Source organism: Ictidomys tridecemlineatus, chromosome 6 (genome assembly GCF_052094955.1).
Source record: "Ictidomys tridecemlineatus isolate mIctTri1 chromosome 6, mIctTri1.hap1, whole genome shotgun sequence".
Taxonomy (NCBI): domain Eukaryota; kingdom Metazoa; phylum Chordata; class Mammalia; order Rodentia; family Sciuridae; genus Ictidomys; species Ictidomys tridecemlineatus.
Genome location: NC_135482.1, coordinates 77,898,671 through 78,042,849, shown reverse-complemented (window position 1 = coordinate 78,042,849; position 144,179 = coordinate 77,898,671). Strand labels below are relative to the sequence as shown.

General features: G+C 38.1%; 1 protein-coding gene across 1 annotated transcript; it reads left to right on the top strand.

The window, feature by feature from the left end:
• The first annotated feature begins 29,222 nt into the window (after window positions 1-29,222).
• LOC120888329 (protein O-mannosyl-transferase TMTC1-like) lies at window positions 29,223-142,467 on the top strand. Its single transcript, XM_078014968.1, has 10 exons — window positions 29,223-29,718; window positions 45,791-45,968; window positions 55,647-55,720; window positions 58,155-58,321; window positions 61,447-61,456; window positions 61,664-61,867; window positions 128,882-129,087; window positions 130,988-131,185; window positions 134,179-134,295; window positions 135,589-142,467. Exons 1-10 carry the CDS (start codon window positions 29,420-29,422, stop codon window positions 135,684-135,686), a joined length of 1,551 nt encoding a protein of 516 aa, XP_077871094.1. The 5' UTR covers window positions 29,223-29,419; the 3' UTR covers window positions 135,687-142,467.
• The last annotated feature ends 1,712 nt before the right edge of the window (window positions 142,468-144,179 follow it).

Sequence of the window (144,179 nt, the reverse complement as noted above, 5' to 3'; positions counted from 1 at the left end):
AGATGGTATCAGAGCCAAGTGCATGAGGAATTTTTCAGAGGAAATTAAAATGTAGTTCCTGTCAAACTTTCTCAGAGAGACCATTCTTTTCTCTCTGGAAATTGTACAATACACAGTCCAGAAGTATTACAGAGTAATAGAGTATTGACTACTTCTTTATATACATATGGATTGATTGCTTAATTATTTATTTTATCCATATGTTGGTGTAGCATTATTAAAAACAGCATTGGTGGTTTAATTGAAAGATTGGACTCCTCCAGTTAGTCCAATCCCTTTTTAATTTTGGAATATTACAAGCATATTTTATAAAACATAATGAATTGTTGGCTATTATCTCATTGAATTATATTGATCATTATATGATCAAGAAAGGGTTGACAGATTTAGCAAATAAAAATACCAGATGCCCAGTTAATTTTGATTTTCAGACAAAACCCAAATATTACCTGGAACATACTTAAGTGAAAAGAATCATCAGAAATTTGAATTTAACTAGCCATACCTCACTGTATCCAGCAATCTTACCACAAGACCCGTTTCCCACTGGGTGCCCTGGCATGCACCTGTAATCCAACCGCTCAGCAGGATGACATAAGAGGACAGCTTGAGCCTTGGAGTTTGGGGTCAGCCTGGGCAACATAGGGAGACCCCATCCCAAACACACAAAAGAACTATTTCACCCAAAATGTTTCCAATGTATGTGGCACATCAGTTCTTATAAAACAACCTGGCTTGCCCTTTGAAGAACAATGACCATTAGACAGTTGTAACCATCTGGATATCAGCAAAGTACACGTTAAGAAAAACTAAGGCAGAGCAAAGGTTGACTATGCTGTGATCGTTCTCCAGAGTGCCACAATTTGCCACTCATTGTTCTTTATTCTGTTTTTGCAATAGCATACCTTAATAGATATTTTTCCAAGTCTACCACAGCCAATTTCTTACTCATTCAGAAGTAGAAACATGAACACACCTGAAAAAAACCACATTTAAAAAAATCCCATTAGTATTAAAGCCTGGGAAGGGAAAGAGAGTTGGTTAATGGGTACAGGGGTACAGTTGGATTGGAGGTATGAATGTTAATCTTCTATAGCACAGAATCATAACTATGACTGGAAAAAAATAATTGCATATTAATTGTTGGTAGAGAGGATTTTGAATGATTCAAACAAAAAGAAATGAAAAATGTCTGAAGTGGTGTATAGGAACTTGATCTAAGCATTACACATTGTGTACATGCATTGGAAAAGTCACACTGTACCCCATAAATATGTACAATGACTGTGTCAATTAAAACATATAAAATAAAATTCTCAAAAGAAGGAAAATGAGAATTTCCATTGATTATATTAATCTAATTTTGTTGCTTTAAAAAATATGCTCTCTGAATTAGGCAAGTGACATTGCTGCACTTAAGGTGAGCATCTTGAATTTGATTTTTTAAATTTTTTACTCTTGTTAAGTTTTCTAAAGATTGCTTTCATTCTAAGAAATTAGTATTGCAAGCTTCCCATTAAGAAGGAAAGAAAAATGTATGTTTGACTTGTGAAAAATTTTATCACTTTTAAAAATTAATTTCCAGGGCTGGGATTGTGGCTCAGCGGTAGAGCGCTCGCCTAGCATGGGTGGGACCCGGGTTCGATCCTTAGCACCACATTAAAAATAAAGGCATTGTGTTGTGTCCATCTACACCTAAAAAATAAATATTAAAAAAAATTAATTTCCAAAATTTCCCTGAGAGAATTATGCTTCACAGAGTGAAATCTGAGGTAGATAGTGCTACAGCACTCTTAATTGGAGTTAATCAACTTGATATAGAAGACCCTATAGTTTACAATAAAAGTAGCCCTTAATGATGTTCTCTTTCCAGCCAGTTCCACTGTCTCAAAATAAAATAAAAAGGGCTGGGATATGGCCCAGTGGTAGAGCACTTGCTTAACACATACACACACACACACACACACACACACACACACACTCACTCACAAAAACAAAGAAACAAACAAAAAACAATGACAACAACAAAAAGATTACAGAAACAGTTCGAGTCTTCAAATTGAATAGATTAACTTGAATCAGTGTGAGTGGCTTCTTAAAGAAAAGGTCAATGCAGGCAAAATGAGATTCTAAGTGGAGAGGAGGCTGTGCGAGTGGCAGGACATCCTAAGGTTGCAACTGAATGGAGGATGGGGATAATACTGTAGTTTGAGAGCCCTCTTGCTGGCCATTCTTTGACTAGTGTAGAAGTTGGCTACAAAAGCAATCTTGCTCCAGATCACTGTCATGCTATCTAGATGACTTTTTCATCTCAGAATAAGTATTTGAACATAGACCAAAATCTGATCCCATTGTTCCTTTTGTCAAATGACAGTGACTGCATAACAGCACTGTACTTGACAAGAATAAGTACACACCAAGAATAAGATCAGGTATATGAGCTGCCTGTGTAGAATGCTTCCAAGACGAAATCCCAAATCAGTGAAACAGTTCTCAAAATACACCTCTCCAAGTCCATTTGGGCCTCACTTTGGAGCTGCTGATGCCACCTCCTTTGGTTTTGAGATGGAATTTTGTATGTGACCAGTGCAACCCAAATGGTTAGCAATGGCACCAGCACTGCCTTGGTTGGCTAATGGGAAGTCTAAAGCTATTGGATTGTTTAATGTTACTGGTTTTGCTGTGGAAATATCTTTTATAACTTTAGTCAAGTTATCTATGTCTGATGGCTTTTCCAAATATAGCATTCCCACTATAGAATGGTGTCCATAAAAACAAGGTGCATATTCAGAGCCTAATTCATTCTTCATTTTATACTTCCTAGACACATACTTCAGTGAGGTATTGTTCAAAGGAAATGTAGGAATCTGTAATATATGAAAATTTCCAATATTATCCCATAGTAATAAATCGTGTTTGTGTGTAATTGATATGTAAAGACCTAGTGTCCACATTGCAGATAGTAGATCTAAAGGGTATTGACACAGCTAAAAGATCCTTAACAGAAGCTTCCCAGTTGTCTGTCCCTTGAGGAGGGCAGAGTTCTTACTAAAGTTGAAAAACTCTTGGAGGAGAATTAGTATAGAAAGTATAGTTCCAATATTTCTTCCTACTTATGTGGTATTCCTAGGCCTCAGAGATAATACATTTTTATTTTTGCAAAAGTATTTCACTGTTTAGAATTTACATGAATGGAGGATAAACTTAATGATATGGGAGATAGAAGTTTCTAAGGGCAGTTCTATATGCCTACAATTTTAATCTTTGATTCACTTTTGTGTAAATGAATGAATATTGTAGTAAGGTTTATTATTAACAGTGTAGCACTAGTATCTATAAGAAAACTGTAAGTTTTCTCTTGATATTCATTGACAATTCTTACAAGTGAAAAAATATAATGGTTAAATGCTACCTTACTTAATTTATAAAACTATTACCTGTTTTTCTTCTGTTCTAAAAATATCTCAAAATATTTGCCAGACTGGGTAAGTGCACCAGGGAAGCTATTTCCATTTCTAGCCCTGTCTTATAAACCATATCTCCTATTTTTATCTTAAAGTTATATACAAATAAGAGGATAATACAGCAAAAATTACTGCCTATGGGGTTACCCAAGATGTTGTCAGAATGAATTGAAAAGATGGTTTTCAAAATCTCCTATGGTTTTCCCCTTTCTCTGCTTAATAACTGGATAGCAAGTCAGTCTTTAATGTAAATGCAACAAATATGACCCCAGTACACTAGCCTGTCCCACATCTTGTTTTTTGTGTATTCTGTTCAAAGAAACCAGAAATAGCTAGATTATTTTCTGATCCTTCTACTCAACATTTTAGAGTCAGATCTTAACATCTGAAGAATCTATTAACATGGTCAAGTTGATTTAGAATCTGTGATTCTAGATTCTTGGTGGTATTCCAAATTCCTGGCAAGTGTTTGTCTTTTCTCTCAGGGTTTGGGGGAATTTTTTGCTGGTTAAAATCTAACTCATTCTGTCTTGGTGGACTCTTTTGTAGAATAAACTTCCACTTTGAAAATGGAATCAAAGTAGGAGAATGTGTCGGAATGAGGGATTTGAGGGAAAGAAAAGAGGATTTTAGAGAAAATAAGAAACAGAAAAAATTGGCAGCTAACAGGGTGAGATGTATTTAAAAGAGAAGAGTTAAGATGGGTTAGAGGAAATAATAAGTTCTTAGTGGAATCAAAAGACCTGAAGTTTTTCCACATTTTTCACTAGCTTTGGAAAAAGAATACTTAAATGAAACTATTTTGATGTCAGAATTTTGGTTAGAAGTTTCTTCTTACTAAGAGCAAAGTATTTAATATTAGAAATTGTCTTGCCTCTTCACTCCAAGTTATCTCCAAGATAAACCATGTCAATCATATTGAAAGTTCAGCAAAGTTGTCACTTACATTCCATATTCAATGAAATTGTGCCATTTTGTAATGGTAAACATAAGGATTTAGGTTATAGTAAGAATACGTAGCAGAGGAAGCTGTCTGACCCGCGAGGCATTACTATGGCATAGAACCACAGTTACATGTGTTGTTTTTCACCTCTTGTCCCAAGACCTCAACCAGAATTCAATCATCATTAATAACAACAGATGCAACAATTGTCAGTCTTCAGTAGATGAAGTTTCTGGGAGATTTGCATCTGGTACCAACTCTCAGGAACACAAAGACTGCAGAGGGGGAAAAATAGAACTTGTAATGCTTCCAGATGGTCACCCAAGGTGAATTTTGTTTTCTGAGACACAGTGGCCTAAGATTTTAAACTTGTCTGTCATCAGGACTTGGATTAAAAAATAGTGACTGGCATTCAGATTTCTGATTTTAGGGCTAAACTAAACAAAATGGGCTTGTTAGAGTTCTTCCTTTTGTTTATCATTGATGTCATGATGCTGCTAGGGTTGGACTAGAATTGGTAAATCTAGAAAATTTGTTACTACCACTACAAGTTCCCTAGCCACAGTGTACCAAATAATTACTATCAATAGATAATAACATCTAAAAATTGAGTGTTCACTGTTTTGGACTCTCTTCTAAGCACTTCTCAGAAGCAAACTCATGTAATCCTCACATCAAAGTGTTTTACATATAACAAAAACTTTCCCAAGGTCACACAACTAGTAAATCTCAATTCTGGCATTTAGTTCCAGTATTCTGGCTGCAGAGCTGTGCTTTTTACCACTGTGCTTTCAGACCTCTGGTCAGAGTTAGCACAAGTTGAAACCGGAGCCCATACTCATCAGTGTGAGCTGTAAAACAGGTTGTTAACATAATGAAATACTTCTGTAAAGTACTGACAGAAAGTGCCTCTCTGGCGCCTCAGCCTGCACCACCCTCCCCAACTCCCTAGCAATAAAAGGTTAATGCCCAACACAGCTAGGAGGTTCCAGAAGCTAGCTGGAGAAACAAGGGCAAGTTTTTCCTGATTGGTCCAATTTGGTCACTGTCTATGCCATACAAGTTGCTGGATATAGAATTTTCAATATCACCCAAAGGATTCACCCATTTAGATATTGGCTATAGGTGTATACAGTATCAGTATTGTTTATAAAATAGTATTTTAAAATAACATTAATTCACATTTCATATTATAATAAATAAAATTATATCTAAATATAGAAAATGCTATTCTAAAATAAACATAGGACATTATTCTCTTCTAATGAACACTTGTTATGTTTTTCTAAACCCTTTTCTCATCACTAACTGAAGCTGATTTTACATTGATGATATCATGCTGATGTTGCTTTCCTACTCCCTTCTCAAGAGTGATGAAATTTGGCATTTTTGTTTAAATTTTTTTTAAGCCCAAACCATCTGATTCTGATTCCTCAGTGGGATGAAATCTCCCTCTTAGGACTCCTATTTCTGGTGCAGACTTTCCTGTTTAGAACAATTTCCCCATCTATCTCTGATTTATGTCTCACTGCTTATCAGAAGCTGCTGGGCACTGAAGTGTGCTGGGACCAGAGGCTCCGTGTGCAGAGCTGCCAACCTCACCCTGGGTTCAGGAAGAGAGCTTTGTCCTGGTGGTGATCTTGGAACCCCCTCTGCTTCCATCTGGATGTACACACATTCTATTCTCCTTCTGTTTTAAGACCCTTTTATTCCAAGACTCTGATTTTGTGGCTCTGGTATTTCTCCTTATTCCTCTCTCTGCTGCAGACCCTCCTTAGACAGTGGGAGATCCCATCACTGACCCAGTCAGAAGTGTACTCCGTTTTTGCCAAACCTTGTGGGGCTGAGCCAACATTTTCCATGCTAGTTTCTTCTGAGATGCAACTTAAATACCGTGAAACCTCCACCCAGTTCAGTTAAACCCCTCAAATGAAAGCTGAGTAGGTTGAATTTTAAAAGGGCCAAGATCATTTCAAATTAAAGTGATGCTAGTATATGGAAAAGATTACTGTTGAAATGCAGGGCGGGAAGGGGATGATTTGTTAGTTCTCCATTCACTTGATGAGTAAAGAGAATTGATTTTAAACTATGGTTATTGTGTTAGTTTTTTGCTGCTCGACTAAAAGACCCAACCACAATTATAGAGGAGGAACAATTTATTTGGGGGCTCACAGTTTCAGAGGTCTCAGTCTACAGGCAGCCGACTCCATTCCTCCATTCCTCTTACCTAGAGGTAAGGCTGAACATTATGGCAGAAAAGTGTGTTGGAGGGAAGCAGAGAGTGCTTTATGTGATGATGAAGCAGAGAGAGATCCCAATCATCAGGTACAAAATGTATACCCCAAAGGCAGGCCCCCAGGGACCCACATGCCCCCAGCCCCACCCTACCTGCCTAGAGTTACCACCCAGTTAATCCCATCAGAGTAATCCACTGATGGGTTTATGGCTCTGATAACCCAATCATTTCTCCTCTCAACTTTCTTGCATTGTCTCACACATGAGCTTTTTGGGGGACACCTCATATCTAAACCATAACAGTCATAGATTAGTGTTAAAAGAAAAACTTGGGGAAGAGAAACTTTAGAGTAAAGAAACCTCTCACTTTGGAGCTTTTAGAAGATTTTCTTAGCACTTTTAAACAAGGCTGTTTGGAATAAGAGTACTGACCCTTCAAGATTCCTGCCAAAAGGAAAGAAGGTGGAAATTGTTCGGTCAGAAGTCAGGGTCCATACCACTCAGTAGAAAAACTATGAATCCTGTGAGTGAATCCTATGCCTAGTGATAACTGGTGCATGCCTCCTGGGTATAAATTTATTCAATTTCACTCAAAAAGTTATAAGATTCTATAAATATATGTTTTAAGCTTGGAAGATAATTACAATAAACATTGTAATAGGAGGGAAAAGCAGATTTTCCATCCAGCCTCCAGGAGATCCTAAACATTGAGCTTCAGAAATCCTGTCTTCTGTCCACTTGTGAATACATTCACACATTTCTTCACTCTATGATTAACAGTTATATTATTTATTACAGTGTGCTGGAAATCTGATCAGCTGTGGGGCATACCCAATAGCCCTAGTAGTTCAAGCCTACAAAAAACGTTTGCAACAATTAGCATTTATAAACAGAAAAGTATTTATAAAGTCATAGTGTTACTACTCTATGTTAGTAGTATTATTTAAAACTTTATATTTTCATCACTTGAGGTGATTTTTATTTATTGTGTTTACTAAGTTTATACAGATTTATTTTATTAATGCCTTATGTATATCACCTGAAGAAAAAGTCACAAGAGTTTTGTCTTTCCATTCTCTGTCTACTTAAAAACTGCATCACTATTTTGTTAGGAGCCTGTAAGAAGGAACTGGCTAGGAAAATGGAGTGTTTGTTGGTATTAACTCTTTGACTTGGTTGGCTCTCATTCTTTGTCAAAAATGTGTGCATGTGTGAGAGATGACTTACCTATACAATGTGCATAAGATATAACTGTATACCTAACAACTAATTCTTAATTTGTTCTCTTCCCAAATAATTCAATGATCCCAGAACACTTTGTCAAAAAACAAAATTACAACAATTTAGTTCAAAGATCCTGACTTTATTTTATAATTCTAGAATGAAGCAACACTTCATTACATAAAATAGAATACATTTTCCAATGATCTGAGCAGAAGAGATTGATTTTATGGACAGGGAAAGGCTGAAAATAGAAGAAACAAAAGAATGAAAGCAGATTGGTTATTTGAAAGTTACTCTCCTTGGAAGGCAGGGATGGGAGACAGAACTATTGAAAACTAACTGCTTTGTTAACATCAGATTGCTTCAGGTTATCTCTTTAGTAAGGATTTAAAAGATGGGAACATCATTATCATACCAAGAAAACAGTTGTATTTGGGAAATTTGTTTTTTACCTCTCTTTCAATTAAATACAGTTTGGGTTTGGTGACTGGAGCATGAGTGACTACATTTTGAATTTTAGTCTTGTCTACTGGGGCCTTGTGTAAGAGCTTAGCTAAGAAATATGGCCTCCTATAATTTTTATTATTCAATAACTTTAACTCCATGTATGCTCTCTTATTTTTACTATTTTTATATGTTTATCTCTTTCTCAAAAAGCTATAAGAGTTAATTTTCATACTATGAAATTCATATTTTCAAAGTGTACATTTCAATGGACATTTGTGTACTCACAGAATTGGGCAACCATTTCCATAATTTAATGTTAAAACATTTTTGTCACAGTAGAAAGAAATCCTGTGCTTATTAGCAGTCACTTCCTTTCCCCACTTCCAGATCCTGGCAATCTTCTTTCTGTTTCTACTGGTCTGTAAGAAGGTAAATAACTACATTCCATCATAAATCATCATATCTACCACTTAACGTGCATTCTACTACTTCCTCTGTCTCTATGGTTTCTTCCGGAATCATTTTCATTCTGTTGTAAGTCCACTTAGTATTGGCTTTCCAGTGAGAAACTCTTTCTGCTTTTGTTAGTATATTTTATTTTATTTTATTTTATTTTTTGTTTACCAACATTGTCTATATTCCTGGAAACTGGGCTGGACCTAGTAAAAGTGGTGACCAGCTTCTAATTTCTCTTCATGTCCAGGGGGCTAATTTTTAGGGTGCTGCTCTATTATAGTTTGGATCTGGCATGTCTCCAAAGGCCCATGTGTTAAAGACTTGATCCATCCCTAGCTGGGTGCTATTGGGAGCTGAGGAAAATTTTAAGAGGTGGGGCCTGGTGAGAGGTCATTGGAGGTATGCCCTCAAAGGAGGTTGAGAGAGCCTGGTCTCTTCCTCTTTCTCTCCTTGGCTTCTCAGTCACAGTAAGTAATTTGGCTCTACCATGCATTCCCACCATGATGAGCCACCACAGATCTAAAGTAATAGGCCAACTAATCATGAACTGAAACCTCTAAAACTGTGAGCCAAAACAAGCCCTTTCTCTTTAGAAGTTGATCTTTATAATTGATTATCTCACTCAGGTATCTTTTTTAAAAAAAAAATATAGAAATGGATACCTAATACATACAGCTATGCACATGGTCAGTTACCAGGGCAGCATCTTTGGTAGACCTGGGCTCCTACTCTTCCGGTCCTTAGAAACTGTTAGTGCTCTACTCAGCCTCTCACTTGTTTGGGGGGCAAAAATCCCCAAATGTTGGGCTTAGGCTTTATTGTCTCCTGGCCACACATATTTATTTCTCTATTATTAGTAATCTGCTTTTATGAGGCAAATATTGTTGTCATTATTGTTTTTTAATCTGGCTTTTTAAAAAAATCTTTTTTTTTTTTTTTTTATTGTTGGTCGTTCAAAACCTTACACAGTTCTTAATACATCATATTTCACAGTTTGATTCAAGCGGGTTATGAACTCCCAACTTTACCCCGTATACAGATTGCTGTATCACATCAGTTACCCTTCCATTGATTGACATATTGCCTTTCTAGTGTCTGATGTATTCTGCTGTCAGTCCTATTTTCTACTATCCCCCCTCCCCTCCCCTCCCCTCCCCTTTTCTCTCTACCCCTTCTACTGTAAATCATTTCTTCCATTTGTATTATCTTGTCTTACCCCTCCATTACATATTTCTTGATATATCATATTTCACATTTTGATTCAAGTGGGTTATGCACTCCCATATTGCCCCTTACACAGATTGCAGATTCACATCAGTTTCACTTCCATTGCTTTACATATTGCCATCCTAGTGTCTGTTGTATTCTGCTGCCTTTCCTATCCTCTACTATCCCCCCTCCCCTCCCCTCTTCTCTCTCTACCCCCACTACTGCAATTCATTCCTCCCCCTTGTATTATTTTTCCCTTTCCCCTCACTTCCTCTTGTATGTAATTTGGTATAAACCTGAGGGTCTCGTTCCATTTCCATGCTATTTCCCTTCTCTCTCCCTTTCCCTCCCACCTCTCAACCCTGTTTAATGATGGTCTTCTTCTTGTGCTCTTCTTCCCTAGTCTGTTCTTAATTACTCTCCTTATATCAAAGAAGACATTTGGCATTTGTTTTTTAGGGCTTGGCTAGCTTCGCTTAGCATAATCTGCTCTAATGCCATCCATTTCCCTCCAAATTCTATGATTTTGTCATTTCTTAATGCAGAGTAATACTCCATTGTGTATAAATGCCACATTTTTTTTATCCATTCGTCTATTGAAGGGCATCTAGGTTGGTTCCACAGTCTTCCTATTGTGAATTGTGCTGCTATGAACATCGATGTAGCAGTGTCCCTGTAGCATGCTCTTTTTAGGTCTTTAGGGAATAGACCCAGAAGGGGGATAGCTGGGTCAAATGGTGGTTCCATTCCCAGCTTTCCAAGAAATCTCCATACTGCTTTCCAAATTGGCTGCACCAATTTGCAGTCCCACCAACAATGTACAAGTGTACCCTTTTACTGGAATTATCTAGCTCTTATGTTACAGGGAGCAAAAGTCTTCCTCATTTTTTCTTAAGCCCATGACATTTCTGTTTCTACAAGGGAACTAGTTCACTATCTCTAACCTTTTAGATACTACAGATAAACAAAGGAGATTCAGCCCAAGGCTTGCAAATTTAAAGAAAAAAAGAGTCCCAAGATTTACTTGAAAATCCCAACAAAAGAATATCTTTGGAAAATTGTCATTTTATATCTTAGATCTTACTATTTTTTTTTTGCTAGTTCATATTCACCAAACACTCCAGCTTCACAAGAAAATTTTTTATTTTATTTTATTTTATTTTTTATTTTTTAAATGCCTTCATCTTTTTTTTTAAAGAGAGAGAATTTTTTAATATTTATTTTTCAGTTTTCGGTGGACACAACATCTTTGTTTGTATGTGGTGCTGAGGGTGGAACCCAGCACCATGTGCATGCCAGGCAAGCGCGCTACCACTTGAGCCACATCCCCAGCCCCAGGAAACTTGTTTTTAAATTAAGCAGATTGAGGAAAAGGAATAAAAATAAGGAATAAAATAGCCAAATACCTTTGCTTGTTAAGAACAGTATAGTATATGATTCCTTTGTAACCACGGTGAACCATGAAAAACCTGTCTCTGAAGTAATCATTTGAGATGTAAGCTATGTCATGATAAAGGTTAACATTATGGAAAGAATGTTTTGTCAAGAAATGATTTGATGCCAGAAGTCAAACTGGAAAAAACAGAGAAGCTGGGTAGTTCATTGGTAAGGGAGGCATTCTTTGGCACCAGGAACAGAGAAGGTTTATAATCTCTGCTCCACAACTATGATGAGGCAATGTGAGGACAATGGATTATGGTTGTCCAGAGTAAATACAGATGAAATGTTCTCATTCAAAATAAATGAATATAGGGCTGGGGATGTAGCTCAGTGGTAGAGTGCTTGTCTAGCATGAGTAAGGCTCTGGATTTGATTCTCAGTATCAAAAATAAAATAATGGCATAAAATAAAATGATCAGGAATTAGAAAGCAGATACCTAATTCTTGCAGGGTTTCCATTCTACTATAATGGAGAGAAAGAGAAGTAGTGGGAAAATTACTGAGAGAAAAGACAGAAAAACATCAGCATCACCATCATAATCTTTCATCAAAGCTTGGCTTTTACTGAGCAAACCCTGTTAGGTGTTAAGAGCTTTGAAAGCTCTTGCCTTTGCTTATTTTAATCTTCACCATTGCCCTCTGAGTTTTTAACAGTTTGGAAAACTGGAACACAGTCTGGTGCTGATCTGGTAGTGAAAAGCTTGTTTCTCTGTGTACATCTTGCTTAGAAATCATTTGAAGCAAAAGAAAGCAATTACGAGTTCAGGAACAGGTGGGGGGAGGTGGAGAGTTGAAATTGGCTACTACTAATGAAACAGAATGAAATCCTTTTTTTATCTATAAAAAATAATTTTTAATTTGGGGGCACAGAAATCCAGGAATACATTTAGTGATGATAAAATGTAGCTAAAACTGTTAGCTATATAGGCATTTCTTTGTACCTAAAGTTCTTTTAAAATGGCTCTTCATAGTATTTCTTTATGGATTTTTCACATTTTTCTAGGAATTTTATTCATAGAAATACTCTAACATGATAATTTAATCATTGTATGGCAATTTTCACTTATCTGATAATATATTTGCAGAACAGTAAAAATTCTTAGAGAAACTTCCTTTAAAAATACTCCACAGTACAAAAGGCTGAATCTTTTTATTTCTGCTTAAAAAATTATCAGAAGTGCATTTATTCAAATGAAAGTGATACATCTAAAGCTTAAGAAAATGAGATAGTGCATAGTGGAAAGGCATATAGATTGATATGAAAATATTTTTTATTTTCTTTTTTGGTGTCAGAGATCAAACCAGGGCTTTGATCATAATGCAGACACTTTGTGAAGTATTCACTTTCACTTACATGGTGGGTGCATTATTATGTTTTAGTTCCATGCCCCCTTTCAGCCACATTCTACCAGATCTGGTAAAGGGATTTCAACTCACAGGCCAACCTCTGACCACAGAGGGCAGACAAGATGGCCGGGTAGAGAGGGATTCTAAGGTCACCTCTGGAGTTAAGGAGAAAGACTATCACAATTGGCTAGTCCACTCTTTTATGGGCACAGAAATCCAGAGGGTTTATGGCACATTCCAGGGGTTTGTCAACACCGTCACTTCTGGCACTACTTCTACACACCTCTAATAAATACACATCTGTGTACATCTGAATTTTGGGCAAATTGTAAGTGGAAAAAAAATTAACATTTGGATATTTCCATAAATACAAGTGGGTCAGCAATAGCAGCATTACAATGGATGTTTGTTAGAAGGTGAGTATAACACTCATTCTTTGAAAAAAGGTTGTCAAACTACATCACAGGGAAACACAATAATCACTGAGCAAATAGGAAATGAAAGAACAGAGAATGTGAAACTGACTTTGAAGCAAAACTGTTTCTACCAACTGGAAAGGGTACATTATTCTGCCCTTATCCAAGATGTGAAAAGACTTACAACTATTTAAAAACAACATCACTACCACAAAAACCTGGCTGCCTTATTCACAATAACTTGGCCCTAAAAATAAAAACTAAGACATTTTTCATCTTTTTGTAAGCTACAGTGGGGTCTAAAAAGATTCACTTGTATCCCTTTAGATTAAGTAGCATATGGAAAAAGAGTTCAAGAAATAAGTATTTGTAACAAAGTGAGAAAAGATGGGTGATGGTTATTTCTCAAGGAAAACTGTTTATTTCCAGTTATAATCTTTATTTCTTGGCAAAGAAAACCTAATATGATAGGTTCTCCAACTTTTGTAATAACACTGGAGGAAAGTCATATTATGGACTTGGTGGAAGGTATTTTATTAGTGCCTTTGTACCCTATGCCCATTAATTTTGGCTGTCCCAAGACAAGACATTTAAAACATCTAGTTCAAGATTCTTGATTGTCAAAACTAGCTAGAGTTATGTGAACAGAGTCGTCCCAGAAGCAGGACAGACTTCATGGGTGTGCAACCTGTGCAGTCACAGATGGGACTGTACTTAACATGGACCCAACATTTGGAAGGACCCTGCTGTTGAGTGAGCACACTCTTGGTTTGAAGATTTTCCATCACAGTCTTGAAATTCTTAATAACTTTGGACCAAGAGTTCCTTCATTTGATTTTAACATTGGGCCACACGAATGATACAGCTGAACTGAAAGGTGCACGGATGGGACAGAGTGGACCTCAGGATCATTTGTGAGATGGTGAATTCCTTAACAAGATTATTTTTATAATTCAACAGAATGTAAAATAGTGCCATATTAAATTAAACACATTAAAACACATTGTTTCTGTACAGCAGAGAACATAAAACACTTACTATTGATGAGTGTCATGAATATTTTATGTAGACAGATCAGACTTTTAGATTTTCCTCATAATTTGTTCACTCTTTTCTAAAGCATCCATAAGTATTAAGTTTCATCTACAAACTCACAGTCATACCTGAGTTCCCATGTTAACTCCCCAGCAGCTCTCATGCAGTGATTCTAGATATTTTTGGTTTTACTATTTATTTATTTGGCTTTGGTTTTGTTCATTTGTTTTGGTAACCTTTTCTGGAGACTCTAAATGGAGAAAAGAAAAGGGTTAACATTACAACTCTGGGAGTAGCTATTGCTGCTTCTATTCTTCTTGCGGGATCGGGGAAGAACAGCTATCCACTAAAAAACAAACAACAAACAAATTTTGTAGTCTAGAAAAATTTTAAAGTAGAAAAATAGCATTAAAGAGAGATTTCCTCAGAGTCCCCACAAAACTTCCTTCATTCTGACAACAGTTGCAAATTTGAGAGGTTCCTGAAACCACCCTCCGTTTTGATTATTTGTGAAAAGGGCTCACAGAATTCATTTGAAATCTTTGATCCTCACAGTTATGGATTTACAGGGAAGGTACAGAGATGAAAATCAGCCAAGGGAAGTGATGTATGGGGCAGAATCCAAAAGTACTAGGCAGATTTCCTATTGTCCTCTCCCATGGAATTGGGGTATGTTAGTCTCCAATACCATGTCACTCTTCATATGTGACAATATGCAGGGACCATGCCAACTGGGGTAACTCATCCAAGGCCTTGTACTCAGAGATGTTATGGGGGCCCATTATATAATGCCTACCTAGATGGCCTTTGGTCTTCAGAACACTCAAGGGATCAGGCTAATACCTATAGGGGGAAAAAACCTTTCCTCTGATCTCTTAGGTTCAGAGGCTGGGCACCCAGTGAATTAAAATGAAGAAAGACAGATTAACAGGAGAAAAAAAAGACTTAATTACATATAAATGCATGGTAGCTCTGGAAGAATTGAGACTCAAGGACAAAGTTAAATTTGGGACTTATATACCCTCTTAAACTAGAAAAAAAGAAAAGGAAAGAAAAGTTATGAGAATGAGGGAAGGAAATATATGATAATTAAGGGTTGTGTTATACTTTGGATATGTGGTGTCCCTCAAAAGTTCATCTGTGAGGCCCTGAAAGAATGTTCAGAGATGAAATGATTTGAGTACGGGAGCTGTGACATAATCACTGAATCAATCCATTTGGATATTTTAACCTAGTAGGCAGGTGAGATATGGCTGAAGGAAGCAGATCACTGGGGCTGTGTCTTTGGGATTTATATTTTGTCCTTGGTGAGTGAAGCACGCTTGTGCTCGCTCCCACTCTCTCGCTCTCTCTCTACCTCTCTCTCTCTCTCTCTCTCTCTCTCTCTCTCTCTCTCTCTCCAACACACTATCAGATGAAATAAGGTTGGCCAGTATTACTTTTATAATTTTGAATTTAAGTGATAAATATTGGAGTGGGGGGTCATTACATGTGTAGTGAAAAATTCTTAGATCGTTTGCTGGGCATTTGGACCAATGGACATTTTAACAATAAAATTTATGATGGAGATTTTAGGCCATTGTATTATTTCTACCTTCTGGAAAAACTGGAAACCAAAGATGTGAAGGGAACCAAGCTGCACCACCTGAAAATATGCCACTTTGGCATCAGGATTATTTTGATCTGAAAGTGATTAGCTCTTTATCTTCTAAAATTAAGGCATACATTTCCATTTATAAAGATATCTCCTCCTGAACCAGGAAGGGAACCACTCCAGATAGAATTCTTGTCATCTTACATGACTCTTACCTGCATAACATACCTTACTAACCAACCTGTTTTAGTTAGTTTTGCACCACTGTGGACCAAAAGACCTGAGGAGAACAACTTAGAGAAGGAAAAGTTGATTTTGTCTCATATTTTCAGAGGTTTCCATCCATGGTTGACTGAATCCATTACTTGGAGCCTAAGGTGAAGCAGGACATCATGGTGGAAAGGAATGGTGAAGGAAAACAATTCAGGACATGACTTCCAGGAAGGAGGGAGTGAGGGGGTGGGGAGAGGACACTCAGGAGAGCCAGCGAGTGCAAGTGCTCAACTTCACTCACCAGGAAAAAAAATATTAGCACCAAAGCCATGCCCCCAGTGATGTACTTCTTCTGGCCACTTAATTACCACCCAGTTAATCAATTTAAGTGGATTAGTTCACAAATTAATTTAAAGTTCTCAAAATCTAATCTTTGTACCTCTGAACACTTTTACACTGTTTCACACATGAGCTTTTGTGGGACACCACACATCCAAACCATAACATTCTACCTTTGGCCCCTGAAATCTTGTGCCCATGATTTATTTTCACAATGTAAAATAAATTGAATCCATTTCAAAGAGTTCTCATAATTTTAAATAGTTCGAGCAGTGCCCCAAAGTCCAAGTCTAAAATATCTTCTGAGACTCAAGGCAAATTCTTAGCTGTGGGCTCCTGTAAAAATCAAAAGCAAGTTACATATATTCAATATATAATGGCAAAGAGTGAACATTTCCATTCTAAAAGGAGAAACAGTAGCATAGAAAGAAGAGATAGGACCCAAACAGAAATGAAATCCATCTTGGCAAACAAGGTCTGTAGCTCCACATCCAGCATCAGGAGCACATGGCATCATGATGTTCTCTCCAAAGGGCTTACGTAGCTCCACCTCTGTGGCCTTACTAGTTGGTGCCCACATGACCTCTCTCTTGGCTTGTTTCTGCTCAATTTTTGCAGCTTCCTTTGGAAGACGTTCCATATTACTGACATCACTTAATAACAGAGGTCTGCTCTGCAGTTTCAGTTTCCCTTCTCACATCGCCCTCTCAGAGGATGCCTACCAGGATTCTAAACCTGCTGCACTTTGCCTGACCTCAAATGCCTTCCTCTGAAATCTCAGTGGAAGCCTCCATAATCCCCTAACTCCAATATCCTAAATTCCTGTAGAACCAGCACCAGCCTCCTGGGACCATGGCTTCAGGAGCCTCTGAGTCCTTGGGTCACTGAGCCTGGTGAAACAACTTCCTAGATCCCCTGTGCAAGCAGGGTGCTCCCATGGCCTCTTTTTAAAGGAATTTTGGATTTTATATCCTTGAGTCTGAGATGAGCATGGTCTTGTTAATTTCTGAGATGCCCTAAAGCCATATTTCCTATTGTTTCTGAGGAAAGTACTTAGAATCTCTTTAGTTGATGTGATCTCTTTAACAACTACACCTTCTTTCACCCAGCTTTACTTGCACTTTTCTGGCAAAAATTCAAGTTTTCAAATCTTTCTACTCTGCTTCTTGCTCCTGATTGTCACATAAAGTTGACTAAAAGTCTCTAGTGATATACATGCCACTGCCTAAATGCTGTGCTGCCTTAAAATTTTCTCTGCCAGATTAATTAGTCCATAACCTTTAAATTCAACCTCACAGAAAGTCTCTGGCCTCTAGTCCAGTTTCCAAAAAAGTCTTTCTTTCCCTCTGAAGCCTTATGAGCTCAATATTTATTGTCCACAGTACAATCAGCATTCTGATTTTCTGAGCTCCCACCAGAATGATCCTTAAATCTAGTTATAACATCTGAAGCACTCCGAACTTGTATCTCTAAATTTTTCAACATCCCTTCACAAACCATTTCCAAAGTCTTGTGAACCACCTGGTCAGGTTGGTTAGTTACAGCAATGAACACACTTCCTGGTACCAATTTCTGTTTTAATCAGCTTTGTGTTGCTGTGACCAAAAGACTTGACAAGAACAACTTACAATAGGAAGAAAACTGATTGTTCACAATTCTTGGAAATTTTGTAAGCCAGTTGTTAAATACAGCCATTATTTAAAAATTAAGTTGTATAAACTAATAATTTTATTACCAATTGATTAGATAAAATGATAACTTATTGCTCAAAACCCATACCTTTATAATTATTTTACTATTAGTATGTTCTTGATCTTATTTACATCCATTTTATCTGCCTGGTGAAAATTCTGTAGAATGACATGCTACTACACATCTGTCATGGTTTAGGTATGAGGTGTCCCACAAAACCTCATGTGTGAGACAATGCAAGAAAGTTCATAGGTGATTGTGTTATGAGAGTTTAACCCAATCAGTAAATTAATTCCCTAGTAGGAATTAACTGAGTGGTAAATGTAGGCAGGTAGGATATGGAGGTCAGTCATTGAGTGGCATGCCTTTGGGGTTCTTGGTGAATGGTGTTGTCTCTCTGCTTCCTGATTGTCATGTCCTGAGCCACTTTCCTCTACCACACTCTTCTGCCATGATCTTCTGCCTCATTTTGGCCCATAGCAATGAAGCCAGTTGTTTAGAAATGAGACCTCTGAAACTGCAAGCCCCAAATAAACTTTTCTTCTTCTAAAACTGCTGTCATGTCTTTTGGTCACAGAATTGAAAAAGCTGACTAAAACAGTATTTCTTCCCATTTTTATGTTCAGTGATATTATCTTGGTAACATTAAATTGGTTGTGGCAAGACTAGTCATACCATCATACCATGAAAATCAGCAAATGCTATGAATCAGGACATTTTTGATGGTCTTTGATTTTCAGAAGCATATTTCTGCTAATTCAGTTGTTATTAGAGCTGCTAATACTATTTTATAGGTTATGGCAACTTTGGTTAAATGTATGATAAATTATTTCAAAATAGAAAGTACATCTAGAACTCATGAATCAGATGAAAACATTTTTCCAAAAAATTTTAACTCTTCATACAAATCTGTTTTGTATCTGATTTTAATTTTAAATGTAAATTTATACAATGACACCCTAGTACTTCCTCTGATATTTTATGAAAATTGTGGAGATTGAACAAGAAACTAAGTAGTTATTGGATTTATTTGTAATTAAACATAAAATAAAAATAAAAATTAAAAATTTATCATAGGAAAGCAGTGTTCTTTTCTATTATGCATAATAATGCTAAAATTTAATCTCTAATTCGGTGTATATTTACTTTGTAATGTTATAGCAGTTTTCAAAACCTGAGATTCTGAACTCCTTGGAGAATTCCAATAAGTCCTTTTTATTCATAGGATTTAGGATACAACCTCAAAATATGGCAACTTGAGATCCTGAATATTTTAAACTAAAGGAATTCAAGAAATAGTAGGTGCTAAAAGGACTTCCTGATGTTTCCCTGAAGCAGGTCAGAAAGACCAATGTGGAGGGGACCCAACATGGCAGCAGGTGAGGAGGCAGCACTTTCAATGCCTCTGCAGTAACAGGATCAGAGAGACCCATTAATACACCTACATGCGACCTGTTGAGAAACTTCTAGCAAAATTCTGCTGAAAGGAGACCTGCCGGGAATTTGTAAGTTTATTGGAGGTGTCAGTTTCTCCCAGACGAGTGAATCGCGGCAACACGAAGCAGGGGCACAGTCCCACCGACCGCCGCCGAAAGGCTGCTGCCCACACGTTGCAGCAAACGAACGAACAGCCGTTGCCTGCCTGGGCCCCCGCTGGCCCAGCTCTGTGAACCGCCTCTGGTGGTTTGGCGCTGCAAAGAATGACACACCCCCCCACACACCTCCACCCCCCCTCCCCCCACCCCCCGTTCGTGTGAACAGCCCCCGCCCGCCCGGCTCTGTGAAAGGCCCCGCCCGCCTGGTTCTGTGAGCAGCCCTGCCGCATAGCTCTGTGAACAGCCCTGCCCACACTGGGGAATCAGGAGTGGTGTGGGAGCCGCGCTGCGGAACTCCCGGCTACCGCTCCCACCAGTGCTGATAACTGAGGTCTCTTGGACCAGCTTCCAGGGGCGTGGCTACCAGAGGGCAAGCAAATTCGCTGGGGGTTCTCAGCCCCAAGCTTTAAAAACTTAGGGTCCGAGGGAATGGCAAACAGGGAGAGTGTGCCCAGGCATTCATGAAAACAGGGCTCACAGGAGCAGCAGACCTGGCGTGTAGCCAGTATTGTGGTGAGCATCACCGGTGAGCAGGGACTGGCTGCAGGAAAAGTGGGGAAGTGACTAGACACAAGAGAAGGCCCTAGGCACTCAGGATTGGAGACCCGCCCAGTTCGGGAGGAAGAGCTGCTGCACAGTGACCGGCTCCCATCTACTGAAAGGAGAAGCTTGGCCCAGTGGGCACAGCTCCACCTACTGGAAGAATATTTAATCAAACTCTAAGACTGCATTTATTAAATTTTGTTGTTGTTGTTGTTGTTTTAAAAATTTTTTAATTCATTTTATTTTATTTAATTTTATTTTTTTAATTTTAATTTATTATTATTATTATTATTATTTTAAATTCTTTTTAATTTTCTATTTTTTCTTTCTTTTCTTCTTTTCTTCTGTCTTTTCATTTCGTTTCAATTTTCTTATTCCCCCTTCCTTGAATTCTACCTGCTTACTCTCATTCTCTTTAGTGACTTCTTCCCTTCCCTTCTAATACCTTTCCTCCCAAGCATCAAATAAATTTATAGGAGTAAATAGTAACTCAGCAGTCAAACAGAACAAAAAGCAACATGAGCAGCATGAAAAAGCAAGGAAGAAAAGGAGTACAAACAATGCAGGACAGCCAAAATATTCAGGAGGATATAGAGTCATCAGAAAAATGGTCATATAAAGAACTCAGGGAATACCTTAGACAGATGAAATGGAACCTTAAAGAGGATACGAGACAGCAAATTCAAGCAGCGAAAGAACACATTGAGAATGAATTACATAAACAGATAAAAGAAGAAGTCAAGCATCTTTATCAGGAGATAGAGATTATAAAAAAGAATCAAACAATAATCTTAGAAATGAAGGAAATTATAAACCAAATTAAAAACTCAAATGAGAGTATCACTAATAGAGTGGAGCAAGTAGAAGCCAGAACGTCAGATAATGAAGACAAAATATATCATCTTGAAAAGAGTCTAGCCAACGTAGATAGGCTGGTTAAAAATCACGAGAGAAACATCCAAGAGATATGTGATAACATAAAAAAGAAACAAATTTAAGAGTCATCAGGAATGCGGAAGGTATAGAGATTCAAACCAAGGGAATGAGTAACCTGCTAAATGAAATAATTACAGAAAACTTTCCAGAAATAAAAAAGGAAACAGATATACAAATTGTAGATGCATACAGGACACCAAACATACAAAATCACAGTAGACCAATGCCAAGACACATTGTTATGAAGATATCCAATATACAGAACAAAGAGAAAATATTAAAAGCTACAAGAGAAAGGAGGCAGATTACATTCAGGGGTAAACCAATAAAGTTAACAACGGATTTTTCATCACAGACGCTGAAAGGGAGAAGATACTGGAACAACGTATTTCAAACACTCAAAGACAATGGATGCCAACCAAGAATTCTGTATGTAGCAAAATTAAGCTTCAGGTATGACAATGAAATAAAAATCTTTCATGATAAACAAAAGCTAAAAGAATTTGCAGCCAGAAAACCAGCATTGCAAAGCATTTTGAGCAAAACACTACACGAGGAAGAAATGAAAAACAATAACCAAAGCCAACATTGGGAAGTACCTCAGTAAAGACAGACGGCGGGGGGAAAGCTAATCATGGAGAAACAAACTAAATTAAAAAAAAAAGATAAATAATCGAACATGGCTGGAAGTACAAACCATATAACAATAGTAACTCTAAACGTTAATGATTTAAACTCTCCAATAAACCGACATAGGCTGGTAACATGGATTACAAAAACAAATCCAACAATATGCTGCCTCCAGGAGACACATCTGACTGGAAAAGACATACACAGGCTGAAGGTGAAAGGTTGGGAAAAAATATACCACGCAAACGGTCCTTGTAAGCAAGCAGGGGTGGCCATCCATATATAGAATAAAATAGACTTCAAGACTAAGTTAATCAAAAGGGATAAAGAAGGACATTATATACTGTTAAAAGGAACCATTCACCAACAAGACATAACAATTATCAATATTTATGCACCAAATAATGGTGCTGCGATGTTCATAAAACAAATTCTCCTCAAGTTCAATAATCAAATAGACCACAACACAATAATTATGGGTGACTTCAACACACCTCTCTCACCATTGGACAGATCCTCCAAACAAAAGTTGAATAAAGAAACTATAGAACTCAATATCAAAATCAATAACCTAGACTTAACTGACATATATAGAATATGTCAACCATCATCAAGTTGATATACTTTTTTCTCAGCAGCACATGGATCCTTCTCAAAAATAGACCATATATTATGCCATAGGGCAACCCTCAGTAAATATAAAGGGGTGGAGCTAAAAACATGCATTTTATCTGATCATAATGGAATGAAACTGGAAATCAATGATAAAAGAAGGAAGGGAAAATCCTATATCACATGGAAAATGAACAATATATTACTGAATGATAAAGGGGTTACAGAAGACATAAAGGAGGAAATCAAAAAATTCTTAGAGATAAATGAAAATACAGACACAACATATTGGAATCTATGGGACACAATGAAAGCAGTTTTAAGAGGGAAATTCATCGCCTGAAGGTCATAACTCAAAACAAGGAAAAACTAACAAATAAATGATCTCACACTTCATCTCAAAGCCCTAGGAAAGGAAGAGCAAAACAACAGCAAATGCAGCAGAAGGCAAGAAATAATTAAAATCAGAGCGGAAATCAACGAAATTGAAACAAAAGAAACTATTGAAAAAATTAACAAAACTAAAAGTTGGTTCTTTGAAAAAATAAATAAGATTGACAGACCCTTAGCCATGCTAACAAAGAGAAGAAGAGAGAGAACTCAAATTACTAACATACAGGATGAAAAAGGCAATATCACAAGAGATGCTACAGAAATACAGAAGACAATTAGAAATTATTTTGAAAATCTATATTCCAATAATATAGAAGATAGTGAAGACATCGATAAATTTCTTAAGGCATATGATTTGCCCAGACTGAGTCAGGAGGATACATACAATTTGAACAGATGAATATCAATGGATGAAATAGAAGAAGCAATCAAAAGACTACCAATCAAGAAAAGCCCAGGACCGGATGAGTATACAGCAGAGTTTTACAAAACCTTTAAAGAAGAATTAATACAAATACTTTTCAAGTTATTTCAGGAAATAGAAAAAGAGGGAGCTCTTCCAAATTCATTCTATGAGGCCAACATCACCCTGATTCCTAAACCAAAGACACCTCAAAGAAAGAAAACTACAGACCAATATCTCTGATGAACCTAGATGCAAAAATCCTCAATAAAATTCTGGCGAATCGGATACAAAGGCACATCAAAAAAATTGTGCACCATGATCAAGTAGGATTCATCCCTGGGATGCAAGGCTGGTTCAATATATGGAAATCAATAAATGTTATTCACCACATCAATAGACTTAAAAATAAGAACCATATGATCATCTCGATAGATGCAGAAAAAGCATTCGACAAAGTACAGCATCCCTTTATGTTCAATACATTGGATAAACTAGGGATAACAGGAACTTACCTTGACATTGTAAAAGCTATCTATGCTAAGCCTCAGGCTAGCATCATTCTGAATGGAGAAAAATTGAAGGCATTTCCTCTAAAATCTGGAACAAGACAGGGATGCCCTCTATCACCACTTCTATTCAATATAGTTCTCGAAACACTGGCCAGAGCAATTACACAGACGAAAGAAATTAAAGGCATAAAAGTTGGAAAAGAAGAACTTAAATTATCACTATTTGTGGTTGACATGATTCTATACCTAGAAGACCCAAAAGGGTCTACAAAAAAACTACTAGAACTAATAAATGAATTCAGCAAAGTGGCAGGATATAAAATCAACACGCATAAATCAAAGACATTTCTGTATATAAGTGACAAAACTTCTGAAATGGAAATGAGGAAAAACACTCCATTCACAATATCCTCAGAAAAAATAAAATACTTGGGAATCAACCTAACAAAAGAGGTGAAAGATTTATACAACGAAAACTACAGAACCCTAAAGAGAGAAGTAGAAGAAGATCTTAGAAGATGGAAAAATATACCCTGTTCATGGATAGGCAGAACTAACATCATCAAAATGGCAATATTACCAAAAGTTCTCTATAGGTTTAATGCAATGCCAATCAAAATCCCAATGGCATTGCTTGTAGAAATAGATAAAGCAATCATGAAATTCATATGGAAAAATAAAAGACCCAGAATAGCAAAAGCAATTCTAAGCAGGAAGTGTGAATCAGGCTGTATAGCGATACCAGATTTCAAACTATATTACAGAGCAATAGTAACAAAGACAGCATGGTACTGGTACCAAAACAGGCGGGTGGACCAATGGTACAGAATAGAGGACACAGAGACGAATCCACAAAGTTACAACTATCTTCTTTTGATAAAGGGGCTAAAAGCATGCAATGGAGGAAGGATAGCATCTTCAACAAATGGTGCTGGGAAAACTGGAAATCCATATGCAACAAAATGAAAGTGAATCCCCTTCTCTCTCCATGCACAAAAGTTAACTCAAAATGGATCAAGGACCTTGATATCAAATCAGAGACTATGAGTATGATAGAAGAAAAGGTTGGCTCCGATCTACATATTGTGGGGTCAGGCTCCAAATTCCTTAATAGGACACCCATAGCACAAGAGTTAATAGCAAGAATCAACAAATGGGACTTACTTAAACTAAAAACTTTTTCACAGCAAGAGAAACAATAAGAGAGGTAAATAAGGAGCCTACATCCTGGGAACAAATTTTTACTCCTCACACTTCTGATAGAGCCCTAATATCCAGAGTATTCAAAGAACTAAAAAAATTAGACAATAAGATAACAAATAACCCAATCAACAAATGGGCCAAGGACCTAAACAGACACTTCTCAGTGGATGACATACAATCAATCAACAAGTACATTAAAAAATGCTCACCATCTCTAGCAGCCAGAGAAATGCAAATCAAAACCACCCTAAGATACCATCTCACTCCAGTAAGATTGGCAGCCATTATGAAGTCAAACAACAACAAGTGCTGGAGAGGATGTGGGGAAAAGGGTACTCTTGTACATTGCTGGTGGGACTGCAAATTGGTTCAGCCAATTTGGAAAGCAGTATGGAGATTCCTGGAAAAGCTTGGAATGGAACCACCATTTGACCCAGCTATTGCCCTTCTCGGACTATTCCCTGAAGACCTTAAAAGAGCATACTACAGGGATACTGCCACATCAATGTTCACAGCAGCACAATTCACAATAGCTAGATTGTGGAACCAACCCAGATGCCCTTCAATGGATGAATGGATTAAAAAAAATGTGGCATCTATACACCATGGAGTATTACGCAGCACTAAAAAATGACAAAATCATGGAATTCGCAGGGAAATGGATGGCACTAGAACAGATTATGCTCAGTGAAGCTAGCCAATCCCTAAAAAACAAATATCAAATGTCTTCTTTGATATAATGAGAGCAACTAAGAATAGAGCAGGAAGAAAAAATTAACATTAAACAAAGACATGAGGTGAGAGGGAAAGGGAGAGAAAAGGGGAATTGCATGGAAATGGAGGGAGACACTCATTGTTATACAAAATTACATATAAGAGGTTGTGAGGGGAATGGGAAAATAAACAAGGAGCTAAATGAATTACAGTAGATGGGGTAGAGAGAGAAGATGGGAGGGGAGGGAAGGGGGGATAGTAGAGGATAGGAAAGGTAGCAGAATACAACAGTTACTAGTATGGCATTATGTAAAAATGTGGATGTGTAACTGATGTGATTCTGCAATCTGTATTTGAGGTAAAAATGGGAGTTCATAACTCACTTGAAGCTAATGTATGAAATATGATATGTCAAGAGCTTTGTAAGGTTCTGAACAACCAATAAAAAAAAAAGAAAGACCAATGTGTTAGTAAGATTTCTATTACTATAACAAACCCCCAAGGTAATCAACTTTAATGAGAAAAAGTTGATTTTGGTTTCCAGTTTTGGTGGTTCTGGTCCATGATCAGTAGACTCTGTTGCTTGGGGCCTGTGACAAGGCAGCACATCATGGTGGGGTGCAGCTGAAGGAGCACAATTGCTCACCTCATAGCTGGGAAGCCTAAGACAGGAAGAGGAAGGACCCCAGTCCCATTATCCCCTTCCATGGCATACTCACTGTGACCTAAAACTTCCCACGAGGCCCCACCTTTTAAAGGCCACCTCCCAACAGCACCAACCTGGGGAACAAGCTTCTGCCACATAGACCTTTGGGAGACAATTAAGATTCAAGCTATTTGAAGAAGAATATGAAGGGTGACTTCCATATACCTGAAGGTATCCTAATCTCCAAAACTGGGGGGAACCAAAAGGAATCTGAATAGGCCTTGCTAACTTCCCCCTGTTCACTCTCTCAGTTCATAACCTTTTTGTGCTATACCTTTTCCCCTGACTCTTTATCCTTCATCAAACCTAGTATAAAAGCAATCAGGTTTAACTGTTTCCTTCCAACTTCATTTCCTCATGAAGTCTCCTGTATCTTGTAAAACTTACATTGAATATATTAAACACATTTATATATTTTTCTTGTTATTCTATCTTTTGTGACAGACCCAAGCCAAGAATCAAAAAAGGGTAACAGGAAAAAGACACCCCCGCACCCTCACAATATGATTTCTTGCAATATACACACATATGACTCTACCTTGTACTAAAGTGTAAACAGAGTTCATTGTCTAGTGACAGGAGACGCAAGATCACAAATATTTTTTATATTCTTTTTATTCTGTGAAGATGCCAAAGATGGAATCCAGGGATGGAAGGAGGATCCAGTTTTCTTTTAAGAAATGCCCTCTGTCTGTTCCTGGGTGGCAACTTCTGCTGCCACATTTCTGCCACAAGTCTGGGCCCAGGGATGGCCACAGCCATCTCCTCCAACCATCTAGCACCCCAAACTACCCCACACCTGCCTTGCCAGATGTTGCGCCAGATTCTTTGAACACATGTTGCCTATTGTACTATGGGCCCAGAGCGTGGTATGGTAATTTGAATGTTCTTATTCTTCTTCCTGTTTAATATTTCCTTAAGAACAGGCAATATCTAAATAATTAGATAACAAAAATTATTTTTAATATAAATTTTTCCCAATCATTTTGCTGAATTTCTGCCTTTGTTACATTGCACTCGATCACTTACAAACCTGAACAGGGTGTATGTATCATTAGGCTGAAAAAGTACAATCAATGTATTAAAGAAAGAGTTACTCACTGATACTCATTAAAGCACAGTAAGGCAGACTTAATTTTTTTTTTTTTGTAGTTGTAGATGGACAACATGTCTTTATCTGTTTGCTTTTATGTGGTGCTGAGGACCAAACCCAGTGCCTCACACATGCAAGGCAAGCACTCTAACACTGAGCCCCAATCCCAGCCCCAAGGCAGACTTAATTTAACAGGACTGTTCTGATCTTGAAGTGGAGGCGACAAAGTGGGCTCATGTCTGAATAGGTAAGGGGAAGCAGAAATTTGCAACCAAGGAACAAAGTTGGAGTCAATGGATGGAAAATTATTAAAATAAAACATTAGGGATAAAGAATCTGGTTTAACTGACCTAACAGGATACTTCATTAAGACAGGCCAGGGTTGTCAGACATCACCTGGGGAGTGGTGGAGTAGGAAGAATCCTACCCAACCCTGACCAGATAACAAGGGTGGAGAGTTCTTTGCCACAGTTGGATTTTACCAGGAAGGCTACCTTCTCCAAGGACTTAGGAGAATGTTAAGGAGCCCAACTAAAGTTTGGCCAAGAAAAAAATTTTGTCTTGAGTCATTTGAAATTTGTTTTATTAAAATACCTACTTGCCCTTGATTTATTTTTAGTTGTGTCCTAATCTCTTTCTGGAATATGGTCCATTTAATTGGCATGAGTGACTTAATCTGTATGAGCCTCAGAGAGGCACTTCTGTAATAATTTATGTTTTAAATTGCTCTGAGTGGACAAAGGTGTCTTATAAGGTAGTATTCCTCTAATTACCAATCCTTTAAAAATAATCAGAGACTAAGTAACAAGAATCAAATCTAATTTCCTTTTGGGCTCCTTTATTAGTCAAGATGAGTGCTTTACACCTTAAGAGAGAAGCAGATATCTTCATGGGCTGGCATACCAATGTAAATCTGTCTCTGACATCAGTACTTTCAATTTTTTTCTGTAACACAGAGGAGCATTAAATGAGGGAAGGTGGGGCTGCAAAAGAACTGTTTGATTTTTTAAAAAGTATTTATTTATTGGTTTGTCGTTGAGAAGACTTGAGATATCTCACTATGGATGCTCCCTGACTGACAACGAGCTATATCCCAATTAATGCACAGTAAATTGAAGATGTAAGTTCAAAAACAATTAGCACACTCAAACTACCAAACATCATACTTTAGCTGCGAATAGTTTAGCTGATATTAGAATTTCAGTTGCTCACCCATTTGAGTATGTGGCTGACTGGAATCAAAAATAAAAATCAAAATTCAAAGTATGAATTCTACTGAATATGTATCACTTTTGCACCAACTTCAAGTTGAAAGAGTTTAAGTAGAACCATCGTAAATCAGGGATCATATATATTTTGAGTTAATCCAAAATTTATCATCTGAACTGAACAGAGATGCCTTCAGGCAACTCTGTGCTCAGAAACCTGGAACATGACTTGAGGATCCCTCTGGTCCCCTTTCTTAGCTCTCACTGCTTCTTCACTACTCTTCATTGTCATGGACACCTCTGATACTTCTTTCAATTAAAAAAGAATACATGGGGCAGAGGGACTACGTGCAGAGCTGGGATCACCAGGAGGTCCCCGGGGGTGCCCTTCCAAGCGGCCCGGCGACGCGACCTCAGCTTACCTATTCGTGAACTCTCGCCCTCAGGGTCGTGCGCGCCTGCGGGCTGAGCCCAGCAGAGAGCCAGGGAGGGGGCAGTAGGTGCCAGGTGTTGGGGGAAATCGGCTGGAGTCCCAGGAGTGGGGGGGGGGGCGGAGGCAAGAGCGAGCGGGCATGCGCAGTGGGGCGGAGGAGGTGGCGATGGCCCGGGGAGGCGGGGGGACTGCTGTGTATTTGCAGCTGGGCCAACTCCGCGGCACTGGCGGCGGCGGAGCGCGGGGCGCCCGCGGCTGGTCCAGCTGCCGCCGCACCGTGCCGGAGCCCACCTCCAGGCTGCCGCCGGACGCCGCGCGGGCCCCCGCAGGGGAGGATGCCAGACGCCCAGGAGAGGCCAGGGCAGCAGCGGAGGCGGCGGCGCGATGGTGGTGACCACCTCTGCCCGAGGCGGCGGGGACCGCGCGCCCTCCCGGCGGCCGGGCTGCGGGCTTGCGCCGGCCGGGGCCGCGGCGCTGCTGGCGGGGGCCAGCTGCCTGTGCTACGGCCGCTCCCTGCAGGGCGAGTTCGTGCACGACGACGTGTGGGCGATCGTGAACAACCCCGATGTGCGGCCGGGCGCCCCGCTCCGCTGGGGCATCTTCACCAACGACTTCTGGGGCAAGGGCATGGCCGAGAACACCAGCCACAAGTCCTACCGGCCGCTGTGCGTCCTCACCTTCAAGTGAGTCCCTCACCTCGCTCTCGCTGCCGCCGCCTTCCCCGAGTCTCACTGCTTCTCCGGGCCAGGAGAAGTTCCAGGACTGGCTTTTTTACCGCCGTTTCCCTCCACGCCTCGGTTTTCTGCAGCCTGTCCACACTACTCTGCGCTCGGGTCCTGCTCTCGCTTCTCTGGGCTCCTGGGGCGGTTCGGGAGGCTAGATTTGGGGAGTTGGGATCGAGTTTCTCAAGTGTGTGCGCTTTCGGCGGGCTTCTCTGGGCCGGACTAGGGGCCAACTGATGAGGCCCCGTTGCACCCCAGTCCTTGCCCGGTGGCTGCCAAATGGGACCAGCGCGGGTCCACTGGGTTCCTGAGAGGTGGCGGCGGTGGCGATGCTTCCAAGTTGGGAATTTCTCAGAAGCTGTTGGGTAGCTTTGCCGAGGAGGAGTGTGTCAGCCCCTCTGGGAGCTCATTAAGATGGGAGGAGGAGGGAGCCTTGAGCTGCTAGGACTGCGTAGGTTTTGGGAAAAAGCAGGGGAGAGAGAAAATTGTCCTCAAGCCACCTCACCCCGACCTTCTCCCTCTTGTCTGCTCCCAGAGCTTCTCCAGTCTGCCAAGCAGCTCTGGAAATGGACTTGAGAAGGTGCAAAGCAAAGGAATGCAGACACTTGGAATCCTCTGGGGATCTTGGGGTCCCCGCTGAAATAGTTTTTCTTTTACAACCCCAGAGTCATGATTTCAGCATTTCTAGTGTGAATAAGTGTAAAGAGAACCGAGAGTACACCAGGATTTTATGGGGTAGAGTATTTTCTTGAATTTGAAAAGAGGGCTAGTACAGAAAGGAGAGAAGGGCTGATTTGAAAGAAGTGCTGTCTTCTACATCACTAGCTGATGACTCCACCCCTTATAATTTGGCAGCACTTAAGCTTGTTTCAATGGGCCAGACAGAAACTGTTGAAATAATATTGTTTCAGTATTATCAGCATTTTAAGTGTTTTCCAACGGGTGTAATAGGAACTGGGGTTTATGGTAATGATCATTTGAGACTGGGTTGGAGTTTGAAAGCCTGTTCTGGCCTGCTGGACTAGGTCTCCTTTGACAGGTGGCTCTGATGACTTAGAAAAGGGAAACATGACAATTGGCAACAATTCATGGGCTTCTGACTTAATCCTTCCACTGAAAGTTTAATGTTTTAAAGAGGGTGAGAAAATACACATTTGACTCTCGAGAGAATAATTTGTAAACACTGACCTCTTGAAAAGTTGTAGTGGTTTTCAATGGAAAGATAACTTTAGCCACTGAGAGAGTTCCTCCCTCTCTGGTTTTCCAAATATTTCTTAGAATTTCTTTAGATAGCCCAAATACAAATGTTTCACTTTTAGATGGACCTTAATTTTATTATGTGGGCATTGTTGATAGATTTTAAGTATGAGGTACGCTAGACTTATAAAAACCACTGCCCTGGTCCCTGGGTTGAGCATTTTCCATTAAAAAAAAAAAAAGGAAAGTTTAAATTCCTTTATCCACTTGCTGGAGGTGAGGGAGAATGTTTTCAGGTCTTCCTAAAAATTTTAAATTCACAGTGGAGATGGCAGGGACAGAGGAGAGAGGGATGGAGGAAGGGACTAAGTAAGGGGGCAAAGCCATTGATAAAGAGAAGTAATGGGGTTGGCAGAATAGGGGCAAAGAAGGGAAAGAGGTGAAGAAACTTTTCCTTTCTAGTAATATTTGATTGGAAAAAGCAGCTTGGTATATAAGATTCATTGCTCTTTGTTTACTGTTACTTGCTATAAAATATACATTTTTTTATTTTTACAAAGACTGAGTTGCATATAGAGCAACAGGGTGCTAGTTGGAAATGGATAGGTGCCTATTCAGAAAGAGAAAATTAACTAGTCTTTCTTTATTCATGTGCATTGATTTAAATAAGATAAGACAGCTTTCTTCACACAGTCCCGGGGGAAATGGCATCTCCTAGTGCAACAGCATAGAGCTGGAGAACATCAGTGACTTTAGTCTCACACAACTCCTAATGCTACAAGGATGGGCAGAAAGTCACATTTATTAGCTATTCAGTATGAACCAAGTATTAACCTTGACACTTTACATCGGATCAGGAGTTCAAAGCTAGCCTTAGCAACAGCTAGGAGCTGAGCAGCTCAGTGAGATTCTGCCTCTAAAAAATACAAAATAGGGCTGGGACTTTGGATCAGTGGTTGAGTGCCCCTGAGTTAAATCCCCAGTACCCTAAACAACAACAACAACAACAAAAACAATGTCTTTATGATATTTATTTTAGGTAGATGATGAAAACAAAATTAAGGTGGCTCTTTAAATATGTGCAAACCATTTTAACCATATCTTAAATTATGCTCGTTTGAGCAGATATTTTTGAGACTTCAAACTCATTAAGAAAACATTTTTATTTTGAGAAAATTGTATATTCCTGTGCAGTTGTAAGTAGTAATATAGATCCCATATACTTCTTATCCATTTTCTCGAAATGGTAACATATTACATAACTGAAGTGTAATAGCACAACCAGGAAATTGACATTGATACCATCTACTTTTATTCACCTTTCACCAGTTTCACGTGTACTCTTTAAATTTTGTTAAGTTCTATGCAGTTTTTTCAGATTTGTACATTTCTGAGAGTACCATCACAGCCAAGATATAAAACAGTTCCATCACAAGGATCCATACCATAGCCATGAACCCCTAATCTATAACAACCACCAAATCCATAACTCCCTCCACTTTAATCCATAATAACCAATAGTTTTCCACCTCTGTAATTTTACCATTTCAATATTGTTTATATCATATAGGATATAATTTTTAGAGATTGGCTTTCTTTGATTCAACCTGTCTCTGGAGCTTTATTCAGATTGTTGCATGTGTGTGTCATTTGTTCCTTTTTAACCATTCAGTAATATTCCATTGCATAGACATACCACAGTTTATTTAACCATTCATTTGTTGAGGACATCTAAGTTGTTTTGGATATTTAAAATGAAGTTGCTCTAAACATTTATAGGTTTTGGTGTAAACATAAATTTTTATTTCTCTGGAGGAAATACATAAGAGTACAACATCATTGTATGGAGGTTGCATGTTTGGTTCCTTATGAAACTACCAAACTGTTTTCCAGACATTTCTACCAGCAGTGAATGACTAAGTCAGTTGCTTGCTTCCTTGCCAGCACTTGGTATTGTTGCTGCTTTTCTTATTGTAGTAATAGTAGTATATCACTACATTTAGTTTTTATTTTCTTAGTGGCCAATACATATATTTTCTTGTGCTTGTTTGCCCTTTGTATTTCCTCTTTGGCAAAAAAGTGCCCTTGTGTCTTACATCCATTTTCTAAATGAATTTTTTTTTATTCTGGGTTTTAAAGTTTTTTATACATTCTAAGTACATGTCCTTTGTCAAGTATGCTGTTGGCAAATGTTTTTTCCCCACTATGTAGCTTATATTATTGTCTTCACAGTTGTTCCTAGTGGAGAATTTAAATGCATCTTTTTATTCAAAGTGAATTTGTTAATTTCAATTCATCAGATGTATGTCACACATACTGAGAGCTAGAAATTCACATAAGAATAAATATAATCCTTAGATGTGTAATGCTTTTACTATAAAAGTGTTTATGTACTAATTAATAATTAAGGTACTTATGTAGTAAAGGTACTAATCACAATTTTTCTCATAAGAAATGAGCTAAAGTTGAAACAAGGAAATGACTTATCAGAGCATCTACTGTTACCAGTTGTGGAGGTACAGGGCAGTGAAACATCAAGGCATTTTACCAAGACCTGGTGGTTTTATATTACATCAGTTTGGCAAAGTTAGTACTGTTTCCCAGAATTCCCTTCCCAGGATGATTCTGCATTAGGGCTGTCCACAGGAGACAATTCTGCAGGACTTAGAAGGTGGAAGTGAAGTAGTCATGATCACGCTGAGAGGGTTCATGTACATGAGGTTTTGGTGCTGTGGGGCCTCTTGCAGATTGTGGAAGAAGTGCTGGCTGCTCTGCTGGTGGTGTTCAATTGCAGCCATGCCCACAGCACCTCCTGCACTCTCCAGAGCTCCTCCTTCAGCTACTTGCAGTCAGATGTGTGTGTGTGTGTGTGTGTGTGTGTGTGTGTGTGTGTGTGTGTGTGCAGTGTTTCACTTTGAAGAAGAGAACCACCAGCCTTTCCGCAAGCCATTCACATCATTGAAGTTGAGTCTTAATGGTCACAGGTATGTACCCCACTTTATCCTGTGAGTTCCAGCTCAGCCTTGTTTTCCCTACTTCTGGTGTACCCATCCCCGCTTGCGGAGAGACCACCTTTCTGGCTTGCAGCCTCCGTTTTAGATACAGAAGCATCGGACTTCCTGGGGTTATTTAACCAGCTCCCACTGTTGTGAAAGGTCAGATCTCTATAGTAAATCCCTTCTTCAGGATCACTCCTAGTGGCTTTGTTTTTCTTGTAAAACTCTCACAGACACAAATAGTCATTTCTTTGTATTCCTTCAGGTGAATTTAGAATTCTGATGAATTTGTATTTCTAATCAAATCTTACATTCCATCTTTTCCTAAGAGCATGTCCAAGAACGTGCAGGAATATTTTTAGACTGTGGTAGAGCAGAATCAAAACATCTGTGAAACTTAATCTGCAGCAGTAACCATTTTTAAATTTTGTTTCTTTATCCCTTACTGGTCATGTTCTGTTTGGAGCTTTGAAATCAGGAGGAATGTATTAAGCTACTCTGTGGACACTGAAATGACACAGAACCAAATCCCACCATGTCCATAACTCTCCCCTGAAAAATGGCCTTGGTTATAGAGTTGGAGAATATCATGCTAAGCAAAGTAAGCCAATCCCCCCAAAAAATTAAAGGCCGAATGTTCTCTCTGACAAGTGTATGCTGATCCATAAGGAGGCGGGGAGGGGGAGAATGGGAAAAATGTTGGAACTTTGATTTGGCAAAGGGGAGGGAAAGGGAATGGGGGCAGGAAAGATGGTGGAATGCGTTGAACATCATTACCCCAGGTACATGTATGACTGCACATATGGTGTGATGCTACATCTTGTATAACCAGAGAAATGAAAAGTTGTGCTGCCTTTGTGATGATGAATCAAAATGCATTCTGCTATCATATATACCTAATTAATAAATAAATTAAAAAGTGGCTTTGGTTGATTTAAAAGGTGCTTAGCTCTTTAATTTTACCCCCTTTCCTTTTCCTTTTGAGAAGCTCCTGTGGAATTATTAACTGTATCATTCTATTTAATAAGAGAGTGGAGGTTGGCTTCAACCAGACAGAACTGATGATTTCCCATAGTTAAGATGGGGAACCCAAGGCAAATCAAAGGGCCTTAAACTCATGATTCTCTTTCCATGTTTAGGCTATTAGATCATAGTTTGCTATAAAGTTTTATTTTATTGAAGGCTTCTGATGGTAATATAAACCATAAGAGTGAAGTGGGTGGTTTAAAATGTCAGAGCTAAAAAATAGAATATCTTAATATGTGCAGCTGTAAGAATTTGCAGCATTTTAATGTTTGATCTTGAGTTTTTTTCTCAGTAGTTTGCATCTTTTAGTCACAAGCATTATGCCAACCATGAAAATAAGCACTAGTTTCCATGCCCAAAACCTTAAAGAAATGGTGAAATGTTTCTTTTGGTTCTGTTCCTTTTGATTGACCTCTGTGGAATTTCATTTGGAGACAGTCTGTCACTCCAAGGCTGATAAGGTGGTTTTTTAAGTCTATCATAGGAGACAAGCGAAGGTGGTCTAGAATGTTTGCCTAGGTAGTCTGGGATATTCATTGATAGAAACAGCAAAGGAAAAACAGGTTTGGAGGCAATATTTTATAGAGAAAAATGAAAAAGTGGCTTTGAAAATTGTGTACCAAACTGAGGTTATCCCAGAAACCCCAGAGGAGGAAGCCTGGTAGGACGCACTGTAGATGCCAGATAAGCTCAACCTACAGTCTGGTAGCTTAGGAGGCTGGAAAATGAGAGGAATTATTTTTGGATCCTGGGGGTTTTTATGAGTCCCTGAATGGAGGCTTGGAAGTCACCTTCTGAAGCAATCTCTTCTTATCAACTAATGTCTTTTCTGTCTTCTTTTGGAGTCACATTCATGTTTTTCCAGACTTTCGTGTGTAGTCATCCCACTTTATTTTATTTTAAAAAAAATTTTTGGTACTGGGTGTTAACCACTGAGCCACTTCCCCATCCCTTTTTAAAATTCTTTAATTTAGGGACAGGGTCTTGCTGAGTTGCTTACGGCTTTGCTGAGTTGCTGAGGCTGGCTTTAAACTCATGATCCTCCTGCCTCAGCCTCTGGAGCTTTGGGGATCATCAGCACGTGCCACCGTGCCCAGTGTCATCCCACTTTAAATGAGGGATGAGGAATGCTTGATTATGCCAACGTCATGGCCATGTTCCTTTTCCAGATGGTAAGGTCGGGGTTCTGTTCTAGAGAGTCCTGTTCAGCCTGACCCGGGCTCCCTCTCTGCCCTCTGGGCTGTCAGTCTCCAGCTGGGCATTCTGGAGCCCTTGTTCTTGTACAGGCCAGACCTGCTGCCGCCAGCAGCCTTTGCACTTGTGGTATCTTGTTCCTGAATGCTCTTCCCCATCCCTCTGTGGACGGCCTGCTCTCCCACTGCCTCATGGGGGTATCTGCTCATGCCACTTCCTCACAGGGCATTTTCTTGAACTAAACAGCAAACATTCCCTCATGTTTCACCCTTATCTTTCCACCCTGCTTTGCCTTCACGTCCCTCATTGCTGCCTGGCACTGTATTTTTGTTGTTGGTTTTAATATCCTGTCATGACAGTGTGCGCTCTGTCCTACCATCTAGGACTCTGCCTGGCTTGCATAGTAGTGGCCTAAGAATTACTGCTGAAAGAAAGAATGAGTATTTTATTGACAATTAAAAATAAATTCATTTAACTTGAAAAGGTGCTCAACATTTTTAGCCATTAGGGACTTGCAAATCAAACTTCACCGAGATTCCATCTTATCCCACTTAGGATGGCTAAATAAATAAATATCAATGAGAATGTGGGTGAAAAGAACCCTTATACAATGTTGATGAGAATGTGAATTCCCAGCCACCATACAAAAAGAGTATGGAGGTTTCTCAAAAAACTAAAGATAAAACTGTCATAGGATTCAGCTCTACCACTCCTGGCTATATACTCAAAGGAAATGAAGTTAGCACATAAAAGGGAGACCTTTGTGCCCATGTTTACTGTGGTATTATGCACAATAGCTAAGAAATGGAATTGGCCTAGGTGCCCATTGACAGATGAATGAATGAATAAAGAAAATGCTGTATATATGTATATACATACATACATACATACATACACACACACATTATGTGTTATTCAGCTGCAAAGAAGACTTAAATAATGTCATTGGCAGAAAAAATCGTTGTAGCTGGAAGTCATCATGTTAATCATAAGCCAAATATTCCATGTTTTCTCTCATATAGGGAAAAAAATGAAGAAAAGGGACTATTAAGGAAGGGAGAATAGTTGGTAGGATGGTTAGGATTAAAGAAGGATATGAGAATGTGCATGAATGGAAGTGTCACAGTCAACCCCATTAATTTGTAAATTAAAATGCAATAATTAGGGGCTGGGGATTGACTCAGTGGTGGAGCACTTGCCTAGCATATGTGAGACACTGGGTTCTATTCTCAATACCACATATTTAAATAAATAAATAAAGATATTGTGTCCATCTACAATTAAAAAAAATTTAAAAATGAATAAAATATAAAGATCCATCAACAAGTTAAAAAGAATTAGAAAAAAAACAGAGCTATGTTATTAAAAATGTAATAAGTATAACAGACAATTTAAATGAATGCATACACCATTTTTTATGAATGTCTGCTTTTGGGGAAATATTAAGGTAGGCCTCCTTTTAAAATGTAGAAAAGTCTTATTTATTTCTTAGTTAATTTTCCTTTTTACTTCCTCTAAGGGAAAAGTGAAGGCAGAGCTGGTCTTTCCTCTGACCAACCCAGAGGATTCCATTGGGTCCTGCTTACTGTGAGGTTAAAGGCAGCTTGGATTTGGAAAGGGGCAATCATGGCTCTCCATTGAAACCTGCTGGGAGATCATGAGTCTCTTAGAAGTTTGGGATCTTCTTCCTGTCGAATGGCATTGAAGCATAAATCGTTGGTGGATGCTTGCTATAAAGTTCTAAGCTAGAGATAGCAGTTGTACTTCCGAAACAAAACTCAGAATTTCACGGGTTCTCCTGCAACCTGCACTTAGGGCCCTAAAATTCATCAATTCCAGTGCCCTGCTTTCTATAAGAAATGACCTTTTGTTTTGTTTTGTTTTTAGTCAATGAGATGTAACATGAAATATTTTCTGTTGGATCAAATAGAGTACATTACTTTATCAAAGGAATTAATGTGGCTATCACTTTCTCTCTCCCATTGTTGTATACTAAAGAATTTGTGGGGTCTTTGTCTTAGGTTCCTGGGAGAGACCTTATAAACCCTTGAAATTTCCTAAGGGATAGAAATGGAACCACATACCTAAATTTTTGTGAAGGAGTGGTGGTGACTCACTCCTAGATGGTTTCAGGACGAGGACTGGCCATGCTGGAAAGACCAATCATATTACCATAGAGAGTTGGGGCTTTGAGCCATGTGTTATCAGCTTCTGTCTCCTAACCTACGAGGGAAAAGGGGCTGGAGATTGAGTTCAATCCATAGCTAATAATTTAATCAATCATGTGTACATAATGAAACCTCCTTAAAAATACTGGACCTCCAATCTTGCTTGAGCTCTCTGGTCGGTAAACTTATACTGATGTGTTGGGAGAGAGATGCATCCTGAAGATACAGAATGTTTGTGTTTAGGACTGTCCTAGACCTTACGCCATAATCTTTTCTTTGGTTCTGATTTGTGTCTTTTATAAGCAAATTACAATAAATATAGTTGTATTCTTGTGAGTCATTCTAGTGAAGTATGGAATTTGAGAGAGTTGTGGGAAGCCCCCACTTTGCAGCCAGTTGATTGGAAGTACAGATGGCTTGGTGACTTTTCACCTTGTTGCTAATAGTTCAAGTACAAGAGTCTTATAGAGTACTTTGCTTGCAATCTTGGATGTCCTCAATAGTGCTGGATTGTTGATGTCTGAATTGCATTACATCCTAGTACTCACCAAACACCATTAAGAGAGAGAAGGAAAAAAAAGAGGGAGAATTTGCTAAAAATTGACAGCTCAGTTGTAGTTATAACTAAGGTATTTGGGACACTGGGCTACTTTTTTCTGATTTCCTTTTAAGGATTTTCTTCTGGGATTGCTGTCTTCTGGGTATCACTACTGACCTTCGTATCCTCAGTTTCTCTGACTCCTTTGATACAGTCATTATTCTATTTTTTTTTTTTTGCAGAGTAGAGATTAGAAATTTATTAAAGAACAGAAGAAAAGACTTCTCCCGGAGGAAGAAGGGGACCCAGAAGGTGGAATCCCCAGTCATTATTCTAAATGAAGTCATAATGACACTTGCTGCCCCTTCATGGGTAGGTGAGGCTGTGATGCACTGAGCTCAAATCAACAGGAATTTTGCTTTTCCTCTGTGCTGTTATCTGCATTGGTGCCTGTGAACTGCGTTGTTTGGTACTTTAGATGCATTAAGTGATGATGATTTGCTTATTTAGTTCTGGTACTGGAGGGAATGCAGAAGGATAGCAACCAAAATGATTGAGGGCCAAAGGGATTTGCCTTAGAGAAAAACAGAGCAGAACCAGATGTTGTTATTTATTGGTTGAATGATCTAAGAAGACTATGGAAACCACTTACAAGCATTTGAGAATTATAATGATAGCAAGAGGTGGGGAAGAAGAAAGATGAACAGCAATAGAGGAAGACAGGAGAATGTGATGTGTACTAGTATTGGGCTGTGGAAATCCACTGGAAAGTTTTGGAGAAAATATCATTTCAGACCTGAGAAACATCATAAAGGAGATACAGTCAATTTTTCCTTTTCCCTTGTTTTTAGTTCTTCTGGGAAAAGAATGTGTGTTGTGTTATGCTGAGAAAACAACTTTTCTAGTAAGCTTGTCAATCCTACCCAACTTCCCAAAGCGATGAGATCTATGTCTTATTGTTCTGAGACTCTCCTGCCTTAAATTATTTGGATTACTTGGGGCTGATTTCCAGGTTCCATTTCAGATCTACTGGCTTAGAGTATCTTGAGAAGGAATCAGAAAATTAGCAGCATAATTAGTGCATAAGGTGATTAAGTGCATCATTCTTACTTGGCAATGGCCTTCAGCGATTAAGAAATTTGGAAACCACTGGGACTCCATGGGGGCCTATGTTTAGTGAAACTGAGATGCCACAGTTTCCCTGGCATAATATACAGAAATGAATCCAAAGGCTCACTGAGATAGCAATGTTGGGAAGCATTTATTATGTGCAGACCACATACACTCTTCTACCCCTCCATAATATTCCTGGAGAGAGCAGATGGCTTTGCCTTCATGGAGGCATTGAGAATGACATTATTTGGAGCACCTGCAGCTCTGGGATGTGCTCTGATGATTGCCTTGTGTAGGCTGAATGTGATATGTGTGGAGATGCTGCTCAGATGGGCTCTCTGGCATCAGTGGAGTGATGAGATCCTGGAATACCAGAGACCAATTGGGTGCAGTTTATATCATGAGGAACAGTGGGAATGCATTGGGCATCAGAAAGTTTTGACCTGAAGGCATCAAGGTGGTGAATCATGTTTTGTTCCTAGGAATGAAATAGATAGGCCTCTAAAATGTTGCTTGATCTATATGCTGCGGAAAATTGGTGCAAGACCAGGATCAGGCTCAAGTTGCCACAATGGAGATTTCTGACGTCTTAGCCAATTTCCAGACCTGTGCCAGCTTGTGAAGATGGAGCTGATTGATTGAAATGGAATTGGGATCTTTCTGAGGACTTCCTCCCCACCCCCCAGTATAAGTCTCTTTCTGGGATACAGCCTGTTGTGTGTGTGTGTGTGAGTGTGTGTGTGTGTGTGAGTGTGTGTGTGTGTGTGTGTGTGTGTGTCTGTCTGTCTGTCTAAACCAGAGACATTTTCAAAGCAGAGAATTAAAAAAGAGTGATGGAGTTTATGTCAAGCTCCTGGCTGTGAGATCCTATAGGCAGACAGCTCAGAGCCCTTCCCTTGCCTCCCCTTTGGTTCCAGATCCTGTGACCTTTCCTGGGAATGGATGTGGCCATGCTGGAAACCATCAACTCTGATTTCTGTGAGCTTATTGCCCCACCTTTCTGGGCAGTTTTACAAGAAGACAGAGAGAATTCAGATGGAGAAGGGTCGATTTGTGCTCATGTTTGCCAAACTATGGAAGGTTTGCAGACAGAGATGGTTATTAGGATTATTTCAGAAAAAAATATTTTATTTCCTACTGTTTGGCCTAGTTTTAAATTTAAAAAAAAAATGAAGGCTAGACCAAATAAAATGAGAGATTCTTAGGGTTGAAAGGAATGACGATCTTTTTAGCTTCTAACATTATATAAATTCATCTGTTCATTCAGTAAATTTTCATTTAGAATCTAGTGTGTGCTGAACTGGTTGGATATGTAAATGGAAAGAAATTAGCTTCTTACAATTAAAAAAATGCTCATAACTTTTGAGTAATACAGCTAGTGAATTTTAGGAAAGTGGTAAAATGCCATCACAGAGGCACCTTCAGGGTGAAGTGCAACCTGAGACACTGCTGTTGAGAATTTTTTCCAGGTGGACTGTCATCCTGCCTGTAACTTCTGTGTGGATGTTTCTGGTTATCAAAGTAGTCGATCTAGTTTAATTGTTATTACATTATTATTATTTTTTGGTGGTACTGGGGATTGAACCCAGGGGTGCTTTCCCACTGAAGACAGGGTCTAAGTTGCTGAGGCCAGATCCTCCTGCTGCCTCCTGAGCCAGTGGGATTACAGGTGTGTACTACCATGCCCCACTTGATATAGTTTAAATGCACAGATGTTTACTAGTTGAAGTGATAATTCTTTTTTTCAACTAAGTCATCTTAGTATTTTGTATACTAATGGTTGAAAACTCAAATCCTGAAAGGGTTGGCTGATGCGGTAATTGAGTGAATTGAGCCGGATGGGAGGTTATATTCTTTGACATATAGAATTTTGCATAGTAGGCATATGGGAATATCCTCCTCTTCCAGAAATATACTTTCTTCCACTTTTCTTCAGTCATTTTGACTGTCTTTTGATTTCCCATTTGTGATAGTAATATAGGCACAGGAAACATTGCACTCTCTTTTTACTAAAAGAAAAATTGTGTGTGTGTGTGTGTGCGTGTGTGTGTGTGTATGTGTGTGTGTGTGTGTGTGTGATGATAGATGAATGGCATCAGGTTAGGAATACAGTAGAAATTGGCAGAGACTATGGCAAATTGTGAACATTTGTCTTATTGAAATGGGCACCCAAATATTTCTGCATAGCCATATAACCCCAGAGTTGCCAGGTCCAATAACGTTTCAAGGTGAACAGGAAATTTATCCAAATAACCATCTGTTTTGTAAAATATTGGTAAATTTTAAAAAGAAAAAAGATATAAAGGTGAAACAAAACAATTTACTGGATAAATCTGGCTCTTAGACAGCCTGTTTACAATGTTATTGGATCTTACTTTCCCTTTGGGGAGATACTTAGAGTAAGTGCCTTGCTTCAGTATTTCATTTGCTCATCATGTTTATTCATACAAAAAATATATTGAGCTAAAACCACGAGTGTGTTAGACACTGGGGTCGAGCAATAAATATGACCAAGATCTCTTCCCCCCCCCAGAGAACTTGGTATCATTTCTCTGTCATCATCCTCAGGTTGAACACCCCCTTCCACAAACCTACCTTCCTGAGACCTCATTTCAGAGAGCTTCTCCCTCCTCTACTCCTAGAGCCCTCTTGTGAAGGTGCTCTAGGGCTAAGAAGCACTCTGGAGGTCTCCTGTTCCATGCTGGATTCCACCCACCTTGTCTCTCCTGTCCACAGGTAGAATATTACCTTCTCCAAAATCTTTGCACCTGGTAGTTTCTCCATTGCTAGAATTCTGTCACTATTACTTATCTGACTAACTGCCTCTCTTGCTCCTAGTATGTGGTCAACCATTTAAAAGCAAATGCCCTATCTTCTCTTTGTAACTCTGGGCCTTGAACTATTCCTGATGTCTAATAGGTGTTTGATAAGTCCTGTTGGAGTATATTGAAATGAAAAAGAGTTTGACTTGTACGTTTCCCGATTTTTTTTTTTTTTTTTTTTTTTTTTTTTTTTGCTGGGGATTGAACTCAGGGGCACTCAACCACTGAGCCACATCCCCAGCCCTATTTTGTATTTTATTTAGAGACAGGGTCTCACTGAGTTGTTTAGTGCCTTGCCATTGCTGAGGCTGGCTTTGAACTCTGGATCCTCCTGCCTTAGCCTCCAGAGCCGCTGGGATTACAGTGTTTGCTACCTTTCCCAGCAGTTTCCTGTCTTTTTGTTGATGTTTTGATCTGTTATGATACCCAAGATACACTGAGTCTCTAAGTTGAGGGGAACTAAAAACTCCTGGGCAGTACAGGTACACTATTTTAATCTGGATTGGCAGCATTTTGTTCTGTTTTACGTCCCCTCTTTACTCTTACCACTATTCAGTTTAATCCTATTAAAATTCATAATTTCACCCATTTAAACTCTGTGAATATCAATCAGTCTTCCAGCATATTAGCACTCCTTCCCCAATACAGGTATTTTTATAATCTTGATAAGGATACATATTAGTTTCACTTAAATCTTTGATAAAAATATTGGACAAAGCAGAGATAATATTGGAAAGCTGTGACATACAGAGGAGGTCTCAGTGCAAGGAGGCATTGATTTATTACTCACCACTCTTTGTGTTTGCTACAGATCCATCTTAGGCTATCTTCTGGGCAAGGAGATTGCAAGAGATTTTGATAAATGTCTTTTTAAAAATAAAGATGTGATGTATCTATCACTCTCCTGCTTCTATTAAATTATAAGGTTCATCAGTTAAGTCCTCTTTTTGTGAACCCCTGTTGGCTCCCAGAATCAGATCTTCTTTTTTTTCCATTCTTGCAAACGGGATATGTCCTAAAAATTTGCTAACATTTTGTCTCAAGGTAACTTGACTGAAGTTTGGAGAATTCATTCTTCATCACTTTAGACTTTTTAACAGATCTTGACATTTTTATAATTAGCATGGTGAGATGCATTTTTGCCCACACATGATCTTTGAATACTTTTTTGGTTATTTCCTCATGAAAATCCCTAGAAATGAGAATTTTTGTCAGAGTATACACTTTTTAAAGGCTTTCATGCAAACTGTCTGTCAGAGATCCAATTTGAATACCCAGAAAATGCTTGGGAGATGCTGTTTTCTCTCATCATCATTACTGATATGAATGAATTTTAAATGGATAGTTTAGTTGTTCTAGAATGTTCAGTGAGGAATCAGCCTCAGGAGGATGGACTTATAGCAACTGTGTCCAACTCTTTGAGAACCACACCTTGGTCTTACCTTCTTACATCTCCAGACTGAAGCTTTCTGATTTCTGGCAACTTTGTCACTACATGTGGGGTCCTCCTTCCTTGGAATGTGGTGCTGTTCTTGCTTTATTTGAACCTGCCTGTTTCCCTAGTTTACTGCCCATTCCTCTTCCCCTTGTTTGGATTATTTCCCATCATGCATCTGTAGAAAGGGTGCTGGTGTGTGCAGGCTCATGGATCTGCCTACACACAGCTGGGTCCAACCTTGCATCAATGCCCTTAGTTGAATCCCATATAACGGTCCATGTTTTCCAGGTTTGGTTTTGAATTATGGTTACTTTGTTAGGAGTGGGAGTGAAGGAAGAGTTGATTAGTAACTATGACATTTGGATTCATATGCCCAAATAAAGCTTGAGATGATTAAAATTCTGTAGGTGAAAGCTGTGCATGAATCAAGTCAAGTATTTAGAATATGCATATGTCATCTCTAGAGCTGACTTGTGCAGTCTGGGTGGTTTTGGCACAGAGGAGTTGTTTCTGTAAGAGAAGAACATCAAGGGCATGTGAAGAATGACCTAGGGTTACTTCTTTTGTAAGATGGACTGGAGACTAAGGGTGTGTATGTTCCTCTAAAACATCTAGACCCTGTCCAGTGCATTTTTTCCTATAATCCCATAGACTCAATCGTATGATCTGTTACTAAATTTAAAGCAACCTTCAGATGTCTCTGTTCTGCATTTCTGTCTCATGAAAGTATATATATATATATATATATATATATATATATATATATATATATATATATATATATTTTATGATGTGTAACAACTGACTTCCCTTCTCTATGTGGTTCTCTTCTTGTTTCTTTGTCATAGTCTTAATAATCAGATTCTGAGATCTGGGAATCTGCATTAAAAATATCTAGTATAGATTTCTGAAATATTATGGTTTTGCTCATGTTTTTTATTTCAGCTGCAGCTGGTAATAGTATGTAATGCCCCAAAGATCCCCTTGTGGGATAGTAATTAGATGATGCTGTCATATCTATAATATGGAAATGTGGCTCCTGGTGGCACCATAGGTGAGAGAACACATTCATGTCTGGTTTGTCTGAACCGTGGCCACAGTCACAGGCTCCTGGTTTCTATTCATCTGCAGTGACTGTGGCTCTGACCCACAGCACTGTGAACTTCATTTGAACACTTGGCCACTTTGGAGTAGCTGGCAGTGAGAACAAGACTATTATGAGAGGGGTTCATATCATCCACAGGGTGCAGGAAAAACAGGTTGAGTACCTGCTTTTGCTGCCTCAGCGTGGCCAAAGTTTCCTGAAGTGACATTGTATTATATATGCATTGATTTCTGCAGATAGGATAATTAATTTGGAGATAGTAAAAAAGTGGTTCATACTCAAATCTATCAAATAATGAAATGTTAGGAGTCATTTAAAAATAATTACTCAAATAGCATATCAGTATAAATGATAGAATCTGTCTGCTTTCTTTGTGCTTGTGTTGTGTTTGAAGTTAGCACAGGTTTTTATTTTTTAATTTATTTTTTTTTTACAGGCTAAACATATTTTTGACTGGCATGAACCCATTCTACTTTCACGCAGTAAATGTAATTTTACACTGCTTAGTGACCCTCGTGCTGATGTACACCTGTGATAAAACCGTCTTCAAGAATCGTGGACTTGCTTTTGTTACGGCATTACTTTTTGCTGTGCATCCTGTTCACACAGAGGCAGTGAGTATAATTGGAACTCAATGAAATAACAACCAAAACAAATGTATTTGTATGTATCAGCTTAACTGATCTTTTTTTTCTTCCTTTCAAAACCAGGTGAATTCAAAGCTCTACTGAAGTGTTTATCTTTATATAAAAATCATTCTGCTTGACCACTTTTCTTTTTAAATGTTCAAATTGACTTTTTTGTTCCTTGAGGATTTAACTGCTTTTAAAATAGCCACTATTATTAGTCCAAGTAATAGTACATGGTCAGTTCTTTTATTTGCAGAAAATTTAAATCCTAATGCATCTTTAAACAGCAAGGGACATGTTGAGATACTTGTCATGCTAAGTGATTATTCCTGCCCTTTATTTCTGTTTTACTTTTGCTCACTGTGCTTTGTATTTATAATATTTTTGAAGCAGAACTGTAAGAGCTGGAGGAGGACCAAAAACAGTTAGAGTGACATCCTTAATGTTAGAAAGAGACTTAGGAGGCTTACCAATTATTTTCCAAGTTATTTAATAAGAGATGTAGTTATTTTGTACTTGATGAAAACTCTTGTTTTGAAATTATTGATAGTTTAGATCTATGGCCCCTTTAAAATATTTACTTAATTATGCACTGAATGAGGTGGCATTGTTGAACTCCCTTGTTCTACATCTTAGTAACCATAGCTAGTTTATTTCATGTACATTGCTGGAAGCAGAGGATGTTTTTCCAAGAGTACATGGCCCCACAGTTTTTTAAAAAGAGTCTTTTGCAGAGCCTTAGCTGGCATGAAGACACTTTCCCAAAGTCGATCGTGTAAGAATACACCAACAGGGAAGATGGCACATTGGTTCTCTTTTCTTAACTTATTCTGTCACCTGCCCTTTTCTCATTTGGACAAAAATAAGAGCTGGGTGTAGGAGCATGTCTACAATGCCAGTGACTGGGGAGGCTGAGGCAGGAAGATTTCAAGTTCAAAGCCACCTTCCACAATTTAACGATTCCCTAAGCAACTTAGTGAGACCCTGTCTCAAAATAAAAAAATTTAAAAAGGGCTGGGGATGTGGCTCAATGGTTAAGCACCCTGAGTTTAATCCCTGGTACCAAAAAGGAAAACAAACAAACAAAAAAAACCTCTAAACCAGGAATACTGTCATACATCAGAATCTACCATGCCTGAGGCATACATACCCTTGAGTTTCCTTCTAAAGGAACAGGAGGCTTCCTTCAATTAATACATGATACATTGAGGAAAGAACTTGTGATCTCTTCCTGTCTTATGTGTTTAGTCAGCTTTTTCGCTGCTGCAACTAAAAGACCTGACATGAACAATTTTGGAAGAATAAAAATTTATTTATGGGTTCACAGTTTCAGAGGTCTCAATCCATAGACAGCAGGCTCCATTCCTAAGAGCTTGAGGTGAGGCAGAAGAATGTAGTGAAGGGAAGCAGGTCACATGATGATCAGAGAGCAGAGAGTGAGATCTCCACTTGCCAGAAACAAAAATATACCCCAAAGCCTCTCCCCCAACGCCCCACCTCCTCCAGCCACACCCCACCTGCTTTCAATTAATCCCATTAGGTGATTAATTCACTGGGTTAAGTCTCATCATTTCTCTAAACCTTGCATTGTCTCACACATGAGGGTTTTTTTAAAATTTTTTTTATTGGTTATTCAAAACATTACAAAGATTGCAGAATCACATTGGTTACACATCCACATTTTTACATAATGCCACAATAGTAACTGTTGTATTCTGCTACCTTTCCTATCCCCTACTATCCCCCCTCCCCTCCCCTCTCATCTTCTCTCTCTACCCCATCTACTGTAATTCATTTCTCTCCTTATTTTTTTGCCATTCCCCTCACAACCTCTTATATGTAATTTTGTATAACAATTAGGGTCTCCCTCCATTTCCATGCAATTTCCCTTTTCTCTCCCTTTCCCTCCCACCTCATGACTCTATTTAATGTTTTTTTGTTTTTTTTTAAGAGAGAGTGAGAGAGAAAGAGAGAGAGAGAGAGAATTTTTTTTTTTAATATTTATTATTTTTCAGTTCTCGGCGGACACAACATCCTTGTTGGTATGTGGTGCTGAGGATCGAACCTGGGCCGCACGCATGCCAGGCGAGCGCGCTACCGCTTGAGCCACATCCCCAGCCCTCTATTTAATGTTAATCTTTTCCTCCTGCTCTTCCTCCCTGCTCTGTTCTTGGTTTCTCTCATTATATCAAAGAAGACATTTGGCATTTGTTTTTTAGGGATTGGCTAGCTTCTAAATATATATATATATATATTTAGAAGCCTATAAGAGTCAAACCCAGTGGGCCTCACACATATTAGGCAAGTGCTCTACCACTGAGCTACAATCTCAGCCCACACATGAGCTTTTGGGGGACACCTCACATCCAAACCAAATGTGTATTTCTATGAAGTATAAAATATGGTATTAGAAGTATGGATTGGTGGCTCCTGTTGATATTCTAAGTTCAGAAGTTCAATAATTGTAGAGATGCACAGTTGTATGTTTATTTGAACTGACCTAAGAAATATGATTTGACTAATTGGTTTGATACTGAGAATTGATTTGGGCAATCAGGTTGTATGATGGCTATTTTCCACAAACAGAATTCTAAACCTTTAAGCCCAAGGTTTTGATAAACTTGTATGTGTGTATACGCGTATACACACATACACACACACACACACACACACACACACACACACACACACTGATAAAAATCATCATATAAAAAATGACATTGTTTAGGTAATTTTCCCTACTCTGAGTACAGTAGATTGGACAAGATGCTTGTAAGTAAAAGAATGTGAGGTATAAGTAATGGTCCTTTGGTAACTCTTGGTAGAGAATTTTTGCTTTACTTCTACAAAACTCTGAAAGTAAATGGCTGTAATGCCATTTAACTCTAATGATGGATGTGTTTAAATTCTTTGCTTTTGACCAAATTAGAGGAGGACCTGGCTGATTTGTCAGCTGGTAGATCATTAAAAAATTGTGTAAGATGATAGATCACTTTGTGATAAGTGCTGGTAACTTCAGAGTTCCAAGAATTAAGTCATTGCTATAACACGGATACTTCATTCTCATTTATGTAGATATCTATATAAAGGTGATAGGAGGAATAGAATTAGTGCTTCATGCTGTCTCATTGTTCTAAACAAAAGGTAATAAGATTCAGCCACAGATAGCTAAACACATAATTGAAACTTGCTGCACTTATCAAAATATAAGCTTTTACATTTAATAATTATCATGTTTACTATTTTAATTGTGATAAATTGAACAATTATGAATTAATAATATTGGGTACAGTAATACAGAGTTAAAATTTTAACCTATAGAGGCTTTTGGCCACATGAAATTTAAAAAAATCAATTCAATTATGGGTTGGGGGACACAGCTCAGTGGTGAAGTGCTGGCCTAGAATGCACAAGGTCCTGGGCCTGAGTTCAATCCCTAGCACTGCAAAAAAAATTTTTTTTTAAAATTAAATATGAATTTTTATTACAGAGAGATAAGATAATAAAATATTTTTAAGCATAAGTGTGTAATACATTAAAAATATTGAGGGGGACATAAAATAGAAGTATAAGTTCAAGGAGACAGGGTGTCAAATGTCTACTATTCAAAGAAGAGCCTATATGTGTTCCTGTAAAGGGCAGAGGAAGCCCTTTGAGCTGCTTTCGTGTCCATTTCCACTGGGTACATTTAGAGTAGTAATACGACCTTATTTTAGAACGCCAGCATGACAGACTTTAGATACAAACTTAATGAGATGAGAGAGATACCTGAATTTTAATGTTCTTTTTGGTCCTAACATGAAGAAAAATAATCAAAGATTGCCAAACCTAGCCATATAAAATATACAATGCTGGGTCAGTGTTGTGTTTTAATCTAAGACCACAGATCAATATTTTGTTTCTGACAAATAGTTTTTAAAGTACAGCTGAAAATCTATACTTAAAGTGTCTTGAAGTCAATTATCACAGGAAAGATCAAACAAGTAGGGTAACTGCAGATGTAATTCAATGGTTTCAGAGGGAAAGCAGAAAGCATGGGCCACTTGGGACAGTGTGAACATGAGCTGATAGTGTTTAGGCTGGATTTGAAGCAAACAGGCAAATCCTATTAGCAAAATGACCTTTAAGCAAGGGTTTCAACGGGCTTTTGTGCTAATAAAGAATAGAATCCATAGTAATACAATTAAAGGTGCAAAGGAGTCAAGAGGTGGACATGTTAGGGAAGACATTTACTTTTGCAAGAAGATGAGGGAGATATAGAGAAGAAGGGAAAAAATTTGACCTACAAAACAATTTGTACTGCAAAGTAAAATAGAGACTGCTATTTCATTATAGATTTTATGGAAATAGAAAGATGTACTTGATAGAAGATATAGTGATAAATTATTTAAAACTATTTAAAACAATAGAAGACTTTGTTGTGGTGGGGGAAGGGAATTACTGGGAAGTTTCTCCCTTTTGTTAAAAAAGAAAAAAGTGAGACCAGACCATAAGTTATCTTGAACAGGATGGGGAATTTAAAATTTTGGGATAGGATTTAGTTTAAACACATTGATATGCTCATATATAAACATGCTGACATAATTAAAGGCTTCCTTTATTCATTGTGAGATCATCAAATAACTAATGAGCATGTGCTTGGTGTAGGGCTGCCTTCTCTATGCTGGGGGAATAAGTGAATGGACAGCAGGGACTCCATCCACAGGTTGATGGTCACCAAGCTCATAGGAAAGCAAAGAAAAATAGGCACATAAATAGATACAAGACAAAGCAACATATTGTAATAACACAAGAACCCTAGAGGAAAGAAGTATTATTTCCAATAGAAATATATAGGGACAAATTCATTTCTTTACTCACTCTTTCAACAAACATTGGAGTGCCTATAATACACTGCCTATTGAATAGACACTCTGCTGGAGAATTGCAAAAAAAAAGGAAAAAAAAATAGAGGCAGAGGCAAACTAACTTCACTTTAGTCCGTGAGATTCTTGGAAATGTTTCCTGACATTGTATTTCTTGGGAAATAACAATGTTTTTCTGAATCCCGAATCATAAGAAAAATCAACAGAGAAATTGGGAAAATTACAATTATCTTCTGAGAAAACCCCATCATCACAGAGACTTTACTGGTTTGAAGGAATGCACTTACATTAATTGGAAGCAAGAGGAGAAAAAGCTGATACATGGAGTTCCAAGGTCAAGGCCATTTCCAGAATGGGCCAGGAGGACTTGGGAGAAAGTTAGTTATGTTCTGATTAGATCAGGCTGGCATGTAGCTGTTACCACATGCTAAGTATATGTTCCTGGCCCTGTCTGATGCTAATGGAACTCAGTCTTACAAATAAAATAAACATTAATAACTCTATAAAATAGCATACTTTATAAAAATCATGTGAGTGGTGTTCAAAAAATACCAAGTTTTGAGAGCAAGTTAAGTCTTAGTTAGCAATTCCCACACACGATTCTATTACTCTTGCTAGGAGATCTGTATTTTACATTATAGTTTGAGCATCCCTAATCCCAAATTCCCAGTTCCAAAATGTTCCAACTCTGACACTTTTTGAGTGCTAATATGATGCTGCAAGTGGAAAATTCCACACCAGACCTCATGAGGTAGGTCACAGTCAAAACACAGGTGCACTAAAAATATTGCATTAAATTACCTTTAGGTTGCATGCATAAAAAGTATATGGAAACATAGATGAATTTTGTGTTTAGGGTTCCATCCCTAAGATATCTCATTATGTTATGAAGATATTCCAAAATCTGAAAAAAATTCGAACTCTAAAACTCTTAGGGTTTCAAGCATTTCAGATGAGGGATACTAAGCCTGTTTTGAATTCTATGCACTGATGCTTTCCCAGTGGGTGAACATTTGTTAAAGGTTACATTTTCCAGGTTTCAGCTACCCTCTTGGTGGTATAGACCTTCAACTTGGGGCCAGAATACATGCTGTTTTTTTGCCTATGTTTTTCAGTTGCCAAAAATTGATCAGTTGCTGTCAATTGGTATGCACAATATGTCAGTAGGTACAGTATACTAATTGTCTAGTTAGTATATTTGTACATATTTTAACGATATATTAGACTGCCTAATAAAATTAGATTAAGATATCATATATGTGCAACTTAAAGTGAAAAGACAATTTCCACAATTCGTACAGGCAAACCTTTGTGAAGAGTTCCACTCCCTTTCTCTGAAGGGAAAAGAAGGAAGGGCACTGGTGTTCATCAGCTGGCAATTTCCATGTGTCATTAGTGACAACAATATGTGAGGTGGGGTTGTGATATTCATATAAAGATAACCCCAAATCTCAGAAATTGAACATAACAAAATCAAGTCTCAATCAGATGACAAAAGCCATCTGTGCTGCTGGTGGATGGGCCACTCCCTGCTGTGCCATCGCTTCTCCCTGTGACCACAAATTGTGCTCTAGTGATGAGGATCTTCAGGGGTCTGCATCCCAAGAAATTATTTTCTGCTCTTGTTGATGGATTCTTCAACACACCGTGGGCCTCAGGTGCTCTCCTGATTTGGGTGATGTTGTTTTTGGTGCCCGAAATGTCACCTTTTCTCATTTCCCTAATGAACTGCTCATCTAGCTCTTTGGGGACCTTTTCTTAGAAGCACTAAAAAATTTAAAAATCTGTATCCCATTTTTTTCTTCACAGTGTTATTTCTTGGACTTTAAAATATGAAGAGAAATACACACATCTTGTGAGGCAGAATAATACGAGTCATCTGCTTCTCACTCCACTTCCATTCCAGTCCCCCTTTGAAGTAACACATTTTTTTAATTGGTTGTTCAAAACATTACAAAGCTCATGACATATCATCTTTCATACACTTGATTCAAGTGGGTTATGAACTCCCATTTTTTACCCCAAATACAAGTTGCAGAATCACATCGGTTACACATCCACATTTTTACATAATACCATATTAATGACTGTTGTATTCTGCTACCTTTCCTATCCTCTACTATTCCCCCTCCCCTTCCCTCTGAAGTAACACATTTTTTGAAATAACTTTAAACTTAATACACAGAGTGACTATATTTTTATCCAGACTCACTAATTTTTAATGTTTTTCCACATTTGTTTTATCACTCTTCCTCTCTTTCTCCCTCTCTATAAAAATATTGTTTTTTGAAACATTTGGAAGGAGTTGCATAATTTATACCCCTTTGCATGTTAATAATTTAGTTGTATATTTTCTAAAACTCAGAGTATTGGTCATAATTTCTCTGTAGTCTCTTTTATTTTGGAGCAATTACTAATCTTCAGTCTTTCTGTAATATAATTGATAGATTGCAGTATGATTCAGAATTTAGGTTAAAGTGTCTGTATTATAAAATGTTTTAAATATATTAAATTGTAATATATAAATGTTATTATAAAATTATAATAAAAATATGCATATTATGTTTTATAATTTGTAACATGATTAAAATTAATAAATGTAAAAAAGCATTATAAATATATAACATATTATATGTAAATACATAATACATAATGTATAAATATTTAAAATGTATGAAATTTAATGTATTGCAAATATGTAATATATGCATGCATATATATAATACACTTATATGTGTATACTTATATACATATATATGTTTACTTATGTATGCATATTATATATGCAATATTATGACAATAGATTATAAAAAGTTGTAATTAGGAATCATGATGTAATATAAACCAGAATAAATTAAAAGGTAATAAAAGTTTAGTGTTATAAAATATTAATATAAAATTTTATATAGATTTTATATATTACTATATATGATATATTATTAATTATCATATTTAATAGCATATTTATATTTGTGTTTTTATAGAATGATGCTGTGAGTTTGCTTTTTTCATGATTATATTCAGGTTATATATTCTTGGCTAGAATATATAATGTGTAAATGAGGCATCCTTCTGAGGGTGGTGATTTTGATTGCCTAGTGAATGTGTAATGCAATGTAACACATTATCTCCATTATGTAATTAATTCTTTTTATTTTTGTAGAGAAGTAGTCAGTGGGGAAGACGTTGAAGTCATGATAATATCTCTCATTTTAGGAAACTTTACTGCTCTAGATTTAGCATCTATTTTCAAAAATCTTTAAAATTTGTTTTTAGGTAAATATGAAAGTAGAGTATATTTTGACATATAGAATACACATGGAATATAACTTCCCATTCTGTGGTTGTACATGATGTGGATTTTTTCACATACGAACACAGGAAATATGCCAATTCATTCTACTCTTTCCTATTCCCCTCCACTCCCTTCCTTTTATTCCCCTCTGTCTAATCCAGTAGCTCAGTGGTAGAGCATTTGACTGCATCTATTGTTTTTTTTGTTTTTGTATTTTGTGATAGTAGGGATCCAATCCAGGCTAGTGCACATGCTTTGCAAGCACTCTACCACTGAACTACACCCTGCCCTATTGATATTTTTGGTATTTATGCTCTATCTAGCCTTTTCTTTTTGGTAGCAAAAATGTTATTTTCACTTCCCTTATTTCCCCCACATTCATTAGCTTTGCAGTGAAACCAGAGCTCTCCTTGTTTCCCATCCATTTGCTTGCTCTGTGTAGGCGTGCACTTCTATATGTATCCATTCTTTCATCATTTGTATATCAAACAAATGGACTCACAGGTTTCTGTTTTCTGTGTTTATAATAAATCATGGTCCTTACTTATTTTGATATTCAAATTGTCTCAGGTTTGGTCAGTGGGAGCCCCTTGTTGCTGGCTTCTGTGACCTTTTGATTTTAATTTTTTGGGTCCTTTTTTACTGCTATGAAAATATGATAGAAATTTTCTTGATTCTTTCCACCCTCATCTCAGTAATCAGCCCTTTTTCCAGGGAGCCAATGTTCTCTTGAGTGGGGACTGACTTTTGGGTGTGCCAGGAAGTTACTTTGCTACATTTTAGCCAGTGCCGTGGCAGATCTTAGAAATATGCACACTTGTGAGCACACGTGTACACACACACACACACACACACACACACACAGAGATATACACACAGACTTGCATATGCATATACACACAATTGCATGAGCATATACTCTGATGGAATGATTGTTAATTCAAACTTATTCCCTTTCTTGTCCAAAATATTGATTCCTCAGCTTACTTTTTCCTTCTATTCTATAAATATATAAATATCCTCTGCTTCATTACCACTGTGGTGTCCAAAGATTAGCAATGTCACACACTCCATTACTGCTCAAAAGAATATTTATTTTGTTTTTATGGTACTAGGGATTGAACCCAGGCCTTGTATGTGCTAGGCAAGTGCTCTATCCCTGAACAACACCCCAGCCCTCTTTTTAAGATTTAAAAAAAAATAATAATACATAAATAAGCTTTGATGCTATAAATTGATCCTCTTTACAAGAGAAGTTAAAAATAAAGTTAAGCGTGAAAATCTTGCCACTTCTTTTTCTCCTTCTGTAAGCTTATTGTTAATTCTTACTGATCAGAGGTAGTTAGTCATGTCAGAATTTGAAGAATAATATGTATTCTATTTTATTATACTATACTATTTTGTTACATTGTATTATTGATCTACAAACAAAGACATTTCTGTGAGATTTTTCTGACAGAATTTTCTGAGTTTTTGAATTTTTCATTGTGTTAAACTTCATAGGTGGCTGGGATTGTTGGCAGAGCTGACGTGTTAGCGTGTCTCCTGTTCCTGTTGGCCTTCCTCTCCTACAATAGGTATGTATGGCTCAGCAAGCCCTCCTCTGTGATTACAGCCATGCTGTGTGTGTAGAGGGAGCATCTGCTTGGAGAGAAGGGAGGCTTCAGGGTGGTGCTGTGCTCATGAGCTCCAGGGATAAGAACTCTCTTTTTACCCAATACTGGGCTGTTGTTTCTTCTAGCCCCATGCTGAACCATATCCTATCATTTTTAAAAGAGTACTTTCCCCCCAGTTCTAGAAATCCGAGCTCTTGCTTCTTGATTCCTTTACTGGTAGTTTCTCCTGAGAATGGAATTTGGAATCTTAGCTCTGAGCCAAAATATACTGGGCACAGTGTTCTATTCTATTTGTCTATGATTTGCTTAATTTCTCCTTTTCATTTTGGTCCTGATTGTTTCTTCTCTTTATCATCCTCACCAAAGTAGCTCAAAGCTTAAAATAACAAGGCTAAGCAGAAAGTAGTGTTTTTCAACTAGTTGTACAATTTATAATCCTTTCTTTGAAATACAGACATTCTTTGCTTTTGGAAAACAAAAAGCAATAAAATAATTTTCTGTTGAATTGTGCCTTTACTCTCCAAACCATGAGATTCTTACTTGATTTGTGACATGTCTGCATAGGGCAGGAGTTGAAAAGAGAATGTGGAAAAGGGTCGAGTGCTCAGAGAAAGCGGGTGGGTTAGTCATGTTATCTTGCTCGGTGGAGAGAGGCCTGGTTAAGGATTTGTGAACTGTGAACTTTTGATCAGTTCATTGACCTGTGATCTTTCGGAGTCCAGTGACTGAGGAACACTGTTCTAACCCAGTGGTTCTTAATTAGGAGTGATTTCTTTTCATTCCCCAACCACCATTCCCCCACTCCCTCCAGGAACATTTGGCACTATCTGGAGACAGTTTTGCTTGTCACAACCCAAGAAGTGCTTCTGGCACCTAGGGGTAGATGCCAAGAATGCTGTTAAATAAACATCCTACAATGCACAGGACAGGCCCTGCAGCAAAGAATTATCTGGTTGAAAAATGCCAAAGGTGTTGAGACAGAAGAACCCTATTATAAACCAATTTAGACCTTGGATCAAGAATGAAATGAATGAAGAATGAAATGAATTAGCTTTTTTTTTTTTTTTAAGGGCGGAGCATTTTTTTAGTGCAATTTCCATCTCCAGGTTCTGGCTTTGCATTCGCAATCGTATGAACAGTATAATGAAATCTTAAAAAGCCCAAATTTAACAATGAATTGTTTCCTGTTTACTCGGGTGTTAGACAGGAATTACTCACTTTAATTTAAACTTGTTTCTAGGGATTTTTGTGTGTGTTTGATACATTTGGGAAAAATGATTGATTAGCCCTGCAGCCTGTCCATATTGGTGTGATAATGAGTCTTATAGGCTGGATGTGCATGCCCTGCTTACCTTTAGAAATTTGAGCTGTAGACAGAAAATGCATAGAAAAATGCACAATTACTGTAAATTCTGCATAAATCTTATGTAATTATTCAAAGATGCAATAAGAAGAAGAAGATACCACAAGAAATTTTAGCCTTTACTTTAAAAGAATAGGATCCCAGGGTTGACAACTGTCCAAGAGAACAATGCTATTTCTTGGGGTCAATTGTATTTTGTAAGGTGCAAAGAAAGACTTTATACCACTACAGAATTTTTGAAAATTTCTATTGGAGATTTAACTGAGAAAAAATAACTTCATCTAACACATGTGGCTCATGGAAAGTAAATTTAAAATATTAATTAGCATAAAGAAAATTAAAATGTGAAGAATATTTGTTTTTCCTTTTCAGAGAAAAAAGCTACTATATTTTGATATAATTAATTGTCTACTGATTGCTTTGTGTATAGAACACCTAAAAACACTTGACTCATAATAATGTGATGATAAACACTTGACATGTAATAAGTCATTTCTTCAATGCCCCCAGTAATACTAGACTCCTATTTCACACATAAGGGAACCAAAGCACAGGGGGCAAAGTAACTTGCTCTCTCACTTCTTTGTTAACTGCAGAGCTGTGATTTGAGCCACAGACCATGGCTCCAGAGCTCATTCAGGTTGTGCAGTAACCTGTATTATTCATCTACACTGTATTCACTTAATGTCTTCTTTTCTCTCTAACTATAGCTCTATGATGACATTTTAAATGACTTTTGAAAGTTCACTTACGACATACCATATTTTATCATCATTTAAATTCATATTTACATACTATTGCCTGCCATATTTTATCCTAATTTATATGTACCATAATTTAAGTACCAAATTGAGTACCATTAACTTTTTTTCATCTTAGTAATTTTAATTCCATGATGAATACTCTGGAAGAAATCTTGACTCACTTAATTGCTTAGGATGCAAAGAAATTGACTACCTTTTATCTTTTAAGGTAATATTTCTTAGTGACCCACATTTCTTAATTTAAAATAACATCCAACCTGTTTTCCAGGAGTCTGGATCAGTGTTGTGCTGGGGAATGTTTCCCTCTCACGGCTTCTCCCTTCTTCTTGCTGCTCAGTTTGTTTCTGGGGACCTGTGCAATGCTGGTGAAAGAGACGGGAATCACCGTGTTTGGAGTGTGCTTGGTTTATGACCTCTTCTCCCTCTCCCACAACCATACATGACGTAAGTCATTTTAAACTTCTGACATTAGACTGCTGCCTAGAGAGAAAATGACTAAAAAATGATGGTTTCCCAGTTCCGTTTAAAAATATATAAGTACTTTGTCTCACCTTAGACCATAATACAATAAACATGACTTACTTCATAAAGATAAATGCATTGTATCTGTTTAGCCTCTTCACAGTTTTATAAAGTTCAATAAAGACTATGCAATTTTGGGTGACCCCAAATTTGGAATTGAAAAGTATCTTTGTTAACTGCAAGTTCAGACTGCTGGGTTGTTTTTGCTGCATCCTATGGAGAAAAGCTTGATTCACACAGGGAGGTTGCAAATGCTAATAGTTTTGACAGCTTGCTTTGAATCTCTGAATTCAAATGAGTATTATCCATGGAAGAGTACTGCTCACTTGGAGCCTGTTTTCTCTCTCTAGTAGTGACAGTACTTAAGAGTTTTAGTAAGTGCCTCTTAAAATTCCATGAAGAGCGAGTTGAAACCATATAGGAATACTTAGTATCATTTTCCAGTCAAAGAACAAGCTTACCTAGTAACCCATTTTCATTTAAAAACTTTAAGGCAAATTCATTTTATTCAGTGGTTTGTAGATAATAAGAATCATTAAGGCATATTAAAACTTCAAGTACATACCATAATTTTCTTCCTCTATCAAATCTATAATTACCAACCTTACTAATTTTACACATAAACCCTAGTTTTCAGTAATCATAAGTCCCTTATTTTTGAACTTTTAAAAATGTGGCTAATTTATTCTTTTGCCTTGTCAAATGCAGAATTTTTTAAAAAGTCCTGTTTCTTTGTGCCATTCCCTATCTCTTTATACTTCTTAAGATGAAGATATGAGCAATGCTATTGAGTGGCATTGGGTTGGGGTGAGTCATTTAATTCTGATCACCTTTCTGCCTGGGAAACTTGGAGATAATTTAAATACAGTCTCACTCTCTGTTAGCTCTCTGCAATCTCAGACATATAAAAGGAAGGAACCCAGTGATCACTTTGTCCAAGCTCCCACCAAGAAAACTGGGAGCCGCAGGCCCTGCTTGACTTAGGCAAGGATGCCTTTCCTCTACCTTTATAGCTCATGGGAGTAATCTCTGTTGCCCTCCCCACATTTTGGAGAACAATCTACAGATCCCTCTTGCTTCCCACTTCTTGCATCACCTCATCTTTGTCTCCAAACTTCTTCCTGCTTTGCCTCACTGACAACATAGGGCTGTAACAACTAATCACAGATGCACCTTCTCTTGTAGGCCAGTCCAGAGCTGTTTGAATGCCCTCACTAAAGCCCTGTCTCCTCTGGTCTTGGGATTCTTCCACCCTCTGTTGACTGCCTTCCTTTCTCTCTCCCTCCTGTCATTGTTGAACCAAGCTTTTCTCAAAAAGGATAATTGTCTCTTTTCTTTCTTTAGTAATCTGCCCTCATCATACTAACTTGCTTGAGGTTCCATGGAAGGAGTAACACTGATGACACAGTTTCGATTTGTGTACACAGCACATTTTTTAGGAACTTTTAGTCCTCAAACCCAGCAGCACTATGTAATTGGAGGAATTTATTCTTTCCTTCATGCTTTTGTCCACCCATTCAACCCATACCTTATTCTGTGCCTGAACAGGATACGGGAGCATTTGACAAGGAGACTTGGCCCTGGGTAGTTCCCGTGCCTTGAGTGCTGACTGGGCACTAGGCTCTGTGCCACACCATTTGTTCTCAGCGACTGTGGTCTTCATTTCACAGAGGAAAAAGCAGGCTCAGAAAGCACCTCCCCACAGCTACTCAACCCAAGTGCAACCAGGATTGGACCCACATCTGATGCGTGGCCCTAGAGCCATGAAATGATCTCTGAGCACCACTGCCCCTGTGGAAAGAGCACAGGACAGGGATTTAGGAGACTGCAGGATGTCCCTGCCCACGCACCATGAGATTCTTGACACCAGCTCAGAGGTTCTGAGCATTTGGAGGGTCATGAATCTGAGAATTTCATGAGGTTGTAAGAAGGCACACATGCACTGAGTTACACAGAACTTTAGGAGTCTGCCCCCTAGTTACTCTTTATATGCTCATTTAGAATAAGCATCTTGGTGCTAGGTGGTCTTTCCTTGTGTAATCCAGCAGCAGAAGGATTCATAGAAGTAAATATTGGAAGCACTTTCCTTTCAGAAGAGTAATCTATTCCTAAACCTTGGTTTGGACTACACGAATGGAGTAGGATTTCTTTTATTTGACATCACCTTTAGGAGGAAACATGTAAAGGAAAAGTTCAACTCATGAAAGTTAGCTTTTCTTTTCTTTTTTTTTTTTAAAGTGAGGGTGTAATTTCTAACATGTAGAAAATGACATTCTCTGACCTTAGTTCCTACCCTCTTTCTGCAAAGATAAACATAATTCTGAATTTGGTACTTTTTATTTCTAGGACATTATTTCTTATGTATACACAGTGAATATCAAGTCATAGTATTTTGAAACTTTTCATGAATGTTATCACTTTTGTTTTTCATTTAGCATTAGGCTTTTTAGATACATCAGTGTTGATGTCTATAGCTATATTTTATTCATTTTTACTGCTCTATAATGTTTAACTATCATAATTTAGCCATCATTCTAATTTTGTAGTTCAGGCTATCCACATTTATACTCTTATAAACTGCTGCAATGAGATTCTTGTACATGTGTTCTTGTGCAAATACACGAGGCTTTCTCTCTGGCACAACTGTTGAAGTGGAGCTGCTAGGTCAGAAGCATGTTCACTGGGTCACATCCTGAGTCATTGCTTGTGAAATGACTATAGCGGTCATGGAGAATCACCTTTGTTTCATATTCTCGGCATCATTTGCAAGCATCATATTTTTAAATTTTTGTCCATCTGGTGATTACAAATTTTATCTCAGAGGATTCGTAATAGAATATGTAATAAGAGTACATCAGATGGCCCAGCTATGAACATTATTTGATAAGATCATCATAATGTCTAATCCTGAATACCACCAAAATCAAATATTATGAGAAGACCATAGTTGGAATGTGAGGGGTAAAGAAGTGTGTGTGTCTGTGGGTGCCTTGGTGACCACCTACGGGGGACTAAGTTCTGATCTTCTAGAAACCAACATGATAAGCTGTAAAACTGATTAAAAGAAATAATAATGTAATTATGTTTTAAACATATATATATAGTGGTAACTACCAGAAGCAAAGGGCTCAGAGACTTGGGAATGGTTGCTTATAGGGAGTAGGATCTGGGGGTTGGAGCAGGGTGCTGGTGTTTTGGTTGCCAGCCTGGTCATTCCGTTTGACTTTTTTTCCCCTCCCTTCTGTGCACAATTAGGAGCAACGGGGTCATCCATCAGCATGGCCTACAGCAGCCTGGGAGCCCCCAGCCCTCCTCACTGGCAGCCCACTCCCACCGGGAGAACGGGAAGCAGCGGTTCCCTCACAAGGGAGTGTGGGGTGGCTGCCATTCCTCACTTCCACCAGCACCCAAGAGCAGTGGATTCCCGGTGTCACCGCGAGCTGTGTGGTCCCTGATGAGGTACTGGCCTGGGTTTCTTGGCTGTGCATGTTTTCAGTGTCCAGTATCTTATAGTGCCACCTGTGATGCTGGAAAATTAAAGCATTGAGTCGACTCTTTGAGATCCCCTTCTCTCCACATTTCCCTCCTTTTCCTTTCCTTCTCTCCCTTCTTCCTCCCTTCCTTCTTAGCCTATATTAGATTGGATGAGAAAGGAATAGCTAGGGGATGCAGGGTGATAACCTGTGGTCTGTGATTCCTCAGCCATCAGAAGACAGGCACCTACCTTTTTTTCTGGGGGAGGAAGGTGCTCTCCCACTACCCCCTCTCTTCCCCGCTCTTTTTGTTTGCCATGAAGTTAGTGCAGCCCAAGTATGGGAGGAAGTCCAGGGGACTCTACTCCTCTAGCATTTTAGAAGATGCAGGAAAATTGAGTATGAAATGTTTATTCTTTTTCTTTCTTTTTTTGAATATTTTAACTTAGCCATGAAAATTAGCAGTATTTTTCAGCACAGGTGTGCTCACTAAATTACATTGCTTCACAAATAGCTCAAACCATGGGCAAGTCAGAATTTAGCACACATTTGTTAAAAGATATATAGGCATTTCATAGTTTTAAAGGGTTTCTTTGAGCAGTGATTTGTGAATTGCCAGTCCAAACCACAGCTGGTCTGAGGCGCTAATGCAGGGGAATGAAGAGGAGACCTTTACAGGGCGAATACAGAAGCACAGCAGAGAAATATTTGATGGGTTAAAGTGTGGCAGCATCCTTATTTAGATCATCCAGGGGAAAGTCCCTCATTAGAGATCAGTTGATGATTTCTGATTGGTTAAGCTAGAGTTTCATGTTGACATTTCCTCTAAGTTGAGCTTTGGTTTGCTTATGTAAAGTCTAGGGTGCTAGAGCAGCCTCAGCTGATTGGTCTCCCAATTCTTTTGACATATGGAACTTCTATTCATACTGTTAACACTGTGCTACTTTAGATTCCTATTCTTATTTTTCTGTGTGGTCCATTGAAACTTTATTCTCTCAGGGTCTTTGTTTTTAATAATTTCCATTTTTGGTGATCCCTCCAACCCCCTTTGTTACTAGGGACTGAACCCAGGGCTTTACCCATGCTAGGCAAGCTCTTTACTGTATATCTACAGCCCTAGTCTGCTTTGCTATATTTTATTTTTTAACACTCATCGCTTGAGAGTTTGCTTGCTTGCTGGATTCATTAGTGTCTACTGAGTGTCTGACATGAGTCAGGCAGGTTCTAGGCACCAGAAATGTCCTAGCAAATATGGAGAACTAGCTGCTTGCTTTTGTATGGCCTTCCTTCTGGAGAGAAAGACATACAACATTCAACAATGAATGAACAATGTGAATGCTAAGCAGAGCGTGAAGCTGGAGGTGATGAAGAATTACTGGTGGGTCTGGGGGAATTTGGTTGGCAGGTCAGGGAAGGCCTCCTGAATGCTGAATGAGGTGAGGAGCCAGCCCTGCAAAGATCTGGGTAGAGAAGTTTTAGCTTGAGAATGATGAGAAAGTGGGATATTGTTGGGGGTGGGCAGGGCCCAGGAAATAAAAGGCCATATTTGTCGTAAAAGCAAGTGTGGGTTGTATTCTGGATGCATTCAGAAGATGTGTTAGTTGTTAGTTGCTGTGACCAAAATACCGGACTAGAACAACTTAAAAGAGGAAAAGTTTATTCTGGTTCCTAGTTTCAAAGCCTTGGTTGGCTGATTCCATTGCCCTGTGCTTGAGGTGAGACAGAAAATCATGGCACAAGGGCATGGTGGAAGAAAGCCACTTCAGCTCATGGCAGCTAGGAAGCAAACAGAGGGAGAGGGACACAGAGGAACCAGGACAAGATATAGTCCATGCCACGCCCCCTGTGACCAACTTCTTCTATCTACCTCCACCTGCCTACAGTTACCACCTAGTACTCCATTCAGATTATTAATCCATCAAGTGAATTAATCCACTGATGAGGTTATACCCTGTATGATTTAACCATGGTCTAAAAGCTTAACCTCTAAATCATGCTCTACTGGGGACCATTGCTTTCAAAACATGAGCTTTTCCAGGGGCATTTCTAGATCCAAACCATAACAGAAAACATTGGAGGTTTTATTTTAAAAATGTGGAGGGACCTGATTACATTTCTTTTCAAAAGGTTTTCTCTAGATTCTTTGTGGTGCATGGTGTTTGGAAGGCAAGAGTGAAGAAAGGAAGAAAATCTGGACCTGTTGTGGAGAGCCATGGAGGAAAGGAATATAAAGCAAGTGGGAAAATTGTGAATTTCTTTTTCTTTCTTTCTTTTTTTAACAGAAGGCAAAGTAGGAGTGTTGAGAGCCACAGCCAAAGGGGCCCCAGCAAACTTCCAGCTGCCGGCTGATGATCCAGCTGCCAGCAAACTTCCAGTTGCGGGCTGATGATTGGCTCACAGTGGCCCCAGCAACATCTAGCTGATTGGCTCCTGTGCGGTGATGTTCATTGGGCTGTTTCCCTGCCCTTCAGACTGCCAGCTGATGATTGGCTCACAGCGGCCCCAGCAACATCTAGCTGATTGGCTCCTCCACGGAGCTGCTCATTGGGTGACTTCTTTGGCTCTGCCCACGCAACCCAGCCAATCGGCCTCAAGAGCAGGAGGATTGTGGGAGGTTGAGAAGCTGGTGTGGGGGAGAGAGGCTTGTGGAAGCCGGTGGTGGCAGTTGGGCTCTGAGGGTTTTTCCCTGGAGCTGTTTTGTTTGGCGTTTGTAGTTCTAAAAATAAAGTTAGTTTCTTTTTGACAAGTGGCTCCTGATTTGTGCCAAGCCAGACTTCGGCATAGGAGGAAAAGGGAGTTAGGAAAGGGTTGGAGATTATGAAGGTGGGGCAGAAGTTGGACTGCAGTGTGACTGTGAACTTCATGAAGGTAGAATCATGTTGTATTTGCTTACAGTGGTGTCCCCAGTTTCAGGTGCAGAGCCTGTCTAATAGCAGTTGCTTAGATATTTTTGAAATGAATAACTTAATGAGTGTGTTATGATTTAGATATAAGGTGTCCCCCAAAAGCTCGTGTGTAAGACAACACAAGGAGATTTAGAAGTGAAATGATTTGAGTTATGAGAGCCTTAATCTAATCCATGCATTAATCCCCTGATGTGGGTTAACTGGGTAATAACTACAGGCAGGTAGGATGTGGTTGGAAGAAGTAGGTCATTGAGGATGTGGGTTTATATTTTGTTCCTGTTGAGCAGAGCTCTCTCTGCCCTGATTGCTACATCTTGAGCTGCTTTCTTCCTCCACACTCTTCCGCCATAATGTTCTGCCTCACCTTGGGACCCAGAGCAGTGGAGTCAGCCATCTATGGACTGAGACCTCTGAAACCCTGAGTGCTGAATAAATTTTTCCTCCTCTAAAATTGTTCTTGTCATGTCTTTTGGTTATGGTGGCACAAAAGTTGACTTAAGAGTGGATCATGAGAGTGTATAGAATTCAGCAGAGAGGAAACATTTTTTAATAAATTTGAAAATGAAGGAATAAGGAAAGACATGAATGTTTAAATTTCATGTGTGTGTGTGTGTGTGTGCGCACGTGTGTGTAGAGAACCTGTAGAGAGGAAAGATGCAAGATGCTGGAACAGAAAACAGATACAATGACATATAAATACCAGTGGGGTGCTATTTACTGTTTAGTAACTGACCTTCCAAAGGAGAATTCTAATTTATAGTGTTTGCCAATTTACATATAAATATTTCTAACATGGCTAATTTCAAGCACAAGTGTGACATCACTGATGAGATTGGGTTTGCCTGCCATTATGCAGTGTTTCTACCAGACAGATTTAATAGACATAAAGTCTCAAGAGCATAGGTAACAGTAAAGTGAAGTGACAAGCTTTGAGTCCTTACTAACTTTGCTTTAAAGGCAGTTTATTTAAGTTTATATAATTTAATTTTCAATAATGGTTGTTTTTAATAATCAGCTTATAAAATTTCTGACAGCATAACAGCTGTTCCAGCACACCAATGAAGAGGGTCCTCCAGGGGGTGGGAGAAGATTTTTATCTGTTATCTATGTGTTATCCCACGCACCATCACTGTATCTGCCGAGCGTTGATATTGTAATTCCCACTACTGTGAGCAAACTGAGAATCTTAAAGGTTAACAAACTTTGGTCCAATTTACAAAGTTAGTGTGTGGTAGAGTCAGGATTAGAACCAAGGCTCCTTGACTCCTACACCTGCGCTTTGCCTTTTGCCACGCTCTGTTCACAGTTGAGGACTTAGCTCTGAAGTGGAAGCAGACTCTGCTATCATTCTGCCAGGCGCTGTTCCCCATTGAACTCTCATGGGTAGAACAATTTTTGCAGTCATCCATGTGTCCACAAATGAGACACCTTGATTTGCTTGGACATTGGTGCTGGTACCTTTGAATTGGGGAGAGTTTGGGTGCTAACACATGGAGTTCAGTGATGTGCTTTTGTAGGTTATTTTTTATTTTTTCAACTCTAAGCACCAGGCTGTTTTGGAAAGGGTAGTGGAGAGCTGTAGACTGCACAGCCAGAAATAGGCCAGATTCTTACCAAATTAATGTGTTTCTGGGCAAAGACCATTTCTCCTCCTTGAGAGTAAAATAGATTTCCTCTTTGGGAAAGAAAAGTGCCACATATTTAGATATAAGTGTGATTAGTATTAAATTTTTTTTTTGAACAGTATGCTTATGCCTTTGTCAGAAAGTGATCAGGCAAATCAAGAAAAGGTTCAAAGATGCAATCCTATTCCACCATCTCTGATTCTGTAGATAGAGCATTTAAATCATGGCTCTATCACTTGATCCTGAACCAGTTATTTTACCTCTGTGAGCCTACATGCAGCACACTACTCTCAGATTGGTTGTCAGGATCAAAAGTAGTGTGTATCACAAGCATGTAAATCTGTTCCTGGTCTACCATGGCCCTCCAATGAGCAGATAACATGTCTTTATTATTTGCTTGGTATTGTGAATACTGTATTATTACTTTCATGTGGGTTTCTGATCCCCAAGATTTATTGTGCAAGTAATGAGCCTTCAGGGAATGGATTTGTATGGGAGTTCCCTTTTTTGGTTGAACTTCTGCAACTTTGGTTGCATGCATTGGTATGGAGCTAACAAAAAATTCGGCTAACCACTATTAGGTAAAGTGTTTTTTCTTATTTTTATTTTTTCAGAAATTATCTAACAGGAAAAATTCAAACTCAGGGAAATCCTAATGGAAGCTATTTATTTAGTTCCCTGTTTTAATGTGTGATTTAGTAATTGTCCTATAAGTAGAAAGTATAATGAAAAAATCTTTAACTGAGCATATATATCCTGGAATCAGATGGCATTTCAGTTGATACTATCTTTTACTGAATTATTCTGTGTTAAAAGAGAAATGTTTTGTATGTAAACATTCCTACCCATCCTACCCTCTTCAAAACATCAAATTCATACACAGACACACTTTCCCTTTCACATTAGAAAGTTCAGTGAATTCTAAATGTTATCCTGAGCTGGAGATGTGGCTCAGTAATAGAGCTCTTGCATAGCTCATATGAGGACCCTGGGTTGCAGCCCCAGCACTGCAAAAGCAAATAAATAAATAAATAAATAAATAAATAAATAAATAAATAAATAAATAAATAAATAAATAAATCTTGTGTTCATATTCTTGATTGATTTAATATATAAATAAAGGTGACCACTATTGGCATTGAAGATGATGAATTCTTGGATGTTTCCTTTTTTCTCTGTGACCCTGCATGTCTATTATGAGCCATTCATTAAACAATATTTGCCTAGCACCTACTGTGTGTTCCTGGCATTATTTTTGGTGCCAAGAACTATATTTCAATGCCAAGAAATTAGCAGTGAAATAAACAAAACCTTGCCCCCATAGAACTCCGCTGAGTGATGATCATTATATTTTTGCTTCAAAATGGGCTTGTTTTCTTTTACTCTCAAGGAGTGTGTCAGACTATAGTTCTATTTTCACTTTAGTAGGTCTTAAATTTTTTTCTTATAAATAACCTTGTACATAAGGATGCAAATAAAAGAACCAATACAGATTTAAGACTAGAGGAGAGTTTGGCACTATAGTGAAATTGTAAGGTAATTAAATTCAGGGGACTTGGAGAGGCATATAAATATTGTGTGACCTTCACTGATGAAATGGGTAACTGATCTTTTAAGTGTTATTTTAATGCTTTATTTCTGTAGACATTGCATTGCACACTTTTCCCCCAAAAGTAAGAAATGCTGTACAAATTGAACTCCTGAGATAGGATTCTGAACTTTTATGTCACATACTCATGGTCCTGTGAGGAAGGCAAAAGTGTTTTAAATCATCATTAACAGCCTCACGTTGCCTATGAGAGTAGCTCAGGGAGCTAGTGAAGTGAGATTTGCAGGTGACAGGAAAGAAAAAAACCTGCGCTAAAAGCCTGTAATATTGATAAGTAATAACTGGATTCTCTTCCTCTTCCCCCCTGTACACTATTGCCATTGATTGATTTCAGATGAGCCATATTTCAATCTCGTTCAGCTCCTGCTTTCATAAATGGAATGACTGTATGAAAAGATGCGGCGTTAACTAATGTGCCTACACAGAAAATACATCCAACATTTAAAAATGGAGTGAATATTTATTTAATAGTTCTCCCATCCCTTACTTTAAAATCTCTTTATGAAAAGTGTAAACCTCAGTGACCAGTGCATGCTAAGAACATGAATCACCTCATAGACACCAAGCACCTCTTGGACACAGACATTAACCTATACTCACATTAAAGAGGTTATGCAAATTCTTTAATCACTATTTTGTTTAAAAATCTGGGCCACATTTTGCCACAGGATCAATGTTTTTCATTAGTATAAACCCTTCAGTCATTAGATGGTAACTGTGATGGAATTGGGGGAGCATGGTGTTGGCAGACCCAAGAAAGTAATGACTTTCAGACTGCATTACATAATGATGACCAAACCAACTGGCATAATTAAAGATATTTATTGCCAAACAACGTTAGAACAGTTTATGACCAAGGTGCACACATGAACATGAAATCCTGTTCTGATCTTTGCCCCATATGGACCCCAAGCCTTTTCATAATTTGTTGACAATAGCTTTTACAAAGACTTAATATGTACCTTTAATATGTACCTGGGTTGCAGGCATGCTCAGGGAATGTTAAGGCACTGGAGGAGGAAAGTGAGTGGTTATTGCAGACAATTGTCCTTTTATCGAGAAGGAAATGTTTTACTGGCAAGGATGAGCAAATGGTGATGTCTGCTATAGCACTAATAGAAATGCTGAGAAATTTATTTTGAAAAATACTAAAGCACTTAGTTTTAAAAATAAACTGAGTGTATCATTTAGTGTTGCAAGGCTTCTTAATTGGTAACTGTTTTTTGGGACAGTGTCATTAGGGTGTGTTTTATGTTCTTTAGTCAGTTGACATAGAAAGCTGGTTTCCCAAGTTCCTTTAGTCATTTTTATTCTCTCAAATGTGCAACTTAGCAGAAAAGCATTTTCTTTGGTGGAGAAAGAATTTGAAGATAAGATTTTTGTTTGTTTGTTTTATTCTATTAGTAGAGAGTGATACTGTTCCTTCTGAACCAGACCCAGAGTGTGTGCTAAGGCCAGAATTACCTTGCTGAGTTCATCCAAAAGTTTATTGAATTCTGATTTGATTCTTGAACTGAGCTTAGTAGAAGAGCAGATCATTTCAATAAAGTATTTCTTGGCTTCATTCAGAAGTTAGCACTAAAAGCTTCTTCCAAATAAATCACATGCTAAGAAGGCAAAATTCCTTTTAATTTATGAATAGCAGTCAGTGGAGTTTCTAACTGCTGACAGTTCCTGGTTCGTGTTTCATTCTGCTTAATCTCCATTGGGTACTGATTCTTGGCAATCTTGACTCCCCTGTGGATTTCAGTCAGTGGATGCTCCCGTGTTTTCCTTCCTCAGTGTAGAGCAATCAAGCTTAGGCATCTGCCTCCAACAGGATGCACAGGGACATATGTTGAAAGAGAAAGCTATTAGAATGTAGGCATTTCTGGTTGGCATGAAATTCCCTCAGTGTTACAGTAGGTTCTTGGAACAGGATCTCAGGTCTCCTGCTTTTCTGTCACCTCAACAGACACCATCTGGAGTCCTCAGCTTCTGGTCTGTGCTGCTTGGAGGGTGACAGTTGTGACTTCAAGGCCACCAGCCAGCTCTCCTTTCTTTTGCAGAACAGTCAGAGCCCTTAGGGTACTGTTGGGAGTTTGCTGCATTTCTTTGCTCTTTCAGTTAATGCCACTACCACCCACTTTAATTTTTTTTCTCTCATCCTCTTTTTCAAGGTAACCTGCTGAGAATTTGGAGTGATTGCAGTAAAAGTAGCATGAGTTCATCTTGTAAACATTCAGGGAATATATAAATAATTCCTTCAGGAGGATGTTACTCTATGCTGGGTAATAGATCACTGTGGTTTCAGATAATTTGGTGGGATTTCCAGTTTGTTGTCCTGAAAATTGGCACATGTTTTAATCTAGATTTGCGGATTGTAGATTCAATGTGGCAGATTTTAATAATATACACAGCTTGAGAGAAACATTTTAAAAAAATTCAAGAAGAGTTTGGAGGGACATTTTGCTCAGCAGAAGGTACACAGAATTGTAGAAGTGCAAACGATTTGAAAATTCTCTTACGGTTCCGAAGCTTGCATTCTGATCATGATTTCCATCAACACTGATCAACACTGCAAGTACCCCAGTAGCATGTACCAGTGGCCAGAACCATGTAACAAGTGTTACACACACCTTACAATATTAATTCTTACAAAAATCTTTGAGATAGGCGGCTTATATAGTAGTAAATAACATGGATTTCTATCAGAGTGCTCGGGTTCTGATTGTGTGCCACTGCTTACTAGGTGTATGAGCATTGCAAATTGTTTCACCCTCTATCCTGGCTTCTTCCTATGTTAAAAAAACAGTAAAACTAGTACCTACCCCATGGGGTTATAGTGACAAACAAATGAGTTAATGTAAATGAGTTAATATGTGAAAAGAGCTTATAATAGCTTTTAATTGTGAGTTTTCATAAATTTTGAGATTTAACCCCTTTCCCCCATGTTTATTTTAGGCAGAAGCCACTGTGGAAGGATTATTTAGAAATTGTTTCCCTTCATAACCCCTCCCCCTGTTTTTGCTGTATTTATGATGGAGAGTTGTATAGCCTCCATTAGACTTGTTTATAGGGTTTGATTAATTTCCTTTTGTGAGTTTACAATATTTTAGAGGAAAATAGATTATAAGTGGAAAGCATTCCTGTGGCAATGATGGAAAGTCCATCAAAGTGTGGCAAGGTAATAGAGTGCCTGTGATCAGTATCCTGAACTGATGAATGCCATCCTCATTATTAGTTGTCCCCCAATTCATAGTTATTCTTTGATTCTGAGACTGTTGACTTCTTTTTAATGAAATCTTTTGATGTATTTAGAATGACTATTATATAAAACATCACTTTAATAAATAAGTCATTAGTTTGAAACAATAAAGTAATGAAGACTTATTTCAGTAGCTTTTCAGACAGATAATCTTATAACCATATAGGAAGATATATTTCATGTTACAGATTAATGCATTTTTTAATGCTATTTATAGTATTCAAACCATAGTCTTTATTATTTCATAAGCTAGAAATACTATTGATTTTGAAATCACCCTAAGCTACTGTTCCCACGAGGGGTCCAGCATTCAAGATTTGCCCTTTAATGACTTAACCTATACAATATTGGTCAAATGTTTAAAGGGAACATAAGTAGGGATTTTTAGGGGATGAAGGCAATTAACATATCATAATTGGAAAAAATGAAATAAATAAAACCCACTAACCTCAGACAACTCAGAATGGCATGGAGGGAAGGAGTTGTCCGTGTTTTATGCGAAGAGTTGGACATGCTCTGGGTAGGTAATGAATAACTGTTGTATTTCAGTGTTTGAGTGCTGGAGTGTTTTGTTCCTGACAGTTAAGTTTTCATACTTTGCATTTGGCTCTGTTAAGTGATTTTTCTTTGTGACTATGAAAGGAATGTGACTTTGTAAAAGGAATAATAATCCCTACTGCAATTATGATGAAAAAAGCTCTGATTAAAAAAAGCAGTCTCTTTAATTATAAAACAGTAGTTTGGGTTGTCATGCAAAGTTTAGGAGAAGTACATTTTTTCCCTTCTTTACAGCTGCAAAGGACAGGTAAGCCTTTCAGATACGTGGAGATTGGCAGCCAATCTCCAGCCATTTAGAAGCAGATAATAGCAGTGTGATCATGGTTGAAGACCAAGAGAACAGAATGTCCTGAGCATTAAACTCTCATTATTGCTCCTCCCTTGTTGTTTATAAAGAACTTGAATAATGCGGCATTGCTGATTAGTTTTTGTTTTTCTTTCTTTTTCTTTTTTGTTTGCTTGTTTTTGCAAGAGAATAGCTTTTTCCTGGCTTGCCCTGGAGATAAAGAAAGGAGAAAACAGAATGGAGAGGATCCCAGCTGATGGAAAACTGGGTTTTACTTGGCTTCTAAGTTGTAGTTCTTGGGCCAGTTATTTACCTCCCTGGATCTTGGTTTTTCTTATCTGTGAAATGATACAGAGGAGACAGGGGAGGGTGGTCTCATGTCACTTGAAACTGTGTCTATGATCGTTTCTTCAAACGTGCATGAAACTGCACTGTCATGTTTCCTCTTGTTTAATTGCCACCATCCATTGGCATGCGTGCAGTTGGAAGTTGTGTGGGAGTTGGAGGTTGGAGGTTGACTCTCAAATGAGATATCGTAATGACAGGTTCTCATGAGACACTAAACAGACTGTGGAGGACACTTTGCTAGTGTGTCATTTTTCCCTTTTCCTTTTCCATCCTGGATTCTTGACTGCCTAAGTGCTTGGAACTTAGGTCAAATGTATTGATGGAAAATATCAATATTTATTAAGATTAAATGCATGTTGTTTTCAGCCAGATTATCCCAGAGGTTGTCAAAACTGTACATTTACAAACTGACTCTTGTGGATTCTTAAAAGGAAGTTCATTGATATATTTAATTAACATTTATTAAACAGTTATGATATACAAATGTTTTAAGGATCATTTATTCCTAAGCCAAAGGACTTTAAATAAAACTTGGTTAAGTAATTTGGGTTATTTATTGGTAGGACATACCGAAATCTCTATCACCCAAGGTTGTATAATGAGAGGCTTTAGGTCTGAGATTTTTCACTTAGTAGCAGTAAAAATTTGAATTGACTGATTCCCAGATCACTAAAATAACTAATAATTATTATAAATGACATGAATCAGGTAAAGTAACACAATTGGCACTTATTATTGTACACTTATCTGGAGATGTCTAGTCATTCTGCAATTGAGCCACCGGTTTAATACATCTGTGTTGCTAATTTTCCATGTCTTGAAAGTTTGGGCTTTGTTATCATTATCTCTCTCCCATTGAGAGATGAAAGGGAGCCAGTATGGAATGTCAGGAGGCAAGTATGACTCAGCTCTTTCACTGTCACCATGTCCTTGGGAAGTAGGTCTTCCACCACATTTACACACTTGAAAGATAGAGCTCAGAAAGGTTGCATAATTTGTATAGATTAGAACCCACATTCATCTGATGCACTGGACAGAACTCCCAGGATATGGAGGTCAAGCCTTTTACAGTATTTTTTAGGAAGGATTTATGAGCAACTTCTAGAAAGGCCTATTGTGGGGAAAGCAGAAATATCCTAGGAGTCTTCATCTGTTCCCTGTGTCACTGACTGACTCTTTTGGGGTCCAAGTGGCTTTTACTCACTGGGTGCTGTTATGGTTTGGAATTGAGGTGCCCCCCAAAAGCTCACTTATGAGACAATGCAGGAAGGTTCAGAGGAGAAGTGATTAGGTTGAAAGAGTCTTAACCCAATCAGTGAATTAATATCTGATGGGGTGTATATTTTGTATCTGGAGAGTGGAGTCTCTCTCTGTTTCCTGATCACCGTGATGTGAGCTGCTTCCCTCTGCCACCCTCTCCTGCCATGATGTTTAGCCTCACATTGAACCCTGAGGAATGGAGCCAGCCTTCTATGTACTGAGATCCCTGAAACAGTAAGCCCTCAAATAAACGTTTCCTTCCCTACAATTGTTCTGGTCAGGTCCTTTTAGTCACAGCAGCGAAAAAAGCTGACTGAAACAGGTGCTGGCGCTCTGCTTGGCTGTCAGACATGTCATCCTCCTGCTGCAGGTGAGTGGGCTTCTCTGTTCGGTGCACCTGGCTCAGCACTTTTCAGTAAGACATTCTTTACCTTAAGGTGAAAGGGATGTGTCACATTTCATCTGTAGGCTGTCGTTAAATACGGTTCTTAGAAAGCTCTGTAAAGCAGCAGTGCGGTAGCTATTCAATGATGTGGATACAGTCCTGGGCCTCTGAATGGTACCTACTGGGTTTCATGTTGGAAGGTTGTGCTGCTTTGTTGTGAAACGTTCTGTGTGTGACATTTCTGAGTGATTGTGTGTATGTGTGTGTGTGTGTGTGTGTGTGTGTGTGTTTCAAAGTTAATGCATATTTGTAAAAGCCAAAGCAGTTTTTTCTTTGGTATACTAGCATGCCATTATTTATTTATTTATTTATTTATTTGAAGAGAGGGGGGGATTTTATTATTTATTTTTTAGTTTTCGGAGGACGCAACATCTGTGTTTCTTTGTGGTGCTGAGGACCGAACCCCGGCCACTCGCATGACAGGCGAGCATGCTACCGCTTGAGCCACATCCCCAGCCCTTATTTTTGTTTTTTTAAGAGAAAGCAATCATAGTCAGGAAATTATTGCTTTTCTGTTTTTATTGATTTCCTTTGGCCTAAGAACTTAAAAATATTGAGGAAGAATATGAAAAATAAATCCATGTTCCCTTTTAGTCAGATGTTTTCCAGGCTTTTTTTGCTTTCCCTGAGGAATGAAGCAGAACTGGTACAGCTAGAGGCCTGTCTACCTAGACCTTGCTGCTGGTCTCTTTCCCTTGGTGTCTCCTGGGGTTCCCAGAGGGAGGCTGCTCTCTGACACTATATTTATCCCACATAAACTGTGCTTCCCCCTCTGGTTAATCTGGTCACATGGTTGATTTCCACATGGGAAATGAATTAGAATATCTACATGGCAGGAAGAAAAGATAACCAGGGTAATCTTGAGGTTTCTTCTTGTCTTGATCTCCTTAACCCACTACAGGCTGAAACAGAGCTGAGGGGTCTCTTTGAATCTGGGATAACACAGAGAAATCTAGTCTGGGAAAACTCTAAATTGTATGAGTATCAGAGATTTGTCTTTTTTTTTCTCTTGCTTTCTTGTCACCTGCTGCCCAGTGGGCGCTCAGCCAGGGAGAGGTGGATATGTCTCTGCTGACCTCCTGGTCCTGGATCCATCTGAACCAAAAGTGACTCTTAGCTATGCTCACCTCACCTTGGGAGGGTTTTTTTTGTTTTTGTTTTTGTTTTGCCCTAAGTTACAAGTGTAGTCAACTTTCTTCAGTGTCCACTGACTTTTATGCTGGTTTTATAAAATCTCATTACCTCAGTGAGTGTATTTTCATAAGTATTTATTAAACACCTACTAGAAGATGAGGTAATAGTTCTCTTATTGGATATAATAATGAATTCCATTAAGTGACCCCCAGAATATATTGAGCATAATTTGTAATAATAGCTAAAATTTGACTATTTACTATATTTGCATACTCTTTTAAACATTTTACATACATTAATTTACTTACTCTCATAACAGCTCCATGTGTTTGGCACCATTATTATCCAGATTTTACAGATTCAGTAATGGAGACACAGGGGGATAGTAACTTGCCCTGCAAAAATTCAGCTAATAATGGAGAATGGGAAATCACATCTCTTGTAGCCCAAATCCTGAGTCTTTGCTTTTAAAATCAATTCACTGTAGGAGAAGGCTGAGTTTGATGGGAAATCTCAGACCTTCAGTAAATGACTAAGTTGTCAGTTAAGGATAGCACCTCCCTGAAGAACACGGAGGGTTAGATGCCTTCAGAGGGTTCAGCTTTCGGAGCAGGTGTTACTCTTTCCTTCTGTCATAAGTTTTATCTCTGCCTGACCAATCCAGGTCAGTTTGGTTCTTGAGGTGAATGAGATCACAGCTGGTATGGGATTGGTTGTTTAAAACTATTAGATATTTTTAACCTGCAAGAGGCTAATGTTTATGACAGAAGCCAAATACTATCATGAAGCACAGTTCACAGAACAGATCCACTAGATTATGTTCTGACTATGTTTACACAGAGTTGGAACAGCCCCAGAGGTCCCAGGCAATCCTCTTAATCACAGTACAGTTTAAAGTGGCAAGAAATATCTTGAGGCAGAAGGATTCATGCCTCCAAGAAATATCTACCATGATGACTTCTGTTCTAAAACACAAAAAAAGAAAATAAGAAGTCCAAAATATTAGTCACTGAAACTAGGGTAAAAGGGAGTGATATTGTGAAAAAAAAAAAAAAAAAGTTTTGTGAACAATTGCTTGTGGCAGACCAGTATTAAGCATATGGGAAATGTGGTACATTCTGAAAGCATTTTGTTCAAATATATAATCTGGTTTGTAAAGCTGTCAAAATAACTTATGATCCTCCGGCTTATTTATACAGGTCACCCATGTGCTTACCATGGTAGCCCAAAGGAAGAGTATGTCAAATGTTAGGAAATGCAGAAGGAAGGATGGACTGGTGTCCTGGGAAGGGGACAGAGGTTCATCCACATGAGAAATTATTGCATTTCTTATATCCCTCTTGAAAAAATTGGAGCATGCCAGTCCTTCCTCAGGTTGGTAAAGGCGTGCAATGCCTTACTAAAGAGGCAAATTCAGAAAGGTTTCTCAGAAGAAATAAATCCTCCCTGTGGATGTCAGACTTGTATTTTCCTGATGTTTAAGAGACACATCAAAACTTGAGAGGAAAAAAGGCAACATTTCATTAGGGAAAGAAGGGGTCATAGTTTAAATATATACCTTTTGTCTGCTCAGTGAAAAAGCCAAGGCCCCAACATACATTTTAGGGCACATTCTGTACCTGGGCAAAGGAAAAGAGAACAGAAGACCATTGTATTATGAAAGGTGCAGACACACAAGCAGTATTAGCAGAAGCAAGTTATTTTTCCCAGTGAGGTGTTGGATGCTGGTCTTTAAAGAACAGTAAGTAAACAGTTTAAAGTGCATTTATGTGCTGTGGAAACTGCCATTAAAAAAAAAAATGGCCTTGAGTTGTCAAAATAAGGAATTGGGAAGCTTCCCAAGCAAAACAATAGAGTGAGCAGAGCAATACTGAAACAGGTGAAGAAAAGAGCATGATGTGTTGAGCACAGGAAAATTATTGATGGCATAGAAACAGAAAGACTGACGGGGAATGAATAAAGAAGTAGCTCATAAGAAATTCAAACTCACAGTGAGGCATAAAGCCAACCTGATTGCAAATTTTGTCAAGTTGCTTCCAGGAGAGGGAGAAGACAGAATGTGTTCAGGAGATGGAAACTTTCATTAAAATGTGTTAATTCTGGAAGGAAAAGAGATGTGATGTGGTGAGCATCTGGGACCTTAGCCTGACTCTTGTAGCTTCCCTCTACCACTGAAGTGGCTGCCAGTCCTTTGGCATTAGGGATTAAAAACTTGATAGTAAATAAACAACTTTATAGAAGGTGTTAGGGATTTCCTGCTGATTGTGGCTTGTTTGTCAACCAGTCATTCTCACAGGTAAGGCACTGAGGTCAGGGCCACCCTGGGCTGGCCCCCAAGCCCACACCCTCTTAGGGTTCTGAGACCATGGGGATGGCGAGGGTGATGAAGAGTCTTGGAGTCAGAATTCTGGTTCAGATTCAGCTCTGCCACTCTCCCCAGGGGTGACTGCAAGTTCTTTATCTTTCTAAACCTCAGGTTCCTCATGAGTAAAATGGAAGTGATTACAACATTCACCTCACAGAATTGCCTTCAGAGTTAATTAGATAACTCTCAGTGCCTAGCATTCTGTGTTGAATTGCTGATTGCTTTTCTTTTATCTTTAAATCTCCTTCTAACATATCCAGATTGGTTTTATTGTTTCCATGTTTTACATGTCAAAAGAATTGAGCTCAGAGAAAATAACTTGACAAGAGTACAACATGGAATCAATATGGGAATGTGTTGACCTAACTCCTGTTCACTGTACTGTGAAATTCAGCATATATAAGAGAAGGTACTAGAGCATTATTGGGAGTCTGCTGGTATGAACAGATGTGAAGGGCTTGGTTCTGGAGGGCCTTGGGTATCATGGAATGACATGGCTGGGGAAGAAGCCAGTTCACATCCATGTTGGAGGGCTGAGTATCCAGATGCAGACATCACTGAAATGTCTGCATGAAGGGACTATCTGGACACAGTGAAGGATGTTGTTTTCCAGATGAATAATTTGTCATGTTACTCTATATCAAGACCCCTCTAATGGTGACTCAAGATCTAGACCCCTCAGGGTTTTTATAGTGAAAACAAAGTAAAAATATTGTTTTATCATTTGGTATGTCCTAAGCACTGTGATAATATTTAAATACTTAAATGCTTAAAGAACCTTTTTGAGATAGCTAGTGTTACTGTAAACCCAGTTTAGTAGGCAGGTTCCAGGTAGGCAAATCTAGGACTAGGCTGAGAACAGGCGTTGTCTGGCCATAGAGCTTTTCTCTTGGTACTTATAGACCGATTGACTTTGAGCCTTTTCTTTGTCCACCTGTCCAGTGCCTTCCTATGACTGTGAGTTTACTTCATTCAAATGGCTCTGCACACTTCCCCTGGAATGTACCTTGTGTTTCTGGTTGCCATGGTTTTCCTTTCTCGTCATGCATCTCTATGCCTTCACCTGATCCACTCAGTCATTTCTTCCTGCCTAAAGCCAATCCTTTTAAATACTCTTTCCTGGGCACCCAGCTAGTCTGGATCCCTTCATCTGAGGGCCCATTGCATTTACTGTGGCTTTAGTGATTTGTGATTATCAGTTGCTACCACATGTTTGTAGCCTTTATTATGTGAACTTTAAAAATACCTTAAAGTCTTCATGGTATCTTTTTTTATTTATTTTTTTTATTTTTGATCCTGACAGTGCTTAATACAGCATATTACATATCATTTAAAGTTCATACATATTCTTCAAATGACTAATTCCAGGAAAATAATATTCTAATAAAAAGAAATAATCATCATACATATCCTAATTTATGGGAATTAGAATAAATTTCCTTAAATATTGTAGTAGAGAAAGAAATGAATGATCAGGAGAAAATTGTAGCCAAGAAAAACTGTATAATAATGGAAGGGGTATTCTGGAACCACATGGGAGCTGATATTCTGGCTTAGAAGAATTAGATCAATTTGTACTAAAAATCTTTAAGTGTATGCCCAGATGTGGTAAGTGTGGTGGCCAGAACAATCCTTGTGCATTTGTATAACCAGACACAGCATTTTGTTTTTGAGTGTTTAAACGGATCCAAACACATGAAAATCTTTGTATCGATCTCACCTGGTTATCTAACTTCTATCAAGTAAATGAGGGGAGAAAATAAGATTAATATTGAAGTCAGGGACTTTACATTTTCTTATACTTGCTTAAAAAGTAGTGAGCAGTACCTAGTTTGTTCATTAAAATTTTTGTTCCAAGAGTATGCTTGTATGGCATATTTACTTTCTACCACTTTGCTTTTGTGTTGTTAAAAAGTTCACTTTGCTAGAATTTCAGACTCTTATTCTGTCCGTTTTTATGCTGAGTTAAATTCTCTTTTAGTAAGAATGAGAGTTCACTGGGAGAAAACTGAAAAAAAAATAGACTGTCACTGATTTGACTTTAACTATCACCACTCCCCAAAATTCCAGTGTGTGGTATACTCCTCCTTCACTTACTGTTAATGGAATGGGTTTTGCAGGAAAACTTACTGAATCGCTTGTACCTTGCATAAAGTAGGAACTAAAACAACTCTGCTTAATGTTGACAAATACTAACAAAAACATCAATCTCAACCTTTCTCCACTTTTGAATACATACTAAGTGTACTTTCTCATTGTGTCTTCTCTCCCTTTTTCTACTCCAGATATATTAGTACTGAGTTATATATGAGATATATTAGTACTGAGGTTTTGGAATTTAAGGACTGTTGTTATGGGGTTTACTTACTTTCTAATTGGGAACAGCTGAAGAAGGAGCAGGTGAATACCTTTGTTGGCATCAGGAAATAATTAAATAGTCTTATTGCTAATATTGCCATCTCTACTACAGATGGCGACACTGTTGTCCTCTGGTGATTCTTCTTGGGGATGGTTCTAAATGTAGGAAGAATCTGTTTGCTTGCAGTTAATCTGACGTTTTGGGAAGGAAGAGTGGAGGAAAGGAATCAGTATCATTTTCTGGTCTCTAGACATGGGTAATACTTTGATGAAACTCTCAAGCAGATGTGGAAAGATGATTTTGCAAAGCCTCAAGCTCAGAATTTTAAGTGACACATATTACTAGTAATATATTTAGCTTAATCCATCTGCCTCCTAAGAAATGTAGCTGGTTTCTACAAAATACATAAAAATAAAAATTAAAATAAAAAAAAACTCTAGAATTTTTGTAGGTGGGCTATTGCTTTGTCTGGTGTGTGGATATGGGTCGGTGGGGGACTGATTAGGTACACAGTGGTTTGATTTCATGGAAATAGCACAAAACTCACCTTCCCATGTTTATTTTTAAAATCTCACTTTCTCAGTAAAATATTTTCAAGGTCTTTGATTTTATTGGATGAAAATGAGTAGATTTGGATTCAAGTCTACATTGTGCTTGTTTTAGCTGTTCCTATCCACAAGTCTAAGAGTCACTTGTGTGGCTTGTTACTTAAGCCTCCCGACTTTCTGTTGGCATATCTGCTGTATATATACTACCTGGCTCTTGGTATATTTGATGACAAGTTCTTTTGATCCAGCATTGGGAAGTAGTTTTAATGAAAAGAGGAAATTCTATTTAACCAGTTGGAAGCATGTTTTATCTGTGCCTGACATGGTGTTAGGTCCAGAATATGAATTCTATGGTTGCAGAGACTTTTGTCATTTCTATTTTACCTTTGTACCCTTAGCACCTAGCATAGTAGCAATGCATATTGCAGGAAATATGTAGTGGATGCATGGAAGGAAACCTAGTAAGTCACAAAAGGAGAGATGGCACATTCACATTAGGATAATTGGGGGAGGATTATTTACAAAGGAACTATGTACACAGGTTGCAGGGCACTGTCTTCAGTGACAGCAGAAAAAGAAGAGATCCAGCAGGAGAGGTTATCTTGAAAAGAACCTTTGGTCCAGGCACCAGCAAACCTGAATTGACCCATCGGGGAGGGAGTCTGGGGAGTATATTTTCTGTTTTCCAGCTCCTCCCATCTCTATTCTAGGGCCAGGGCTCCCCATTTTGAATGAAACCAGAAGCTAGAGGGTGGGACAGCTCATTGATGGAGACCACAGAGGCCAGCCTTCTGGTAAAGAAAAGGGAGCTGACAGCATCTGGATGGCAAATGGAAGAGACACACAGTACAGATGAAATTCCCTGCTGCTGAGGAGCAACCAGCCTAGCAGAGACAGGAGTGAGCAGAATTCTAACGTAGTTTTGAACAATAATTAAAAATTACCAAAGACCTTCACAAAAACCCTACAACATAAATGTTGTGATGATTGTACAGATGAAAACGAAGAAACAGAAAGCTTAGGGAATGTGCCTAGGGTCACACAGTTAGTAAGACAAGGAGCAGAGGTTTGAACCCAGAAGGTTTGTCTTTAGAGTCTGTGGTCTGCTTGATTGGAAGAGTGATAACTGCGGGGTGGAGCAGAGCTTTTTAGACCTTCATGTGCATGGCAATCTTCTGGATATCCTGTTGAAAAGTAGTACTTGGATCAGTCCTCCGGAGATGGGTCCCAAGATGGGTCTTGAGTCTGTGTTGCTGCCAGCTGATGCCACTCTGCTTTGTGTAGCAAGGAACAGAGAGTTTGGACTTCTCCAAGTGAGGTCCAAACCCTGAGGATAAGATTCCAGGTAGCTCAGTGCAACCAATCACCCCGTCTCTCTGTCCTCCCTTCCCTGATGTTTGATGTGAGCAGAGCGGATGATTTTCTTTTTTTTTTTTTTTTTTTTATATTTATTTTTTTTATTGTTGGTCGTTCAAAACCTTACACCGTTCTTAATACATCATATTTCACAGTTTGATTCAAGCGGGTTATGAACTCCCAACTTTACCCCGTATACAGATTGCTGTATCACATCAGTTACCCTTCCATTGATTGACATATTGCCTTTCTAGTGTCTGATGTATTCTGCTGTCAGTCCTATTCTCTACTATCCTTCCTCCCCTCCCCTCCCCTCCCCTTTTCTCTCTCTACCCCTTCTACTGTAAATCATTTCTTCCATTTGTATTATCTTGTCTTACCCCTCCATTACATAGTTCTTGATATATCATATTTCACATTTTGATTCAAGTGGGTTATGCACTCCCATATTGCCCCTTATACAGCTTGCAGAATCACATCAGTTTCACTTCCATTGCTTTACATATTGTCATCCTAGTGTCTGTTGTATTCTGCTGCCTTTCCTATCCTCTACTATCCCTCCTCCCCTCCCCTCCCCTCCCCTCTTCTCTCTTTACCCCCCCTACTGTAATTCATTCCTCCCCCTTGTATTATTTTTCCCTTTCCCCTCACTTCCTCTTGTATGTAATTTTGTATAAACCTGAGGGTCTCGTTCCATTTCCATGCTATTTCCATGCGGATGATTTTCAAGGCCCATCTACGCTTGCAAAAACCCTGCTCTCCCTTGACCCAAGACGAATGGGAGGCTCCCTTTGGAGATCCATGTTGGAGTTTTCCTGAGCAGCACATTCCAGGAGGCCCAAGAGAGGGAAGCTGGCATGCAGCCCCCTCCTGAACTCCAGAGTCCAACCCTGGAGCCTTGGGATTAACAAGGTCTGCCCTGCTGTGGCTGTTTCCTTCCAGGTCCCAGTCATCTCCCAGCATCTGGTGCTGCTCCTTGTTGCCTTATGAATTCTCATTCCCTGTCACAGCTAATTAGAGTGCTGGATCTAAAAATGGAGGCTGATCCTTAAGGTGCCACATTGTGTCATTTATTTTGTGTCTTGAAATTTCAGCCCCCAATTTTTAATATTGTTGTGAAGAAGCCTCTAGCATCTTAATAAATCTCCTTTCTCTTTTAAAGGGGTTTCTACTATTAGACCAACAGAATATACTTAATGCGATATGACCAGTCTGTGCTCTGCTTAAATTCAAATTTAAATTATTTTTCAAATTATTTTCCCATTTGCAATAACTGAAGAAGGCTATTGCTGCCATGAGCAATTATGAATGGAAAGTGGTAAACCTTCTTATTAACATTCAAAACAGATTTTGGTGTTTTGGTCTTCTAAGTTCCCAAGCTTTCCACCTGTGATGTGGGGCTCCTGTTTCACTGTTATCCTTAGAAATATGCACAATCACAGACTTCATGTTTCAGAAAACCAGTGGGGACTTTAATACTGAGCCTTTTTTTCTCTTTTTCTTTTTCTTCCTTTTGCTTTGATCATGCGGAGCTCTAGTACAGGCTCAATCACTCACACAGTGAATCTTTCCAGATGCAGAGCTCCTGTGCCATTCTGCATTATGGTTTCTTTGCTGTATTTTGACATTTGGGGAGATTTAATTGCATTTGAGGATGCCCTTGGCCTAATCTGGACAGAGCAGCAGAGTTACACCCCTGCTGTGCTCAGCTGAGCCTCCTGGAAGGTTGAGGAGGAGGTTGTTTGCTGTCTTGTTACACTATTTACATAATTCATTATCTCCTAACTACATCTAGGGCTACGCATAAATCATGTAGATGCAATATTTGGAAGAGTCTTTGTGTGTACATTTAATGTCTCAATCTAAACAAGTCTTTGTAACTTTAGAATGGTCTCAGTGTGGAGGGTATTGCCTTGTCTAATTTTTCCTGGCCTGTTCTCAGGAGTTTTTTCTTTACCTGCCATTGATACCTGTTGTGGTTTGGGAGAACTGCATTGGTATAGCAAGCATTTAAACCGGGATAGCATTCTGGGACTGTTAAAGGATAAGAGCTGTAGTGTCAGATATTATTATAAAGCTGTCCATGAGTCTGGAGAGAAGACAAGAAGAATTACAAAAACAGTTGAAGGGAGTTTCAGGTTGATTGCCCTCCTGCAAGAGCACAGTTGGTCTGTAGCTCTGTTTATATGCTTGTCTTGGCCAAGTGCCTTATTTCCTGTTGAACTCACAAAATCATAAGTTTGGAGAGGACTTTATCTAGGGAATTTCTTGGGACAAATCCTGGGATATGTTGCTAACAGAGTAAATATTGTATTTAAATGTCCCTAGTGTCTGTGAAGGGAAACTTCCACGTTAATTGCTTTTGTCTTAGAGTAAAGATATCAGATACAGGTAGTGAGCATAAATATGGGATGCTTTCATGAGAAAGGCTGCTTCCTTTTTGCCCCTCTTTAATTCTCTGCATCTCTAGCTCAGAAGCCCAGCAGCACAGGCTGTGTGACTCCCAGGCTCTTGACTCCCAGGCTGTGTCCCCTGAGCCTGCATTGTTGTTTTCCAGAGCAGTGTTAGATGAACCAGAACAGTGAGTGTGTGTTTTTATTTTATTTAAAAAAAAAAAAAAAAACAATTATTTGACACCAGGAATTGAACCCAAGAGAGCTTAACCACTCCATTCCTTTTTAAATTTATTTATTTATTTATGATTTTTTTATGATTGGGTCTCACCAAGTTGCTTAGAGCCTTGCTAAATTGCTGAGGCCGGCTTAGAACCTGTGATCCTCCTGCCTCAGTCTCACAAGCCACTGGCATTACAGTCATGCACCACCACGCCTGGCTCCAGCTGTGGTTTTAAATTCTGCTCAGACCAAGTACTTGGCAACCAACTCAGTTGAGCTGTGGAATTCTGGGCTTAGGTCTTAGGTGGGTCTGTATAGAAAGGCTGAGGTCTTAAAACATTTAGGAGATGACCAGGATGCGATGGTGCATACCTGTAAATTTAACTACTTGGGAGGCTGAGGAAGGAAGCTTGAAGTTCTAGGCCAACCTTAGCAACTTAGCGAGAGCAAACCCTGTCTCAAAATAAAACATAAAAATGATTGTGGGTAAAGTGCTTACCTAGCATTTGCAAGGCCCTGCGTTCAATACCCAGCCCTGAAGAAAAAAGAAAAAAGAGGAGAAACCAAAATGGAATTCAACTTCCAGCAGGCAGCCTGTTCTTCAGATTCAGATGCACTTCTTTCAAGACTCATTAGATTATTGGCAGAGGGAAAAGATAAAGTTTTGAATTTGAATAATAGGTTTAAACAATTGGAGGTCATCAATGTCATTGTTTTTACTCTGGAAGTGCAGTGATGACTTTGAAATGCTATTTATAGAAAATTGAATGTTGTAGCAGATAATAGACTATTTTGAAAAAGCTGATCGAATAGATAACTTTCCCCAAATTACAAAAGTGGAACCCAAGAGAGCTTAACCACTGCGCCATGAGCTTAACCACTGTGCCTTATCTCCATCCCTTTTTAAGGTGTTTTGTTTGTTTGTTTGTTTGTTTGTTTTAAGACTGAGCCTCACTAAGTTGCTTAGAGCCTTGCTAAATTGGGAGACTGAGGCAGGAGGATCACAGGTTCTAAGGCAGCCTCAGGAATTTAGCAAAGCTTTAGGCAACTTAGTGAAACCCAGTGTAACTTTTGTAATTTACTTCTGAAGCATCTTGTCTCTATAGGACATCTAATTAAATGTGAACCAGAAATAAATAATATATTTTATAGTATTTTTGTCATTTTTCTGGAGCAGTGCTTCATAAACACAATTATTCACTGGGATAGTCTGCCTTTATAACATGATGTTCTGATAATTCAGAATGAGAAATTGCTAGAGTAAGAACTTGGCAGAGATACAGCCAAGTTTTATAATGAATTTTAGACTTTTGTAATAAAAGGCTTGAACCCTGTGGCATTTTAGCTCATGTTCGTTGGTTCATTTTTATATAATCTATTTGGTTTACCCTAAAAGGTAATTTTGAGTTGATAAAATGTTACTGAAATTTATATAAAGTTTAAAGGATTCCAATGTTTATGTTGTTTTCTTCAATACACCTTTATTGAGTATCCTTGGAGGTAACAGAATTGTGAATTTTGTGTTTTTCTCTTACCTTTATGATTTTATCACATTTATATCTCTAAATGATAAATTTGTATAAATTAATCATACCTATTATTTGGTGATTTGCTTTTTCACTCACACTGTTTCTGAGATTCATCTGTGTTATTGCTGGTTTCTGTGTTCCATTCATATTTTAGCTGTATGATACTCTGTCTAATGCTGTATCAGTTATAGAATTGTTCTGTTATTTATTATCCACAATAACATGGAAAGAAAATTGTGTTTATCATTTCTGCTATCACAAATCATTTTTTATAAGTATTCTTTACATATCTGATATATATGTATATGGATTGCCCTAAGTTATATTGTTACAAATGATATTTTTCAGGTCATAGGTCATGCATATCTTCATCCTTATTAATTACACCAAAATTTTTTTTCCCTTGAACTGGTTGTGACAATATACTCTATGGTCACCAGAGTATACATAATATTCTTGTTATCACTTGATATGGTTAGGCCAATATTTTGCAAATTTTGTGTGCATGAAATATTTTATCACTATGTTTTAGTTTGTTTTTCCCCTAAGTACTAATAATATTTATCATGTGTCCATATGATTATTATTAGCCACTTGGGGATAGTTTTTTCCTGTGAGGTGCTTGTTCCAGTCATTTGCTGACTTTTCTATAGCACTGTTAGTTTTCGTGCAGTAGAATTGATCAGTCTTCACCTTTGTGGTTGGTACCTTTGGTGTCATCTTTTTTCTGAAGTCATGAGATGTTCCAAATTGGTTTTTAAACCTTTCTAAAACATGCCTTTGACCTTTATATTTAAATTCCATTTCCTTTCTTGTTTTCCTTGTTTTTCATATGAATAACCATGTGTCACAGTCTCTTATTTGTTGTGAAGAACAGTACTTTACTACAGAGCCACTAAAACTGTCATAAATTAAATCTCTATGTATATGAGTCAGCTCTATTAGGTTCATTTGTCTTCCATGCTACTATTTAGTCTTAATTGTTATGGTCTTAAAATATTTCTAATATCTGCCATAATAACTGTTCTGTAATTCTTTGTAGTTGTCTTGGTTATTTTATGAACCTTTACCATTCTATTAATATTATAGAAGTTTCTGAGTGGAATTATGTTGAGAGTCTGTAACAAAGTTGGAGAATTGGCATCTTGATATTGAGTTTTCTTATCATAGATAAGAAATTGCATATATTTATCCAATTATTGGGGTCTTCTTTAATATCTTTATGTAATGGTTGATTTATTGATTTACTTATTCATTTATTTTGTGGTGCTAGAGATTGAACCCAGGACCTTGTATATACAAGTCAAGTACTCTGACTGAGCTGTTTTATTATATTCTGGATAATTAATTAGGTCTAACTCCACTTCACCAGTTCATCATTTTTTATTTGTAGTGTTTATAAACCTGTCCGTGGAGTTTAACTTTTTGATCATGCTCCTTATTTCTAGAAGTACTCTTTGCTTTTTATTCCAATCTTCTTAGTCCTTTTATATGATTTTCTTTTTTATTTACAAATTCTTGAGATATCCTAGAGCAATGAAATATGGAGTATCTAAGGGCATATTTGTAGGCTCTTCTGGCACTGTATTTGTTGGGGGAAACTCACAGAAATAGTAGTTGATGCAGATGTGCTCACCTAACTGTCCATTGATCATGCACAGGGGTCTAGCGTGGGGAATTGTAAGATACCAGGGGAGAGAGTATCAATCTAAGCTGTGGAAAGTTTAAGCTGCAAGACTGGGACAATACAACTCTGCTGCTAGCAGGATTAATGAATGGCTTTTACATATCTTTGCATTATGACATAACAAAACCTGGCCCTATCTCTGCTCTGCCACCTCACTATTCATAGTCAGGGGAACGCAGCTCCATTTTCCATTGGCAAGAAGAGAAGCCTGTCCAAGCCTTGTGGTTACAACTCAATTATGTAGCAATTAGAAGTTTGGATTTGTTGCCTCGGTACCTTGTGAGAATTGTTTGGGGAAAGCACTCAGCCTTAAAAATCTCATGGAAATTTCCCAACCCTCAGAGAATCAATCCTAGACAAGATGATTCTTAGTGCTCAGTCATTTTAACATATTAACTAAATATCACTCTTCCTAAAATAAACATTTATTTTCCCCACTTTGTCTTCTCTGAAATTGGGGTGCAGCTTACAATTGTAATTGTCATTTTTCCTCCTTGTGTTAAAATAATGGTGAATTTAAAAATCAATGGCATTATAGAATTAATGAAATTTGGGAATTGTATTTCAGATAATGCCTATTTATGAAGTCTTCATGGGTCTAATTTGGCTGGTTTTTGTTTTGTTTTGATTTTTAGCTGTTGCCTCTTTCGTGGTACTTTGTTTACTTGTGTGTTTTTTATTATTAGCTCTGAACTCATAATTCTTGGAACTTTGTGCCTACTTAGATGCCCTTGTGGCATGGTCTGCATTTGTTGCTCTTGCCTGGGGACAGTATAACCCCAGGAGTATGTTAAATTTCACTTGAAGGATTTTGGAGAACATAGTTGTTATGGTTTGGATCTGGAACATCCCTCAAAGGCTCATGTGTTGAAGGCATGGTCCCTATTTTAGTAAGCCTTGTGTCATTGAGATCAATATACCCAACAAGGACAACTTAGAGGAGGAAAAGTTTAGTTTGTTCCACAGTTTCAGAGATTTAGTCCAGGACTAGTCAACTCCGTAGCTCTGGCCCAAGGTGAGGCAGAGAACCATGGTGGAAGTGAATGGAAGCTGCTCCATTCGTGACGACCTGGAGGAAGAGAGAGAGAGCTTCACTTGCCAAGGACAAAATATAAACCCCAAAGGCCTGCTCCCAGTAACCCATGGGTAGCCTGTAGTCACCACTCAATATATCAGTCCTTTCAAATTATTAACCCACCAAATTAAGGTATATTTTAATTTTGGACCATTTTGTTAGGAATGGAAAAGCAAACTAAAAGGAGCATAGTTTTTATAATAGAAGGAAGCATTTCTTTGCTTTTCCTGAAGCTTAGTCTTCTTTTGTCTCATATTCTTTTTTTCTACTCAATTTTATTGACTGAAGTTTCTTATTTCTTAGGTGCTTATTTTCATTTCTTTCAGATTTATTATTTGTTTTAATAACTTTGAGTCATATGAAGTTGTAAATGAATAAGGAACACAAGTTTTATAGCAGAAGGCATGTTTTTTCATTATTTTGTCTTTTAAGGTATTTAGCCTTTTTGATAAGCTGAATGGTATTCAAAAGCCAACTATGAAACCTGAAAAAGGATATTCATTGAAAATTGAGTTTCCTTGTTGTCCCTTTTCTACCTATTTCTCTCCATAGAAGGGATCATAACTTTATGAAATCTTCTTGTCACATTCGGTTGCTTAACCTATAATTGCATTTGTTTTGTTTTGTTTAGGGGAGCTAGGGATTGAACCCATAGCCCTTCACATCCTAGGCAAATGCTTTGCCTCTGAGCTACACTCCAGCCCTTTTTATTTTAGCATACTATGACATATAAAGCATAATTATAATAACTGCTTTAAAATCTTTGTCTCCTAGTGGTAACTCCTGAGTTTCTACAGATTGCCTTTGAGTTTGGGTCACATTTTCCTATCCTTCATTTATCTAGTGATTTTGCATGGTATCTTGGACATTGTTAAAAATATATTGTAGAACGTCTTGATTCTGTTATATTCTCTAATAGTGTTGCTTTTGTTTTGGTTTGTTTCAACATGAAGTTAGACTGAACTCAAACTTCCTACCTCTCTCCCATAGTGGAATGGCAGATGAAATCTCTGATCAGATCTTATCGCCTAAGCTGGGCCGTAGAGCTCTGCTTTGGATATGTATACCAGAAATAAGCAAGTGTTTTTGTGCAGATTTTGGAACACTCGTCTGTGTCTCTTTGTTTTATGAAACCCTGCCCCCTCCCATGCTCGACTTTATAGCTATCAAAGTTGCTCTGGATTCTTTGAATTGGTCAAGATCGTAAAACTGGGAGTTTCTATCAGAGGTTTTACACACACACACACACACACACACACACACACACACACGGTGGAGCTGACTGTGACCTCCCCTCAGATGAAAAGTCATAAAAAACCAGGAAACTTTAAACCATTAGAATTGTTAAGCTAATTTGTTAAATATAATTGTTAAACTATTATTTAGTTTTTATTTAGAAACATAGATTCGTTAAACTTTATACATAAATAACTATTCCTTTTATTAAGTTAGGAAATAAGGTAATTTTTTGTGGGATGCTCACTAATAAGCTGACTTTTGAGAAGGTTGGCAAGTAAGGCTGAGCCATAATAGGTAAATTCGGCAGGCACTACTCAAATCAGAATGGATACAAGCCATTCTAAAAAATTGTTTTTAGCCAAGGAAATGGCAATATCTCTGAATTTATAGTGCCCTTCATACATATTGGTTCAATATCTCCTGCATTTATTTGAAAAAACTATGAAATCCCTCTCACATCCATGTTGGTATCAAAAATTTTTCATTGTAAATTTTCAGTACTTAGACTAATTTCAAAAATTTAACTCTGTTGACAGTTTCATGTAAAAATGTTTAATATAAAACAGTTTTAAATATGTCCAATAAAATATCAATATAAAAGTCATGTATTATTCAACATCACACATTTTAAAAATATATCAATCAGCTTATCCTTTACCACTTGGAATTTTATTGTTTTTCCACTTAAACTAATATTTCTATTCATTTGGTTCATAGACTTTTATTCTAATTTTATACAGTTTTATTAGCCATTGTATATATCATATTTCTTTACAATAAAAACCTGCAAATAAATGGTGTGATTTTTAAATTTCTCCTATTCTTGTGCTCTAAATACTAAACTTTCTTCTTCGTTAGTTGTCAATATTAACACATTTTTCAAAACAGAATTAATATATTTTGATAATGTTATTGTATTTTTTAATACCTGTATTTTATTTATTTATTTATTTGTATGTGGTGCTGAGGATCAAACCCTGTGCCTCACATGTGCTAGACCAGTGCTCTACCACTGAGCCACAACCCCAGCCCAGTTTTAATATTTTAAAAATGTATCAAGGCAGCATAGTGTAATTGTTAAAAAACTAAGACTCTGGAACCTGAATAAATGGGCTCCAATCCCAATTGTAACTGTAGTTGTTCTAGAGCTTTTAGGTACCTTATCTATAAAATAAAGATTAAAAATGCTATTATAACCTAAAAGGAATATTATGAGGAACAAATGAGTTAATATATGTAAAACACTTGGAATAGTTGCTGGGCCATAATAATACCATAAAAGTGTTTGCTTGTCTTATTAAATAATTATTAAAAGTGAAAAATTAAATGTCATTGAATTGTATCTCTTGGGCTGGGGTTATGGCTCAGCAGTAGAGTGCTCACCTAACACATGCGAGGCCTTGGGTTTGAGCCTCAGCACCACATAAAAATAAATAAAATAAAGGAATTGTGTCCAAATACAACTGAAAAATAAATACTAAAAGAAGAAATGTATCTCTTCATGAGGTGGATATATAATTTAAAACAATTAGTTCATATATGAAATGATGGACATTATTTATTGCTAGAATGAATCTGGGTTCCATCATGATTGTCCCAATTTTTCATCTATATTTTGATGATGAGAAACCTTTTTACAGAGACAAGTAGATGACAATGTAAAAACCAATTCTTCGAATTCCTTTTGGATTATGTGCCAAAAACCACTTTCTGATATATCCTAGGTATCATTTTTAATGATATTTCAGTGCACGGCTTCATTAGATTCTGCTTCAGTTTTATTGAAAGTATTAAATTGGAAATCACCTCAATTGGAAAATGATTTTTGTCCATTCTTTATGGTCACTTTCTTTTGTGGAAACAATATGAGCATTTCTAATTATCACTTTTTGGGTGCTCTGAGAGGACTTACCATGTGTGACTGTAGGCTGTTGTAAAACAAGATAAGGAATTTATTTAAAAAAGAGGGAGTAAGAACTAATATGAAAGGAAGGGTTGAGAAGGAGAACCAAGAAGTGGTATGTAGATGGCACTCTGTCCAAAATAAATCCATTTTGAAAAGTCTCTGTGCACCCCTAGTGCATCTCTCTCTCAAGCCCACATGCCAGCAAGGATCAGAACACAAAGGTATTTTATACATAAAGGATCTGGTAAAGGGAAAAAGGATGGCCGTAAATTAACAGTCATGGCTTTGGGGCCATCCTTTCCCCTTGCCATCTGAACTGGTAGACCCCTTTTCTATAAAATAGATTTGTGTTCTGATCTTTGTTGGCATGTGGGCTTGGGAGAGAGCCAGTCCGTTGTGGTTATTAAACTAGCTCCCAGGTCCATGGGGTGTCCCACATACTTTTTTTGTGGTAGTCTGTGGAAAGATGTTTTAATAGTACTATAAAGACATTTTCTATTTTCACTGTTTTAATAATTTGCTCAGAATCCAATAGCAATGGTGGGTAAAACTGGCCCTTATTGTGAATCATTGTGGCAACACTAATTGTACAAGTAGTTGTTGTGTATACAGATACTCACAAGTGGATTTTTAAAACAAACAAACTCTTTTTCCTTCCTTCCTTCCTTTCTTCCTTTCTTTACTGGGGATTGAATCCAAGGGTGTTTTGAGCTACATCCTTCTTTATTTTTGATGTTGTTGTTTTTGAAACAGGGAGTTGCTAAGTTACTGAGGATCTTTCTAAGTTGCTGAGGCTAGCCTTGAAATTGCAATCCTCCTATCTCAGCCTCCTTAGTAGTTGGGATTACAAGTCATTACACCTGGTGAGAATATCCTTAATGAATCAGAAAGAATTATTATTTTTTATTAAATACCAACGGGTAAGTTGAGGTGTTTTCAACATTCTATGTGATGAAGCAAGCAGTACGCACAAAGAACTTGTCTTGAGGAAGAGCTCTCGAGTGACTGAGTTGCAGCTGAGCTGGCTGTATTGTTCTGTATTTTTTAAAAATTAAACATCACTTTTGATTGAAAGATTCACTCAAACTACTTTCCTAGTTTTGTGTGACTACAAGAGAATATAAATACCACTCCTGGTGATTTATAAAAATAGAAATCAATTTTCTCAGTGGGATGGACACTGGAAAGTTCATCATCAAGATGCCAATAAGTTAGAGACTCCTTTTAGTCAGCTTTTTCGCTGCTGTGACCAAAAGACCTGACAAGAACAATTAGAGGAGGGAAAGTTTATTTTGGAGCTCCAGTTTCAGAGGTCTCAGTCCTTCGTCAGCTGGCTCTGTTCTGCAGGGCCTGCAATGAGGCAGAACATCGTGATAGAAGGGTGTGGTGGAGGAAAGCTCAAGACATGTTGACCAGGTGGCAGACAGAGCTCTGCTCATCAAGGACAAAATACAAACCCCAAAGGCATTCCCCACTCCCTACCTGCCTACCATTACCATCCAGTTAATCCCTATCAGGGGATTAAATCACTGATTTAGGTTAGGACTCTCATAACCCGATGATTTCACCTCTACACCTTCTTGCATGGTCTCACACAGGAGCTTTTGGGGAACACCTCACATCTGCATCATAACAGGACTAGTCTCTCCCTGCTTCCAAGATAGTGCCTTGAACACTGTGTCCACCTTGGAGGAGGAAGGATTCGTTTGGGTCCACAGTTTCAGGTATTTCAGTCTGTGGTCACTGGTCTTTGTTGATTTTCATCTGTGTTGAGGCAGAACAGCATGGCAGGAAGGACAAAGCAGAGCACAGCTGCCCATCTCATGGTGGCTAGGAAATAGAGAATGAGAAAGGAACCAGGGACAAGACATGCCCCTCAAGGACATGCCCCCAGTGACTTACCTCCTCCAACAAGGCCACACCTTCTAAAGTTTCTGCCGCCTTTCAGTAGTGCCACCAGCTGGGGACCAAGCCTGTAACACATGAGCCATTGGGGGACATTTCAGATTCAAACTCCAACAGTTTCTCCAGAAAACTGAACTGAGATATCATCTCCATCTCCATCTCCTATGTAGAGAGATTTATTTTAAGGAATTGGCTCATGTAATTGTGGAGGCTAGCAAGTCTTAAATCTGCAGGGCATGCAGTCAGGCTAGAAATGCAAGCAATGTTGTGGTCCTGAGTCTAAATGCTGATAAGATAGGAAAAATATCTGTGTTGTATTCAGGAGACAGAATTCCTTCTTTGTTAAAATTTCTTCTTCTTTCTTCCTTGGGAGTCTTTTTCTTTTAAGGCCTTCAATTGGTTGGATTAGACCCACCCACATTATTAAGGGTGACCTGCTTCACTCAAAGTTAAAAAATCTTAAAAAAGGTTAAAACACTTTAAAAATGCTTTCAAAGCATCCCATACATTGGTGTTTGAATACACAATTGAACACCATAACTTAGCTAAGGTGAAACAAAATTAGCCATCACAATGGGTAAAAATTTATTTAGTGTTGAAGAAGGACCAGTGGATTCTTCATTGCAGCTAAGCTTTTAAGAGACTATCATGTGCACCAGCAACCCTCTTGGAAGCTTCCAGACCTTCAGCCTGTGGGATCTAGGCTGCATCATGGGTCCCTCTTGTTCTAAGGCTTCCAACTTTTTGGACTGAGTAGTTACTGGTTTCCCAAGGTCTCCAGCCTGTGAAACTATTTTGGGACGACTCAGCCTCTGTGTAAGCCAATGTAATAAGTCTCATCTTATAGTAATATAATATAATACAGTTAAGCTATATATGTGTCTATATACATATGGATAGTCTGTAAATGTATGTATGTAAATGTGTGTGTATATATACATACATACATATATATGAGTATACATACTGTTGGTTCTAGTCTTCTGGAGAATTCTAACACAACAGTCATCTAGAAAGTTATTAACATAGCCCATCCAACTACATCTAAGCAAAGGTAGATTTTCTTCATATACTTCAAGTAAAACAACATATAGGAATAGATTAAATGTGGAAGGAAATAGGGAAATTTGATTTCTATTCTATTAAGCCACATATCTAAAGAGATTTGCAAATTTTTTTTAAATTCTGTTCTTTTCACTAAATTATTTCAGTTTTAGGAAATCTAGATTTTTAAATGCAATGTTTATTAATAGGCAATTGACTTATTATTTTAATGAATCAATAAATTAAAAATCTTTTCCCCTCTTTTAGTCATAACATATTTTAAAATTATTTTCCTTAGTGTCATTTTTAAATGTAAAGAGATCTTTAGCATGATTGTTTTCTGAAATTTTTTTTAGGTTCATGAATTTTACTTATTCATATTATTGACATTAATTAATTAATTAATTGCATATTATTGGGATTTGGTGTGATATTTCTGTATATGCAAACAGTGTGCACTGATCAAATCTAAACACCTGCATCCTTCCCAATCCCTGGTATCACTATTCCGTTTTCAGGTTGAATTTTTTTAGTTTCCACATGAGAGAGAACACAGAATACTTGTCTTTCTTGTGTCTGTCTTATTTTAGGTAACGTAATGTTCCTTGGTTCCATCCATTTTGCTGAAAATGACAGAAACCATATTATACTTTATGGCTGAGTAATACTCCATTGTGTAATCTTACCACTTTTTCTTTATCCATTCATCTGAAGATGGGCACCTAGGCTGATTTCCTATCCTAGCTGTTGTGACTGATGTTGCAATAAATATGGACATGCAAATATCTCTTTTGATAGGCTGATTTCATTTCATTTCATTGGAATTATGGATCACATAATGGTTCTTTTTTTTTTACTTTTTAGAGAAACCTTCCTATAATTATGACTGCATTAATATACATTCCCATCAATATATGTCCATATACTTGTCAACATTATTTTTTGTTTGTTTGTTTTGGTTTTGGTTTTTGAAAATAGCTGTTCTATCTGGGGTAAGATTGTATCTTGTTTTCTTGAATTGCAGTTTCCTAATTCCTAATGATTTTGAGATTTTTTTTTTTTTGTATATTTGTTGGCTATTTCTTCTTTTGAGAAGTCTCTTTTAAGATACTTTGCCCATTTTTAATTGCATTACTTTTTTGCCCTTTTATTTTTTTGGTTGTTGAGTTCCTTGCATATTCTGTCACATGAGTAGCTCATAGATATTTTCTCCCATTTTGTGAGTAGTTTGTTTCCTTAGCTGTGCAGAAGTTTTTTTTGTTTTGTTTTGTTTTGTTTGTTTTTTTGATGGAATCCAATCTGTCAAGTTTTGCTTTTGTTCCCTGTGCTTTGGGGTCCAATCCAGAAAATATTGGCCTATATCAATGTCTTGAAGTTTTCTCTTAGTGGTTTTAGAGTCTCAGATCATAGGTCTTTGATCCGTCTTCAGTTGATTTTTGTACAGCATTGAGAGAGGGGTCAAGTTCTAGTCTTCTACACAGAATATCTAGTTTTCCCAGCACCATTTATTGTTTTCTCCAGTGTAAGTTTTGGCACCTTTGTTGAATATCAGTTGGCTGAGGTTGTGGGTTTTCTTCTGGGAATTCCATTCTGTTACATTTGTCTGTGTGTCTTGTTTTATGCCATGCTGTTTTGGTTACCATGGCTATGTAGTATGTTGTGAAATCAGGTATTGTTACACAGCTAGCTTTGCTCTTTTTGTTCCAAGATTGCTTTAGCTCTTGCAGTTCTTTTGGACTTTCTGTGAAGAATGCCATTGATATTGTGTTGCGGATTGCATTGAATCTGTAGATGGTTTGGGGCAGCATAAATAACAATATTGATTTTTCCAATCCACAAACCTGGGAAGGTCTTTCCATATATTTGTGTTAAATTTTTTTTTTTTAGTGTTTTGTACCTTTCACATCCTTAGTTAAGTTCATTCCTCAGCTATTTCTTCGTTTATTGTAGCTATTGTAAATGGATTGCTTTAATGAGCACAGTTGATTGATTATTGCTGCATTAGTAAACAGGAGGTGATAGGCTAGGAAAATAATTAGTTCTTACTAAGACAGCACAGGTTGAGGTTAAAAGTTTTCCTAAACCTTTATGAAGTAGAGTTTTGGTAGTGTTTTCACTTGATGTAACATGAATGGTATGAAATGAAGGAGCTGGTTAATTTGGAGGATTTTCTACATGGGATTTGTTGGAGGGGAAGTTAGTCATATGTTGGAGAACAGTGTCTTCCAGACATGAGCTGCTGATGTAGAGCTGTTTTGTGTAGAGACTGAGCATTTTGCCCAGCACTAGAGGAATTTCAGCAGCTCCTTAACATCCTGCCTTGGGGCTCCATATCTCTGAACATCTCCCACATCTGCTGGAGCTGTTCAATCCTCCCCCTTCATAGTGGCAGGGTTAGCAATGCAGAGCTGTTTGCAGTTTGAGTTAAACAAATGACACCAATATCCTGGTTCAAAGTCTTTTAATTTTGAGTTTTGAAACTTGGAGGATATGGTACATAGTATCTGTATGTTTACGAGGAAAGGAGAGCACAGCACTAATGCATAATTTGAACCTATAGAGATTGTTTTAATTTAATAAATAAGTCCTTTTACTCTCCAAGTCATCCTATAAAACTAGTTCCTGAATAAATCCTTTCCCTTCTTACTTGTTAAAAATACTTTAATATTTCCTCCCTTAAAAGTGTTCTAAGCGTTCAGGTAGATTGTTCCAAGGATATTTGAGGTCCAGGTCGATGACAAATACTGGGCATTTCTGCCATTTGGTTCCTCTGCCACATGGTCCCTGAGATCCCTGAAATAGGAACAAGGTTCCAACAAATGCAGAGGAAGCAGCCAGCAGACTAATTGGCAGGCAGCAGGGAGCAGGAGCAGCCACAGTGACTACAAGGGATCCCTTGTGTCCTCACAAGCCTGAAGATTTTCTGCAGACCCCTGCAAGGTGGTGCAGGCCGGGTTGGAGGAGCTCAGTCAGAAAAAAGTGAGCACTGTGGCAGCTGCTGACAGTTCAGTGGAAATTAGGAAAATGAATGAGAGAACAGAAATAGATGCTAAATTCTGTTTGAGTAGGGATAGAGACCTGTTATACCAGCAAGTATGACAGGGTTTAGCAGCATCAGCACAGGATACCATGGCTCTTCACTCCCCTTGTTTCAAGGTTTTTTTGCCCTCCTGCTGTGGGTTGGCTCTCAGCATTATTTCTTTGTTGTCTGCAATGCTGATGAGACTTGTGTTCTACAATAGGAAAGTACTCCAAGCTTGCCAGCATACTTTACCTACATTCTGTCATTAAACACCTATAACAACCTCAAGGAAATTGGTGAGTGGAAAGCATATGACTGAAATGATTAAAAAAACCTTTGAAAAATAAACAATTATAAAGATATCATTAAGAAATGCTCCTGGGCACAGTGGTACACATCTATAATCCCAGCAACTTGGAAGGCTGAGGCAGGAGGATCACAAGTTCAAGGACAGCCTCAGCAATTTAACAAGACCCTGCCTCAACTTAACAAAACAACAACAGGAAAAAGACTGGGGATGTAGCTCAGTGGTAAAGCACCCCTGAGTTCAATTCCTAGTGCAGGAAAAAGAGAGAGAGAGAGAGAGAGAGACAGAGAGAGAGAGAGAGAGAGCAAGAGCAAGTCACATTAATCCAGGTGTGAGAGCACAAATCTATAATCTCAGCTCTGGAGGCTGAGGCAGGAGGACTGCAAGATTGAGACCAGGTTGGATAATTAGTGAGACCTTGTCCTAAAATAAGATAAAAAGGGCTGGGGATGTAGCTCAGTGACCTCTGAATACAATCCCTGGAACCACCCATACTACCCTCCCAAAATTCTAAGCACATTTTGGAGAGAAAATGTTTATCTGAAAAAGTGTTTTCCATCTGTGATTGGCTTTATTACTATTTGACATCTAGTTCCTACAGAGAAAAGCAAGGCTAAGAAACTCAGGAAAAGGGGGATTTTCTTTGATTTCCAGTTCTTTTGAAAATCTATGATTTTTTTATTCAAAAATTTTTCATCTAAATATAGTTGTATTTTGAAAAGTGAAACATGAAAATATATCATTTGGTTCTTATTTGTATTTAACAAGGAAACATTCTGGTTTTTTTTTTTTCCTTTTCACTCTCCTGCCTACATTGTTGTTGTTTTGTTGTTGTTGTTGTTGTTGTTGTTGTTGTTGTTGTTGTTGTTTTCTGAAAACTTTGGGTTTTGCACTAAAGCTCATTTACATGTATTACTTAATTGAATATATACACAGTACTGCAAGGTTGCTATTAATGTTTTTACTCTTCCCATTTTACATAAGATAAATTGAGGCTTTGAGGATGAATACCATTACCTCAAGGTCATACCTGTTAACATCAGTATTTGAATTCTGGTAGTCTGATCACATAGCCCATGTTCTTAAAACTACTGTATGAAATTGTTTCCTAATCTTTGAAACTTTTCTTCAAATATTGAAATTTGCATTTTATTTGTGTTATACATGGAATAGAAACTTTTTATTTTCTAATGGTGCAAAAAGAAACAGAAATGACATTTATCCTGCAACCTGTACACGTGGAAAAATGAGAATTCATACCCCATTTGAATCAAATGTATGATACATCAAGATCATTGTACTGTCATGAGAAACTAATAAAGAAAAATAAAAAGAAATGACATTTAAAAATGCATTTTCCTCATATTGCCTTTTGACACTTGTTCAATATTCTTCTTGATGCTTTTTCACTAGTTGTAAAACTAGTCTGAAAGGGATATGCTCTTGGCAAAACAATACTCTCTTCTATTCCTGTGTTTACAAGAAAAATCCCTTCACTTTCTTGGGGGAAAATGGAGTAAAATTTTGGTGGGACTTGGTTCTTGGTGTGAGATGCAGATGTTAATTGCAGAAATCCAGAGTTTGAGATCTCTGTTGTTGCAGAGGCTCTGTCTTCTGTTATGTGCCTCCTGAGAATAGGTTTTAGTCTAAGGGCTCAAAAGAGCACATTCCAGGTTTATATTTGGACTTGTTGGTGTATTTTTGACATGGAAACTACCTTGTCTTTAGAATGTTCTGAACAAACCCAAGTTTTCCAAAGGGCCTGCCAGTATGGGTCTATTAGAGACCTGCATGGAAATGACCTGCATGGAAATGTTTCCTTTAGTGCTGTCCAGAAGTGAGCCTCATGGGTTAGATTCCTCTAAATTAGGAGACCTTAACCTGGGGTCCATAGGCTTTAGTGAGTCCCCCCACAACTGTGTGGAACATTTGTTTTTGTTTTTACTTTTTTTTTTCCAGAGGGGATTCAGTGTTTAAGAACTGTCTTTAGGTGATCTCTATAGTGGCGTTCAACCAAATTGTTCCTATGATTTTTATTACCTGTTTTAACTACAATTTTCTTTGTTTACATGGATGATTCTCTGTTTACATGGATTATTTAATTGAATATATTATTTCTCTGTTCATGTGCATTATTTAATAATGTATGTTAAGTTTTTGGTTGCTTTTATAATTTAAATTTCTTCTCCTTAGCTGTATTCATTCATTTACACATTTACTTATTAAGTAGGTATTTTTCTGGGCACAGTCCTAAACAGGCCATGTCTCCTCAGAGTAAATCAGATCACCTCATTATACACTCATTATGCGATCCAGTGCCTTCCCATTTAACTGTCATCACGTTTTGTAATTATGTATTGTGTGTTGTCTCCTCAGGAGAATGTCAGGGCTTGTGTGGGTTTTCCTGCCTAATGGATCCCACAGTGCTGGCTGGGCACGCTTCCTGGCATGTGAGAGGATCATGAGCAGTATTCGTTGAATGAACACATGTCTCCTTAGAGGGCCTAGTGTCTCAAAAGGGGCTCATTTCACATGCCTTGTGAACAACTAGTCGCTGGAGGAGTTTGAGTGTTCAACTTGGTTTTGAATGCTAAGGGGTTGTGATCCCCAACCTCGATGACCTTTTTGTAGCACAGCAGGGTTGAGCAGACTAGATTGGAAGCCTTGATCGTAAATGCTGTGGAACATCAAAACCAGAGAGAGGGAGTGGGCAGAGGAAAAGCCTCATAGAGAAGAGATGGGGGGAGGACTTGAGGGAAGGAGAATGGAAGAGAGAACATGTCAGAGCCAACTGGAAGGAGTTTTCCTAAGGGAGAAAGGGAAATGCTGAGGGTCATTGGAGCCCTCTGAACATTGTGGCCTTTTGGCAAGGCTGTTTGGAGCTGGAGAGCAGAGGAGGGTAAGAGGATGGGGTGGAGGTTTGCAGAGCATGGGAACAAGTGTGGGACAAGGTAAGATTTGGAAATAAGTTGTGCTTAGCCAAGCAATCCCTTTTCTAGAAGGAAATGTAGAATACAGTTTAGCCTGGCTGCTTCCATGACTTGGGGACTAATGGAGACCACAGTGATGACAGCTGTGATAGGAGCTGGTTCAAGGAAGGGACATGATGATGCCTACTGTGGGGGCTTGGGTGGGCTGCTGATCTAGAGGGTCCAGTACCATGATTGTAAAACTGAGAGGGTCTCAGCATATTCCCAAGCCACTGCTCAGCATCCACCAAGTCAAAAGGTGTTGAGAGCCACAGCCAAAGGGGCCCCAGCAAACTTCCAGCTGCCAGCAAACTTCCAGCTGCCGGCTGATGATTGGCTCACAGCGGCCCCAGCAACATCTAGCTGATTGGCTCCTCTGCGGTAATGTTCATTGGGCTGTTTCCCTGATTGAGCAGGTCCCATAATAACCATCTCATTATTAATGGCTCTTAAATCTTGCAATAATCTCCATTTACCAGATTTCTTTTTGATGACAAAAATGGGAGTATTATGGGGAGATACAGAAGGTTGTATATTTGTTGTTTGACCAGATCATGGGCTGCTTGTATCTTTTCTTTAGTCAGGGGCCACTGAGGAACCCATACTGGTCTTTCTGATTTCTATGTAATTTTTATTGTCTCAGTGGCCCTTTGTGAAAATCCAACCCATGTCTGTCTGTTCCTTGATCTATTTGTATTGGTGCTGCTATACCTTGTTCTTGTTTTTGTAATCTTTTTCCTTTCCTAAAACCTTGTCTAGCCATAATAGTGGGTGCATTTTGATTGATGTTATTTGTTAATGTCAAACCTAATTGATCTAGGACATCTCGTCCCCATAAATTTACGGGAAGATGATCCAATACTATGGTTGTATAGTTCCTTCACATCCTTCAGGATCCTTCCAATCTAATACCATTGCACTTCTATGGGGATTAGTCACCACTCCTAGGCCTCGAAGCCTTTGAGTGGCTTGTTGTAATGGCCAATGTTTTGGCCATTCTTGAAGAGAGATGATGCTAAGGTCTGCACCTGTATCCAGTAGCCCATTAAATTCATGTCCTTGAATATTTAGTTTTAACATGGGGCGAGAATCTAAATTTAAAGAAAGCATAGCCCAATCTACAGCATAGCCCAATCTACAATCTGCAGGGAGTTACTCATCTACTAGTCATTGTTTGCCATGAGGTCTGACAGTCCCATAGGACCCATGGTTTCCAGGCTGAACTAATTCTCTTCTTTAAGGTTTGAAACTGTCACCTTCTGCCATCACCAAAATCCCATGTTTCTCACTTGTAATGAAACACATTTTCCCACTGGGTGCTTTCTATCCTCTCTTTCCTTTGCCAGCTCTCCTCCCCTTGCCAGCTCTTTTTTAAGTCTTGATTTTACCTTACTCCTTCTCCTAAACACTCGCAAATCCATCAGCACCAACAATGAAATGTTGTCATAGAAACAGCAGCACAGAAACCAAGTTTTACTAAAAAGTACTCATGTCATCAATAAAATTAACAGTAAACAGGGAACTGATTCTAGCTCTTCAGTATTAAAATAATTGTATCTACAAATGTCTGTTCCCAAGTGGTGAAGACTGTTGGAGTCAGTGTTCCAGATGAAAGCATCTGCAGCAAGCCCTGTTAGAATATTTCCATAATCACCTCTTCACATTGCCACATTTCAGCAAAAAAGCCAAAATGTAGATAGAAGTAATTACCTCCCAGCCCTGATGCTAATGATGCTACCTCATTAGCATTGTGGTTCATTTAAAAGCGAAGATACACTTTTAATTAGTTTAGATCAGAGCTGAAATAGAGTACAGTAGTTGGGCCAAAGGAAAATGCCTTTCTTCTGTCTAAACACAGAGAGATAGTGATGAGGATCCCATTGCTTTTGCTCTTATCTTTGTCTTTGATTCTTTGCTGCTAAAACACTTGCCCTTTGGGAATGCACACCTCCTCTAAACCTTTCCCTTCTTTGATGACCCTGGTAAGAATTCATCCTCTCCTTGATGCTTTACCTGACTATTTCAGTGCATCTTTCTCTGAACTGTGGTGGCATTGTTGTTTAGAAACCATATATTGATTTAATATGTGTCATGACAAAAATTTGTTTCCCTGTGAACCAATGTGCTATACCCACTAACACCCTTAGTAGATTTATTTTATTTCCAGTAAGCATTTTCTGGAGGAATCCATGCTTATGGGGTAAGAAATAAATTAGAATTATAGTATTGATTGATTGTATTGGGGTTTGAACCAGGGTCTTGCAAAGGCTACGCAAAAGCTCTACTGCCGACCCACATCCCTAACTCCTTCAATTTTATTTTGAGACATGGTTTTGTTCAGTTGCCCAGGCTGACCTTCAGATTGGAATATTCCTGCCTCAGCCCCTTGGGTGGCTGGGATTACATGTGTGCACCATATATAGTTTATACAATTGTGCTTTTTTCTTTCCAGCCCAAAGCAAAGGTTTCTTGGGGATTACAAAGCTTTAATAATGTAAGAAATACAACACAAGATTTGGGGGTTCAACATGCATATCCTGAAGGTGTCTCTAGAGTAGACTAGATCTATAGTAGGGGAGGAAAAATGATTTTCTATTCTTTATAATTCATCCTGGAGCAGACTTATTTAACAAAAGGCAGATTAACAAGAGAAAAACAAACAGAAATTGGATAATATGTATAAATAGGAAATACCCTGAGAAATGAGTGAATCTCAAAAAGGTGGCTTTGAATTCAGGCTTAAATCCCCACAGTCCATTGAATCAAGAAGTGTGTGGGAAGGCAGATAATGAACACAGGATCAGGAAAAGCCAGTTAACAAGGGTTAAGGGTTGTCATTGCAGATGCAAGTGGGTGCTTTCTCCTTTGGTAAGAGTATAGTGATTTAGTCATCCTCCTTTTCCTGGTACAGAGAGGGAGACACCCTTACAAACAGATTTCCTTTACAAAAGGGTTATTTCTCTTCTATTTTTAGAGTTTTCCCCAGTGTCTACATTTCTAAAAATAATCAGCTTAAAATAATCCTTGTGCCAAGGAGGCATAGTTTGAAGTGGCACATCCTGGTCTCCTGCACTAGCAACTGCTGGTAGTCCAAAAGCTGTCTGAACGTGAGCAGTGGGCCAGCTTAAACTTGGGACTTGAAGAGGCCCTGGTGGTCATCATTAACTGTCCCCACTATACTCTGTCCAACATAGTGCTGACACCTGTGTTTGCCTTTACTCTGAACTCTGAGTGACTGGCACTCACTGCTTCCTGGAGAGCTGATTGCTCTTGGATGAGGAATACCTTCCTGCCCTTCTTGCAGCTGTAGTTCTGCAGACACTTTCAGGCAACATTTGTCCTCCTAAAACATTTCTTGCCTACGATGAACACTTTCACATTCTTTAGCTTTTCTTTGTTTGACACAGTTTTGGGTTTTCTTTTTAGTTTGGTTTTTCTTCCTTAGATATAAGGTGATTTGATCCCTGTCTCTAAGAAGTTGAATTCGGCTGTAGAAACAGCACTTTTCTTCTTATGGACTGGGTTCTGTTCGTGCAGTCTTGTCAAATCTTGTGAAGCAGATAGATTAACCCTTTATTGAAGTAAATGTATCGTCAGCACACTCCCCAAGATCCAATATTCCTGTTCAGCTTCATTTTCTTTTGCTTCTGCCCTCTACCTGTAAAGATGGAAAGTCTTTAATTTTGATGTCAAAAAATTATCTAATCAGGGGCTGGGGATGTGGCTCAAGTGGTAGCGCGCTCGCCTGGCATGCGGCCCAGGTTCGATCCTCAGCACCACATACCAACAAAGATGTTGTGTCCGCCGAGAACTAAAAAATAAATGTTGGAAATTCTCTCTCTCTCTCTCCTCTCTCCTCTCACTCTCTCTTTAAAAAAAAATTATCTAATCAGTTTTGATGTATCAGATTTGGTCTCTTGTTCTAGTCTGAGATCTCTTTGGGTTTTGATTGTGTTCCTCATCCTAGGAACTACTGCCATCTCCCCTCCTACCCCCAAAGTTGTAACATCCCTAACAGCTGCAGATGTTCACATAGCCTTGTGAAATGACATCATGCCCCAGATATTCCTTTCCATATTGATTTTCTTAAGTTCTTTAAGTTGCCCAGACTGACCTTGAACTTGCACTCCTCTTGTCTTAGCCACTTGGGTTGCTGGGATTATATGTGTGTACCACAGCACCTGGCACAGCTTTCCTGGTATGAACTATTTTTAAAGAGCTTGTTTTAGTTTATATAATTGTGCTTTTTTTCTCCCTACAGCCCAAAGCAAAAGGGATTAATTCTTAGGGATTAAAAAATTTAAGTAATGTAAGAAGTAAAACACATGATTTGGAAGATCAACAGGAATATCCTGAAAGTTTCTCTAGAATGAATGATTTTCTAACATCACTTCATGTATTTATTTATTTATTACAACTTCTAGGTGCATGGCTTCAAATTGAGCCATGTTATTTTTTATGCTACAAAGCTGTATTTGGCATAATGTTGTTATATTTTAATAAGCATATCGCCAGTTTGTACAAATTTATAAATGTTTGAACTATAAAAGTTGGAAGGGTAGTTGGACCAACATAAGGCTAAGATAACCTTCAAGATTGATAGTTAGATCCAGGCACAGAGGCAGTGGCCCACACCTGTAATCACAGTAGGTCCAGAGGTGGAGGCAGAAGGATTGCTAGTAAAAGCCCCATCAGCAAAAAGCCAGGGGTTAAGCAACTCAGTGACTCCCTGTGTCTAAATAAAATACATTTTATTTAGACACTGGGGGTGGGGCTGAGGTTGTAGCTCAGTGGTAGAGCACTTGTCTAGCATGCATGAGGCACTGGGTTCGATCCTCAGCATCACATAAAAATAAAAAATAAAGATATTATGTCCACCTAAAACTAAAAAAATAAATATTAAAAAAATAGGACTGGGGATGTGGCTCAGTGGTTGAGTGCCCCTGAGTTCAATCCCAGGTACCCCCTCTCATAAAAAAGATTGATAGCCAGGAGTGAAAGCAACAAAGGGGTTGAACTAGATGTGTTCTAAAATTCTTCTCAGCAGAATAAGTTTCATAAATTTCTATAATTTTATAGTTCTGTTACATTGTGGTTGTCTTTGGCCAAAAAGAATAAATAAATAAAACTCAGCTTGGCATTGTGTATACTCTAAGTAAACTAGTAATATCTTTAAAAAACCAATTAGATGCTGGGGATATAGCTCAGTTGGTAGAGGTGCACAAGCCCCTGGGTTCAATGCCCAGCACCACCACCCCCCCACACACACACACAGGAAAAAAAAATTAGATTTCCCTTAAAATTATTCTTAATCAGTAAGGATAAAGTTTACAGTATTTTGCAGGATGAATTAGATTCTGCCAGAATAAATTACTGTGAGAAGCTTTGAATCAATTTTGGAAACCAGTGGTGAAATAAATTATTGTTTTAAACCCTTCTCTTGATACTAACATACTTCAAACTTTTTCTGAGCTTCATCATTTAAAATTCTTCCCTTTTGAAGGAAGATTTTCTAGGTTGATACTATGAACAAAGCACTATTTTTCTGAGCCCCCAACATGGCTCTTTCATGCTTTCAAAAGACAGATTTCCTTACTTTGATTTTTCTCTCCCACCTGTTCATTCCATGCATTCCAGAACAGTAGCCATTTTTTCAGTTCATTATTATTGTTTTTTAACAGAAAAAAGGCCATAATCCTCAATTGTTTTATTATTATTATTATTATTATTATTATCATTATTATTATTATTATTATTATTATTATTATTTCAATGAGCCGGTCGGTAAGCTTTTGAGGAAAACATTTTCTAAATGAATTTTTACAGTCATGGTGTGGTGGGCACACTTGAGATTGCTCCATGGTCTTTGTTCTTAGCATTCATGCACTTTGTTCTTAGCATTCATGCATTTTCATGGCCTCCCCAGTTCTTTTTGAGCATAGTTTTATTTCTTTATCTATTTTTGGGATGCTGGGGATCAAACTCAGGGCCTTATGCTAGGCAAGCAAATGTTCTACTACCTGGCCACACACAATCCTTTAAATAAAAACAGAAACAAAACACACATGCACACAAACACACATACAAATCAAGATGTAATCTGCATGAGATTATTTGGGTGGGCTGGTATTTTATTTGCATCCCTCCCTCCCCTGCTGGGCGTTAAGTCCAGAACCTTCACTTGCTCCGTGAGCAACTCAACCACAGAGCCACACCCTATACAGTATTTTATGGTGTTTTATTTTTACTTATTCATTTAAAACAATTTTTTTTTAGTTGTCAATGGATCTTTATTTTATTTATTTATTTATATGTGGTACTGAGAATCGAACCTAGTGCTTAACACCTGCCAGGCAAGTGCTGTACCACTGAGCTACAACCCCAGTCCTCCTGTACCATATTTTATTTCTTTATTTACTTATCCATTCTAATTTGTTATGCATGACAGCAGAATGTATTTCAATTTGTAGTACACATATAGAAAACAGTTTTTCATGTCTCTGGTTGTACACAAAGTAGAGTCACACCATTCGTGTCTTCATATAGGTACTTAGGGTAATGGTGTCCATCTCATGTCCCCATCTTTCCTACCTCCATGCCCTGTTCCTTCTCCTCCCTCTCTTTTACTGTATCCAAAGTTCATTCGTTCATTCCTCCCATGCTCCTCCCACCCCCATTATGCATCAACATCCACATATCAAAGAAAACATTTGGCCTCTGTTTTTGGGGGGGATTGGCTTACTTCACTTAGCATGTTATTTTGCAACTACATCCATTTACCTGCAAATGCCATGATTTTATTCTCTTTTAATGCTGACTAATAGTCCATTGTGTATATATATCACATTTCTCTATCCATTCATCTATTGAAGGCATCTTGGTTGGTTCCACAATTTAACTATTGTGAATTGTCCTGCTGAAAAACATTGATGTGGCTGTGTCCTTGCAGTATGCTCTTTTTAAGATCTTTAGTTATAAACCGAAGAGTGGGATAGCTGGGTCAAATGGTGGTTCCATTCCAAGTTTTCCAGGGAATCTCCATACTGCTTTTCATGTTGGTTGTACAAATTTGCAGTCCCACCAGCAATGTATGAGTGTGCCTTTCTCCCCACATGCTCACTGACACTTATTATTGTTTGTATTCTTAATAGCTGCCATTCTGACTGGAGTGAGACGAAATCTTAGAATAGTTTTGATTTGAGTTTCTCTAATTGCTAGTAATCATGAACAGTTTTTCACATATTTATGAAACTATGTGATTGATTGATTGTATATCATCTTCTGAGAACTGTCTGTTCAGTTCCTTGACCCACTTACTAATTGGATTGTTTGTTTTTTTGGTGTTCAGTTTTTTGAATTCTTTATATATCCTAGAATTAGTGCTCTATCTGATAGGAGTGTGGTAAAAATTTGCTCCCTTTCTATGGGCTCTCTATGCAGTTCACTGATTGTTTCTTTTGCTGAGAAGAAGCTTTGCATACCATTTGCAATTTGAATTCATCCCATTTATGGATTCTTGATTTTATTTTATGTGTTATAGGAGTCTTGTTGAGGAAGTCAGCACCTAATCTGACATGGTGAAGATTTGAGCCTACTTTTTTTCTCGTATTAGGCACAGGGTCTCTGGTTTAATTCCTCTGTCCTTGATCTACTTTGAGTTGAGCTTTGTGCATGGTGAGAGATGGGGCTTAATTTCATTTGGCTGCATATGAATTTCCAGTTTTCCCAGCACCATTTGTTGAAGAGGCTATCTTTTTTCCAATATATGTTTTTGGTGCCTTTGTCTAGTATGAGATAACTATATTTATGTGTGTTTGTCTCTGTGCCCTCTGTTCTATAACATTGATCTACAAGTCTGTTTTGGTGCCAATACCATGCTGATTTTGTTACTATTGCTCTGTAGTATAGTTTAATGTCTGGTATCATGATGCCACCTCCTTCACTCTTCTTACTAATAATTTCTTTGGCTATTCTGAGTCTCTTATTTTTCTAGATGAATTTCATGATTGCATTTTCTATTTCTATGAGGAATATCATTGGGATTTTGATTGGAGTTGTTCTGAATCTGTATAGTGCTTTTGGTACTATGGTCATTTTGTTAATATTAATTCTGCCTATCCAAGAACAAGGGAGATTTTTCCATCTTCTAAGGTCTTCTTTAATTTCTTTATTTAGCATTAGCAGTTTGCATTGTAGAGGTTTTTCACCTCTTTCATTAAGTTGATTCCCAAGTATCTTATTTTTTTTAGGCTATTATAAATAGGGTAGTTTTCCTTGTTTCTCTTTCAGAGGTTTTGTCACTGATGTACAAAATGCCTTTGATTTGTGGGTGTTGATTTTCTATCCATCTACTTTGCTGAATTCATTTATTAGTTCTAGAAGTTTTCTTGTGGAATTTTTTGGGTCCTCTAGGTATAGAATCATGTCATCGGCAAATAATTATAGTTTGAGTTCTTCTTTTCCTATGTGTATTCTTTTAATTTCTTTCATTTATCTAATTGCTCTGGCTAGAGTTTCAAGAACTATGTTAAATACAAGTGGTAAAAGAAGGCATCCCTTTCTTGTTCCAGTTTTTAGAGGGAATGGTTTCAATTTTTTTCCATTTAGAATGATTTTGGCTTTGGGCTTAGAATAGATAGCTTTTACAATGTTGAGATATGTTCTTTTCAGCCCTAGTTTTTCTAGTGTTTTGAACATGAAGCGGTGCTGTGGAATATTGTGGAATATTTTTTTTGCATCTTTTGAGATGATCATATCATTCTTATCTTTAAGTCGATTGACATGATGAATTACATTTATTGATTACTGTATGTCAAACCAACCTTGCATCCCTGAGATGGACCCCACTTGATTGTGGTGCACTATATTTTAAATATGTTTTTTTATTCAAATTACCAGAATTTTATTGAGATTTTGTATCTATGTTCATTAGAGATATTGGTGTGGAGTTTTCTTTTTTTTTTTTTTTTTTTTTTTTTTTTTTTTTTTGATGTATCTTTGCCTGGTTTTGGAATCAGGGTGACATTGACCTAATAGAATGAGTTTGGAAGTGTTCCCTCTTTTTTTATTTCATGGAATAATTTGAGGGTTATTGATATTAGTTCTTCTTTGAAGGTCTTATAGAACTCAGCTGTATATCAATCTGGTCCTGGTGGCCCTGGGTTTTTCTTGGTTGATAGGCTTCTGATGGCATCTTCTATTTCATTGCTTCAAATTGATCTGCTCAACTTGTTTATATCATCCTGATTCAGTTTGAGTAAATCACATGATTCTTGGATTTGTTGATGTTTTTTATACTTTCTGTTTTATTTTCAAAATAATTCCTAATTATCTTTTGTATTTTTGTAGTGTCCATCATGATATTTCCTTTTTCACCACAGATTTTAATAATTTGAGTTTTCTCTCTTTTTCTTCATTATTATGGCTAAGGGTTTATCAATTTTATTTTTCAAAGAACCAACTTTTTGTTTTGTCAATTGTTTCAATTGTTTCTTTTGTTTCAATTTCATTGGTTTCAGCTCTGATTTTAATTATCTCCTGTCTTCTACTACTTTTGGTGGTGATTTGTTCTTTTTTTCCTCAGGCTTTGAGATGGAATGTTAGGTCAATTATTTGTTGATATTTACTACTTTTAAGGAATTAACTCCATGCAATAAACTTTTATTACTGTGTTTGTGATGTCTCAGTGATTTTGATATGTTGTATCAGTGTTCTCATTTACTTCTAATAATTTTTTAATCTCCTCTTTGATATCTTCTGCAATACATTGTTCATTCAGTAGCATATTATTTAGTCTCCAGGTGTTGGAGACTACATAATATAATTTATCATTTATTTTTAATTTTATTCTATTATGATTTCATAGAATGCATGGAAGTATCTATACTTTTTTTGTATTTGCTAGGAATTGCTCTGTGGCATAATATATGGTCTGTTTTAGAGAAGGATTCATGTGTTACTAAGAAGAAAGTGTGTTGACTTGTTGATGGATGAAATATTCTATTAATAAGTTATTATTTGTATTATTGAGTTTTATAGTTTCTCTGTTTAGCTTTTGTTTGAAGATCTATCCAGTAGTGATAAAGTCATCAAGTGTATTAAAGTCACACAGTGTTATTGTGTTTTGTCTATTTGACTCTTAAAATTGGGAAGAGTTTGTTTGATGAATGTAGATGCTCCATTGTTTGGGGCATATATATTTATTATTGTTATGTCTTATTGATGAATGGTTCCCTTAAGCAGTATGTAATATCCATCTTTATCCCTTTTGATTAACTTTGGCTTGAAGTCTACTTTATTTAATATGAGGATTGAAACCCCTGTTTCTTTCCACAGTCCATTCTATTTGTATGTTTTTTCCCCAACCTTTCATCCTGAGTCTGTGATTGTCTTTCTCTATGAGATGAGTCTCTTGAAGACAGCATATTGTTAGATTTTTTTAATCCAATCTGCCATTATCTGTCTTCTAGTTAATGAGTTTAGGCCATTAACATTCAGGGTTATTATTGAGACATGATTTGTATTCTTGGTCATTTTTGTTTATTTTTGGTATTTGACTTGACTTGGTTTCTTCTTTAATTGGTTTTCCCCTTAGTTTGTTACCTCCCTGTGCAATTTTCATGGTTGTTTTTCATTTCCTCCTTGTGGAATATTTTGCCAAGAATGTTCAGTAGTGCAGGCTTTCTAGTTAAATTTCTTTTCTAGTTAAAATTCTTTTAACTTTAGTTTATAATGGAAGGTTTTTATATTGTCATCAAATCTAAAGCTTAATTTTTCTGGATATAAGATTCTTAAATTTGATCTTTTTGTATTATCCCATAATTCTTGAATATTCTTCTCATTGTTTCTTACCATCTTTTCTGTGTGGTCAACTTTATTTTTAAGATTATATGTTTTGTCTTCATTGTCTTGAGTGCTGCCTTCCAAGTGATGGAATCTGTTGGCAATGCTTTCTATTGAGTTTTTAATTTGATTTATTGTTTTCTTCATTTTAAGGATTTCTGTTCGTTTTTTTTTCTTCAGAGCCTCCATCTCCTTATTGAAGTAGTCTTTTGCAGCCTGTATTTGCTTATGTAGCTCTTTATCAAAATGATCTTTTGTTGCCTGTGTTTACTCTCTTATATCATCCTTTAATTCATAGAACATTTTAATTATGTACATCCTGAACTCCTTCTCTGTCATTTCTTCTGCTGTGCTGGCCATGAATTCTAATAATATAGTATCTTGGTTTGTTGGGGGGCACTTTCTTCCTTTGTTTTTTCATGTTGTTCATGTGTCTTCCCTTCTAGCACTGTGGGTCTGAGGTATTACAGTTTTTACACCATGGGCTTATAGTGTCCCTGAAAGGTTTCAATATCTCTCCTTTAAGGGGGAGATTAATTTTAACAGATCCCAATACAAACAATACACAGCCTTGAACCAAGTAGCTTCTATTATGACATTTTCAGTTATGTCACAATGTACAGAAATGGTGAGTTCAATTATCATCTACAGTATAAACAGTAGGTTTGCAAAAGATTCTACAGTTTCTGATGGTGGACAAAGAGAGAACTGGGGGTGGGGTGTAGGATGAGATGTTAAGGAGGTACGAGGTGATGATGTAGAGTTATTAGATCTTAAGAAGCGTGAAAGAGGAATCTAAAGAAGTTGGCTACTACTTAACATAAAAATTAAGAAAAATTAAAAATGTAAAGATAGAAGATAAAAGAATATACAACTCAACTATAATATACTATTAAGACAACTCAGTTCTCCATAGCCTAATCCATGAAAAATACTTGGTTTCACAAATGTTGGGATGTAAGGGAGGGAGGGGGGGAGGGAGGGGGGAAAGAGAAAAGAATAAAAAAAGAGAAATGAAAAAAATCTTGAAGGAAAATCAAGGATTGTTTTTGTTGGAGATCAGTATCTTTCCTGCTTCCCTTATCATCCAGTAGGTGGGCTTGTCTGCTATTTGCTGGTATTTCCATCCTCAGGATGATGAAGGTTAGTAGGGTAGGAGGGTTGGTGTTGGGGTTGGAGCTCCTGGAAGTCAGGTATAGTTCTTGCCAGTCCCCAATGGGAAACTGCATCCCCAGGATCTTCTTTGGGGCTCACTTGTGTGATTTGGTTGCCTAGTCTCATCTCCTTATAGTGCCTGTAGACCTCACAATTCCTGGTCTCTTGTCTTTAAAGTGTATCTCACTCACCCCCTCCCTTTCACCTTCCTAATCAGAAACCTCTCTCTCTGGAGGTTTTGTGGGCTGCACTCTGGGGGCTGTGCACCTGTTGTGGAGAGCTGTTTTATATTGGGCAGTTCAAGACCAGGTGTTGTGAGCTCCGGATGGGCTGTATAGCCACAAGCACTGTGCTGGGTTATTGACTGCAGGGGAGAGGGAGGTTGGGGATTATAGGTACCTTGATATTGCTTCTAGGCCCTAGCCAGTGTCCCAAGCTGGGAATTGCTCCAACTAAAGATGGCAACAAAGGTGTCTCAAGAGGAGGTGGCTGCTTTCAGAGATGGGGTATCAGTTTGAGTCGGGCTGGGTGTTGCAGGTTGGGTGGTGGCATTGGATGGCATGGTCAGAGATGCAGCTCTATGATGTGCAGTATTGTGGCTGGTGGCTATCTACAGATCCTGTGCCATGTTCCCAGGTGCAGGCTATCATGTGTAGGGGACTACGGCAGTGGGTGCAGTGTCCAAGATAGAGGTGACTGGGGAGCCCTACATTGGTAGATGAGGGTCTTCTGTGGGAGTGGTGCCGGGATTTCTGTTCAGGTGAGTGGCCAGGGGTCCTGTGCTATGCTGAGGCCTGGCGACCCACGTGGGCATGGCATCCTGGATTACTGCACAGGAGCAGCTCTCAGGGGCCCTCTAATAACTTTCAGAGAAATAGTATTCCCACTGCTTCAATTCCAGGTCACAGAGCGACACAGAATGCAGCCTTCTTCTAGCCTGCCCTCTTGGATCATGTATCTTATTATAAATAGTTGAACTTTTAAACAAGAACTTCTTTAATCTTTAAATGCAGCTGGGAAGTTTGCTTAAAATCATTGTTTAAAAACTCCTTAAACTTGTAAAGTGTCTGAGCCTTACTTACTTAATGCAATTGTATGTTTTATCAATTTCTCCTCATGACAATGAATAGTAAAAGTTTTGTTTAAAAATAACCTTTACAGAGACTGGGCATGGTGGCACTTATCTATAAGGTCAGCAACTTGGAAGCTGAGGAAAGAGGATTTCACGTTTCAGACCAGCTTGGGCATCTTAGCAAGACCCTGTCCTTTAAAAGCAAACAATTAAAAGGGCTGGGAATGTAGCACAGAGGTAGAGTGCTTGCCTAGCATGTGAAAGGCCTCTGGTTTGATTCCGGGTACCTGAATACATACATACATACCTTTACTGAGTGCTGATTATGTGCCTGGCATTGAGTTTAATAAGTCACATATTTTGGTCCAATATCTTTATTCTCATTTTACAGAAGAGAAATAGGAGGAAAAGAAAGATTATGTCTTAAGTTTCTCAGTGGGCACTGGATTCTGTATAATGAGAGACTGAATTTAATGCAGTAAACACTTTTTGAAAACTTCTGTGAACAGGGTACTGTGAGGAATACAGTACTAATAAACCATGCTCTTATCTTTGCATTTCTTTTTTGACTAGAAAGGTGAGGGGCAAACTGGATGTAAGGAGACCAGATAAAACACTGTCAGATGCAGAGTGAATTTTACTAAACAGAAATGTGTGCCTCTTGAAGAAAAGGCATCAAAGCCACCAGATGAACAACTGGAAGTGGTTTTGACCAAATATTTCACTAATTTAAAACCTTTTCATCACACATTCCAAAAATGAGTTATATTGAGCAGGGAGGTCATATAGGCTGGTGAAAGAACTGACTTCAAAAACAACTGTTTGAGCAATATTTTCTAAGGTTTCTGCTCTACCTTATGTGAAATCAGTTAAATATTTCTAATATTTTTCAATCAAATTTGGAATCCTTCCATAGTGGCATTCAAATTAGTCATAGAGATTTTTGTTTTTCTAATTGGAACTTTTTATTTTAAAAAGTTATATATATAATATAATAAATATAGTGTGTGTTTGTGTGTGTGTATTTTAAATAATATGCACCAAAATTCAATTTTAAGTTGCCTCCCCCATACTATTTTCTCAGAACTGGATTATCCATTTTTATATCAAAGATTATTTTAAAATTAAACTTGAAATTCAGACAGTTATAAAATTGTGCAAAGGCATGAAAAGAATTGTGTGCAGCAAATATTTCCAAGTTGACACACCAGGGATATTCAGGGACCTTGTTCTGCCCAGCTGTTACCTGCTCTTCTATATAAATCAGTTAAAATAATGTAAATCCTTAGACACAAACTTGGTCCTTCCATCTCTTTCCACTTCTGCCTTGGAACACATTAGGGCATTCTGAAGTTGAACATCTTGTGGGGTCCATAATTAAAGATTCAGCTTGTGCACATAAACCCAGCTGTTTTTTTTTTCCCAGTCTTGATAGTAGATTTATAACCTCACCTATCAAAAAGTCAAAATCCTGTTTCCCATTCATCCTAATAAAGCAGCAGGAGTTTCCTGGAGGGAATGCTCACAAGCCTAATTGTTCACAGCTGGAGAGTGGAGGGTTGGTTTCAGCAATGAGATGTTAACCCTCTCTTTCCCTATTTCTTGCTTGACTTCAAAAATAAGAATTGGGCTCCATAGAACTGTGCAGATACTCAGATTTGTAGCATAGTGAAGATCTGTTCATACTCTGGCAAAACCAAAACAGAGACTTAGAGGCTGCTTTTCCTGAAAGCATTGACTCTTTAACTTGGGCTCTTGATGCTTGATGGGTGACTAAAATCTTGGATAAAAGCTTGGCATCTCCTTTATTACCTTAAACTTTTACTCAGATTCCTGCTCAGCTCTGCACAGTGAACAAGTAAATCACTTAGGAAATGTCTGTCAACAAGACAAGGTTGCTTATTCCTATATTTACCTAACCCGTCTCTTCTCCCTTCAAGGATGAAGCCACCAAGATAAGAGTAACTAAGTTATATTCAGGATTTGCAGGACATAATAATCAACAGATTGTTAACTGCCAGCTTTTACAACATTCTGTTCCAGACCCCTGTAACAGCACCTAGAAGTCCTCAGCCATTGCCCTAAACCTTCCAGAGACAGTGAACCTTGTAGACACATCAACCCATGATGAAGCTGACCCTGCTAAGCAGTGGTAGTCATCTCACAGTGGGAATGGGATGGCTCATTTAAGTGATAAGGATGGTCTCAGAACCAGAACTGAGATAATGATCAACCAGACCACTGTTTGGCCAAGTCTGTTTAATTATGCAGACCTTCGTCCCCTTTCCCAGTTCTTCCCTATTTAAATTTGAAGCTAATGTTAGTACCCACAAAGACAGGGCTGATGACACTAGTCCATAGTCTTCCCAAAATACGTATATTAAGTACATTCTTTTCCTACCTCATCATTATTTTTTCACTTGATGTTTGGGGCAAGTAAACAGAGCTGGTTTGTTGGGGTTCACTAAAGATAGTCCCTCCCATGCCTGGCCTAGAAATCAGGAAAAAAGACTAGTGAGACATTGACTTGGATTTGGAAAGGAGTAATTCCAGGGGTTCCTGTTTCAGGCAAGAGTATTAGGTACTGAAATGTGCCTGCGTTTGGGGGTGTCAGTCAGACAGTTTACCAGAGCAACTAAAGAACAAAAGTCTCTTATTGCTATTCTATGAAGTTATTCTGCCACTTAGAAACATGGAAATGATGGATACAGTTTATTTATAGACATCTCCAGAGCAGACATGATGAGACTCATATACTAAATATGATGGTTAATTTGTTTATTAACTTGACTTGTCCCAAGGTACTCTACAATATTTGGTCAAACCTTATTCTGGATGTTTCTGAACAGGTGTTTTTGGATACTATTAATTTTTAAACTTGTGAATTTGAGTAAAGCACTCTGTATGTGTGTGAATCTCATCCAATCAATTGAAGGCCTGCACAGAAGAAAAAGGCTGGCCTCCCTGGAGCAAGAAGGAATTACCTTCTAGCAGATGGTCCTTGTACTTCATCTGCAAAATCAGATCATTCTGCCTTCAGACCCAAATTGGGACATTGACTCCCCTATCTTTTGGGCTTGTTAGCCTCTGTAACCACATAAGTGAATTCCTTATAATGAATCTCCTTGTGTATGTACCCACATGTTCTCTTTTTTTCTCTGGAGAACATTGGTGAATACACTAGGTCACTTGTAAAAGGTAGTAACTTCAGACATTATGGCCCTTAAATATTAGAGAAGACCTTCTATCCCAATCATCATTGTCATCCTCAGACACTTTCAGAATTGTGAGTCTCATGGGGACAGACACTGGGGATGCAGAAAGAGGCTTACAGTGTAACTGATGGAGATGGGGTGCACTGTGGGAAGGTAAAAGAGCTTTCAGGGCAGATGCTGTACCAGGTGCCAGTAGCTGGGATGGATGGGGAGGTTTAGCTTGTATACCCTGGGACCTGGATTCAAAGTTAGGTCTGTGCAGCTGCACTCTTGGTCTCTTTCATTTCTTTATTCTTTCATTTGACAAATAGGTATTGAGAACCTGTTCTATGCCTGGAAGAGCTCGAAGTTCTAAGAATAAATTGGTAAACAAAGCTAGTAAAGTCTCTTGCTCTCGTGGGGCTTACAAATCTACTTTTTACCGTGAATGGGGATGATTTATCAGACAGAGTACGTTTCTACAGACTTTCATAGTTTCCAAAAACCCTTTTACATCCTATCATTTCATTTTTCCTTAAATAAGAATAATATCTCTTCCATGTCAGTTATTAATAAGTTCAGTTCTTTATATTTTATTCTACTATAAATTATAAATGAGGAAATGAAAAATATATATACATTTTAAAATAAGTAATGTTAATTTCTACAAAATACCTCCTTCATAAATTACAGTTTTTTTTCTTTTCATTGCTTTACTCCACCCCAATAAAACTTATTGAGAATCTAATGTAATATTTTAATAGTCCTAGGAAAACATCAGCATATATATTTTTTAAACTTTAAAAAATAAAGCCATAGCTTGATGAAACACTTGTAAGCCTTCAGATTTTAAATCCTGTTTAGTAAGAAGAGAAAACAAGCAAAAACTATGGGGTTTTAAAATGATGCCTTTTAATTCTTAGGTTTATTTGCATCTTTCATTTCAATGTACAATGCAATATTTGCATCATTTAAATTGGGATGACATCACAAGCTTATCTTTGAAACAAATGAGGCAGAACCTATAAAAGAAATTTAATACCCACTGCCCTTTCCTTTCATTTTCTTGGAAAATGTGCATTACAGGAAGGTTCAAGATCATGTGGAAGTAGACACACTGTGGTGTAATTGGAGAAAGGAATAATGCTGGCATTCATGAAGTAGCCTCAAATTTTTGTAGATCAGAATATTCCTTTTCATTTTCTGTGAATTTCTTAGCATATCATTGAAAATCAGCCTAAGAAATAGGTAGCAAATGTGTGATAATATGGTGATGTCCCAAAGTCACAAGTGGGGTAGTTGGAGTTGATGACTTTTGAGTTCTAGTCATATCTAGAAGTTAGGTTTCAAAAGCACCTTATCTTTCCATTTATTCTCATTTTTGACACACTTAACAGAATATTATTTTTTCTCCCTTTGTTCTCCATCAAAGCAGTGGGATTGGATTCTGTCTTCGGGTAGCCTACAGTGACTCAGATCCAGATGTGCATGGCTCGTTACATCCTTTCCCCAGACACAAACTAATGCCTCTGTACATGATGGAGTAGGTAACAGTGCTTTTAATACTGAGGGCCATGATGAGATGTTGAGATAAAGAGCAAAATGTCCTTTTATATCCTTTCACAGTTCATTAAAATACATTACTCTAGTCCCAGATATATTAAAACACACCTCCTTTGGAAAAACACTGGAAAGTAACAGTAGTTACGGAAAATAACTTCTATCCTTCAAGAGAAGAAATTTGGAAAAATCTGAAACCCATGGGAGCATAAGGTAAAGCTGGCTCATGCTGCAGTGAATTAGATTTATTTCAGTGATGGAAAAGATTGCTTCCTGTTTTTTCAATAGGCCATAGTCAAATACATCACAAAATCTGCTTCTGTAATTTAAATTGAAGACATAAGTTTAAAAAAAGGAAAATAAAAGAACTATTTTCCCCATTAAAAGTAAATCAGTGAGGTGGCACACCTGCTTAATTTTTTAATTTTTATATATTGGTGCTGGGATTTGAAGCCAGGGCCTCATGCATGATAAGCTGGAGCTCTCCCACTGAGTTAGATTCCAGCCCAACTGTTTAATTTTGAAATGGTTATTGTCAAGCCTTTAAAATGACTTCAGTTTAACTTTCAGATTATATAGTACAGTGGATTAAACAGCAGCTCCCTGAAAGGGCCACATCCAAATCCTGGGATTGGTGAATGCAACCTCATTGGGAAAAGGGTTTTTGCAGGTGTAATTAAGTGAAGGATCTTGACATGAGATCATCTTGGGTTACTTTAGTGTTCCCTAACTCCAGTCAAGAGTGTCCTTTTGGAACTGGGGTGGTGGCTCAGTGGTAGAACACTTGCCTATCCTGTGTGAGACACTGGGTTTGATCATCAGCATCACATTAAAATAAAATAAAGGCATCCCATCCATCTAACACCTTAAAAAATAAATAGAAAGAGTGTCCTTTTGAAAGACTGAAGAGAAGAAGACAGACACACAGAGAAGGCAGTTCACAGGTCTGAGTGATGTGGCCACAAACCAAGGAAGCCAAGAAGAGCCTGAAGCCACCAGAAGCTGAAAGAGGCAAGGAAAGAGTGTTCTCTATGGCCTTCAGTGGAGTGTGGCCCCCCAACTTGGAACTTCTAGCTTTCAGAAACTTGAGAAAACAGATTGCTATGTTTTTAGTTCACCATGTTTACGATAATTTATTATAGTAGCCATGGGAAACTAATGTGTGTATGGCTCAACAATGATTTAATGAACAACAATTACATCAGAGCTGTGAGCAAGTCATTGAGAATATCTCTTTTTCCTGCAAGAAGCTTACACAGATGTAGTGAGTCAGACATGGAGATGGACCCGTTATGGTACAGTGTGAAAAGGTCTGTTAAATGTATACAGAAAAATATAAACAATGGGAATGTGGGAAAATACCACTTTTTCTTAATAATGCCAATGTTAAACTGCCAGTAATTCTTGATTTATACTTTTAAAGCATTTATGTAAAATAATCTATTTTTAGTATACCCATTAATATATAAAAAGAATAGAATTAATATCCTAAAGCTATAAATTTGATGAATTTTTTACCTGGAGCATACTACATGAAGGGCATATTTCAGACTGCTGTATGAATGCTAAGAGAATTAAAGTATAACACTTAACATGCTATGAATCTGGCTGGGCATTTTAATAACCTTTTTCTGTCCAGGTTGTCAGATTTTTCTTTCATGAAAATATTTCTCTAACTTTACAATGTTATCTGTTGAATAGATAACTTGTCATGATAATATTTACCATATGAAAATGATACTAATAGAATATCTTCTTTCTTAAACTTTATTGAGGTATAATTTATATGCTATATAAACTATGTATTTGAAATGTACAATACAGTGTTTTAAAATAGATTTATACAGTTGTGCATATTTTATTACACTGGAGTCTTAGAACATTCCCACCATCCCTCAAAGGCCCCTATGGGCATTTGTAGTCATTTCTCACTTTCAATCTCAGCCCCAGGCAACCACCCATTCGTTCTCTGTCTTGGTAGATTTGCCTCATCTAGACATTTTACATAAATGTAATAATAAAATATGTGTTCTTTTGTGTCAGAATTAATTTAGCATAATGTTTTTGAGGTTTGTTCTCCTTATTGTATGTGTAAGTACTTTCATTTATTTTTAATGCTATGTAGAATTCTCTTGTCTTTTGTTTATAAATGTTTTACTTATGGACATTTGGGTGGTTTTCATTTAGGGTATTATGAATAATTCTGCTATATACATTCCCATACAAGTTCTTTAATTTGGGAGAAGGGATGCCAAATTACATACAGAGCATAAATTTGTCTTTTGCTGAACTCTTTGCCCTACTGACTGTACCAGTCGACATATCCTACCATCACATAGGAATGTTCCACTTACTCTGCATCTTCACTAGTAATCTTTATTATCTTGTTATCTATTTTTTATTGTGACTTGATCAGTGGGTTGAAGTGATTATTTCATCCTGACCAATGACTGATGATGTTGATTATGTCCTTGGAATCTGTTGAGTTGGACTTTGGCGAATAACTCATTTTATTGGTCCTCAAGACTTAAGTGTATGTATGTGTGAGTGTGTATTTTTCCTGAGAATGACATAGAGCACACAACAGGAGATGGAAAATATTTTGAGGAGTTGAGGAAAAAAAGTGAAATGAAAAGTATATTGAGGGAAGAAATAAGAATAAAATGAACATATGATTATAGAAAAGGAAGGAGAAAGGAGAATTCTTAAAAAGAATAAGCTGTCTTGCTTTGAAAGCACAGTCATATCTTTGTAAATGTATCAGTAGGAATGAAAAAGACCTGAGCACAATAACTAATAACGATTTGAACATTCTCTGTAGAGAGTAAAGAAGGTGTGCACCAAGGTCATTGATTTACATGAGAACGTGCTCATGGACGGAGAATACTTTTGAATTATTATATTTGTCTCATCTCTGCCAAAGCAGAACACTGTCATCCATGAGTAGGTTCTTTTTCCTTTCTGGCACACGTTCCTGTGTGCAGCCCACTCGCAGTTACCCTTTCCCACCTCTCTTGTCCTCTTCATCTCAGATCCCCATATGCCATCTTGAGGGGTGGTTCTTTTTTCCTTCTTTTTTTTCTGAGAACATATCTTCATTACAATGTGTTCTGAAACACCATAAGCTGTTTTCCCTGTGTGTACTAATATCCACGCAATTGAGAACTGTTTCTTCAGTTTGGGCTTTTGGTGATTATCCGTTTGACAGTCGCTGTAAAGAATCCAAAACTGAGTTTTCATCTTAAACTATTTATTTAATAAGCCCCCACCCCCGTGCACCAATCTCAAAGGGGGACATACAGATTTTCCCAAAAATGTAATAAAATGAAATGTATGTTCACATTTAGAGAACTTTCTTGTAAAATTCAAAAAGGAGAACACATACTTCTCAGTATTTTGATTCAGTGATCACAAAATTAATGTGTGTATGTATATATTCTGAAGATTGAGTACTGTGGCTGTCATTTTAATAAAGAGGCCATTTGAAATTATCTTGGCCACAGATTTAACTCTATACATTTTGTAGTTCTCAACATTGTTTAGAAACTCTTATTTTGAAATTCCCATCAGTGCCAGTTGATGAACCAAACAAAAATGTCTGTTTTTATTGTTATTTTATATTTGAGGTATTGTAATCAAAGTTTCCTTTAAGAATGGTTTCCTCTTCCTTCATGGTGGTTGAACCCAGGGGCTTCACCTCTAGGCAAGCACTCTAGACTCATCTATACCCCAGCCCTCCTTTATTCTTTAAGCATTTGTAATGGATGATTTTTTGGTTTCAGGTTCTTCTGAGGTTTGTCTTGTCCCCATGAGGGTTGTTCTTATTCCCCAGGAAAGTTGTTCTTGGCTGTCTCCTTCCTGGGCTTTCTCTGCTGAACTACTGGCCTATCTTGGCTTTGTTTATCAGCAAATTAGGAAGACTTGTAAAAGTGCAAAAAATTGAAATTTCAGTTTGGAGCAATATGGTAGGTAATCAAGAGTTGAATAAGAGGATTGTTTATCTGTGTAGGTTCATTTAAAGTCAGCAATCAAAAATCTCTAAAGTGATATAGTCAATTTCTACTCCTAAAACTGGGTGGGAAAAGGATCTGGGAAGATAGTATTAGAGAAAGCTGAGGACTTAAGATGATTTCTAATGGTTGTGAATAGACAGCGCATTAACTATCTAATAAGGAACACATCACCTTGGCATTCCATTTCTCTAAATTTCCTGTCACGTGGTAGTTAAATTTAGAGATTGGGTTAGACTCAGGTGTTACTTTCTGGCAAGAACAAGTCATGGGTGATGATGTGTATTTCTCCCAGGAAGCACAGTATGTCTAGTTGTCTCTTATCCTCTGAGTTTAGTGGTGCTGAAAGTGATATTCTAATTACCATTCCTTCTTCATTTATTATATGAAATATTTCTATAAAACGAAATGTTTTCTCATAAATTATCAGATTATCCTGAGAAAGTTTGAGTATTTAAGTATGTTAATTCTCTCTTCTACCATGATTCAAAATAATACTTTTTATCTTGGGTACTAGGGATTGAACTTTCACTGAGCCACATCCCTGGCCCTATTTTGTAGTTTATTTAAAGACAGAGTCTCACTGAGTTGCTTAGTGCCTTGCTGTTTCTGAGGCTGGCTTTGAATTCACGATCCTCCTGCCTCAGCCTTCCGAGCTGCTGGGATTATAAGTGTGCCCCACTGTGCCCAGCAAGATAATACTTTTGTTTCTTGATGTCTTCCAGAGATGACCAATGAAGTGTTTTATTATGTTGTTTTTGTTTCATTCTGTTGATTTGTATCGTTATGAACTTATGAATTCAAATTGGTTGAGGTATTTGAATATATTCCAAGTATACGAAGATGTGTCATCTTTGGCCAGTGGGAACCTCTTGAATTTGTCTTATGAGTCCTTTTTTTTTTTTTTTAAAGTTGTTGATGGACTTTATTTTATTTATTTATATGCAGTGCTGAGATTGAACCCAGTGCCTCACGAATACTAGGCAGGCACTCTACCACTGAGCTGTAACCCCAGCCCTTATGAATCCTTTTGACTTAACTCTGATAGTCGTTGGTAGTTGTCCTATTATCTGGTAGGACTAGCTGTTCCAGGATCATTGTATAGATTTCTTGTCCTAGACTGCCCTACCCTGGGAAATGGTATTTCAAGACTATAAGCTGGGCATAAGTGATATTCATTATGCATGCACGCACATTTTCTCTCTATGTAGATGTAGTATATCATTAATATATTAGTATGTTGATGATGTAATATGCACCAATTATATATTAACATTCATATATAATATATATCTTACTGCTATTTATGTATAGTCGTCAATATTGAGTTGGTCATTGTTTCTATGAAGAAGAGCTGAAATACCTTTTTCTTTTTTTAGTCTGAGCATCATTAGTACACATAGATATATGTAGATGTTTCTAATTTCCAATTAAAATTCAGGGCTTCTTTATTTTTAGTTAAATATAATTTTTGGTGTAGGAGGTAGGATCAATTAGGTTATCTTCATAATTACTTATGTGCTTTATTCCACTAATATAAACAATAGTCTCAGAATAATTATATCATTATTATCATCAATATGTGATTACTTTTCGGCTGGGGATGTGGCTCACATGGTAGCGCGCTATCCTGGCATGCGCGGGGCGCTGGGTTCGATCCTCAGCACCACATAAAAATTAAATAAAGATGTTGTGTCCACCAAAAACTAAAAAAATAAATATTAAAAATATCTCTCTCTCTCTCTCTCTCTCTCTCTTTCTCTCTCTCTCTCTCTCTCTCTCCCTTTCTTTCTCTCTTTTTTTAAAAAAATGTGATTACTATTAACAGTTCAAGATTTTTGGTAGCTCTTTTCACCCAAGGTATGTCTATACTCTGGGAGTATACAAATATACACATGTAGTTAATATACAGTCAAATCATTAAATTTAAAGTCACTAAAATAATCCCTGTTTGGCTTATTCATTTACTTCAATTAATCTGAATTTTTAGGGTTTGCTTTTTAAAAAAAAATTAACGAATATAGAACATATACACAGTTCTAAAGTCCAACTTAATAAACAAGGTGTATTCAGAGGAGTCTAGCCTCCATCACTGATCCTTTTACCTTTACTGCAATTCCCTATTTCCCTCCATTTTAAATTCATTCTTTCCTTGCTTCTTAGATACACAGCAGTGCACTCTACCTATGTTTTTCGCTGTTCTTCTCTTGGCGGCCACCCTCCACATTGGTACGAGCAGCTCTCCTGCACTGCTCTTGTAGTTGCACCGTGCTTTATTTGTGGGTTTGTGTAACTTGTCCCACCTGTCTCCATATCAGTTTTGTCTTAATATACTGTAAAGGGGATAATTTTAGTGTTACTAGTTTAAAACTTAAAGATTCCTTTGGTTCCTCTTGGCTTTGTATGTATTATTAAGTTACTTAAAAATAAAATTTACTTTTAAAACCTCTCAAAAAAAGCCCTTCAGGCTTGTTTTCCATTGTGACTTCACTGATTCTCAACCAGTTATTTGGCCAGGGTAATAATTTTTAATATATTTTAAAATCATATTGTTGTGCTATTACATTAGAACCAGGACTATTCTGCATCTGAGTAAGAAATAGAGTTAGCATTGGAATTAGATCATTTTATTTTAATGTGTGGGGTTCACCACTTCTTTTTCATTTTTCATGTAAAATTGTTTTCAAGAGACATACTGAGACTATCATACTTATTTTTAGTCCCAATCATTTATTTTCAATTTGATTAATCAAAGAAAAATCTACCTTCATCATTTTATCTAGCTGAGTTCACCCATGGGTTATTGTCACCATTTGAGTGTGGACTCTACTGGTCAGTCTTGCATGAACTCCAGTGTTCACTTAAGAAAGCAGATTTCCTGGCATTGCTGAAGGACTGTTGTTTTGTTTACTTAATTTCTGTGAATTTTGCGAGCATATAAATCTTGTAAATATCTAAAAACAATTTAAATAAACAAAAATTTTATTGTCATTGAGAATTTTTGATACTACTCTTTGCCAGTATTAGCTTTCTGTAAGTTACTTGGTTGCTCTGTGTATGGTTGACTCTTCTTTTCTTTTTACTCTTTAGTGCATTCCTCTCTTTGTTCAACTTGTTTTGGAGAGATTAACTCGAGGAGTCAAAACTAGTGAACTCCGTACGATGTGTCTTCAGGTTGCAATTGCTGCCTTGTACTATAACCCTGATTTGCTGCTACATACTTTCGAGTGAATTCAGTTGCCTCACAACCCTGGACCTATCACTGTACAGTTTATAAACCAGTGGATGAACGATACAGATTATTTTCTTGGGTATGTGTGCCTTTTGGACTTCATATTGACTTTGTTTCTGGAAGGTTACTTCTTCATATATATATATATGTAGGATACCATGTACAAAATCAATTTTCATATCATTGGAGCTATTTTTGGTATGTTAGTAACACAATGTTTAATTTTTAGAGTGTTATGAATGTGTTTCAACAGTACAATCTAGTGAAAAGAATTCAAGCCTCTTCCCATTTAAAAAGTTTTTTTTTTAATACTTGTAGGTGGACAGAATGCCTTTATTTTGTTTATTTTTATGTGGGCTAAGGATTAAACCCAGTGCCTCAGCATGTGCTAGGCAAGTGCTCTGCCACTGAGCTACAGCCCCAACCCCTTCTCATTTGTTTTTGATTATTGTGTGTCATTATATCATAGGCAGCAAAAATTAAGGATCTAAACTATGACTATTATGTGTCTGTGGGCAGACATTCTAGGGGCAATCAGGTTTCTAAGAAGGATATCAGTCTGCCAAAGGTGTTACATACTGTCCTGGGATGTTTAGCTCTTTGCAGCTCTCAAAGGAGCCTGTTCTCAAATGTGGTCAGAAAGATTATTAATTTTAGCTTAGAGATTGCCTCTGTAGAAGAGTTTTGCTTTCTGTGACTCACTTTCCTAGTTTTCAAACATAGGGATGGAAATGGAGCTCAGTGGTAAAGCATTTGCCAAGCATGTACAAGGTCTTGGGTTCATTCCCTAGTGCCACAAAGAAAAAAACATACAAATTATGTCTGGGGATATAGGTAAGGTAGAGTGCTTGCGTAGCATGCATGAGGCCTTGGGTTCCATCCCCAGTATTGTGAGAAAAAAAAAAGGCAGGGGGCATGGTTCAAATACAGGAAAAGGAAGGTCCTACATTGTTATATGCCCATCTGAAGTCACCCAACACATGTTGATGGCTATATTATGTTAGAATTTGAGCTTGCTTGCTGTCTTAATTTGGGAACATTTTTTAAGTTTTATAAAATATTACTTAGAAAAATTTGCTGAAGGGAGTAGACACTTGAGTAGAAATGATCAGAACACTACCATGTGCGTGGGTGATGGTGAAGACCTGGGTTAGGATGGTAGACTAGGACTGAGTGAACACACAGGATGCTCTGCCTGTTTTCTACTTGTAGAAGCCTGGAATTTGTCCCTACTTATATTTGTTTATAAAACTGTCAAGGGAAAAACATTCTTCAAAGCTAGCCTCAACAATAGCAAGGTACTAAGCAACTCAGTGAGACCCTGTCTCTAAATAAAATACAAAATAGGGCTGGGGATGTGGCTCAGTGTTTGAGTGTCCCTGAGTTCAATCCCCGGCAGCTGCTCCCCCCCCAAAAAAAAAAAGAAAGTGTGCTTAAAGTTATCTATTACAAAGATTTAGAGTAGAGATTTGTTCATGCAAAGTTATGTAGTTGGTATTCTTATATTTATGTCAACATGAATAAGCAGTTTTTCAAAGACACAGTGTATTTTAGCTTTTGCATACACTGGGCATCCTTGGAGAGTGCTTCCTTAGATTATTTAGAGACCCACTGGTTAATCATCTTTCCTGCTCTGATCCACTTGACTTGTATGCACTACTAGTTTGATACTATGAGAATGAGAAAGCCTTCGGTCAAGTACAATTCCTCTTATGTCATACGACTTGGCCATTAGTAACTCAAATGAAGCAAGCAATGCAAATAATGAGGAATAACAGAAGCTTGTAAAGTATTCATGAGGTTGTTGTATTATAATCTCATTTTAAATGAATTGAACCACTGCAAATGATTGTTTTTGTTCATGCTTGCAAAATGGCAAAAGGGAGAGAGGGGAAGGGAGGAGGCAAGAGGTTAGGAATGATGGAATGAGTTAGACAGCATTACCCTCAGTACGCGTATGAATACATAAATGGTGTGAAAATACTTTAAGTACAATCAGTGATTTGAAAAATTGTGCTTCATATGTGTAACATGAAATGAATTGCATTCTGCCATTGTGTATAACAAATTAGAATAAATAATTTAATAAAAAGAGTTCCTTATCCGTGTTATAGCAGAGGATGCTAGTAGATTTACTTAGATCTATGAAGCTCAGCTTATTGGAGGTCGAGTTTTTGAAATAGCTTTTGGCAACTGGTGTTAGTGTACAGTACCTGTGCCAAGAAATCTTGAGGACTAGTCTAATGGGAAGAGTCTGGGGAACTCTCCATGTTTTCCATTGTATAAGAATTTTCTGTTTTAACAAACCCCATTATGCCAGCACTCAGATGTAGCATTTACATTAGTCATAAGTTGGTATTACAGCAAGATTCACCATGCTAATTGCAGACTCCCATGGGTCTTTAATGATAATGATTTATAAAACTTTTTTAATGTAAGATTTCATATAGCAGAAAACTGGAGCTATTTCTGTACAATCCCAATGAATAAACCCTAGAGTTTGCCTTGAACATTTCTTTTTGTAATTTCTCTGGGTTTTGTCCTTTATTGCACTTCTCATGTCTACATTTTTTTCCCTTTAAATTTTGCAGGCATCATGATCGGAAGATGTGTATAATAGGACTGAGTATCCTTTTTGAATTGCAAAATCGACCTCCTGCAGTAGAAGCTGTGGTGGGACAGATTGTCCCTTCAATACTTTTCCTTTTCCTTGGCCTAAAGCAGGTCTGTGCCAGTAGGCAACTGGTAAACCGGGAAGATCGCTCAAAAGCAGAGAAAGTTGACATAGAAGAAAATGGTAAAGTCTTATATGGTGCTAGAATTGATTGTGATTTGAGCATTGTTTTCTTTGACTTTTAGTCTGTTTGGCTTCATTAAACAGATTTACATTCTTTGGCTTGCTGAACATTTGACAAATCTCTTGGACTTGATTGACTTGTTAATTGTATCATGTGGGATAACAGATTTGTGTACTTCTTGAAACTGTAAACTGAACTATTTTTAAACCTGAGCCTAATGGATGTTTTTATACCTGGTAAATGTATTTGTAACATATGGTCTTGCTACACATTAACAACTTAGTATTTTATTTTCTTGTTAATGCTAATAGACTAATTGAAGGCAGCAGCCATGAATTAAATGAAACACTAGATTAAGAACAGTGGAGATTGATTTTTTTTAAAAAAAAAGGATTGGTAGGTGATTCATCTTCGAAAATTACTAATGAGAGATGTATTTGTGGTCTAAATATACATTTAGAAAAAAGTTCAGAAATGAAGATGATTTGCTTGATCTAAAGTCAGAATAAGATTGTCAACATCAAGAATATTAGACATTTAATAATGAGATTGTAAAGCTACTTGCTAAGGCCCAGGAAGTAGCACTATTTAATTCTGAGTAGAGGTTTACCTTTTCTGGTTAAAAGCAGACATTTATCTTTAGCTAAGAAAAATCAGAATTCTTGCCAGGAAACAAAAACAAACAAACAAAAAAAACTATTTTTTAATGCTAAACTTTGTGATTTCAGCAGGTATAGATTTAAAGCACTTTTTGTTTTAACTGGTATGTGAGGAATTTTAAGCTACCCTTTACCACTCTTACCACAAAAGTTTCTGATTTTTCCGATTTCTGAGTAGATCTTTTGAAATAGTTTCTTTCTAGAAGTTACTTTTTTTCCCCCTCTTTATTATTTTTTTGGGGGGGAGGGGGTTAAGCATATTCCAAGAATTACAAATTCTTTTTTCATTTTGTTATGATCTCTTTCTAACTCCATGTTTTGCTGGTTTTTGGCTTATAAATAATATGGCTTGAAATAATTTTTTTCTAGTAATATTCCAAGACTTGTTGAATTTTCTACCAAAGTGTAGAATTATTAACTAGCAAAGGTATTTCTTGCTATCTTTATAATTGTACCTTTGCCACTTTCCCCCCACTACATGTCTGGTCCCAAACTATGGTTTCTTGTTTTATCTCTGTCTTTTAGTTTAATCCAACTGTTTCAGTGTGGTGTGTTTTATGGAACTAGTTTTAGATTGATGTTGCCTGGTTTACTCTAGGTTTTTCCTTTTAAGTTGATTTTTATTCTGAATTTGCTGCCTTCTAGTTACAATATTCCAGTTATAATATTCATCCAACCACTTGGAACAGAGCAGCACTGAAAATAGGTCATGTGTAACTTGGCTTATAACTTTTCAAGGCACATGTAGTTGACTACTTTATTATTATTTACATTTTTTGCATTTTTACTATTTCTATTAAAGGAAATGACCTCCTCATTTTGGTATTTCTGAACACTTGGTAATCTGTTTAATCAATGAGAGACCTGAATTCTCAATGGGAGGTCATTGTTATCTAAAACGTGTACTGATTACAAAATCATCTGATGTCTTTTTATTTTTTTTAACAAAAATTATGGGAAATCTGCAGTTAAATAGTATTCTCAAGTTAATGAGTCAGCTATAGTATAACATTAGCAATGTTCAGGTAACCCGCAGATCTAGGGAAATTGTTTTCAGTGAGAAGGATAAAGCCATTCTCAATTTATCAAACTGTAGAGTAGGCATAAGGTTTATTTTTTATGTATTTGTGTAAAATTATTGTTTTTCCATTTCTACATTTTTAAAATAGTCTTTTTCATGGAATTTGATCTATTATACTTGCATATTTTGATTCCTTTTAAATAATTAATGGATCCACAGAGGAGATTTCCAGTGATGAGGAGGATACAAACGTTGCCTCTCAAGCCATGCAGGCAAATAACAGAGAAGTGGAGACAAGGAGGAAGAGCAGGATGACTGGGATGAAGAAGTGCTGGAAGAAACTGCCCTTGAGGGGTTCAGCACGCCACTTGACCTTGACAATAGTGTGGATGAATATCAGTTCTTTACACAAGCTCTGTTAAGTATGTCTTTACTCCCTGAATTTTAAGCTATTTCTTAGAATTTTTTTTTTCATTCCTTTCTGTTACTTGTTTTGGGATCTGACTAAAAATCGGTATAGACACTTAAAATTTTAATTTTTTTGTTACAGAAATATCCATACATATGCAAAATGAAAGGGATTAGCATAAAGAAACTCTCATCACCCAGTCCTAGCATCCTTCATCATTTTAAAGCAATAGGGTGAGCCTGTAGGTGATCCTCAGGAAAGCAATTCTAGGCAAATGTGTTGTTGATCCTTTAGGCAAAAATCGAGCAAGCATTTACAGAAAAGAATGGAGTATTTCAGATGTATATTACTTAAAAATGGTGGTGTAAACCTTTTAGTTATTCACAGTCCCTGAGGGAAGGAACAGAGGGTAGCTCTTTACTTCTTAAACAGTTTACCAATTTTGGACAGCAAGACACATAAATATAATTAAAAGACTCATTGAAGATTGGGAGAGAAGACTTGCTAAATATATCATAGGCTTATGATGCACAACATCCAAAAGCCTTCTACAAATGAGTGAGACCAATGAACTAGTATAAAAATGGGAAATAGAAATTTTACAGAATAAAAATAAATGAACCGGGCATAGTGGTGCACGCCTGTAATCCTAGTAGCTCTGGAGGCTGAGGCAGGAGGATTGCAAGCTCAAAACCAGAATCAGCAAAAGTGAGGTATTAAGCAACTCAGTGAGACCCTGTTTCTAAATAAAATACAAAACAGGGCTGGGGATGTGGCTCAGTGGTTGTGTGCCCCTGAGTTCAGTCCCTCCTGCAAAAGAAATGATAAACCAATGATAATATTTAGAAAATTATTAAAGAAAAAAATCCCACTAATGTATATTCTGTTATGGTTAGATGGTATTTCTGTGATTGTATCATAATATAACTTATTTTTATTGTTGGACATTTAGGATTATTTCTAGTTTTTTGTTATAAGTAATATTAAAGTGGATATGCTTCTGTATAAAATATTTTTACTGACAGGGACAATATTAGCATAATTTTGGCATCATTTAGTGTTGTTGCAAATACCATTGATGAAGATTAAAAACTACCTAAATATTTTTATTGAAATTTCACAGGAATTAAAGAGAGTACAAAGAATGTCATTACAAAGCAATAGGAAAATAAAAGCATAAATGTGGAGATGGAAATATGATGTGTACCAAGATAGTTTTTTCCAGACATGGGTGTGCACCCTAGTCACCAATGAAACTTTTAGGTATTGATTGGAGTCTCAAAAGATTAGTTCATTTTTAAATTTTTCAGTAATGGGGATTGACTCTACAGGAGATTTACCACTGAGCTATACTCCCACCCCTTTTTTATTTTTAGGTACTGGAGAATGAACTCAGGGGTGTTTAGCCACTGAGCCCTATCTCTAGTCCTTTTGATTTTTTATTTTAAGATAGGGTCTTGCTAAATTGCAGAGGCTGGCCTGAAACTTGTGATCCTCCTACCTCAGCCTCCTGAGTAGCTGGAATTATAGGTGTGTGCCTCTGTGCCCAGCACGTATGGTATTATTAAAATACTCCTCAAGTGATAGTTAGGCACCCAGCTTTGGACCGGTTTGTAATGACCACTGCTGAAAGCCTCAGTGAAGGAAGGAAACAGGACGAGATTGTGAAGGACTCCAGAGCCCCAAACCCAACGTTAGGAATTCTAACCCCTGTGCCCTCCAGGAAGTTCCCATGTACAACCTCCCCAGCTGCACGAAGCACTCCCCAGCTGCACGGGGCACTCCCCAGCCGCACTGGGCACTCCCCAGCCGAACGTAGCACTCCCCAGCAGCACGTAGCACTCCCCAACTGCACTTAACACTCCAAGCGCTATACAATGCCACCACCAGATGTTCCATATAGATAATCCTGGGAAGGCCAAGCTTGAGGAAATAGGGTAAAAACAGGAACAATAAGGATGGGATGTAATTTATGGGTTTCTTTTCTGAGAACGTTAAGTGGGAAAAAACAAGTTTACCCCCCAGGTGACCCCAGGGCTGAATTCCGAGGAACCTATAGAGTGGCTGTTGCTGTGCTAAGCTGAAAACTAACCCCCTGCTTCCTATAAAAACTCTGTACCCCCGAGCCCGTGTGTGCCAGTCACCGAAGCTCCGGCTGAGGTTTTGCTGTGCACCCACGGGCACCTGTGTGAGAATAAACCCTCCTGCTGTTTGCATCCAGTGTCTCGCGTGGTCCATTCTGGGTTGGGGGATCTGGGGATCTCTCAATTGTAGCGGCTTTGAGTTCTGGTCGCCATTCCCCAGTAGAGTGTTGAGTGTTTTCTGTAAGGGCATGTGGTAGTTTACCTTCAGGGAGTTTCCAGGTATTCAATGTGTAAAAAGAGCTGAGGGAACCAAGCATGCTGAGATTATTTTGTTAAAGTAGGAGGAATAAGGTCCTGGAGTAGAGAATGGGATTTAATGGAAAGAATCATGTGAGTAGAAAACATCAAGTCTCAGAGGATTGGACATGAAGACAATGTGGGCAGAGGTGGTAAGGGCTTGGGATGGGTGCCTGGGAGACTAATAGAACCAGTGATAGAAATAGGGAGATAAACAGAGTTTGGGAGGAAAGTGCTGAATTTGGTTTTATTGTGTAGAATTTGAGATGAGCTATCTAAGGGGAAAAGTCTAGTAGCTAAGGGGAAGACTTTGCCTAAATGCACACAGATGTGGGTCCTTGTTGTGGAAACAATGCTGAAGCTGCATTTTCCTCGAGGAAAATGGTAACAAGTGAGTACAGGTGTATGTCCCATGATCTGATTTTAGGGAACATTGATAGATGGTAAAATTTAGAAAGAACAACAATTTATTCCTTGGTTAAGTTTCATCATCCTGTCCCTTATTATCTGAAGTAATTTCATTGTGATTTGATCATGCCACTCGTTTTTCTCTGAGGTAATAGTTGTTATTGGACTCTTATCTTTTTCTCCTTTTCCTATACACCCCTGAAATGCAACAGCTGTGCAGAATCGGGATGCTGCCTGGTACCAGTTGCTGTTAGCCCCTCTCAGTGAGGACCAGAAGAGAACACTGCAGGAGGTGTACACATTGGCAGAGCACCGAAGGACGGTGGCAGGTCAGCCACTCACTTTCACATGTGTCAGATTGCTGGCAGCCAGACTTCTTCAGTGTCCTAGGGGGCACCTAAATATGCTTTTTAAATTTTTAGAATATGAGGAGTTGTCATCATTGAATGGTTGTTCTTTTTAATCATTTCCAATATCTTAGATTTGCAAAAATCTGTTCATTATGTGTTTATTAGTGGTATTCCCATTCAGATCCTTATGTTATTTTGGAGGTATAGGTAAAAAGTAAGGGTAGGCATGAATCTTGCTGAGGGAGACTTAATCAGATGGACACCTACCTAAACATCTTAACCACAGGTAGACCAAAGTCTCTTTATGAATTCTTGCAAGGAACTTGTATTCCTGTAAATGAAATACTACATTAGTCATCTCTCTGTTGCTGTGACAAAATGTCTGAGAAAATTAACTTATAAGGAAGGAAAGTTTATTTTGGCTTCTAGTCTCAGAGGCTTCAATCCATGGTCACTTGGCCCTGTTGCTGTTAGGCCTGTGGTACGGCTGAATATCATGTAGGAGTTTGTGGTGGAGGAAACCTGCTCATCGAGGTGGCTGGGAAACAGAGGAAGGAAGGAGCCAAGGCCCAGTGTTCCCTTAAAGGGCATGCCCCTGTTGACCTAACTTCCCGTAACTAGGCCCCACCTCTTGAAGGTTTCATCCCCGCCTAGGAGTGCCAAGGCTGACAACCAAGCCTTCAGCATGTAGGCTTTTGGGGAATATTTACAATCCAAACTGTAACAAATGCTTTCCATTTATATTTGTTGGGCTTTTTGTGTTGGTGACTCATGTTGATTTTCAGTTTTTAAGCTAAAGAAATTATTTTATTTTTATGTTGAGATTGTTATGGTCACGCCTAGATTAGCAATGGAAAAGACTTTGTGATCAAAAAAATATTTTGGTAGAAAACATCATGGATGGGCGTCTAGAGTTGAGAACTCTGGTTCTTCACAAACTTAGGTCTTCGGATTTGGTATCGATCCTCCTGCTATGAGAAGTCTGGTGCCTTTTCAGCAGTAGAGACAGTGAAGCTATTGGAATCTATCTTGAGATTTGTTTTCATTTCACTTACTGCAGTAATGTTTTTCTGTGATAGTAAACATAATTACTTATTGATGTGCTCCTGCTAAAGGCTGGCATTCAATTTGGCCAGGTAACAAATACCATACATCACGGTTCTTCAGTTCTAAGTATGCAAAGAATCTGGCTCTTTTGAGATTCTTTCCAACTTTGTGCCTTATGGACTCTTCTGTTTTCTTCCTCTTTTTTTTTTTTTTTGAAAATGCTAGAGGCAAAGAAGAAGATTGAACAACAGGGAGGCTTCACATTTGAAAACAAAGGAGTTCTCTCTGCCTTTAACTTTGGGACTGTGCTGGGCAACAACTGAAGGAAGGACATCAGCTGACCAGACGTCTTCGCTGTGTTTTATCTCACAATTTCACAAAGGGAGTGTGAGAGTCAAGGGGAGATATTAGGGGGCTGCTCTTCAGGGCTCTCCTGCTGCACCAGTTATCATCTGGCATTAGGCAGTACTTTTATCCACTCTCCCTTTCCCCTTTGACCTTTCTCACCCTGAAATATATATTTTCAACAGCTACTGTAATGTATGAAATTAAAGAAAAACAGAATCATTGCATTGAAAAGGACAAACCATATGCTCCAAAGGCTGACAGCCTATGGTGGTTTTTAGAGGATTGGATTGACTTGCAGGTCTCAGGTTTTTGCCATGCAGAATCCATGGATTTATGTGGATAACAGTGCCTTCTATTGTACATGAATTATCAGAAAAATTTTTTTGGAGTGCATTGCAATTTTTTAAAGCATGAAACATATTTCTAGATATAATGTAAACCTTGGTTATATGTCGACTTATTCTGCATTTTACTCTGTGAATTTACTGTTAGGCAGTTAGCTGCAAGTCGCTCTGGTTTCAAAAACATCACTCTCCCTTTGCCCACCCTGCTATGGGGGCTTTCTTCAGGGGTTGTAAAATATGCTCTGGCTCTGGTTTTTCATAAGTTGTTTTTTGGCTTTCCTAAGAAATGTCTTATTCCCTCTTCCATCATATTTTTCTTCCTTGAAAGGGGTGGGATTTCTTTCAGGATCAACAAATATGCATATCGATTTTATCAGAACCTGATACGTTCAGGACTCAGGAGCTTCTTGGAAGCAAGTGGCAGAGGCTCATTAGTCACTGGAGTTAACAGCAAGTCTGAAGATATTCTGAATCATGTACTTAATTATGCAGTGAAATAATGATTTCACCTGAAGCACATTGAACTTTCAGGAGAAAGATGCTGCGTAGCACAGTGTCTTTCTGGATGGGGGCTTGTATCTTCAGTAACTCATCATTCCAGCTGTATTGGACCAGGGTCTGAACCATTTTATAATGAAATTGTTTATTTAGTCACACGACTTAAACAAGTCTAACTTGCTTTCCTACGCTTCTGATTTTTCTCCTACATATCTAGTTTTCGTTTTTATTATAGCTCAGTTTGTAAGGGTTGGGTATATTGGTCAGTTGTATTTTTAGATGGGTAATGATCTAGGATGGCTTTTAGTAAATATTGCAGATGGAGGATTTTTCTGAACTGTTCAAGACCAGAACATGGATCATAATGTGTTCATTCAGTAAAATGAAAATGTATCTTGAGAATTTACATATTACTGGATGTGATACAGATTTTCCATTTTTGTGAAAAGTCTGCAGTTTAAATTTCCCATCAGTGACTGGTGGGATTTTTTTCCCAGGTGCTTCCTATATTACTATCCCTTATTCATATTAACTCTTTACAATTTTAGATTATTTAAATAATTTTCACAGAAGTAGCCTGAAAAGCCATGAGTTTCAGAATTAAATAATCCTCTGCTTTCCCATCCCTCACTTCCCAAGGCATTGAAGCTGAATCTTATCCTTGTCAGTTAAGAGAAAGATGGCATTGTTGGGAATGTTAGGGAACTTTGGAACTCTTATTGTGCCTGACACGAGCAGGACTGCAGCGAGGTCCCGTGATCGTCCATGGACATCCATATCGAGCACACCACATCCAAACACAATTTATGGTGGACGTTTGGTTTGCTTTTGTACATCTGTAAGCCATTCCAAGACCCGTACTGCAATCCACCATATTACATACATATTTTCCATTTCTCAGTGGCCCAATATAATCAATCTGCACCAATTGGTTAAATCCTGCTGGGGCCGTTCTTGTGTTTGGTGGGTTGCGTCTGAATCTGGTCCCACTGGCCGCACATTTTTTGCAGCCAGCGATTGCTTGCTTACATTTACTCCAGGTCGCCTTAATGTTTCTAGAGTTGAACCATTGGTACAGACCATGTGTTCCAATGTGTCCAAGATTCACATGAATTTGTCTGATTTCATCCAATGTGATATCAGATTCCATTGGGGGTTTAACCACATGCCAATTAGGTCTACATTTTAAAGTTAGCTTTATATCAGAGGCTTTATCTACCTCCCATTGGTTTGGATTTCTCAACTTAATAGCAGTTACTTGTGCTGGAATTTTGCTCAATTTATCCGCAATATCGTTATTCTTAGAAACATCATCCTGGCGTCCTGTATGGGCGTCCACATGAGTAATCAGGATTTGGATTGGAGCTTCCGCCAACCATTTCCATGTATCTTTTCCCCATACATCTTTACCATTTATCATAAAATCAGTTAATTTCCACTTTGCTGACCAAATTGTAATACCATTACACACCGCCCATGAATCTGAAAATATATGTACATATTTTATTCCCTCCTTTATGGATTCTTCCACCGCAAGGCAGACTGCTAAAAGTTCAGCCAACTGGGCAGAATCATCTGAACCTTCTTTAGATAGAATTTTACCATCACGGGGCCTAAATGCAACTGCTTTCCATTTTGTTTTCTTTCCTATCACTGCACTGGAGCCATCCGTAAACCATGCATTAGCATGTGTCTTGGATGCTCCCCATTTTCCAATAGGTGCTACTTTAGGTTCCATTATCGCTACCGGGACAGGTATCATAGGCTGGATGTTCACACTTTCAGTTAATTTTGTAATTTTTGAACTCCCCATCATTGATGTATCCTGAGCTAGGTTATTTATATACCATTGCCATTGCATTACCTTCCCTTCAATTGGTAACCCTGTTAATGTATTATCTGGCATCTTAGCCCAATCTAGTATAGGCATTGGGCATCTCATCATTACCTGCCTATCAGTTATACTGAACCCTAGCGACTGAAAAGCACAATAAGCCGTCCAAACGGTTTTTTCAAAGAAAGAATACTTATTTTCTGCATACAGAAAACGTTTAGAGTAAAATCCAACCGGCTTTGTCTGCCCGTGACTCTTTGTATAAATGCCCCAGTTACCAAAACCATTGGCAAACACAACGTCCAGGATAATCACTTCTCCCGGCTATGGCACATACAATTGGGAAAATGTTTTTACATACTCAATTGCCTGACGAAATGCAGTTTCCTGTGCATCCGTCCATACAAAATCTGATGCTTTCCTTATTATTTTATATATTGGCACCAACAACACCTGCAGATATGGAATGTGTAGTCTCCAGTATCCTAAAATTCCTATCGCTTGTTGTGCCATAGCTTTGTTTTTAGGTGATGCCAGGTTCTCTATCTTGTTTATTACAGCTGGTGGCACTGAAGGACCATTAGCATTCCATACAATGCCTAAATATTTTACAGATGTGCTTGGTCCCTGAATCTTTTCTGGGTTTATACTCCATCCTGCCTCCACTAGGGTCTTCACTAACATATCTTTGGCAGTAGTTAGGGTATCCTTACTCCTACCAGCTAATAAAATATCATCAACATACGTCCATATTTTAGTGTCTCTTGGTAACTGTAATTCCCCTAATGAAAGCTGTAAAGCATTATGTGCTATGATTGGACTATTTTTATATCCTTGTGGTACCCTTGTGAACTGGTATTGTACCGAGTTCCATGTAAAAGTTGTCATTTCTCTACTATCCTTGTGAAGAGGTACCGTGAAGAACATATCACTTAAATCTATTGCACAAAAACATGTAGGCGAAAAGCTTCTAATTTCTGTATATATTCTCTCAATATCGGGCAAGGAACCCGGCATGGTGGGAGTCAACTTGTTCAAATTTCTATAGTCTACTGTCGGTCTCCATTTCCCATTTGGCTTCTTAACTGGCTACACTGGGCTATTATAATGGAAGGATTGTGTCCTTTCTATTATTCCTTTACTCAATAGGTCCTTAATTGTCTCTGAAATTTCCTTATGCCCCCCTTTAATTAGATATTGTTTAGTAAAACACTGTGGTACTTGTGGCAGCTTTACTGGTTCTATTTTTACTTCTGGAATGCTACCTACATAGCAACTCTTAAGTCTCTTGATAAGCAACCATTCTCCAAACAGCATTCTTATCTCATTTATTCCTAATACTGAATGTGGTACTTCGCCCACCAAGACTGACACTTCCATTTCCTTATCATAAACCAGCAACCGCACTGTACACCGTTTCATGCTTTGGACATGTCCAGACACTCCCTGGACGTTTACACTTTCACCCTCTATTTTCCTATTTACAAAATCATTTCTTATAATAGTTATTTCGCTTCCAGTATCTACCAGAAACGAATCTGAACATGTTTGTCCGTCTATAATAAAAGTTAGTTGGATAAACGGTCTCGAATCCGTGCTCCAAAACACGCAGCATCGAAATGCGGTTTGCTGAAGCGATTTCTTGTTGACCAATTCCGTGCATTTTGAGGGTCTTGGTATCGGGGTTCTGTGTTCTTTCGGTTGTAATTTACCTCTCCTATCTTGTTTTCTGACTGTCCTCGGGGGTTGATGTCTGGACCCCGTATCCTCATGTTTGTAAATTTCTGTCCTTGCCACCCTTGTCCTGGTCTTAAAGCTCTCCAGTCTCTTTTTTCCTGACGTCGCCTCTCCGGGAATGGCCGGCTGAGTTGGAGTCGTCGTTGGCCAGACGCGACTCCCCCGGCGTTTTTTCCCATAAAGGTTAGGGTAGCCTCAAAGGACATTTTACTGTCTATCTGTAGTTCCCTATGTTGTTTCAGAAATTCCACCACATCCCACAGGTCTGTGGCTCCAGCTAACATAGTGGAAAGTAGCACCCAATGTGGTTCGGGTGCCCCCTTCACTATTATTCATCTGAGCATTGGAGTTAATCTACATCTTAACGGTGGTCCTTGATTTTCATCATATATTTTGCAGAAAACTCCTAACTTCTTCACCATCCTTATTCCTTCTGTTGGAGTTCTCCACTGGACCTTGCCTTCAAAACTCCCAGATCTAACTGGGGAATCCCTTCTGTCCAGGCACTAGATATCCAATTAAACAACGTTTTTACCTCTAATGGCTCTTCCTTGATCATTCTCTGTAGTGCCTCCATTACTCCAGGGTGTTCTATCTGAATGCTTACTATTGGCATCTCTCGTCCAGAGAGTCTAAGACTCTCTCCTCCCTTTGACCATACATTATACAAAAATTCTCCATTGGTTGACCCTTTCTGTGAGAAATCTTGTCTCAACTGCAACATTTCTGGTTGGGTCATATCCCTCGTTTCTATCGTCTGCTCCAACCCGTCTGGGCGTCCCCTTCCGGGCATAGATGTTTTAATAATTGAGACCGATTCTGACTTATAACATGGCTCATTATCTAGTATATCTTGTAGGAATGGGTTTTTACATTTCTTAAGAGCTTCCTGGACTAGGCATTTTCCTCTAAGTCTGTCTTCATCTACATCGTTAATGATCTTACATAATATTCCCGGGATTTCATGTTTATCGGCCCTTTCTATTATAGGCTTTACTGTTTGTGGATTGCTTAACGCTATTTCCACGGTGGTTTCCTTTTTGGAACTCAGGCATCTTTGCCTGAACTACCTTTTCTAGTGGCGGCCATGGCGACTGAGGCTTTAGCTCACTGTTCTCTAAACTTTTCTTCCTTATGGTGCACCTTTTTAATTTTGCTATTGCCTCACGTAGGCCCATTTTACTATACTCAGATATATCCTAATCTTATATAAAGACCAATTCCACTGGATCCAGCTATATGTTTCTATATTGCCCAGGAGCCTACTTAAATTCTCTTCCCACTTTACTTGAGCCCAAGCTCCTATCCTTTCTTTACACCAGCTCATTCACTGGGGGCCGCCGTCACCGTGAAGGGTTAAGCGGGTGCGCTCCCCTCCTCACTCCGTTGGGTTCCCGGGTGCTGGACGATCACGGTCACTTCGGTCCACAAACGGAGGTAGGATTGCGAACGTGCGTTTCAGGGAAAGGACTTACCCCCAGGTTCCTTGTGCGCTCCCCAGATCTTTGGCGATGATGATGGTGATGATGATGATCCTGCCAACTGACACGAGCAGGACTGCAGCGAGGTCCCGTGATCGTCCCCAGGTGGTCCTGGAGTCAGGATCGCCTCTGCTCCAGGTAACCGCTCCCAGCCAACGATCCGTGTCCTGAAGAAAGAAGTCGCTGCACACGATATGCCTTTTTGAATGCTCCGTTTATTCACACCAGGTTTCATCACATCACTCGAGGCACAGGAACAGAGACTGGCGGGGCTCAGTTCATTCGATGTTGACCCACTGGCATCGTGGATCTGAACTGACCAAAGAGCTCAGCCTTCCTGGCCCTTAAATACTATAGTTGTTTACAACACTTCAAACCAAAACATGTTTACGTCGTGGCTTCTATCTCTTATCCTATCCTCACAGATTATGTTTACACTGCATCAAAACACACTTATCCTAAACTACCACACTTGTTTGTGCTAAAATACATCAAAACATGTTTACCTTATGTCCTTATCTAATTCACACATATTTCTAACTTATGCACCCTTCTTCATCAAAACATGTTTACTTCAAATTCTCCTGTCAGTGCCCATGTTCCACATGGCTTAATTTTAACATAAAATGCCTTCACACTGGATTGTAAAAGGCATGTGATTTTTGTGTATGTGATGTATTATCTTCTGCAGTATTAAAGGGAAAGAAGTATTAATGTGCATTGCCCTATCTTGTATTTGAAGCCAGGGAAGTTGTATGATTTTGTTACCAGCAGTGCTAACCTGAATGTGATCTGGTTATCTTGGAAATGCAGGAACTTACATGAATGTACTGTAAAATAAAATGCGGACTGATTCCCAGGATTTTGAACTCTTCTGTGTGAAATGTTTTCCAAAATTTGCAGAAGCTTTAGGCAGATGTAACAAAGTATCAGTACCTTTTTCTGACACCTGCAGCAAGGTGACTTGGTCTGGAAGGTACCAGGGACTCATCCGGGCCAACAGAAGGTCTCATCAGGAACAGCCAAAGTATGAGGAGTGGTAGGAAGCCAGCCCCATATCTATCTATCTCTCTCTCTCTCTCTCTCTCTCTCTCTCTCTCTCTCTCTCTCTCTCAAATATTTTTTGTTGTAGATGGATTCAACGCCTTTATTTATTTATTTATTTATTTATTTATTTATTTATTTTATGTGGTGCTGAGAATTGAACCCAGCACCCCACACAGTGATAGGCAAGTACTCTACCGCTAAACCCCAGCCACATATCCAAATGAGAGTGACAGAGCTCTGGAAAAGCAATGTCATTTACCTACATCAGGAAGGGAAGGTGAAAGGGAAGGAAGAGAAAAGGTGACTAAAATGGAACAATATTCTTATCAAATTCAGAGTGGTCATAACTGGTTGGATATATTCTAGCCTTTATATTCTTAGTGCTTCCCTTTCTTGACAATAAAATCTTCACCTCCAAGTTATTTTAAGTCTACACTGAACCAATACACTGGAAGTTAGTGAATGTTTCTAAGATAAATGACGATTTTTAAATAATTGTTTTCTAAGTGATAGAGTGAATTACATATAGTATAGTTTTCAGTAAAGGGGACTGAAAATCCAGGGGAACTTGGCCTAGTATTAGGAACCATCTCTGTGTGCATGCACACATGTGTCATCTGTTAAAAATCATTCAGGTGTGCTGTAGATGACAACCCTTCCTGTCCTTACTCCATTGTCTGCATTGGGATGAGTGTACAGGGCTGACTCTGGGGGGTTGTGAGCCTTTGGGTACTCTGCTGATAAGTCTGCAAAATCAAGTGAGTGGCTTCTCTTTTGTGCATGGACTGCTTGAGGAAGAAGCATAGGGCAAACAGTTGATTCTGTAGCTGACAGCAGAAGTATATAATCAAGAGCATGTGTTTGGAGAGGCTGGGCAAGACAGTAGTGCTGGTAGAGGAAGGAGAGGAGTGTGCTCCGGAGAGGGGGGATGCACACTGTGCCATCAGGGAGGAAGAGGGAGTGGGTTCACGTGCTCCTAGCAGGACACATGAGAAGAAATTCATCTTGGAGGTTGCCGAACTTGAAAAAGATTTTGCAAGTAAATGGTGGTGTCTCAAGACTATCACAATGATTTGGAATGCACAGGAGCTAAGATCTATTTGGAGAAGAATATCTTCAGGAATCTTTTCCTCCAAGAACCTATCTAGGCATGGAAGAAAAACCTTGGAAGAACGGGAACTTCCCCACAAGGCCTCATGGGTACCTTTCAGCTGTGTCTCGGCGTCAAATACACTGCTTTTGTAAATTTAGAATGATTCTCCAGTTCTGCTGCCTAGAAGGTGAGGACAGTGCCCTCAGTTTCTTTTCCTTGCCGGTCATTTTGTCCTGGAGACTTGTTCTATAGCTGGGTCTTCCCTCCTACTAATTTCCATATAGTCCAACTCCACTAGGCTTATGTCCTTAAGCATGGCAATGAACTAGAACTGTGTTCCTGTCACTTGTGTTTTATTGCCTTGCCTTAGATTACACCATTGATGATAGGCTTGAGGGAGGAGACTGCTTTATATAGTACTTTGTCTTATTTGG

Excerpts from the sequence above, each read along its gene's own strand:
- LOC120888329 (XM_078014968.1), top strand. The coding sequence starts at position 29,420 with ATGGTGGTGACCACCTCTGCCCGAGGCGGCGGGGACCGCGCGCCCTCC. Across the intron at positions 29,719-45,790 it reads CTGTGCGTCCTCACCTTCAA|GCTAAACATATTTTTGACTG; the intron begins GTGAGTCCCTCA and ends TTTTTTTTACAG. Across the intron at positions 61,868-128,881 it reads GCTGTGTGGTCCCTGATGAG|GCATCATGATCGGAAGATGT; the intron begins GTACTGGCCTGG and ends TAAATTTTGCAG.